The sequence below is a fragment of the Cydia strobilella genome, chromosome 11 (assembly GCF_947568885.1).
Source record: "Cydia strobilella chromosome 11, ilCydStro3.1, whole genome shotgun sequence".
NCBI classification, from domain to species: domain Eukaryota; kingdom Metazoa; phylum Arthropoda; class Insecta; order Lepidoptera; family Tortricidae; genus Cydia; species Cydia strobilella.
The window spans coordinates 10,747,733-10,869,975 of record NC_086051.1 but is presented as its reverse complement, the minus strand read 5'-3'; the positions used below and the strand labels follow the sequence as shown (position 1 = coordinate 10,869,975).

General features: G+C 38.1%; 2 protein-coding genes across 10 annotated transcripts; one reads left to right on the top strand and one right to left on the bottom strand.

Moving 5' to 3' along the window:
• Window positions 1–8,731: 8,731 nt before the first annotated feature.
• On the top strand, window positions 8,732–18,324 carry LOC134745174 (N-alpha-acetyltransferase 60). 2 transcript variants are annotated; one of them, XR_010128139.1, is made up of 7 exons: window positions 8,732–8,891; window positions 9,329–9,434; window positions 10,014–10,245; window positions 10,646–10,817; window positions 12,232–12,444; window positions 15,032–15,858; window positions 15,989–18,324. XR_010128139.1 is itself a non-coding variant. In XM_063679162.1 (6 exons), exons 1-6 carry the CDS (start codon window positions 8,875–8,877, stop codon window positions 13,535–13,537), a joined length of 780 nt encoding a protein of 259 aa, XP_063535232.1. In that variant the 5' UTR covers window positions 8,732–8,874; the 3' UTR covers window positions 13,538–14,094. The 2 variants fall into 2 exon arrangements, 1 of the variants encoding a protein (XP_063535232.1); XM_063679162.1 differs by lacking the exons at window positions 15,032–15,858; window positions 15,989–18,324 and adding an exon at window positions 13,498–14,094.
• A 40-nt stretch (window positions 18,325–18,364) lies between these two features.
• LOC134745114 (potassium voltage-gated channel protein Shab) lies at window positions 18,365–116,712 on the bottom strand. 8 transcript variants are annotated; one of them, XM_063679068.1, is made up of 15 exons: window positions 116,472–116,712; window positions 68,902–68,999; window positions 30,600–30,841; window positions 30,230–30,256; window positions 29,329–29,556; window positions 27,168–27,474; window positions 23,998–24,844; window positions 23,129–23,253; window positions 22,644–22,742; window positions 22,173–22,250; window positions 21,716–21,866; window positions 20,687–21,087; window positions 20,288–20,360; window positions 19,709–19,863; window positions 18,365–18,789 (listed from the first exon to the last, which is right to left on the bottom strand). In XM_063679068.1, exons 3-15 carry the CDS (start codon window positions 30,770–30,772, stop codon window positions 18,691–18,693), a joined length of 2,763 nt encoding a protein of 920 aa, XP_063535138.1. In that variant the 5' UTR covers window positions 30,773–30,841; window positions 68,902–68,999; window positions 116,472–116,712; the 3' UTR covers window positions 18,365–18,690. The 8 variants fall into 8 exon arrangements, with proteins under 8 accessions (XP_063535138.1, XP_063535142.1, XP_063535139.1 ...); XM_063679072.1 differs by having other exon boundaries at window positions 20,687–21,048; XM_063679069.1 differs by having other exon boundaries at window positions 22,644–22,736.
• Between the last annotated feature and the right edge of the window lie 5,531 nt (window positions 116,713–122,243).

The following is a 122,243-nucleotide window of genomic DNA, read 5'->3' as shown; positions in this document are numbered from 1 at the left end:
ATTTAGGCAATTTCCTGTCAGCCGCCGACATACGCCGTTCATTAATTCATCAGTTTTATAATTTATTTTCTATTTTGTTCTACGAAGCTCAATTAATACCAAGAACAAAGTTAATTGCCGAATTTCAGCAAATCAGCTGAAACTAAATGTTCCCTAACGATGATAAATTTCCCAGATTTGGCGCTTCAAACAAAAACAGGCGTCAAAAAAAGAGGTTGTTATGAATCGCTAATGGTGCATCGAGGACTGCAGAATGAAGATTGAGTGCAAATGGGGCGCGCGGCGCGTGCGCAAGGGGGTCGCGTTACACGCGAGAACTGACGGGACACCGATACTTGCGGGCCATTCGGCATGTTTAATGGTAGCTCCTGACATGCCTGTCGTAAAGCCTTATTGTCAAATGACGATGTCACTGGCAGTTTCTGACATTGCAACTCTTGTGTCAATGTCGGCCGGAACATTTTACATTGCAATGTGAGTAAAAAAAATACAATTTAACGAAATCTACAGTGTCCAGTTTTTGAAAAAAAAAATCTTTCGCGTCCCACGCCAAGTATCGAGCTGATGACTAAACATATCAAAATTTCTACATTGAATGATATGTCTGCGATGTTCTAATTCATTTACAAGCATAACTAAACAACTGTAAGAGAACAGCGAAAATTTTCTACTATATCCATTGAACTATTATTACTAACGTATAGAACTGGCACAGAGAACCAGTATTTTGCGCCATGAGTTGCTGCCGTTTTGGTATCAAACCATAGAAGCGGAACGTGTAAGCGCCATGAATTTTACGGCGCTTACGACGTTTTGGTCGCGTGGTACAGGTTGTGATTACGACAATTTCATGTTTGGTATGTCGTCTCTATAGTAATAATACCTCAATGACTATATCACACACTCGCTTGGTCCAGCCTAATTAAGTTCTCTTATGACACGTTGTTTACGTGGATCTGTCATTATTTGTGCCATTTTCAACCAAAAGGGTACTTATTGTCGGTTGTCAATAAGGCGCTATTTCCATTTATAGTTTCAATTCGAAATCAACCTTATCGACGAGCGACAATGTGGTACCTTTTGGTTGAAAACGTCACATTTACACCGGTAAGCGCAGGGAATGGGTCAGCTGAGCTCTGTCGAGTTTTTGTGGCCTGACACGAGGTACATATTAATTACTTAGGCGGGCGGCTGCATGCTCAATTTTACGCTTTAATTTGTCCCAGTTTTTTGTGCTTGTGTAATCCTATCCAATGGTGTCGTGGCTGTCATCAAAGCAAAATTTCCATGTACCTACTACCTACCTACCAAGCTACGCACTAATAAGACAAGGATTTTACCTACATATATAAATAGGTACTTATAGGTACAAAATATCTTACATTAATTACAAAAACGTATAATTTAGTGCTATAAAAAAAAGCCTTTATTTCCTTATCAATTACAAAGTTTAGGTATAGGTAAGTACATAAATAATTTCTTAATTAATTTTTAACTAATATCTGTTTTCTTTCGTTTTTACTTATTTTATTTAGTTAGTGGCATGTTTAAACTTAATTTTTATATTTGTGTATTTTAACCTAAAAAAAATTAACTTGATAGGAACCCCACTCAATTGGGTAAAGGCCTCCTCTAATTTGTTCCATAGGTCTCTGTCTGTAAATACTGTTTCTTTTTCTTTATCTTTTCTTCTAAATTGGAGGGTTGTGGTCGCTGTCCCCACGGTGACCAGCCGGCTTGGGAAACATTAATGTTTTTTTTTTTGTTATTAATTTAGTGCTATATTGATAATTAATAATAATGGGATAATCGGTTGTACCTACAAAGACTTTATAATCGATATTTACGTTTCCGTTAATTTCTGAAAGCATATATTTTGGGGCAAGGATAATTAAATGACGACAGTAAGATACCTTATTTTAATGCTGATAAAACGTATTCCATTTTTTTCAGTCCTAAATAATCCTTCTGTTTGTATTAGGTACCTGCAGTCAAATGGCGTTATTATCCATAAACGCGTTACTGGCCTGAATTAGCTATGACTCGTTTTGACTTATATATTTGTAAGAAAGGGATAAAACATAATTTAACTACATCAGGCCCGTAAAGTAATAGTCCCCACCCCATTCCCCCATTTTGCGTTCGATAGCCGAGCGCTTTGACTGCCCGTATTTGAGCATTGTGACGATTTGCATGTCTCTAAAAGTACCTATTATGTCTAACTATTTACTAACTATTTAGGTAGGTATTTTTAGAAACATGCCCTAGTAATTATTTATTTCTATAAAATGTAGATTCTAACATAGCTGTAAGTGCATACCTACCATATATTATGAGTCTGTAGTTACTGGAAATAATAGTTATTTACGATAAAAGTGCGAAAAATAGGAAATTCGCAACGAGTGAAGAGGGAGTGTTTTAAATCGACACGAGCGGCGAATTACCTATTCGCACGTGTATCATACCTCGTTTTACTACTGTAAAACGTGGTATGATGTACTCATATGTAGGCCTAGCACATGATTGGCGCGACAGTATCTCGCGGCGAGATAGACTACCCGTCCCTATTTAATTAACATGGTTAGAGAAAAACGGGTAGTCTATCTCGCCGCGAGATACTGTCGCGCCAATCATGCGCTAGCCCGGCTGGCCCTTTAAATTTTCGACGTAATATTGTCTTCGGTTACCGCGATAGTTACTCATGAAGTTTATAGTCTATGATGGTTCATTATTTGTAGTATGTGGGTATTTTTGCATTTTGTGGTTATTCCTCGGTCACCCGTTGACCGCGAACGCTGTAAAGAGTTCGAAACGTCGGGATGTATTATAAATTCAATATACGCGATATAATCCGTTTTCGACGTAGTTACGTAATGTGAGCACGGGTGTCATAATGTATATAGCACCCCGAGATTCCCAAGATCATGTTATCTTCTCTTTAGTCAAAAAGGCCGTTAGAAGGTTAAAATCTAAGGCTGAAGTATGTAGAAAGTTACCAATGGTACATTAGGTACGATTTCTGCTCCGGATAAGCAAGGATCAAAGGATTCCAGGCCCAGGCAGCTCAAGCTCAAGTGGCTTCAACACCAGCGACAGTTTGTGTGAAACCTCAGAGCTCTTTATTCCCATGACTCACCAAGCTAATCGCTTGAGTAGGACCAGTCAAACTGTGACCTCCAATCGCCTATTAGTTGTTATGAATCAAAGTCAAGTTATAGTAGCAACGAGTTCACATCAAGATGAGATTTATACGTACCAACACTCAGCAGATAGTGGTAAGCTGACACCGCCGCGTCTGGTAAGCATCGGCGAATCAAAACGTACGATCGAACATGTGTGGAGCAACCCGGCCGGAACCCTAGCTGCGTTACATCATGTTCCGCGGTTTTGATTTGTTCTCGTGCTCGATGCAAATAATACTGTAATATCATAGGTAGTTAGGTAGTTACTCTCACTCTGATGGTAGGACGGTACAGTTGCCATCAGAAATATCGGATGAGCCAAGGTGTTCTGCACAAATATAATATTAAGAAAACTTCTATTATGAAGACGTTAAAGTGTATATCCAAGTATTTGTGACCACCTTGGCCGCACCGATATTGTATCTGATGGCGACTGTACATGTACACGTCTATGGCACGTTTCACTTCACGCTGCTAGTGTGTGCATGTCACATGTGAATGTCGATCTTTTTAGGGTTCCAAGGGGTAAATTTCCAAGCAGTGATCGGAGGGAGAAAGAAGATCGTCACGGTGGGTTGGTGTCCACTTGCGAAAGCTTTCGCACTAGCTGTGTACTGTTGAGGATCTACCACGACGGTGTGAGCTGGAGGACTGATTCAAATATATTATTATATATCCTTACCTTAGCCCTCCGCGCTGTTAGTACTGGATCTTAAAACTTCGACGACGAAGCTTTCTAATATGATAAATCTCTGTGTATTAATTTCTATTTTTTATTAGCCAGCATCACATTTGAGTGGCGGAGAAATTTGGGATTCAATAATTTTAGGCAAATTTGAGAGTATTTGTATATTACCAATGAAATTTACAATCAGTACAATCACAACCAAAAACATAATATAATCACCTATTACAATGTGACATCATGTGACATGTGACAGAAAGTCTAACCAATAATTTTTAAGAAAAAAAAACCGACTTTAATGGGGGATGCCGCTGAAAGCATTCTTAGATTCCAGACAATGAAATGAAAAAGACAGCAACTTTTGCCTAACTATGTAGAAAAGGAGGTAAACCGACCCACTTTTCTAGTAGCATTTCGTTTTTGTATAAGGGTCGCAGTTCTAACCTAACCTAACCTACTTTTCTGGTAGCATTTCGTTTTTGTAAGGGTCGCAGTTCTAACCTAACCTAACCTACTTTTCTGGTAGCATTTCGTTTCTGTAAGGGTCACAGCTCTAACTTAACCTAACCTAACCTACTTTTCTGACAGCAGTTCTGTTCTGTGAGAATCGCAGTTCAAAAGCTACCCACCTAACCCACTTTTCTAGTAGCATTTCCGGGTCCGCGTCTGGGTCCGGATCCGAGTCCGGGTCCGTGTCCGGCTGTCCGGGTCCAGGTTTGGGTCAGAGTTCGGTCCGGGTCCGGGTCCGAGTTGGGGTCCATGTTCAGACCCGGGTCCGGGTCCGAGTCCGGGTCCAAGTTTGGGTTTGGGTCCATAAGGAAGAGAAAAAATCGCCAAACGTGAACTATGTGTCATTGAAGAGTTCCATTCTGATCATCATCAGCAGTTCCACTTCATCAAATGTCACTTTTTTACATGTAAATGCTGGATTTGTTGATGAAAATACAAAAATCACTATATATGTATGCCTTTCTCATTTGAGGAGTTCCCTCGGTTGCGCGTGGGCCTCATCATCAGAACTCGAGCTTGACAAAAATATGTCTTAAAAACTTAAGTTGCTTAACAAAGATAAAGAAGTGGACAAATCGCCAAACGTAAACTATGCGTCATTAAAGAGTTCCATTCTGATCATCATCAGCAGTTCCACTTCATCAAATGTCACTTTTTAAAATGGAAATGCTGGATTTGTTGATAAAAATACAAAAATCGCTATATGTATGCCTTTCACATTTGAGGAGTTCCCTCGATTCCTCATGGATCCCATCATCAGAACTCGAGCTTGACAAAAATGTTTCTTGAAACCTAACTTCAATGACTTTGAGCAGTTCTGTTCTGTGAGAATCGCAGTTCAAAACCCAACCACCCACCTAACCCACTTTTCTAGTAGCATTTCCGGGTCCGGGTCTGGGTCCGGATCAGAGCCTGGGTCCGTGTCCGGCTGTCCGGGTCCAAGTTTGGGTCAGAGTTCGGTCCGGGTCTGGGTCCGAGTTGGGGTCCACGTCCAGACCCGGGTCCGGGTCCGGGTCCGAGTCCGAGTCCGGGTCCAAGTTTAGGTCTGGGTCCATAAGGAAGAGAACAAATCGCGAAACGTGAACTATGTGTCATTGAAGAGTTCCATTCTGATCATTATCAGCAGTTTCCACTTCATCAAATGTCACTTTTTTAAATGTAAATGCTGGATTTGTTGATGAAAATACAAAAATCACTATATGTATGCCTTTCACATTTAAGGAGTTCCCTCGGTTCCTCGTGGGTCTCATCATCAGAAGCCAGAACTCGAGCTTGACAAAAATATGGCTTAAAAACTTAAGTTGCTTAACAAACATAAAGAAGAGGACAAATCGCCAAACGTAAACTATGCGTCATTAAAGAGTTCCTTTCTGATCATCATCAGCAGTTCCACTTCATCAAATGTTTTCATCAAAACTTTTTAAAATGGAATTGCTGGATTTGTTAATAAAAATACAAAAATCACTATATGTATGCCTTTCACATTTGAGGAGTTCCCTCGATTCCTCATGGATCCCATCATCAGAATTCGAGCTTGACAAAAATGTTTCTTGAAAACCTAACTTGCTTAACTAACATAACGAAGAGGACAAATCGCCAAACGTGAACTATGCGTCATTGAAGAGTTCCGTTCTGATCATCATCAGCAGTTCCACTTCATCAAATGTCACTTATTAAAATGGAAGTGCTAGATTTGTTTATAAAAATACAAAAATCACTATATGTATGCCTTTCACATTTGAGGAGTTCCCTCGATTCCTCATGGATCCCATCATCAGAACTCGAGCTTGACAAAAATGTTTCGTGAAAACCTAACTTGCTTAACAAACATAACGAAGAGGACAAATCGCCAAACGTGAACTATGCGTCATTGAAGAGTTCCGTTCTGATCATCATCAGCAGTTCCACTTCATCAAATGTCAGTTTTTAAAATGGAAGTGCTGGATTTGTTTATAAAAATACAAAAATTACTATATGTATGCCTTTCACATTTGAGGAGTTCCCTCGATTCCTCATGGATCCCATCATCAGAACTGCTTTTTGACAAAAACGGGACCAATCTGTATGTATATACTTACAATAAAAAAAAAAGAATTTTCAAAATCGGTCCAGAAATGACGGAGTTATGGAGTAACAAACATAAAAAAAAAACATACAACCGAATTGAGAACCTCCTCTGAAATCTTGAAGTCGGTTAAAAATCCATATCTTACTATAATATTATATGTATATTATAAATGAGAAAGTGTGTCTGTCTGTTATCTCTTCAGTCTCTTCACGCTTAAACCGCTGAACCGATTTAGTTGAAATTTGGTATACACATAGTTTACATAGGATACTTTTTATCCCAGGACTCACCCCTTAACCTCTCGAACGCCGGAACGTGGATCCGCGCAGTAGGTATTGAATTCTAATTAATTAAAGGGGTGAAAAGGGAGGTGGAAATTTGTACGGGGTATCAATAACCGCTTAACCGCTGAACCGATTTAGATGAAAATTGATATGGAGATCAATATGGAGATAGTTTCAATTGTAAGCTAGAGAAGTTTTTGTCTCCGAAATCATCCCGTAAAGGTATAAAAAGGGGGTACACTATTTGTAAAGGGAATCAATAATTTCTTAAAAAAGGCCTATAGCCTAGACTAAAATCTTTTCATACGAAATAAAGAATATTTATTCATTATTGACCAATGAGGGCTAACGCGTATTAATTCGCCGCTAGGGGCGCGGCTAGTCTAGATGGTGGTCTATTCCATTGTTCGAAATGTCAAATGTCCTGTTCTTTAGTCTTTTGGACCACCATCAACAGAGGCGCCAATTGGTGAGCAAAAAAACGATAGCCCTCATTCGCCGTCTCTTTAGGGTTTGAAAAGGAGGTGGAATTTTGTATGTGGAATCAATAAAAATCAGATTGAATAAAAAAATAAGCTACCAAAATTGCTAATTCCACGCAGATAAGGTCGCGGGCAAAAGCTAATATAGTTGGTCAAACCAAATTGTCAGTAAATAAGACCCAAAAAAAACCACTCATCCTTTTTCTTTTGGGTGCTAGTACTAGTGTAAGACAAAGATAGTATGAATCTCTCTGTCTATGTTTGAAATGAGACAGTCCTTTGACAAACTATATTTATTATTAAAAAAAACTGAGCCAAAAACTGGTACAGTCCCGTTTTTCCGTTTTTCTGATTGATTTGAAAGGGACGACACTACAGTGTTGCCACTTTTTAATTTCTACGCTTTTTTTGCCAGACTGTACCTAGGAGGATATAACCAAACGGAGTAGCCATTAACAGCTATTCCCCAAAATTATATTACTTTTTGCATTCCCCTCTCCTATATATTATACTACTCTTTGCATTCCCCTCTCTCGAAAATAGTCGGCCAATGGTCATACACAATGTATGGACTAACGTTTATCTGACGTGCTATTTTGACGTTAAGGCTCCCTCCAGACTATGTGCGAGAATCGCGGCGCGACTTCACAGAGAGAACATAACATGTCGCGACGTTGACGTATGACTCCACACCACGGGCGCGAAGGCGTGAACAATCTGCGAAATCGACGCCACACTTACGTTCGCGGCTTCGCGCCTTGATTCGCGGATGAGTGTGGAGGGCCCTTACGTATACATTTGACGTTCCCCTCCCCCGCAAAAATTGGCAGACTTTTTTATACAGCAAACATACAGCAAATTACGAGCAAATTACAGACGTGGCGGCTCCATTTGGTTATATCCTCCTAGATTGGTTAGCAGAAGTTATTAAACAATGTACTCTGGCAAACCCACTTTGTCAGTAGAATTATTAGAACAACCCTTCGTGCTTATAGTTGGTCAAACCTAACTAGCGCCACCGGAGAGATTAGGAACTATTATTTAAAGCTGAAAGCGGTCACTTTAAGAGATTGGCATCCTTTCTATACCATCCATAGTCTTTTGGACCACCATCAACAGAGGCGCCAACTGGTGAGCAAAAAAACGATAGCCCTCATTGCCAGTAAATAAGAGCAAAAAAAACTATACTCATCCTTTTCTTTTGGGTGCTAGACTGCTAGTACTAGTGTAGGACAAAGATAGTATGATTCTCTCTGTCTATGTTTGAATTGAGACAGTCCGTTGACAAACTATACATTTTTAATTTTTCCGGCTTTGTCTACTGACTGAAATGGCTTCCTAAACTATAGTTGGGTGATTTTCAAAATAGTTTTGCCGTTATGTTGGTACCCTGAAAATTAATTTGATATGGCGGGTGTTGCTTTATCTGTGTTGTTTTCATAAGTTGCCATAATGAAAAACTATTTTTTTTAAACTGGTAACATCGTTGAAGTGCTGTCAAGTGAATTTTCTGACAAATTGATTGTCAAAAGAAATAAAAATAAATCCCGTCTTAGTGATAATTTGTTTTTCATTGAAGCTGATGGGGTAAATATTATCCAGGAATGATAACAAGTCGCCAAAGATAAGTTCTGCACTAAAGTATTAATGGCCAAACTACCGAATGGCTGGCTTCAGCTGGTAAGTGATTTCGCAGTGTTGTTAAGAATTTAATATGTTTTGACGGTGTTAGTAATTGTTTATATGCATGTATTGTCTTCCCTGGCAGCAGTAATTGGGTGAAATTGATCAATTGACTGCACATTGTGCTCAATATCTACAGCTCGGTAGCCTCGCGTCTTAGATCATGTTACGATGGTACTTTATCTTTTTGTTGTATATGTTTAGAACGTTGCGAAATGTTAACGTTGGGAACACTCAATTCGGTCACCGGGTTTATGAGCCATTTATATACACTCAACAGTAAACACACACCTGGATAAAGCTTACTCATTATTTATCTTTACTGAGTATTTCTAAATACTGAACTGAACTGAACTGTAAATTAATCAAAATTAAGCATTCATACGAACAATATTCAATAAATTTCTTCACTCACAATACAATTAATATTTCAGGTACCTTTCTGAAGGCTTCCAAGTTATAATCGAGAAGTCAAAGGAAGCAAAATGCTCTTTACAAGATGTACAGTTGCGTTTCTTGTGCCCTGATGATCTAGAAGAAGTGAGTATTACTTATTTTTACATTGTTGTAATAATATGTATTCAATATTTTATAACTGAAGCATAATTTTTGTTTTGGAATTTTAGAAAATGTTTCAGCAAGTCAACTAAAACTTTCAAGTTTCCGTTTCTAAAGCGCAACCCTATGGTCATTGCGCTAGTTTCTAAAGCCCAACCCTAAGGTCATTGCGCTAGTTTCTACAGCACAACCCTATGGTCATTGCGCTAGCTTCTAAAGCGCAACCCTATGGTCATTGCGTTAGTTTCTAAAGCGCAACCCTATGGTCATTGCGTTAGTTTCTAAAGCACAACCCTATAGTCATTTCGCTAGTTTCCGTTGAGCTCTAGTTTTCGTCCACTTGATGGATTAGCAACGAATATATTTCAATTTTAATTTGCTACTAGCAAAATATCATTTTTTTATGTAGATAGATCTATTGTTTATACATTAAGGATTGCAATAAGTCCAAATTTGAACGGCAAGGTAGGTTTAAATTCAAATTTTACGAAGTGGACGAAAACTAGAGCTGGACCGAAACTAGTGTAATGACCCTAGTTTCAGTCAATATATTTTTATTAGGTGAGGAGTTTGTGCAGAGAATGGTTCCCTATAGAGTACCCTCAGTCATGGTACGAAGACATCACTTCATCAGAGAGATTCTTTGCTCTGGCAGCAGTATACAAATCACAGATCATTGGTCTCATAGTAGCAGAAATTAAGCCATATTTGAAACTTAATGCCGAAGACAGAGGAATATTATCAAGATGGTTTGCCTCTAAGGACACACTTGTTGCTTATATATTATCTTTAGGTGAGTTTCTTTAAATTATACTTAGGAAGGGGATTCCTGTAAATTTTCTGATAAGAAATTAAGGTTGAAGTTAGTCATTTATGTATTCAATGTAGGCATGCCAAGTAATCATTTCAAACTTATACTATATATGTATGTTGTATTTATATAATTATCTCAACAATGGAGCTTTCTTAAATCCGCTCCAGTAAATCATGAAAAGCAGTTGAGGTGTATGACTAAAGCGTAAATCCTCCAACTTCAATACATGTGTCTGTCCAAATCTGACCTATGGCTGCAAATAGAAATTTGTTATGAAGATCTTTATCGGACTTGTGTACACAAATCTACTCTTATAACAAATATGTAAGTGTTTATCAACAAAAACTTTTTTTTATTTAGTGTTATCTATGTGACACAGGGGTGGTCCGCTCGTACCGGCGCTCAGGAGTGGCCACACTTCTGCTGGATGTGTTGCTGAGCCACCTGGCGGGCGCTGCGCCACAACCGCCGCACGACCACCGCGTTAAGGCCATCTTCTTGCATGTGCTCACCACCAACACTGAGGCTATACACTTCTATGAACAAAAAAGGTAAGTGCTGATAGATTTATAACTACTTTTTTTGCATATGGGCTGAATGTAAACACTGCTTGCTGCTATGAAATATGCCTCGGACGACAACCATGCACTATGGTATGAATAAGGAGGCATACACAAAATACTCTTGCTCACTGCCATGTACTCTACCTTGCCCCTGCGGCAAACTAAATGTAATATTAACAAGCATTGTTATTTCCCAGCGTAAACAAGTTATCCTGATTTTGCATTGTTATATTTATTTCCTTGAAATAAAGTTGAGGTTTCCAGGAATCAAAGTGGTGCTTAAAATTATCGTCACTAGATATCTCGTTGGAAATAACATACAACTGTGAATTATTTTTATTTTTATTTTGCCTATAATTCATGTCATGACACGTCACACTTTTGCGGCTTCCACAGAACCGCGCCTCGTACATGAATCATACGAAGGTAGATAATTGAAGAGGTTATCCAAGGTCAAATAAATGCACGAATCGTATTTAACAATTACTATGATACCAATAACTCATACGATACCTAACCTAGATAAGTTGACCTATAAATGTTTGAAAACTGTTTTTAAATGCAAACTAAATACCTACTATTTTGTCTGTTCTGATTAAAATATTAATGGCCGAAACCTTATCTTATTGCCATAAGGTTTAGTTAAGAACAGTTCACTATGTCGTCTAATCTAGATGAGAAAATTAGATAATTTTGTTATCTTAAGCACTAATGTACTCGTATATTCTACCTATAGTACTCTTTCTATCAGCATTTGATCTTATCATTATCACACATTTACATTTCGTACAATGAAACTCCGTAATTGTATGAAGCAAACTTACTTGTTGCTAAGCAATAGCTAACCTGCTATACGATTTTTAGTATTTTTACACTTAACATTCAAATGTTTGTATAATTTCTTAATGCGAAATAAACATAGCGAGACCAAAATTAACATGATAAAATGTATAGACAAAGACAATAGACTTGGAATTCTTCAAACCTTTTCATTATTCTTTTTCTTTAATTTACTTTCACCGTTTTAAACTTTTTATGCACATACTTACTACATGAGTTAATGTTACTAAAGAGCTAAGGAATTTGAGATATTGAAGACCTGCTGGACCGTAAGTCACTTTGAACTACCTTCTACTAACATTAAGTAGTATGGTTTACCTATTTAAACAATGTCGTGTCAGATGATTTTTTATTTAATAATAAAATTGATGAAAATAGAAATCTGATTTGATGATGCATATCAAATTTATTCATATTTTTTTTGCAATATTTAAGTCTTCGGAAAAAATATAACGGCGATTTTTATTATTGTGTAGGCAAATGAAAATATAGAGAATTCAGAATTTGATATGCATCACCACAATTATACTCTTATCCTATACACCGCTGTGTAACGTTTCAGATTCTGTCTGCACTCGTTCCTTCCCTACTACTACTCGATCCAGGGCCGCAACAAGGACGGCTTCACGTACGTGTACTACGTGAACGGCGGGCACGCGCCGTGGGGCATCTACGACTACGTGAAGTGCGTGGCGCGCGCGGCGTGGCGCGGCGGCGGGCTCTACCCCTGGCTGTGGGGCAAGCTGCAGGCCGCGCTCACTATCGCGTGGCACAGGTAGTTAATCTATTGCTTGGATGCGTTTTTATCACTTACCGCTGTGGATTAATCTGCGGTGGCAGCATGGTTCCATCTTTATCGCCTGTCACTTTCGCACTTACATACTTGTTAGAACGTGACAGGCATGGTGACAGGTGATAAAATTGCTACCGTGCTACGGCCGCTGGGCACTCGAACAACCGTAAGGCCTTGATTTTCGGTTGTCGCAGTATGCGTAGATCGCCACATGGTAAGACAGCGACATTGGCTTAACGTTCCATAGAAACGTTCTACGTCCGTAACCTACGTTTTACGGGCGTTTTTTTTAAATGTCTAATAAGTGCTGAGGCTTCGGCATAAGGATCGCTTACGTTCTGACATGGATGGAAGTGAGTGACATCTTATTCAAACGATAAGATCGATAAGTGATAAAAACGCGATTATAAAAGGACGCCTGGATTGTTTTGTGGAGAGATGTGATGATGTTGGTCCTGTTTGCTTTATGTATACATACATAGGATATTAAGAAATCATTCATTGGGTTGTACTGTGTATAACCCGATCGGTACATGTGCATGTACATGACAAACTCAAATGTGATTTCATGTAATGGATAAACTTAGTTGGACTTATTTTGAACCATATCCAGTGTTATAATTCAGTTACAAAAATACATATGTCGTAAAAATAATATTTTAAGCGATTAGGCTGTGTGTGAAAACATTACACACCTTTTTGGGTGTACAGTCGAAGTCATAAATATGTATACATACATTTCTTCGCCATATTCCATTGAAATTAAGTGAAAATATGTAAATATGGCATTGACTGTTAAAACATGTTTTAAGAATAAAGTAACAAACTGACATTAACTGGATTACATCATTTGGACTCTTACCAGTCAATGCTAGTTCGTTGGATTCTTATATTGCTAGACAATGGATATGATAAAACGTTGCTAGTCTTTCTTGTACCATCCAACAACTTAGACGCCCCTTCATAAGTGAACTCGCGAATCACCAACAACCTTACATCGTTGAACGACTGTAACAACCTAACATTTCCTTACAGACCCGCCGCGAGCACAACGCCTTTAGTGATAACGCCATAGAGTTGCCTTTCGTGTTTACTAACTCCTAAGATAATATTAACACTATATGACCAGCTGTATAATTTTCTAACGTTCAATGACTTCAATGACTCTATCTTTAATTATATATACATATAATATCGGCATTAACTGTTAGTCTTCTAATGTATATTTGTTAACCCATATTTTACTTTTAAAATTAAATGTATGTGTTTCACTAAAATAGTTTTGACTTGCAATACGCTTTTACTAATGCACCAGCAGAATAATTAGGTAAGCCGGATAAGTGATCAAAATGATTTTACAATGTAATTGTTGTTATGAGTATGAGAGCAAGAGCGTGTGTAGATTATTTCTACCAATTTGGCCGCTTGGTAACCTTTGATGCTGACCGTGTACATACGGATATTTAAGATGAAACTCATTTCATTCATTGAACGCAATTCTAAGTTTAGCCTAGATGTGCAAACGTCGAAGAAGTCATCATTAAAATATTGTTTTTACTAGGTAGATGGCGCTAGTATTAACAGCAAAGCAATACTCTACTGACCATCGGTGTAACTCACATCTTTGCAATAAATAATATGATGATGATGATAAGTTTGACAAGATCACCACAAAAGTAAAGCTGCTACCCGTAGAGTTAGACCAAGATTAACTCTGCAACGATTTTTACAGCACACACTGGAATTGTTATTTATATGTCATAATTTCATAGAAGTTTGACGTTTAAAATAACACTTGCACAGTCTGGGCTATCAAAGTCGCAGCAGACTTATCTTGGTCTAACTTTACTTTCACGGCATATTTAGCTGATTTTGCACGTCTGGTTTAGCCATCAAACAAGGAAAATGTTACAAGGTTTTGTTTTCAAATTCCCTCTCGAGTCACTAGCACGCTTACCGATGTCTACTGTCTATAATAAATGATAAATAGGTATAGTAATGTCGTAATTGAGCTAAGCAGAGCATTTATTTAAATAGGATTGACAAAATATACCTAATACCTCTTGACATTTTAGCGCAATAAGACTCGTGTATAACTACTCGTAAATAAACCAGTGTAGGTACTCTACTGTACTAAGAATTGAATGCAGACTATTTCGAGAGTATACCTATATGCCTTCTTCGTGTTTGTTGTAAAATACATCAAATGTAATAACTTCGAGGCAACCCAAGTGTGGGCTATATTTTCGTTTTTCAATAATTGTTTTATTGTATGCATATATTTGCTACATTCTGTTTGTTGTGTTCACAAGATCATTTATCGTTTTGTTTGATTTTAAAAATTTGATTGAACGAATTGTGCTGGTGAAATCAGTTCAAAGTTTTCTTACAATTGCTGTCCAATTTCTAATATCGGTGTATCAGCTCAACATGTAACTAAAAAGTATCATACCAACGAATATCACATATGTATACAACCGCTGATATGTATCTACCAATATATTTCTTTGTTAACATGCGTGTGTTTAAGTATAAATTAATATCTTGCAAATATCTATTACGTTTTCAGGAATGCCTACAGATTTTAGTGGCGCGTCGCGTTCCCCGCAATCCAGTGCGAGTTTTAGTTTGAGGACAAAAAGTCGTATATTTAATATTTAAAAGTATTTATGAATGTATTATTATTTTATATATTTTGACATATATTTACATCATGTTTGCATAGAAATCGACAAAGATATATGTGATAAATTTTAGTTTACCACTGAGATAGATCATTATTTTCTTGTATTTTTGTGATATTTGGCATGCGTTTGTGCGATTACCTACAGTCGTGTTGGCCGATAAATGTAAGAGACAAAACGACGAAGGCATTGGAATTTTTCTGAAACATAAAGTTGTATGTGTGCCATGGATAACTGCCAAGACATTTAAAGTAAGGTGCCTGTGTGTTCAGTGTAGGAACTGTGAACAAACATTTAGAGATATTCAATCACAATCAAGAACTACATTAGTACGGTCTATTAAGGGTATTCAGCAATAAAATATACTCATTTTTACTATTTACCTAACACGATGAGATAACATTAATGATTTTATTTTGAGTATGCAACTGTAGGTACTTAGGTAATAATATCTTTTGTTAACCTTTGTTTCCCACTGAAAATGAACACCACCAACTCTTAAGGTCAATAATAAATAATTTGTAAAAAGTTAACTATTGTACCGAAACCGCACTTAAAAAAAAAATCCATCCCTTTATGTTGTGATTACCAACTTGTGTATTAAATATTATTAAAACGCCATGTTCACCATATAGCGGCAAACTCCTTGACATACGAATCATATACAATGCATTCTTTGTGACGAAACAAAGTAGATATGTATATACTCAGCGTCAAATACTCTGTAGCAGTCAGTGGCCAGATAGTTTGGTAAACCATACTACATATATGGTGTACCGGACTATTTGACTACTTTGGTTGCTACAAAGTATTTGACGCTGAGTGTACATTAAATAAGTAAGTAATCTAAGTTTATTCTTTGCATCCATATTAAAAATATATAAAATTAATTTAAACAACTTTACTAATTAAGTGGACAAATTTTATTAAATTTTTTAACTACTTAATACTTAAAGTATGATTTTCCACTGTTTCGTTTTATGATTATGTGCTATAGATAGAACTCTATGGAATCACCCTATCAGGCACTAATAATTATTTGTGCACTTTCCCAGGGTAGGATTATTATTGTTACTCATTGTAAACCAAAGTATTTTAATTTACATGATTATGTTACTAGCTGTCGATGTTTTTTTCTAATTATTATTGATTAAATTATTGTTAAGTGTTTATTATGGAAACAAGTACCTAAGTACTATTTGGACCACTACTCATTTAGTTTGTATTGATTAGGACAATTTTGTATGTATTTATAAAATGATGTTACCTATTACATTATGTAGTACATACTAGGCCAATGAGAAGAGTTGAAAACTTTTGTTTTGTTTGTAGCCAGCGTAGCCAGCTTTTCTAGCTTCCTTCACATGCATTAGAAATAGAGTCTAGTAAATAAAGAAGACTAGCTACCATACAGAGCCGCGAGACTCGTCAATTTTGTAGGTGACATTACATTGAATATTATTTTCACCACACCAGCTGGTAAAGGCTCTCTTGATTGTACAAAAACTGATAAGAAAGTTGCATTTTATTCACATGTGAGGCAAAGTAATCAAATGCAAATTTTGAGTTGTTTTCTTATGTTTGCTGTTAGAATTTACTTTTAAATTATGATTTTGAATGATAAATATTTAATAACATTCATTTTAAATCGACTTGCTTTGATTTTGTTTGATATTTTACATTTAGTATTTTCCTTGTAGAGCGTCGGTTTTTTGTCTAGAAGTCTTCTAGAAATCGATTTTCGCTCATGTCGTCTCGGACATGGGTATATTTGGTATCAGTGCATTCAGTGTGATGTTCTGAACACAAATATATGCGACGACAAGCGCGAAAGTGGTGGGGATAGTTGCTGTGACGTCATAAAGTCGGCAGTACAAAGTTTTTTACTTTTTTCTTTTAAACATACCATGTGGGGTATCAAATGAAAGGGCTTTGTGATTAGATCACATATATATAACATACTGTAACATTTTGACTACTTGGTCAAACAAATCATTAGAAAACGTTCAAAATTTTCACAATCCACAGTTGACTCTGAACTGCTCTAAATTGAAAATGACTGAATGGATTATTCCAAATTTTACACCAAATGACTGTGATTACCCTCTATATAATGTCTAAAAATAATTAACCAGATATAGTACCAGTTTTCATTTGGTACCCTACCCATATTGCTATAGTGTAATTAGGTAATTCAATAATGTATTTCTTTTATTATATACTTTGTCGTTTCAACTTGGCTCATTGGCTTTTGCACAGCGATTGATACCACGTTCGACGTGGTTTTGACAATCAAAATGGTTGCAAACGTCGGAGAGTGGTAAACTAGATGCGAATCTTGTACAATCGAGGACATGCCCGGTAAACCACTTCATAGAAATTTTACCTCGATCCTTACGAGCGAGCTAAACTCCGCCTCCCATAGAAATAACCAATTACGAGGCATTTAGGATTATTTATCTCAATAATGAAAAGGGTAAAAGCAGGTAATGTGACAAACAATAGGTAGTAAGGACAGTTTATTAGTTGTTGTTGTTTAGGCTAAGCTGCATTTTGGATTCCTTGTCTTAGTTTGCAAATGCCGACCGTCACAGAGACAATGAACGGCAATAAACTTTACCTAAGCTAACATTTTTTTCAGCACCCACATTTTTAAGTGCCATGATGGATAGATAGATTTTTGATTCTTTTCATGCTATTGGTTATCACTTTTATGATATCGCCTGACCGTATGTAAGACGTTTAAACGATTTGTGCCCTTATGGTGGTTCACCGGGAATGTCCTCGATTGTACCTTCTCTCCTGCTTCGTTATTAACGCATTTGTTGCCAGTATTTTTTTTTTTCGAACTTTTGCCAGGTACCGGACTCCGCTCAGTGCCTCAAACGCATTAATTATATATAAGGTATAAGAACTCATAGACCCTCAGTAGCGTCAAGGGCACTGGGCGAAGTTCTTCAAATTTATGATTTTGTATATGCGTTCAAGGCACTGAATGTGTTAAATTATTTTGATGTAAAGTGAAACAAATGCCGAGGCTTGTAATTTGTTATTTTCACCCTGACACTACTTCACAGTCGCACATAATGTTATACTTAATAAATTTTATGATTGAAACTATTTGTACCCTTACTATGGAGAACATAGCTTACAAATAAATATCATTGTTGACTACAAATCTGTTTTTCAATCCGGAGGACGATAAAACAAAGCCACCGTAACAATTTCAGAAAATCTTTAATTTTAATAATTGCTTCTTTTTTCATCAACTATGCTGTACAAACTATATCGCTTAAATTAGAATTAGCAATTAATAATTGCACGTAAAAAAACTTAACAAATAGGTACCTTCAACTTTTCGATTGGAATGAACGACTATTACATTAAGTAATATTTTTACAATATTTATAACCCTACGAGAAATTATAATATTCAACAAGCAGTCACAATCGCCCAATGATATGTTAAAATGATTTGAATATTTTCAATATTGTTATTGCGCTAGTAAGTATTTAATAGTTGTGACTAGGATGGCGGGCGGGAACTACGTGACTAGATTCTCTCTCTCCAAGGCGCCCGCCTTGTGGTTCTGCCCCTTGAAGTCCTTCAGACGAATCGGCGACGACTCGTTGCCCGAATCACACTGAAAACAACAAATACGTCTATTTTCATGTTGTGTCTAAACCAGAGACCGAAACCGGTTACCAATAAAAGGGGTAGTAGATCGGGTATTTGATAGAATTGTTTTTAAAAACCCTATCAATTCGGCAGCCATATCATTAAATTTTACCTGTACGAAGATGTGACCAAATCAATACAGTTAATTTTGGGTAAGAACTTACCATAATCTACCCTTAATAAGGTTTCCCTACCAAATGTTTTTAGAATGCGAATTGGGTTATAATTGCATCACCGGACAGGCGCATGGCTGCCGGTACATTACAGTAGGTACGAGACCCGTGACGAGATAATGTGCAAATGCTTGATATAGTTGATAACTGATCATCGGAACTCCACCTTGACAAAAATGTTGCTTAAAACCTTACTTGCTTAGCAAACATAATGAAGAAGACTAATCGCCAAACGTGAAGTACTACTACGTGTCGCTAAGGATTTCCCTTCTGGTCATCAGCAGTTCCGTTTCATCAAACGGCACTTTTCAAAGAGAAATGCTTGATTTGTTGATAAATATACAAAAATCGCTGTATGTATGCCAACAAAATTGGAGGAGATTCTTCGATTCCTCATGATTTTTGGGTCCCATCATGAGAATTGGATTTAGACTAAAATGGGACCAATCTGGAAGTATACACCGTGTTTTTTTAGACTCTGTTAACTTCGGGGTATGGCCTGGGGTAGCTCCCCCGAAATTAACTGTGCTATTTAGTTTCCTTAAGGAATGATAGCGTTGTTGTATTTAACTCATCCAAACAATTTTTATTTTACAAAACATATATCGAATAGAATATAGTATCAGTACGAGTATCGGACAAAGATTGTAAACTTTCGTACAACTTGGAATTTTTCTCCGTGAATGTTTAGTGTACAAGTGGGAACCGTACGTTAGGTCCGAGGGAGCCCGAGTCCTGCAGCAGCAGCTCGCTGTCGGTGCCGCGCTCCTTGTTCTTGAGGATGGAGCGCGCGCGCGAGTCGCCCTCGTGCGGCCAGCCGCCGCCGCCGCCGCCGCCGCCGCCGCTACGCGCCTTGCCGTTCTTACCTGCATGCATAACAACGGGTCAACATTTCAATAGACATAGACGTCCTTTATTGGTAATGATATATTACAGGTCACAACTTAAATAATAATAACCATTAATATCGCCGTCGCTTATACCTCCCATTGAAACTAAGGGAGATAAGAGTAGGTGACAGAGGGCAGTGATGTATGAAAGGTAACGCTAGCCTTTCATACATCACTGCCCTCTGTCATATCATATCCGCTGAATCTTCATATTCATATCAATTTTCACAACGCCATCCATTCTTTCCCCGATCTTCCTAACTTATTTCTCAGATAACACTTACTAGCAAGACTCCAAAATACATTATTCTGAGAACTAGTCACGAGAGAGCGTTTACAGATGCAATTATTGTGTCATGCGTCATACTAGACTAGACTGCCAACCGAATATTATTGTTACCAAAAAGAATGTGGTGGTTGATTATCCTCGTGGCTATCCCTCTCGGAGGCTTCTTCTCCTCCTCCGCCCATTCCTGCAGAACAAACATTACATATAACAGATTGTAGAAAGCTAATATATACAGGTTATATTACCTAGTTACAAACGTGACAGTATTCTATTTAAGTTAATAACCCTGTCTTTGAACTTTGAAGTATTAGGGTCGTTGAAAGGTAGTAGGGTACATATAAACAACATGGATCCACATGCACGTTTGACGTGACACAAATACATAATACCCACATATTAAAGCTACTTCGTGCACCAGGTTATGAACTTAAAAATGTTAGGAAGTCGAAGAGTGGCGAGACCTCTCGTGATACCGTCGTCTCAGATAAGAAGAAAGCCGTGAAGACTAACCTGTTGAAAACGTGCCTTTCTGTGTTTGGGCTTGGAGTCGTCAAACGGGAGGCCGGGGGCGGCGAGTGGCTCGTCGGTAGGCTGCGGCAAGCTGGTACGCGAGGCGTCCAGGCGCGCGGGCCCCGCGGCGCCGGCGCTCGCGCTCGCGCTCACTCCGCTCGGCGACAGACTGCCTCGTGAGCCGCGCGGAGAACTTTCCCCCTGAGAACTTTTCGCACACAACACGCTCCCGTCCCCGGACGCACTCTTGCGAACACCCTTAAACTCTGTCGCTCCGCCCCCACTCGCGCTGCCTCCACTGCTACCGTCCAGAGGATTCACATACAAGTTTGATGAGTCGTTCTCGCACGTGATGTCGCCCTCTGAAGGAAAAGGGTGCGTAAGGCATGATGCAAATGTATCTGCAACGTAAGACATAAGACGCACATAGAGCCGGGCACCACCACACGGACATGAAGTCATAGGTTGTGTGCTGCTCGTAAATGATGCAATGAGGTGATGTAACGTGCTTTACATATATAAGAGTATGTGTATACATAAACAATCATAGGAGGACACTTATCACTGACACACTTCCACAATTGACAGGTCTAGGGGGCAATATCTATTCCTAATACCTACTTCTAGAAGATTTGGAATTCCTAATGAGGTACCTACCTGAACTACAATAATGTAATACTCTAAACATTTGATAGCTCACACATGCACAGAGCTACCTAAGTATTTTTTTGGAATTGATAACGTGAATTGACGTAGGTATCTTGCTAATTCTATATGTGTCTACATGGTATGTTTACTTATCGTCTATCTATTATTCTATAGTCTAGCGACTCTAGTGTGATGACAAGCATTTATCAATTTCAGTTTGTCTACATATCTAGGATGGTTTACTCAGGGTACCTTAGTCATCTAAAACTAATGGTCCACTAACCGTAACACTTGGTGTATCTACAGATACTGGGCACCTGTTCCGTGTCAAGATTTGTTAGGTAGGTGGTGTTTGTGGGAGTGAAGGCGGTGGTTACATACCAGGGCTATCAAGGCTGTTCGGTGTGGCCTCGGGCAATGCGCGTGGCGCGGGGTGGCGGTGGAGACAGGCCAGCTCTACGCACACAGGCTGCCGCAGGTCTGACGTTGGTATTGGCATCAGTTGTTCCGCGTCTATGAACTCCTTGTAACCCTATATCAAACGTCAACATTCTTATTTATATCCTCTAAATTTTAAAATATAGTTAAATATGTATATGAACGGGATCAACTCGAAATACGTTGCCGCCTGAACTTCAGAATTAAAAAAAAGTCTGTTCTTAACTGACAGTTTGATGGATAATAAACGGGTGTACTTACTGCTACCGCCTTTCGAAAGATTTGTTAGTAAGCAGAAACTTTAAATACCATGTTATTTCACAAGATTATCTAAAAAATTCGACAGTTAATCAAAGGAAATCAGAAGCTGCTGTTATATTGACCCGGGTTATCTTAGTACCTTGAACGTGCAAAAACAACACTCAAACTCAGAAGGCAGCTGATCCAAGTCTAACTGTTTGTCAGCCATCTTCTTTTCCTAGAAAAAGAGAGATCATTAGTAGCTACCTACAACTGGGTTCTATTTTGAGGTTAACAAGCAGTTCGAATTCGGACATCGACAATGTGCAATTAAATTACAATAAGTATAAAGAACTAATATACTAATTAAACTATTTCGTCAGTGGCGTAAATATATGTAGGTACTTAACTAACTTATAAAATAATAATGAATAAAAGTTACAGGCTGAAGGTTTAGGCAACGAGACCTTGAGAGTTCGGAAAAGTCCCGTTACAATGGGCTCGCTTCTCCAATCTCAAACCTAAACCTTTATCAGGCTGAAATTACAAGAAGAAGCTATGTTACGAAGTATCATAGTGTTATGAATCTAAATTGAGCTACTATTAGCGTAAAACATCTGTGAGTTCTTACTGGAGTCGGTTCGGGGTTTATGAGCAAGCGTTTTTCCGGCGTGTCCGGCCCCTCGGTCGAGTAGCGGCGCTCTTTCTGAGGGCTGCTCTGAAACTGTGACTTTGTGTGTTATCAGCAAGCCAAGTGCACGTAAACCGCCCTAACACGGGTGCGTCCCAAAACTCATGCGTGAAGGTTAAAGTTTTAGGAAGGAGCTAGTCATTTAGTCTTTCACGGTTCACGGTAGTAATAAGTAAATTTCATAAATTATTTTAAAGTAAGTTCTGGTATTTATTGGTGCAACGTCTAATAATCAATTCAAGGGGAGTAATTTGATAGTCAATTCCAATAATACAAAAACACTACATATATAAATACATAAAAAAAAATATTTAAAGGAAAATACATTTTTGTGGTTGTTGTGTAAATATATTTTATAAAATATTACCTCGAGAGTGAATTGGGTAAGGTAAGGCAGTGGACGCACCCAGCCATTTCATCCTTACCTGGTTGGGGTCAGTACTTTGCTGGAGCTTATTGCTGACGGCGTGCTCGTACTGCTTATAGCAGCCTGTCGAGCCCGGCCCATCGCCCTCCAGGCTATTGTCGTCCCCCTGCGACAAGTTGTGTCCTGGAGACACACACCATCTAAGTCGTATCGCGTCCTATTTCACAGTCCTACTCCGTTTTTATGCGTATACTATAGGTATGTAGGCAGATAGTTATATGCATTGTTTAGATTAATTTAACCGAACGAAGAAAACATTTATAAGAAATGGCAATAGGTAAACAGCAGCAGCGTGAACTACACAATACACAACACACAATCACACGAACAGTATAGGTATTATCCAGTGTCCTCCGGATACACACATCGGACAGTCCACAACGGAAGTTAGTACTAGAAAGCATTAGGCTTACGCTGACAATGTACTTAATCGACCTTAGATATAGTGTCTTCTTCGCACATCGCTAGCTACACGCGACGCGAGCCCGACCCCGATACGATTTACTACTAAGAGGTCGAGCGGGACGACTGTGCAAGTAGCTCATCGGGCGTCGTCTCTCGCCTCAATGAGGACGCACTTGTCACCTGAAGACAAGGAATAAAACACTGAGTGCACCTCGTGGGAACGAGCGCGTGAGGTGAGCTGTAGCTGCGACGTTACGTGAACTGTTTTGAGGATGTCTGCGAGTCCGGAGTCGAACGATGCATCGTGCACTCAATCGACATTCATGCAATCACTGACATTTACAAAAAATATGTAAAATTAGAATTGAGATCATGCATGAGTAAGAAATAAGTCACATTCACGAGCGGAGGACACCATGACATGGAAAAGCGGCGAAAGCGAGCGATACGGGCGGGACTGACCTGTGTCGACGATGACGTCTATGAGATCCATGCTCTTGGCGAAGGCGTCGCGCAAATTGATGTGGTGGAAAGACACGATGGAGCCCTCACGCTTGGCGCGCTCCAGCGCCTCACGCCGCTTCAGCGCCTTCTCGCGCCGCATCTGGTTCTTGTAAAACTCGGCGAAATTGTTGACGATAATGGGGATGGGTAACGCAATTACCAACACGCCGCAAATACAGCATACTGAGCCGATGACCTTGCCCAACGGGGTCGTGGGGTAAATGTCACCGTATCCGACTGTGGTCATAGTGATGCCGGCCCACCAGAACGTTTCCGGAATGGATATGAATTTAGTCCCCGGCTCTTCCTTCTCGGCGAAGTACGCCAGCGAGGAAAATATGAGCACTCCCATCGCGAGGAACAACATGAGCAATCCGAGTTCTTTGTATGAGTTTCTGAGTGTGAAGCCGAGCGACTGGAGCCCGGTCGAGTGTCGAGCGAGTTTGAGGATACGCAAGATTCGCATAATACGGAAGATTTGTACGACGCGACGGACATCCTGGAACTGGTCCGTCGCGTTTTTGTTCGTTTCGAGTAGGAAGAGAGATACGAAGTATGGTAAGATCGCCAGTAAATCTATCACATTGAGTCCGCCCTTGAAGAACTTCCACTTATCCGGCGACGCACTGAACCGCAGCACGTACTCGAGCGTGAACCACGTGATGCAAACCGCCTCGATCATGGCCAGCTGCGGGTTGTCCATGGGCGCGCCCTTCTCGTCGTACACTTGCATCTGGGGTATCGTGTTGAGAGTGAGCCCTATCGTGGACAGCACGATGAAGAGAATCGATATCACCGCGATCACCTGCAAGCACGCACGCACCGGTCAGCGGCGGCAGGGGGCTCCGAGCGCCACCGCCGCTGCCTTCGCATCGACTCTACTTCAATTATGGGTCCCTAGTGTTCCACATGTGTCAGATAGGTATATTTTTTAAAATTATAGTAAGTATGCCAGTGTCTATACAGAGTAATACGAGTATGTATGTCCTAAACATTTTTACAATTTAATCTACGATGATAGAGGTATGTTAGGTTAGGTATAGGTATGTATTTACAGATAAATTAGATAGACGATTAAAGCCAATATCTTATGTAAATATAAAAGGTTTTACAGTTGTTAATGCTTCAATTTTGGTGTAAAAATAACATCTATTCGTGTATATGTTAGTAGTGTTGTGTGGTCGAGTGTAGTAGGTTGGTATAGGTATTAAACTACATTAGCACCGGGGTGGACGGACGAGCGTGTCCGTGGTGTGGGTGGAGATCTGTGAAGTTGTGAACGCGCGTCCGTCCGTCGCCCGTGTCGCTCGGTTAGTATAGTGTTAGTCGGAGATCACGAAGCGTATCTAAGCACTGATAGGATTTAGTACAACGGGGCGGAAGGGAGGCGTGTGTGGGACTCGACGGGAGCTGGAGCGGAGGCGGGTGGGACGCCGGCAGGCGACGCTCAGCCGTAGTGGGAGACGGCGCGGGCGCGGGCCGCGCACTGGGCACGCGCGTGCGCAGGGCGCGCGCCCGTCCCGTGCCGGCCCGCACGCGGGCCGCGGAGCGCCGCCGCTGCGACGGCTGGTCACATCGCGTAAGCCCATCCCATATTTGCAACTTTGCGACAACAATTAAGCTTTGTTTTTAGGGTTACCCCCTTTGGAGAACGATCGACGCGGCTGTGAACATTTTGTAAAAGTTAACTGTAATGAAAAGTGACGATTAAGAAACATCGCAGATGGCTCGTTCTCGCGTACCGCACATATTGTTTGTGAAACATAATGCACATTAAATAATATACATCTAGGGGCATTATTAGCGAAATTTTCATAAAAGTAGAGTACTATCCGCACATACGTTTATGGAGTTTTTCTATAATGTACAAGATTACATTAATTTGTAAGTTGTACTGAAAAAGGTACCCCTAGTCACTAGGACTTAATGTTTTTTAGCAATGTTACAATAGATCCACCTGTTTAATAAATATCTATAGTGAAGTCGTTACAATACAATATACATCGTTAATATAGTGCAATACATTTAAATAATTAGTATAATTATTGAAACAATATACAAGAATAGATCATTAATATAAACAAATCTTCAGGTAACTTACATCTAGTTTGTATTATTACGAACATAATAAATTAAATACGTGATATGTGTAGGTATAGGTAAAGTTATCAAATATTAAATAAATGCAGTAGGTACAAATCCAAATAGATAATAAATATCAAATCGTTTATACTTACACAATAGATACCGCTGTTGTCGAAAGGCATTGTGCTAAGCGAGAAGAATCGTTAGACGACGGGCCCAGAAAGCCATTAAGGACATTGAGCACAGTTTCGACAAAAGCGATCGCGGCGCACGACACGACATGGACACAACACCACAGTTCATACCACAAATCGATGCCAACAGACATACCACTACATACAGGGGAGACAGTGATAGATGTTATTCATGCACCACAAACACAACGAAAACAACAAAGCTATATTCACGTGCCTATTAGTATTGCTTGTAAAAGCCTGCTTCGTAGGTAAGTATGCTTTTCTATTGAATTGTAAACCATATTTATGTCGAGGGCAAGTTTTGGCAGTTTTAACGAAGCAGACTTTATTGTAAACATTAGGAGGTGCTAAATATCTTAAACGTGTGGTATATACGTATATAAATATGTATGTTATAATTCTAGCGTAGAGTTAAAAACGAAATAATGTACTTATTAACAATATGTAACGTTTATATACAATGTAGGTTATTTAAGTGACGTGTGTAGTAGTGTATAGGCTGGTCATGTAGGTACAAAGAGAAAATGTAAGTGTAAGTGTACTCGACAGCACCTATGTAGTACAATAACAATTATCCTAATCTTTGACTTTTATTGGCATAAAGTGTGCTTTAACTTTTAGTTTATAACTAACTACGATTTGCAAACAAACAACTGTGCAAAGTGTTATTTAATCCAGATACGGTACTAGCTGACAGTTCGACAAAAAGCTTCTACTTAAATTGTTTGATCATGATCACCTTTGATTCTTAAAATTAACATCTTAATCCTCGGCAGCATTGCTAAATGTAAATTAAGTAACTAGTTTGACTTTAAAGGTTAGTTACAAGGTAGTATAATACATTACCCTAGCAGCTATACTGGTAGTGGGTTTCTCAAGAAGATCCCAGAGCCACTTTTGGTATTGCGCACAGGTGCCCTGGCCGAACTCTTCCTCCTCGCGCTGCCGCAGACTCTCGGCTTCTTTCCTCATCTCCTCGTGGACGTGTTCCTTGCGCTGGTGGTACTTGTGTTGGCAGCACGACTCGAGGTACAGCTCGTCCACGCCCCAATACTCCAGGTCGTCGCTGAAGGCGAGCACGCACATCTCGTCCACAAGGTGAAGCTTGCCGGTTCGATAGAAGTTCAAGATCGAGCTGAAGCTTTTCGGATGTCTGGAAAATAAGAATTATTTACAAAAACCGGACAAAAACCTGTAAAGCTTTTGTATGAAATAAAAACTTGCAAAAAATCTACAATAACGTAACAAGGACGTATTTCTGTCTCACCATTCATATCAATAGCTCATGGAAAGTTAGAAACGCCGGTTTATTGAACCCGAAATATAGCTGAATTTTATTGAAACTTAGAAAAAAAATTCTCTACAAAAAGTAGCTTCAAAGTGCACCAGAGCACCTAACAGCACCTTCTTTCAATCAAAAAACCGGCCAAGTGCGAGTCTGACTCGCGCACGAAGGGTTCCCTACTATTACGCAAAATACGGCAAAAATGTCACGTTTGTTGTATGGGAGCCCCACTTACATACGAGGGTTGATCCGTATGCACCACCCCGGACCTCTTTGCTGTCACTTGGTTATTAAAACCTTTTTGCTGTAGGTTTATAGACATTTAGAGGTTATTAAAAAAAAAAAACATTTTTAAATGTCGAACTATTATTGAGCTACAGCTTACTGTAATTGTTGAGTCGTGGTTTTTTTGTATGAAAATGGATCCTGTTGAGCAGAGGGCGGAAATAAAATATCTACAAAAAATATATTTTACACCAACTCAAATCCATCAAGATATTGTGGCAACTGTAGGGGAGTGTGCAGTATCCTATGACATAGTGAAACGTTGGTGTCGAGAGTTTAAGTGCGGAAGATCAAGTTGTGAAAACCAACATGGCGGTGGACCACCTGTAACGGTCACTACAGACGAAAACAATAATAAAGTTCGCGATATGGTGTTACAAAACCGGCGAATACGTATCAGGCAAATTGTTGAAGAGACTGGCTTGTCATATTATGTAGTGCAACAGATACTTACTAAAGAATTGGGTATGAACAAGATCAGTGCAGTGCCACGAATGTTGACCATTGATCAGAAAAGACATAGAGTATTGATTTGCCAGCGTCTGTTGGATATGTACCAAGCAAATAAAGATAATTTTCTTTATAGATACGTAACCATGGACGAGTCTTGGGTACATCACTATGATCCCGAAACTAAAATTCAAAGTAAGCAGTGGAAACACAGTGGTTCTCCGCCACCACGTAAATTTAAAGTGGCATCGTCTGCAGGAAAGGTTATGCTGTCTGTATTCTGGGATGCTCAAGGAATAATCCTGACTGACTATTTGAAAAAGGGAGAGACTATTACAGGTGCCTATTATGCAAACTTAATTCTAAAATTGCGAGAGGCTATTAAAGAGAAACGCCGGGGTAAGTTGACAAGTGGCGTACTCTTCCACCAAGACAATGCTCCCGTCCATATGTCCTGTGTCGCTAAGGCTGCCATACACCAAGCAGGCTTCGAATTGGTGGAGCACCCACCGTATTCGCCTGACTTGGCCCCCAGCGACTACAGGCTATTCCCAAAATTAAAGGAATTTTTACGTGGATTTTTTTTTTATAATCAAGAGGTGATATCTGTTGTGGAGGAGTGGTTTTCAGAGGTCGGACTTTTTTTTTTCAGGAGGCTATTGAAATGCTGGAGCACCGATGGAATAAGTGTATTAGTGTTGAGGGAGACGATGTAGAAAAATAAAATATAAATCTTGAATGTAGTTTCATTGTAAGAGGGTTAGGGATGGTGCAGACGGATCAACCCTCGTATTTATTTTATTCTGTTTTTAGTATTTGTTGTTATAGCGGCAACAGAAATACATCATCTGTAAAAATTTTAAACTGTCTAGCTATCACGGTTCATGAGATACAGCCTGGTGACAGACAGACAGACGGGACAGTGGAGTCTTAGTAATAGGGTCCCGTTTTTACCCTTTAGGTACGGAACCCTAAAAAACAACCTACCTGTCGAAAAAGTACTCGTTGTCTTGCAGCGAGTAGTCATCGCAGAGCTCCGTGATGGCCTCGTGCGTGTTGCAATCGCGTAGCCGGCCGAGCCGCGTGTGCGGCAGCCGCTCCAGCGTGCGCCACAGCACCTCGTGCCGCACGCCGCCGACGTTGATGATCACGCGCTTGCTCAGCGCTTTCGCGCGCAGCATCATGAACGGCTCCGGCGGCAGCGACGACATCGACCTGGAATGTGCCGAGGGAATTATGCCGCATGTGCTTAGTTTTTATCACAACGTGGCAAAACAAGCGAGAACCTTGACCATCAACAAAGTGCATTCTACGGAGCGCTAACAACCTTACCACCAGGAACACAATACTACGTATACCTAAAGAGCAAGCGTCGTTATATATTTATTTTTAGTTATCTTGTCGGTCAGTGCTGATATTGATGTGAATGCAAGCATGAGCAACCTAAATCAATTCTGAACGTCAGAATAAGATTTAAAAGTAGATTCTTTTTGATTTTATGATCCTTCAAAAGGTTTAAAGATTCTACAATTTCTGATCAAACTGGGCATTTAATGTTTCTTAAAAAGCTCGCTCAGTAGATGTGAGGAAATCGCTAGTTAGGAACCAAACCTCAAATCCAACGTTTTAATTATAATCCCTCTAGCGGTAGGTACTGCTTCAAAAGCCAGCTGCAAAAAGCATTGCAAAATAGCGGCTAAACAATATGTTTAAATCGGTTTCGATTATGCTTCCTTCTTCTAGTCATAAACCTTCGTCAGCATTTTGTCAAACACGTGTTAAAACGGCCTAAAGCAATAGGTACTTTAAATAAATGCAACTACTTTACAGCTTTGCTTAGTGCTTGTCTAAAATTACTTTGCAATAAAAATCTTAATACGAATATCACCTCGAATACTGGAGGTCCATTGTGGGTCTGTGGGTCAATAATAAGTCAATTTTAAGTATGTTTGTCGTGGTGTATCATTAAAAGAATGAAAATGTATGGGTGATATAACTTATGTGCCTATAGGTATATTTAGCAATGTTATGAAAGAGTTATTACATTTATACAAAAGGCTAGGTTTGAACTATAAAAGTAGGTGTCTATAGATATGTAGGTAGGCTTTTCGGGGTTAATTAATTAGGAAAGCAATACATTGGTACCTAGTTACCTACTGCGAGAAACACGAAGATATGCTACCTACTTATTGAGGTGGTATACAAATATGGGAGGAGTTACTTCGAGGTCCTTAAACATAGATTAGTATCACGATTACCTGGAGTGGGTCCGCTGTAGCTGCGCATGGCCGGGCGGCGGCGCGGGCGCAGGCGCCAGGCCGCGGTCGAGCGGCGCGTCCTGCGCGGGCGCCGCGTAGCCCATGGGCGCGCGCGGGGGCGAGTCGCCCACCGGCCAGCGCGCGGCGCCGCGGCCCGCGCCCTCGCCCCCCATGCCCGCTAGCTCATGGTGCCCGGCGCCGCCTCATCGGCGAGCCACGCACACCGCGCGACTCCAATGATCCTGCAGACAATATTAATATACATACTTCTTATTACATACTGTACTAAATCCTTTCGTGACATATACGCTAACACGCATGCTACTGACATATTTTTGGTGCTATGTACTTCGCGCCAGTTCTAGTGCGCAGTTTCACAACGGCCTGACATTTAAATCAGATTAATATCTAATTATTCATAACATAGGACGTTTATGAAAATTATGAATAAAATCATCAATTTGTAATCCATTTAGTATAAAAGTGCTGATAATACACTACACTCGGAACTTTCGCTAAAAACGGAATAACGCTGCTAAGTGCTACGGCGTAGCATGTGTTTACGTCTAAAGAGCGGAATGCGAACTTAAAATCTCTTATTGATATGATATTAGGTACTTGCAGTGCATCTCGCTCGCGCCAATATATGAGTAACGACAGCGATCCACGAGCGAATTATGTCAAAACAAGATCAAATTGAAATTATTTGCAGCATCTAAGGTCCTGGTCCTGATGCGACCAATTTAGCATTAATATATATGTGTATGACTTAATTTCTATGATATTTAGTCCGTACATAATCCTTGACTGTACTCAAGTATGATAAATGAAGAAAAGGATGAAACCACACAATAATGTATCTTCTATGTACTTATTCAACAAACCAACCATTAAAAGATGTATCTGTTTTACCACCTTTGGAACTAAATGCAACATAAAAGTAAACATGAATCCGCCCTATAAAATCCTTCTTATATGTATATAACAATTTCGTTTTATTACTACTAACCACACTAACAGTACTAACTTAATACCGTACGAGTATAAAGCATAATCCAGATGTCGTAAACCCAGGATGTAACTATAATATAATATGGGTACCTACACAGATAGTTAATTACTCGGCCACTGTCACATAAAGGTTCTTGAGTGCTGAACTTGAGAAATCTGCAATATTAAACCCTCAACACAACATGGTAATCCGAAGATCGCAGGAAACCGTAAGATGAGGACAGCCGAGCGCTCGACCGGTCGTTGTAAACATCCTAGGGGGAGACCTATGTCCAGCAGCAATGGAACTCTCGGACTATTCGTTTTATCATTATCAATTTAAATGTCTACAGTATAAAAGCCTAAACGTGCTACACGTTTTTCTACTTTCCATTTCCGTTTACCTAATATTCAAAGCAGTAAAGTTACCGGCGACAAAGAGACCCATTTTCCAGTCATAAATATTCAGCGCTCCAGGAAAGTGATTAATCGGGCATCACACGAGATAAATGTTGTTGAGACTTCAAACTACGACTTCACGTAATCCTCAGCCCGAGTAATTTTAATACGTCACGGAATCCATTATTTCTACAGTTTGACCGACGCGACGAAGGGATATATTAGATTGGTACGGAGCACAGTTGAGAAACGTTGAGCACAGAAACGTTGACGGTTTCGTTTGTTATTTAACAATTTTAACGCATATCAGTGAAAGAACATGGGTCAAAATCATAAAAATAATTAATGCAAATAAAAAAAATCATTTATCCATATTTAAATACATTTTATCGTATTTTTATAAATGTTCATTTTTAGTTTTAAAGTGTGTCGACAGATGGCAGTGAATTTACTGGGGTTACAAAATTTACTATGACAGTACCGCTCTAAGTTACTCTATGGTACGTGTGTATCCTATCTCTACGTAAAAACTAGCCAAGACAAATCCTTTATAATTTCAGGATTTTCTATACGGCACAGAACTTGGCACCTAGATATCAATTCTTTTATCGCCGAGTCAACAACGATACATATTCTTTATATAGAACATTTTTGTTTTTGTTGTGATAGATACTACGAAAAGTTACGTGACTATTTCCATATATTATTTAAGTTTCGATTGATGTGTTCTATCAATTATTGTCATCTTGACTATGCCCCCTGACGTTCGATCGATTGAGCTCGACAAATTTATAATAATAATTTCGTATTATTTACGAAAAACAGATGACATGCAATTATGATGTCAGCGGGCTGACCTATACTCCGACAAGAAATTGTAGTAAATAAACGAGGGCGCCACTTCCTACGTAACTGTCACATTTCTGACGTAAAATGCTTAAACATGGCAACAATTTTGTATGGAATTTTTTTTAGTTCCATTTTATTCATTTCTACTATTCTATGTCGCACTATAACAATGGCGACCGAAGTTGGCCACAGGAACTTGTTGGTAAAACAGCTCAATCGTTTTGAATTAGAGTTTGTTAGAATAGTAGGTACCTATCTATAAATAATGGCTCGTTCGCGTTCCCTTTTCTTGCCTTTCTAGGTAACTGTAGGAAGTTTGTTTCTAAAATAGGATAAAGTATAAACCTCATTGGGCCATGTTTCACAGTACAAATGTAACCACAAAGTAAAAAAAAAACATTATAAATTGCTCCCGTGTCGTCGTAATAGATACGAAATAAATGACCCGCTTGGTTTAAAACAAAAATTAGAGTGCTTGCGGCATCTAGTCTAATCTTAGGTCTGTGCTACGGAGGCATCCTCATCTCCCCTGTCCGTGACCTTTTCATCTCTAAATCTGTCTCTACACTTGCCTGAATGCAAAGAGGATATAATATTATAGAGCGGTACTGTCATATTAAATTTTGTAAGCACAGTAAATTCACTGCCATCTATCGACACACTTTAAAACTAAAAATGAAGATTTATAAAAATACGATAAAATGTATTTAAATATGGATAAATTATTTTTTTTATATATATTAATTATTTTTATTATTTTGACATTGTTCTTTCACTGATATGCGTCAAAATTGTTAAATAACAAACGAAACCGTCAATGCCCTCTATACGAGAGTAGGTCAAAGGTAGTAGCGACATCTGATCGAGAATCAAATTTTCGTGATTTTCGAGGCACGTTTTTTCCTTAGACTGTATCCATCTATTACGGAGTTATATCTATCTTTGGTTGAATGTAATGTAAGTTCATTAAACGCTAAAATTAGCTCCCCAAGTAATTTCACCTGCGCCAAGGAAATTTGGAAAGATGTGAGACAGTTTCAATTAGCAGAATTTAATAATGCTATATAATTGTCTCCACCTTTAGATGAGATGGATAAAAACCGGATGCTTAAATAATTGAAATAATAGGTATACGTAAATAGACACTTTGTTTGTGAATTAATTTCTGTATTGCAGTACTAAATCATACTGAGAAACAGGGGGGTATGGGGGGAGGGTTTTGAAATTTAGCATTAAAACGACAGTCAAGGCAGCGACATATTGAATAGCATTAGCAACGTTTGGTATTATCTGCGCCATATTATGTAGAGTCACGCTTTTGCTCGCTAACACCGTGTCACTGAAAATTATAAGGTACACAATTATATAGGTACCTAATGTGGTTGTACTTGTACAAAAAATAAACTAATTCAGCAGGCGCAATGTTTAGCCACAATTATATTCAATATTTCAAAATGACGAGAGTTAATTTGCTTAGTTAATTTAGTCAGAATTAAAAAAAAAATTGTCTGTTTTGTCTGGCTTATCGGTCTTGCGATGTGTCACTTCGTCCATTAACCTTTTTACCCTATCTGACCTCCTGGTCAAATAAACGAATATTTAATTGAATTTATCTAGTAGGTACATCTGGCCGCTGCCATTCATATTTGATGTACATAGCTCGACGGTTTACACCAGGGGTCGGCAACCTTTTAGCAGCCAAGGGCCACATAGCGGTTAGCAAAATTGCAGCGGGCCGCACACTGTTAATAATTTGTGAATTTATTAGACAAAAGGTCGTTTGTCAAAAAAGACTACTTTTATTATACATTTTTATGCAAAGAGTGCCGCGATTCAGAGCGCGCTTCGCCCGCTCTTACATGAAGGGCGCCTGCGGCGTCCCTCACACTAAAAACTCGGGTGATGCCCGACATTCACGCGCGCTCTTACATACAGGGCGCCCCTGTATGTGAGCCCCTTATCTTACATGCAGGGCTCCTGCGGCGTCCCTCACAGTTATTCAGCGCCCTTCGCGCGCTCTTACATACAGGGCGCCCCTGTATGTAGCTCCTTATCTTACATGCAGGGCTCCTGCGGCGTCCCTCACAGTTATTCAGTGCCCTTCGCGCGCTCTTACATACAGGGCGCCCCTGTATGTAAGCCCTTTATCTTACATGCAGGGCTCCTGCGGCGTCCCTCACAGTTATTCAGCGCCCTTCGTGCGCTCTTACATACAGGGCGCCTGCGGCGCCCCTCACACTTGAAGGTCGGGCAGAGCCCGATATTCATCGCGCTTGGCGCGCTCTTACATGCAGGGCGCTTGCGGCGCTCCTCACACTTAAAGGTCGGTTGAAGCTCGACATTTACATGCAGGGCGCCTGCTCCACACTTAAAGGTCGGGCGAAGCCCGACATTCGGCAAACCCTCCACACTTACAGGTCGGGCGAAACCCGACATTCAACGCGCCTCGCGCGCTCTTACATTGCGATAGGCAGACACTCATATTGGCACGTCTGTGCATATTAAGTAATCAGCACATTTAATGTAGATCTTGTGATAATGGGTCCGAACTCCAAAAAAATAAATTGAAATGAAAGACTTTTCTTTTTCACTAGATCACTTTAGTGACGTAGGACTGATGTAACCCGGAGGCTCGCGGGCCGCAAGCGAGCAGTTCGCGGGCCGCCGCCGGTTGCCGACCCCTGGTTTACACAAACGTGTAAACGTGTGTACGGGTGTACGAGATAAAGTCCACCAATGGTCAGTTAAGTACGTTGCTGTTAGTATTGCTGCACGCTTCGAATTTGAATATCCATTAACTTTATATAAATGATTGATCGCCCCCCATCAAGCCGTAGCTATTAAAAAGCCATAACTTGTACCCAGATCGATACGAAAGTCGTGAATGTGTTCAATTTGGTTGCTAGTGACGCTGTACTTTGCTTACGAAAGCCACATTTGTGAAACAAAAGTTCATGGTGAACAGCGTTTCAATAGTCGCCGTCATGGCGCTCATAAATCACAATGGTGAAGAGAAATATTATGACTAAGTAATTCCAACCTCAATAGTCGGACGTCAGCAGCTGTATAAGTCGTGGCTGGACATTAACGTTGGCTTATTATGAGGGTGTCAACTTTCTATATTTTCAGCAATTGTCCTTATTATTATTGGAATGTTGGGATGTTTCTTTATTACTTAATATTACTTTTATTCCGGAATTGTATCATGTTAATTTATTTTATTAGTTAAGTATGCTATCCTATCAGTTTGGTTATAACCCTTGGAGTCGGGAAACATTCGACTAAATCAATCAAATTTGAAATTTAATCATAGTAACGCAAATGTTAATAGCCTATCCAAAAGTTTAAATTGCCTGCCGGCCCATTACGATACTTTTATTCTACAAAGCAGAAAATGTGACGGCGTAGCACACATGGCATTTTTGAGCCTGGATTGAAAACATGCATTTTTGAATGAAAAATCAGCGTCCGTTATCTTCTATACGCAATTTAATTTCACGTTACAAATCCCCACTCACAATTGGGGCACTTAAACCGTAATATTAGCTTCACTAACAGATAATACCTCCATAACATAACGGAATTACGGCCTACGCAATTTCACCCGGCGACCCAAAGTCTCGCGAGCGGGTCCGTGACATGCCTCGCTCACGCTCAGCACAGCAAACATATTCCCCTAGTTCCGACTACGTGTAGGTATGGCTCGAGTATATTTATATAGAGTAACTTTCGGAGCGAAAAAAATGCTACCTACAAATTGTATGATTATTAGGTAAGAGCTGCGTCAAAACGTCGAAAGTGAATTTCTACATGTTCGGAGATAGGTCCCTACGGTCCCTATACACTGTGGTATGAGCAAAGGCATCTAGATGTTATTTGTTTGGAGAACATCAAGAGAGTCGCGGGCGGGGTGCAATCGATTACCGGCTCGCGTGGCGTGGCGCTCCCTGCGACCGGCATCGAGCCTTTGATCGACCCTAATCTAATAATAGAAACTACTTTCATTGCACTGAGTATTTTAACGTGATATACAAGTATTGTGCACCTTGAATCGAAAAGAAAACAAGGTCACAAAATATAGCCTTAGCCTTATATAAATATAGATAAATCATGCCTCTAGTCTCTTCTAAAGAATTTCCGGGTCTAAATATTCTAGCTGCAAATTCAATACCAACTTTTAAAACTTCAAAGCACCAAACCCAGGATAGACATCTACAGATAATCCATAGGTAACTGCAATTAGAACGCACTTAGGTACCTACATATACATATTTTGATACACAGATATAAGGGAGACCTAGTTAAGTTACAGCGCTTTGCAATGGGGTTGGCTGGTCGAAATAATTAGCAGATGGCGCCTGCATAGCTTGCCCTGTCAATTGTGTCAATTTTTTGTTTTTTTAATGCCCTGGATGCCAGCCCTTCAAGCCAAATCTCATAGAAAAAGGGGCAAGCTATGATGGCGCCATCTCTGCAAACCTTTGACAGTTGCCAACCCCATTAGCGCCATTATGGTGTAGTCGCTAATCCAGTAATAATTACCTAGAAGTTACATTCACAGCACAATCGATAGATTAAACTTTCCTATAATATAATGAGTATCCGAGCTGTACAGCTTAACCCAAAAACCTGTTTTGCAATCACAGTCTAACTTCCGTCGTTAACCGTTTGTTATCTTCGCATAAGTTACAAGTGTCTTAGATTGTTAGGCCCACTTGCACCTATAATCTTTTACCGGCATCCCCCATTGAAGTCGGTTTTTTTTCTTTAAAGTAATTAATCTACCATATCTTAATCTGACGCGCTCGAGTATTTCAAGGTGGCGATTTCTATTTACTATTCTGACTGGCTGTCCTGGACTCCATGCTCGATGTCAAGGACGCATACTTGGTGGAGGACGCATACTTAACAGAATGCAAGGTATCCCCCATATCCTAATCTGACGCGCTCGATCGACTTTGGGCTCCCCGACCATGAGGCACTGGTTGTCATTGCATGCACCAGTGTCTCAAAAATGGGCTAAATAATAGGTATAGATATTAATTGATTTATTTATTTAATTTCATTTATTGCACAACCACGGTTACATTAAGGTGTTATCATGTATTAAGTGCATGCATGGTTACCCTGTCAGGGCATAGCAACACAATTCTAAAACTAATTAGGTACTAAAATAATTTTTAAGAAAAAAAAAACCGACTACAATGGGGGATGCCGCTGAAAGTTCACTTATTGTTGATGGTGCACTCTTAGATTCCAGACAATGAAATAAAAAAGGCAGCATTTTTTGCCTAATAATGTAGAAAAGGAGGTAAAACCACCCACTTTTCTAGTAGCATTTCGTTTCTGTAAGGGTCGCAGTTCTAACCTAACCTAACCTACTTTTCTGATAGCATTTCGTTTCTGTAAGGGTCACAGCTCTAACCTAACCTACTTTTCTGATAGCAGTTCTGTTCTGTGAGAATCGCAGATCAAAACCCAACCACCCACCTAACCCACTTTTCTAGTAGCATTTCCGGGTCCGGATCAGAGTCCGGGTCCAAGTTTGGGTCAGAGTTCGGTCCGGGTACGGGTCCGAGTTGGGGTCCATGTTCAGACCCGGGTCCGGGTCCAAGTCCGGGTCCATGTTTAGGTCTGGGTCCATAAGGAAGAGAACAAATCGCCAAACGTGAACTATGTGTCATTGAAGAGTTCCATTCTGATCATTATCAGTCATCAAATGTCACTTTTTTTAAATGTAAATGCTGGATTTGTTGATAATAAAACAAAAATCACTATAAGTATGCCTTTCACATTTGAGGAGTTCCCTCGGTTCCTCGAGCTCGAGAACTCGAGCTTGACAAAAATATGTCTTAAAAACTTAAGTTGCTTAACAAACATAAAGAAGAGGACAAATCGCCAAACGTAAACTATGCGTCATTAAAGAGTTCCATTCTGATCATCATCAGCAGTTCCACTTCAACAAGTGTCACTTTTTAAAATGGAAGTGCTGGATTTGTTTATAAAAATACAAAAATCACTATATGTATGCCTTTCACATTTGAGGAGTTCCCTCGATTCCTCATGGATCCCATCATCAGATCTCGAGCTTGACAAAAATGTTTCTTGAAAACCTAACTTGCTTAACAAACATAACGAAGAGGACAAATCGCCAAACGTGAACTATGCGTCATTGAAGAGTTCCGTTCTGATCATCATCAGCAGTTCCACTTCATCAAATGTCACTTTTTAAAATGGAAGTGCTGAATTTGCTTATAAAAATACAAAAATCACTATATGTATGCCTTTCACATTTGAGGAGATCCCTCGATTCCTCATGGAACCCATCATCAGAACTCGAGCTTGACAAAAATGTTTCGTGAAAACCTAACTTGCTTAACAAACATAACGAAGAGGACAAATCGCCAAACGTGAACTATGCGTCATTGAAGAGTTCCGTTCTGATCATCATCAGCAGTTCCACTTCATTAAATGTCACTTTTTAAAATAGAAGTGCTGGATTTGTTTATAAAAATACAAAAATCACTATATGTATGCCTTTCGCATTTGAGGAGTTCCCTCGATTCCTCATGGATCCCATCATCAGAACTCGAGCTTGACAAAAATGTTTCTTGAAAACCTAACTTGCTTAACAAACATAACGAAGAGGACAAATCGCCAAACGTGAACTATGCGTCATTGAATAGTTCCGTTCTGATCATCAGCAGCAGTTCCACTTCATCAAATGTCACTTTTTTAAATGTAAGTGCTTGATTTGTTGATGAAAATACTAATATCACTATATGTATGCCTTTAACATTTTAGGAGTTCCCTCGATTCCTCATGGATCCCATCATCAGAACTGCTTTTTGACAAAAACGGGACCAATCTGTATGTATATACTTACAATCAAAAAAAGAATTTTCAAAATCGGTCCAGAAATGACGGAGTCATGGAGTAACAAACATTAAAAAAAAACATACAACCGAATTGAGAACCTCCTCCTTTGAAATCTTGAAGTCGGTTAATAAATACATAGTTAAACATTCAGGTAAAAGCTAGGAATTAATTACAATTAAAATAAAGGAACAATACAATAATAAACATTATTTGAATTTACTGAATTGATTTGAATTTACTGAATTACTAAAATAAATACATAGTTAAACATTCAGGTAAAAGCTAGGAATTAATTACAATTAAAATAAAGGAACAATACAATAATAAACATTATTTGAATTTACTGAATTAATTTGAATTTACTGAATTGAAATCATACAATAATAATATGTTTATGTTTATTTATATTTTAATTATTTTTTCTGACATGTTTCCCGTAGTTCCCGTAAGTCAATTGAATTTTGTATTTAAATATTTTATGTTTCACAGCTTTTATGAGCCATGTTGCTTGATAAATAGGATAAGATAAGATAATATTTATTTAATAAATAATAATAAATATATAATAATAATTTTACACTACTGTAACTAAATTTCAAGGTGATATTAGAATAATACTTAAATAAATATACCACCGATATGTCCCTAACAGTAAGCTACAGAAAAATCTGCTCCCTCTTGCATAGTTCAGACTACTCTGCAGCTGACTTTCCTCCACTTTAAAATGGATTAAGTAGGTACATAAAGTATGTTGGTCCTCAAACTCTCTAATCCTTTCAGCAACCTTTCAGTAAGTATTAACCTTTTCACTCTCAAAGCTATAATCTAGCCTTTTATGTCGATAAGTAACAGGCGGGGTTCTTTTGTCTGGCTTGGACGGCTGACATGGAATTCCGAAAGTCGTCGAGATCGAGTGTCTAATAGCAAATTAGGTTCTTTCGCGGAAGTATTTTGGTTTTGTTAAGGCGTTTATTTGCAGTTATTGGGGCGTTAAATTGCTTTCACGATACCTTTATAAAAACTGAAGTCATTTAGTCTATTGTTGTTTAAATTAGTACAATTTGTAGTTTATTTGTAGCTAGGAAAGCGTACAAATAAAATCGTATAATAATAGTATTTAGAATATTCCTACTGCAAACTTTCTAACTTACATAGTTAATTGAAGTTAAATAAATTTTATCTACTCACTACAAGTAATTTCTTGTCTTAACTATTAGTAAATTTTTTATAATTATTTGACTATTTTGTTTTTTGTTGTGTCACTTTATCCTTCTTTTTGTGAGTCCCAAATGTCTATATGTATAGGTACCTATTGCATCACAGGGGAAAACTCACGAAGAGCCTAATAAGCACGCGCCAATGCCTCCATAGGTATTATTGTAGGGTAATTCTACTTTCGCTCTCTGCACCATAATGTAGGTAGATGTACGTACAAACCAGACCATTATCTCGGAGTGGCGTGGCGTGCGGGGAGCCCCGGATAACAGATCGTTATTATAATGGCTAGAAAAACAATGGCGACCATTAGCCTGAAGTTAACCAGTGTAAAGAACTATGACCTCCGATTACACATATTTAGTAATTTATTTATTTATGTTAGGGAGAACCAACAGCTTTCAATTTACAATAGGACATCAAGATTTACACAGAAAGCCAAATAATGTGAAGATCATTCTGGTTTATCTGAAAGAAATAGTTGCGGGCAAATAGCAATAAGAATAAGCAATGAGAATTACCTACAGCAGAGCCCTCGCCCTCGGCGCAATGAGCTAGCTCGTTACCGCGGCGCCACTCGGTCTCGTCATTGCGACGTGTGACGAAATGCTTCCATCTGGGAAATTGGGTCAAACTGGCAAAATTAGGTGAATCGAATAGTGCGCGGCCATAAGATGTTATTGCCACTGTGTATCAACTTTGCAAACATAAAAGCTTTTATGATCTCTTCGTTTATCGGGCCTGTATTAGTCAACAAAAAATCACTCGCTACGTCCACTAGAATTGCGGGCATCGGCATTGTATTTATTAAACTTTTATATATATGCATAAGTAGTGTAATTACTACCTAAAAAAATAAGCTAAGTACCTACCAAAAATAATGCACACTATACCTACAACTATACAGTTTATAGAACAATATATTTTCTAAGTCAAGCATATTCGATTTGAAAGTACATAGTAATTTTGACTATGAAATAGCATTTTAAATGTAAACACTTTTATTTGCTTTGCTGCCACTAGCCTGTAAAGCTACCTCGCGCCTCTCGCGAGTCCAATACGGACAGTTTTCGTTCGTAGCCGGAAAACGCTTCGTATTACAATGTACATTACCACGCAGCGCTTACCTTGCAATATAATTGTTATAGGCTTGTTCATGGCACGTATGTCTAATGGCAGAGTTGCTAAGCGCATCTTCTACTCAGAGTTGCAAAGTGGGAAGCGGAAACAGGGCGGCCAACTTCTGCGCTACAAAGATGTGCTGAAGCGACACATGCGGAGATGTAACATTGAACCATCGCACTGGGAGACTTCGGCACAAGATCGGCCGAAGTGGAGGCATACAGTGAGTACAAAAGTGCAAGCCTTTGAAGAACAGAGGAGAGTAGAACTCGACGCGAAGCGTGACCAGTTAAAGGCCCGACCACCTGCGGTCATAAACTATAATTTTGTCGGAGGGGTACTGACCTGCGGTGAGTGTGGTGCGTACATTTACTGCGAAAATAGGCAACGTCAGCCACCTGAGAGCTCACGATCGTCGCTCTCACTAACCAGAAAAACCCAGTCGCCGAGGCCGAAACCGGCCTGGACAGGATGATGATGATGATAGGCTTGTTCAAGAAGAAAAATAAATAGTTTCACGGTACAACCGTCGGCTTCAACAGGGAACAACGAGCAGCCTTTAGTGTTAAAGATGCCTCCAGTGCCCTCAGACTAAATACTTACATACATAGTACTCATAGTAGGGCGAAGTCGAAGCGTGCTCCTAATGCTACCTATAGAAGGGCCTATGACCTCAAGGCAGTGAGCTAAAATATGTAAAGAAAAGAAAAACACTAGAGTTATGTTTTCACCGTGAATACTTTTGTAATAAGTTGAGATGGTAGGTATATACATTTTCGCTATGCTCTACTTTTCGCCCGAGCAAAGCCAACTGGGAGGGTAATTATTTCTGTGTACATCACGAATATTTGATCCTGAGTTATGGATGTTATCCTACGTATCTATAATATGTATATCGTCGCCTAGTACCCATAGTACAAGCTTTGCTTAGTTAGTGGCTATTAGATCGATCAGTTATTGTAAATAACATATAAATAATTATATGGACCTTAATTGATCATTAGATTCATTACCTACCTTTAACACTTTCGCACCGGTTACTTTGACTCGATAAAGTTGCATCAAAAATGGTTCAAAAGGTATGTTGTGTGCAGGGACCGGCCCGCTATCCCTTATCGGGGTTTTATAAGGGTATTGCATAAGGCTTAACTCACCATACCCTTTGCCAGACGAAACCCTTTGTTTTGGTTTTAAAAACCCTTATATAAAGCTACCACATTTGAGTAATCGGTAGCCCAAATACCCTTACAAAACCCTTATCATCCGCTCACCAACACCTTGCATATTGCTTATAAGGGTTAGCCTTATAAAGGGCTTCCCTTTTAGCATATAAATTATTATTATTTTTTTTATTTTTTATTATTATTTTATTTTAGCATTTTTTTTTTGCTAATTAAAGTCGTCTACCTTGTTCATAAAGCACACATTACCTCGAATCCGAGCGATCGTCGGCGGCGACGACGGCGTTCTTTGACTAGGCAAGTATTTTCTTTCCTTTTCATACACTACCGTAGATATATACTAATCCTGTCTCTTACACGCAAAGGGAAACCTTTATTAAAAGCGCTTAAAGATAAGGGTAACCCTTATTAAGAGCTAGCCTTATTTTTAGTTAGCTTTTCGGTAAGGGTTAGTCAAAGGTAAGGGTATGAATGGGCTTGCAGCTCAAAAGGGAAAGTCTTTCAGTGTTAGCCGTGTTTAAGTGTTGCCCATTGAAAGGGTTTTATCGCGGAAAGGGTTGTCCGGTCCCTGGTTGTGTGTATGTGTGTATTACAAAAATTAACAAGGTTTTGGGCGTATGCTAGTAACTATTGCTGAAAATGTTTCGCTTCTGCTACAGTGATTTCATGCATAAAGATCAAAGACCTTAGGGATCATTATTTTAAAAGTTATTTTTAGATTGGCACAGAAAGCCCGGCGGCAGAAAGACAAACAACAGCGTACCTGAAGTTACAAAAGTCACATTGTTTTCGCCAAAAAACCAGCAGTTTGTGAGCGAGACAGAGTATAATGCTTAATAGGCTTGCCTGGCGAGGGTGGAGACAGCCTCCGTATTGATCTCGGCGAGGCGCCGCCTGTAAACATCGCTACATACCCAAACTTTATCTTATCGCAATAACCTGCCTGCAGCTGCTGCGTTACTACATATTAGTTTCACGTACGAGTTTTTGTAACACAAGTAACCCATCGGCGTACTTACTGTAGACATAGGAATGACCGAGATCCGAGCAACTCACGTGGCCTCAAGAGGTTACGACCTGGGTTACTGTAGACATGGTAATGACCGAGATCCGAGCAACTCACGTTGCCTCAGGAGGTTACGACCTGGATTACTGTAGACATGGGAATGACCGAGATCCGAGCAACTCACGTGGCCTCAGCAGGTTACGACCTGGGTTACTTTAACCTTTTGGACGCCAATGTATCCATGATCTATATCGGCACCGCAGGTCCAACGCCAAAGACGGATTAATCTGTCACAGACCACAGAGCAACATAGAAATACGTGCATGTGCATAAAGTTCAATTTCAGTTTTGACATTACGGTGACGTGGCGCCCGAGTGACAGCTTTTGTGTTTGACACGGCGGCGAAAAGGTTAAAATGATAACATGTGTGTGTGTGAACTTGACAAGGGAGATGGCCTTGTAGATGAAGACCACGTCAGCGAAACTGATTTTACATGTTATGCTTAAATATGTAGGATGTACAGGGTGGCTAAAAAATAAGTGCATTCCCGTTGCCAGGGAGGTTTTGGGATTATACTGAGTAACTTTTACTATGGAACCAACCACGAAATCGCGAAAAAAAAATTTACCCTCCCATAGAAAATGAACCAGGCTAAACGTATGAAACAGCCAATTTTTTTTCGCGATTTCGGGGTTGGTCCCATACTAAAAGTTGCTCAGTTTAAACCCAAAACCTCCCTGGCAACAGGAATGCACTTATTTAGCCAACCCTATATATTTTACTGTTTACCGTGGTGTTACACGTTACTGGGCCACTAAATCAATCGGTGTGATTGTTTCTTGAATTAGTTTTATTTATCAAATAATTTAGCAGCGCCCTCACTGCGTTAAATGGATGATCTATAGAAAAAATTGTATTAGAAATTCCTTTAATTTAAACTTTAAAACAACAATTAAATCGCTCAATCCCCTTTGGAAATAAATTCGCTTGTGCACACACAAATAAACCTCTTACCCTAAACGCTTGCACCGTTTCCGTTCCGTCGCAAGCAATAAAGGGCATTTTTGTTCAGACCGAAACAAATTATTCAATTTGAGTGATATTAATGGATTTCAGTACGTACATGAGAAAGCAGTTGTGAAGGGACACGCCACACCGAGTTTCGTCGGAAACAAAATAAGCCCAAACAAAGTTTTAAATTAGGTATTCACGATTGTGGTGTGGTGCGGGATCATCTTATTTGAATAACAGCACTATACAGGTAGTCTATATAGGTAGTCTTCGTGACTATCGACCTGGTTCGAACTTTAATATATACGAAAGTGACGTTTCTTCAAACAAAAACGTCACTTTTGACACTGACATATGCGATCCATATCGTATCCACAGCTCATTTTTGACTTAAGTATATTAAAGGCCATTAAACAGGGAGCTCCAGTGCTGCCCACTACAGCTCATACTCATACCTCTTGTCGTTTTAATTTAATACCCTGTCGCAAAAACATTACAATAATGTACATAAGTAACGAAGCGATTCTCATTGGTCATACTCGTATTGTAATTGTATCCGACGAGTCCTATAAACATTACAATAATGTACATAAGTAACGAAGCGGTTCTCATTGGTCATACTCGTATTGTAATTGTATCCGACGAGTCCTATAAACATTACAATAATGTACATAAGTAACGAAGCGGTTCTCATTGGTCATACTCGTATTGTAATTGTATCCGACGAGTCCTATAAACATTACAATAATGTACATAAGTAACGAAGCGGTTCTCATTGGTCATACTCGTATTGTAATTGTATCCGACGAGTCCTATAAACATTACAATAATGTACATAAGTAACGAAGCGGTTCTCATTGGTCATACTCGTATTGTAATTGTATCCGACGAGTCCTATAAACATTACAATAATGTACATAAGTAACGAAGCGGTTCTCATTGGTCATACTCGTATTGTAATTGTATCCGACGAGTCCTATAAACATTACAATAATGTACATAAGTAACGAAGCGGTTCTCATTGGTCATACTCGTATTGTAATTGTATCCGACGAGTCCTATAAACATTACAATAATGTACATAAGTAACGAAGCGGTTCTCATTGGTCATACTCGTATTGTAATTGTATCCGACGAGTCCTATAAACATTACAATAATGTACATAACTAACGAAGCGGTTCTCATTGGTCATACTCTTACTGTAGCCGAGTCCTATAAATATATTCAGGTTCTTCGAACTTCGACTCTTAAGAACGTAATTTGGTAATTTATTGCGCAGAGCCTTTACACACAGCCTTTTACATAATTTTGTATCGAAATGGCCAAATATGCTGAATAGCCACTAACAATTAGGAAGTTGGCAACACGCCATAAAGTCGTTCATAATAATTAGTATTATTATTGAAAAACTTTCACTTTTTGTCTACAAAACAAAGCTGCCTAACGAATGGACTATTAGCATAACTTCCAACATTATCGCGTTCTAGATACTTATGCTAGATATTTATTCGAGATCAAAAATAAACAAAATGACAATCGTAAGCCGCGATGACGTGGGTTGTTGACATGTTAGAGATTTCTATTCTACGCGATCTTTTTAAATATCAGAGTAGGTTGATAATAGTAGATTGTGTCACAAGGGAGCAAAATGACATATATCATATCATATCATTTATTCCATTGTAATCATGTTCATTTGTACATACTGGTCTTACATGTTGGTCAAGTAGGTACATGATACCCTGCTAGGGTGTACAATATTGGATCTTAAACTACTTATTTTGAACTTATACCTAGTTTTAATTTCTTATATAAACTTTTAAATAAAATAAAATTAAGTGTCAAAAAAAACGAACTAATAATAAGGTAAAAATATTTATGGCGTATATATTTATGGCGAGGGCGTACATTGAATCCTAAACGAAGCTAAGGATTCTATAATAGAATCCCGAGAGTAGCGAGGGATTCTAAAGTAGAATACTGAGTGTAGTGAGGCATTCAAGTGTGCTACGTCCAAGGTGGAAATAACCTACTACCTGCTACCATGTGACACATACTGCTTTTCACATCACCTATAAGGTAATTATGATTATTAAAATATTATTTAAGCTAAAAAATAATGTGCATTTTTTTTTTAAATAATGTCCTAGAACAGAAAACAAAGATACTTTGATTCCTCCTAGCAGGAAAGAAAAAGCCCTTTTTGGAATTGGTGATGTGAAAAGAGTATTCCATCTTCAAATAAATGTACAGTCAGCTGCAGAGAAAAGGTACCCCCTGCCCTGCAAGGTAGCCCTGCATAGAAGTTTGTATGCAAAGGTGCTAACCTAATAGTATTGCTGACTGTACTATGCATGCTACAATGGCACCGCATACTTTATTGGGTTATTTTATTCACAGCTGTTGCCATTAACTTGATGGTTAATTTAAAGGACAAAGGGAAAGAGTAGCCGTAAGTTGAAAGTACTTAGGTACGTAACCTGCGGGCGCAGCGTGGTTCCATTTTTATCGCCTGTCACTATGCCCGTCACTTTAGCACTTACATACTTGTTAGAACGTGACAGGCATGGTGACAATCGATAAAAATGCGACCGTGCTACCGCCGCTGAATAAAAAGTTTACCAATTTTAGCCCCGCCATACATTACGTAGCGCTACGTGCTACGAGCCATAAAGTGCTGCAGCCTGCTACGGTTCGTAGCAGCCTCTACGCTTTACCTCTGACCTTTCGTAATAAGGCGTTCCGGTTATAGAGAATCCGGTTCGGTGCCTGTACCAAAGTGCTTTTTATTAATTAGTTAAAACGTTGAATACTTCAATAGCCACTTTCAGCGTAAAATTGGAACACGTTTCATGTTCTGCAAGTATAAAAAAGTCAGTTTGGGTCCTTTGATATGTTTCATTTCAAATGCGTTGATATCGCATACTAAGAAGATGTCACGCAAACTATAGCACAGCAACGCTCAGTAACACTCCTGTAGGTACGCTTGTGTGAAAACAAATATCATCATCATCATATTGATCATGGAACGGTCCGTCGTCGTCGTCCTAGTTTTTTCGTTGTTTGTCGTGAACTAAAGTGGTTTTATCTTTTTTTATGATATAGAGATGGAGAGATAGAAATAGAAATCTGTATTTGCATACCAGTAGGAGGCAAACGAGCAGACGAATCGCCTGATATCGCCTGTTGTCTTGTCGTGTCGTGTCGAATTTGAATTTAAAATTTCGGTCGTTCCAAATATGTATGTCCATCAGCCAATTAGTCAGTCTATGTACGTCCCCACAATAATAATCCAGTCATTGTACAAAAGGATGAGAGAGATCTATTTATTTAGAAATTATGACAGACTTTTACCTTATAACCATGGCAATAAACTAGGGACAACGACCTTGCCAGACCATTCGTTACAAAAGAAAATAATAAAACCCTTTCTTTGCGTGTATTAGGCAGTAAAAAATATGCCTACTCGTCGCTAGATAAGTCAATATATTCTCGGAAAGTATTGTAACGCGAGTGCCGTCGACAGAGTTGTTATTCATAACTCCAAGTACTCCAACCAACCACTAGAGCTGACCTCCGATTGCCCAGAGCTGCTAAGAGTCTCTAGGTCAAGTTATAATAGGTATGCTCACAGTCGAGATAAAGTGTAGTAGTGAGAAGCATTAAAATGGTTTATTCATGGGCAGGTGAGCAGGATTCAATTACAAGGATGTAGCTAGTCGTTCCAGGCCAGGCCTGATCCGGAGCGGCATTCCAACTTTTAAAAACTGTTATTGATTTGTTGTTACTCGCAGTGCATCTCGCTCGCACCGATACATAGTTACGTACGTACAACTGAACGAATTATGTCAGAATGAGATCAAATCGAAGTCAATTCTAAATTTCAAATCGGCTTTCCGTTCTGTGACGCTATTGTTCAGGTTTTGCTATAGCGTCTTAAAGACATTGAGTGGCAGGGTCCGGGGTTAGGTAGTTACCAATTTACAAGGAGGTTCTGGCCTCCCGGATTTATATCCCGGTATTAAAAGCGTTTTAAAACATTTCCGGAAGCCAGGGAATTATTTTACACGATTTTCATAATTGGACTGATATGTTGAAATCGAACTTCAGCTCATAGCAACCTTTTCGTAATTCATTTGAAGATACATTTTACGTAACATTACAAAAAATACTTAAAGTAATCTTATTTATACTCACAATACCATTTAACACATAAAAAGAAGAAAAACTAAAATACCCGCGTATTTACCCGCGGGTGGGTAAATATCGGGTTTCTACCGGGTAAATACCCGCTCTCGGGCATTTACCCGGGTAGTTACCCATCTCTAATCCTAAAGGCACTCGGATCCGGTCCGCCTTTGACTACTCTAATCCCCCAAGACTTAGCACGCGCCAAAAATTGGCACTGTTTTTACGAAAGGCAGGATCGTCGGATGGCAGTATCCGACCTTTCAACCCAGACAGGAAAATAGAGCTTACTGGGATTTGGCCTCGCAGTGTTTTTCTCCTAAAGAGCAACTGGTAAATATGAAATGATATATACATATAGAATGTACATAAATATGTAGATTCTATGAAACTCATTTAGTATAGGCAAAGATAGATATAACTCCGTCATATTATATCCTCTTTGGTATAGGTATTACGACCCGTATAAGCACATCTTGTTAAGAAGCCGCAACACCTTAACGCTAGGCCACCAACGCACATTAGGTATTTCATCCAGTATAGGCATACAGGCTGTCTGCGCCTTAATAGGTTTAAATGTCTTCCTAATTTGTATGTCAAGTACAACGCATCTGACGAAAACTTCGCAGCGCCAGGAAAAGTTTACGATTAAGTTGGCGAGTTGTTGAGTAACTCGGTAAAGAATGCTATCTGGCACCGCTCGCGGTTGCTCGGCGGTAAATAATTTAGGTTCATTATGCTATACATATACTTATGGAAAATAGCGGTTGTGATACGTATCTGCCAGATCTAAAGACGAACAGGCGCAGAATTACTCGCGCCCGCAAGGCGAGTTTACAGCTATGGTAACGAAAAATGCAACCTTCATTTTTCACCCAAAATAACATCATTAACATATCATTATGATGTCAATGTATGTTCGAATTTGCCTGATAGGCTCAAAGCACTCGGCACTGAAAGTATTAAGATTATTGATCGCGCATCAGAAGGATTTTTTTAAGGCGCGACGAAATACCTATAAGACCAATCACCCTCCACCCTCGAATCTAAGTATTTCATCGGGGTCTATAATTATCCAAATACCATAAATTATTGGTACTTTTCTTTTCCTACACGCAATAATCACTAAATTCAATGATATTTAAATGCCATTGCCATTTACAATTCGCTGAGCTTTGCCTAAACGTTACGAAAAACATCCGAATCCCGTCTGAAAATATTGCCGTTTTCCCAGGGGGGCGAGAATGTGTGTGCAATCGCCCCGTGTAACGACTTCAGTCGGGGCCTATTACACGGCCTCATTGTTATAGGAAACAGGGGCAAATGTAATAGGAATTTAATAAACACCTATCATACTCGTATTATGTCAATAACAGTGTCATATTTTATGAGACTTAATTGATTTTGCATTACCCAGCATTATATTAAGCTTTGTACGTGATTGCACGCGTTGTCGTGCTATCTATCGGAATGATTAATAGCTCTTATCTGACTTGCCTAAATCGCGTAATTTTGATGATACCTGATACCAGATACCTGATACCAGAATATGATAGGATAACATTAACTAATCTAAAAAAAGCGACTAGTTTGTTTTTGTTTTGATATTTACATTTTATGCCTCAATAAATAGTCACTGTTAATTAACATTTTTTTTTTATATAAGTCCATCACTTGGTCGTAGAAATTTTCCTGCTACCTAATAGTTTAATAATTAGGTTCACTGTCACCAGTCAAAAAAATAGTCATAATATCAGTGATATTTTTAATACGGGAGTAGGTACCTACTCCCGTATTGATAAATATCGCCACCTTCATCCATTGATGAAGAAACATGTTGTAGCTGCACACGACCAGCTCAAACTAACGTTTCATCGAGCTCATAAATCCTATTACAGCAACGTCACTCGCGCTTTTAATTGGTTTAATGCTCGCGACAATGAACCTTTGATGTTTATTTACGATTAAATTGATAGGTGACGTTTATAACTTGACGGCAATGAACTTGGCTGCAGCTCCCGCCACCATGAGGCGATGCAGTTGTGCTGTCAATCTGAATTGATGGCTTTATTTATGTTCTGATAATGGAACTTACGCCCGTTAGATGGTTTGATTAAACATAATATTATAATATACATAATATTTTAAAATTAATTATATTGTGGTAGGTATGTAATTCAGTTTAGGAATGGTGAGCAATCAGTGTGATCGATAGTACTGTGCTGTGCCTTAGTCGCAAATTCGAGCATTATTGCGTTTATTTTGTGGAATTTCACTTGTTTCAACACTCAAAAATACATGGACACATGGACCTAAGTACATTCATCGCATAGCTTTAAATTTACGACTCTAGTAATAATACTCTAATACGCTCAACAGTAATATTACGGATAGGTAGTGCCTTGTAGGTACTAGAGAAAACCGCTGAACCTATAAAATGCACGCTTTAGTGGCCTAGACCTTAAGTGGATTTTGATGACTTATTTCTTAGTTTTGATTAGGGATGCACGAATATTTTTTGATATTCGGTTTTTGGCCAATTATTGTATGTATATATATACCTACTTATCTGTAAGTAATATATATCTGTATCTATTCGGTATTCAGCCGAATATATATCTGATTATGAAGAAAAATTACACACATATACGCACATCACGTTTTTTAACCAAGTCATATTTTGCACTTATTAAAATCGATGAGTTGGAATTTGCGATATATTTTTTATAGCACTAGCTCAACAACAATAGAAAAAGTTTGTGCTTGTTGTTATATTTGTACTACTCTTGCTATATACAATAATGCACTTACACTACAGCCACTATTGCTAATAGAAGAAAGTTTGATCTTCGCGAGTTTTCACATTATAATAACTCTGATAGTACAATTTTTTTTGGCCGAGATAGTGGCTTAATATATATATATTCGATTCGGTAAAACTATTCGTGGCATCTCTAGTTCTGACTTTAACGTCGATCGTTAAATGTTGTAGCTCGACATAAAATGAAGTGATAGATTGTCATTGAGCATATTCAGATTTATGTAGGCATTGAACCGTATACCGAGTCACGTCTTACAGTTATCTAATCTCATATCACGATGGAACTACTCGGTGATTGAAGTGAAGTTTAATCGGGGTACCAATAAAAGCTAGAAATCTATCTGTTTCCATTTTCACCTCAACCTGTTGTTATAAAAGCGTGTACACCAATTTATTTCTAGTTGTAATTTAATAAAGCATGACCTATAATATTTATCTTAAGTTATAGAGAACCAACGTTAAGTAAAAGTTAACAATCCGAAAAATAGGAGATTATCTCTAACTAATTCAATTTTGCGGCTGAGATATGATCCTGCTGAAACGAGACGAGTGAAGTAATAGAATAAATTTTCAGGCCCATCAAACTAAGCCGAATTAGAGCGAGTGACGGCAGCTAATGACAGCAATTATGGTGTTGTTTATTCGTCTTCCGTCATCGCGACCGCAGAGCTTACTTCAGACAACGTGCCGTCGAGTGTTGAACCAACGTCATTGTTCGATAGATGATGGTAGCCGATAGCCCTGCGTACCTAAGATCTGGTAATTTTTAGAGCAGAGGCTGCTTATGTATACATAGTAATCGATGCGCTACTACGTCAGCCATTCTCAAAGTGTGTTCCGCGGACCCCTGGGGCTCCGCAAAGCCCCCGAGGGGGCTCCGCGAGAAAAAGCGAAAACAAATCAATAACCAGCTCTCCTATATCTCTGGTCCACAGTTAATTTGGCAACCGATTTTTTTTAATTTGGGGCTCCGTCAAATATTTTGCTTTCCAAAAGTCGCCAAAAAAGTTTGAGAACCGCTGCGCTACATGGTTGCTGACGGTGAATAGAGAACAAAAAATTTTTTCATAGAAGTTGCAAAAGGAGTGCATTCTAGTTGTTTTGGGTTATGGTGAGCTCATGGTGCTCGAAAAGACCATTATGTATTTTTCATTAGGTAATAGGTACATATTTATTTCTAGTGAAGACTACACTAACTGTGTTCATGAATCTACTCAAATTATTTTATTAAAATTGTCGTGCGTCCAAACAATCACCGGCAAGCATGATATAAATACATTAGTAATTAACAGATGAACTGCAGATGCGGGGGACGGGACAGTTTGCGGGTGACGTGTCGGTACGCATTTAGCTTGTATTCCTGGCAATTGGCACGCCACCGCTGGCGACAACCGCCCAATGCGGGTTTCCCTTATTACGAGCTTTCTTGTATTTGTTTTACAAACGCATTTACACATATTAACTGGTCGCGGACAAGGACAGCCTGAATGACCAAGGCACAGATTTCCTAGGACTAGAGAGGTATCGACTAAATCACGATTCCATTTGAACGTCTCCCACCGCTGAATTAGGTATATACGCATTCGATCGCCTGATGAGCTATCTCTCGACAACAAGGCTTCAGAAGTGTTATTGAAATGTTTGCCAAAAATTTCCAGGATATTACTCTTGTTATGGATATACATTCAAGATTATGCAAAAGCCCCTAAGTAGTTACCGAGCAAACCTTGGAATGAATTAAATAAAGACACTAAAATACTTGGCATCTATCGAACAGATATTTTATAAAGTCTAAATTGAAGACAATAGCTTTATGTTCACAATTTATATTCAGATAATGTCGTTTAACGATCGAGCCACGAACGTGGCCGTCCCGGGTTGAAAAATAAGATTGCGTAATACTGAAGCCTGTCCTAGTTTTAGGAAAATCGTTGGACGCGTTCATAGAATTTTCATTAGCTGCCCCCTTAGCGACCTTAAATAAAATAAAAATAAATAAATAAAGTTTTATTTCAGGCAACACGTACAGTTGTACACCCATATCAACATACAATTTAAAAGTTCACGTGTAACTTATTCAACGTGAGACGTAATTACAATACCTAACTAATATCTAACGATTAATATTTAAGTAGTTAATATTTAATATTTTCATTTCTCATGCTCTGAAAGTTTGTCGTTGTTGTTCTAAAAAGTGCGCAGAAAGTAATACGTTTCTGCACCAGAGTAGTTTTAGGAAAATCGTTGGACGCGTTCATAGAATTTTCATTAGCTGCCCCCTTAGCGACCTTAAATAAAATAAAAATAAATAAATAAAGTTTTATTTCAGGCAACACGTACAGTTGTACACCCATATCAACATACAATTTAAAAGTTCACGTGTAACTTATTCAACGTGAGACGTAATTACAATACCTAACTAATATCTAACGATTAATATTTAAGTAGTTAATATTTAATATTTTCATTTCTCATGCTCTGAAAGTTTGTCGTTGTTGTTCTAAAAAGTGCGCAGAAAGTAATACGTTTCTGCTCTGGTGCAGAAAAGTGGTGTACTCCTCTGCGTCCCCGTCCCACGAGCAGGGTAGAAACAAAATGGAAAAATAGTGTCCAGTCCATTAGACCATTTCCGGACTATTCTCGGACTTTTGGCGCTCTCACTGCGATCGAGCGCCAAACTACCTACCTCGACAGAAATGGGTGGCTTTCAACCCTTGGTTAACAATCTACTACTACCTACCCTTTTCGATAATAATTCAATTTTAATATGATTGAAAGTGTCGACGTGAATTTTATTCAGAGCGTAATCGAAAGCATTAGTTAACACCATTCCACATGACCTCCATTTACCCTAAATATTTTAGTTTTAGCAGTTTCGTGTCCACAAAAAGTGTAGATATTAGATAACCAAGTTTAATGATCGGGCTGCGTTCGTGGGTCCGGGCCGGGTGGAATAACGACTGCATAAACTGGGCCTATATTCCTACTACGTTTTAAACGCAGCCGAGCCTTCGATTCGAGCAAACTAATATACGTGTGAACTCTTCCACATTGTACCTAGTTAAAGATATTAAAGTGGTGTTTCAGGTGTTTGTACAAGTCCGTCTCAGACGGAACCTCTTTTGCATTGATAGGCATTGGGAATGCGTGGCAGTCGCGTGCTCGGCTCGAGAAGGGAAGGGGTTTTTATTCGAAGCGCACAGGCGCGTCGGCCATTTGCCTGTCACCGCCGACGACAGCCACCTCAACAGGTACATTCGAACTCACACGCTAATGACTGCTTCATAATAACGGTACCAACTGTTGATTCATAAGTATGTAGAAATGAAATTTTCCGTATACGCATATTACCGTCATTATTGTTATCACGTTAATGTCACGAATGTCGCATTGAAAACGTTGTTTAGTTTGCATGTCAATACATTTCAATGGCGTTGAAACTTTATTTACGAAAGTAATATATCTTCGTGAAGAAAGAAATATATCATATGTCGGGCAGACGAAACGGAGCATTTCCACTCTGGTGAAGGAACACTAGCTGATGTCAAGCACCATCGACCTAGGTCTGCAGTCTGTGAGCATGTCATGGACCAAGCCAATCACTCAATAAAGTTTGATAAGCCTCTGGTTCTTGCCAAGGAGAAGCGATACCTACCCAGAATGCTGCGCGAGGCCATTGAGATTAAGAAATATCCAAAATTTAATAGGGAAGATGGCTTTTCTCTACCACCAGCTTGGGATCCGGTAGTCCATCTATTCTGATAAAGGATCAAGCGAGACATAGACTGTGAGACCGTTGCGTTGGATGATGTTGGACATTCTGAGTATAATATGTTTTGAAAAGATGTGTCCCGCCGAGTTTGTTGCCGGTCCTCCTACAATTTAGGAGGCAATTAAATATTCTCGGGTCCGAGCTGTAGGGATGGAGCCGGCGTAGCTTTTATCGCGTATACCAGGTGTTCACGAGGAAACCGAAAGATTTTAACCACGCCTTTCTGAGGCCAAAAGAAGGTAAAATTTTTTTTACATTTTTTAAATGTATTTGTACATAAAAAGTAAATGTTATTGGTAAACTTGTCACTTAAAATGGACTTTTACTTTTTTTTCGTAAAACCTAGTTTTTACAGTGTTACGACTTGTCACTTTTTGACATCTATCAATAAGGATACTTAGACTACGTCCCATAGTGGCAACATCGCCATATAGGATCACTCGTGCGTCTGTCTGTCTGTCTGTCTGTCCGTCTGTCACAGCCTATTTTCTCCGAAACTACTGAACCAATTAAGTTGAAATTTGGTATACATATGTAAATTTGTGACCCAAAGACGGTCATATAATGTAAATAAAAGAATTTTAAACAAGGGGGCCACTTTTGGGGGTAAATAAGAAAATTAAAAAATTAAGTTTTTCAAACTATATCGTGTTACATATCTAACGAAAGAGCTCATTGTGAGAATCTCAAATATATATTTTTTTATAATTTTTGGATAAACAGAAGGTAACAGAAGACAATATTGTGAAAGAAATATAGGTAAATTGGCAGTCACAATTTTGTTGTGGCTTATGTACCACGTATCAAGAACATTGGGGCAAGAGAAACACTTGTAGGGAATTATCATACTATCACTCTTGCCTTGAGCAAAATAAACTATGTAACTCTAACCAAACACGACCTTACTAAATTAATATTTGTTTGAACATACGGCCAAAACATAAGTTATTACATGTTTTATAATAAATCTTGACACAGATGTACGCAGCAAAAAGGGGCGTCGACACTTGGCGGTGACACTGTAGTTCCGCAAGAAACAAGATGTTTCTCGTCCGAAATAACGCGAGTCGCCGTATGGCGCCGTCGTAGGTCAAGTCGGATATTTTCGCTCTCGCCTTGATACAGGGCTACCGCATATCATACGCGTCAGTTTAATATAACTCTCGTCAGTCAGCGAACTCGTACGCGTGTCCTATTCGATTGGAACGCAAGCCCGTGACGAACTCCAGATAGATCACTTAGTCGTATAATCTACTCTGATACCTCACATTACCAACTATGTAACTCACTTCTCAAGAGCACATGTTTGTTTATCTGACTACGCACCTCATAACTAAAAATAAACATTCAAATATAAAGTTAGTTTACATTACCATAAAAATAAATTAAACGGCTGTAGAACTCATTCGGTAGTCGGTAGTCATCAAATAGATGTTATGCTTCTCATTATGAGTCACATTGCAGAGTTTTATTTTTCGTATTGGCTCGTATTACCTATTTACAACCTCTGTATCTGCCAAGTCAAATACTCATATTGCATATTGCACCATGTAGAAAAAAGTATCAAGGTGCAAGAGTTGCTCAAATACACATATAAAATTTCCCAATTTTCGCTCGCATCGCACCGCGCGCATCGCTTGAGTGTGTAAATAAGTTCCTAAATCTAATATCATTTAATTTCAGGCATCAAAGGCCCAGTGATAACGTTTCAAGCTAATATACATGAATCTATTTATATTATAATGTAGTTACTTATTATAAAGTTCAATCCAAATCATGGAGCAGCACGTCAACTCGAGCAGAAGTCATTACGTGGAAACAAGAATGAAAGTATAACTATTCGCAGTACTATCGGAATTAGCATGTCCGGTGACGGTACGTACCCACAGTTCTATTACGAATATCTGCCGAGTACGAGATATTTTTGCCAGCACAGCTGTCAGATGCGACCGCGACTCATTTGGCACGAAAATCTGCGCAATGGCTTCGGCAGTCATTCCTCCTATCAAAAGTAACTTTCTATTTTCATTCAACTATAGTCCCTTTTTCATGGATTTTAACTTTTATGTCCTTATGTAGGTACTTGTTAATGTTAACAGAAATGTTCTAAAAGATTTTCCGTAAAATAATTATGGATTATAATCTTTTGCGATTAGATGTTGTTTATTATTTCCAAGTTGCGCAATCAAAACAGGTGCCAAAAGCATTAACGTTCTATTTAACGCAGACTGTGACATTCGAACGATTTAGGAACACGTGCTTAAGGTTTATGTTAGTAATTAAACAACGGCTAATAACGCGGTCTTAGGCAAATGACTTCATCATTTACATATGTGGTTATCACATGAAACGACACTAAAAACGAGAAAATATGACTTGTTTCTTTCAACTTTTCTTTTTAGTTTCTTAATTTTTGAAACATCTTTATATACGGCCCAATTCCAACAATGCTTATAAAATGTCGCACCGATAGGATACCGATCTGTAAGAGTCAAAAGTGACGTTTTTAGTTGAAGAAACGTCACTTTTGACACAGACAAATCAGTATCGAGTCTGTGTGACATCAAGCATTGTTCGAAACACATAAGCATAGTTCGAATTGGGCCGATAGTATAGCTTGATATTATTTCGTAAAGTGAAGTACCAACAAGCCATAACTCAACCGTTAAGACCAAGAAATATTTCGTCGGCTGAGAATACGTTTGTGCCATATCCATTTTTGAGGAAAATCGTTTTTTAATGATTCCTAAAATAACAAACATTGACATTAATCGGTTTTTAAAAACACTTATTTTTCAAAAATGTTGTACGTCAAGTGCACAAATCATACTCAAAAGTATGTCAGCGAATTAAGAACTATGGGACATATTTTAGAGTAAGTTGTCTACACCCATATTTTTACACTAGACTGTACCATATCCGCATTTTACTATATGATAGTTACACTCAATTAACAGAAAATTATCACAAAAGTATGACATATCCAAAACCTTTGTGTCATATCATATAAACATTCTTACGCAGATTGACTAAGTCCCACGGTAAGCCCAAGGAAGCTTGAGTTATGGGTACTCAGACAACGATATACAGGGTGGAAAGACACGACGATCCTTCTCGCAAAGGGGGGTAGTGATGGAGAATCGATTCGTAATGTTTAGATTTTTGTTACGAACAATTAGTAAAAATATTAAAATTAATTAATCTTCTTCTTAGTGACAACCCTACTATTACTACGTAAAAATTTTTGACATAAAATTGACATACGGCTAGTTGGGTGTGGTGGAGGATATCTTTGTCTGTAGCGTCGTAACGTCTCGGCGGCATTATAATTACACTCCCCGTATAACATAAGCAAATTTAGATAATCGCGGGCTCCCAAGGGCATCACGGTTTTATCACGGGTAAAGGTGACAGTCCATTTCCAACCGCAGCTGCATTTCTGCTCCGACACTACTGCAGCGGCCTGAACGCGTCGGTGTTATTGTCAATTTCCATAGTAAAATGAATGACTATATCGACTGCACGTATGGTGATTTTAAAGGTGACTGTCCATTTGTGACTGCCGCTGCACTGCAGTTGCGACGTTACGCGGTCCAGCACTATTGTAGCAGCACGACTGCTGCTGTTGCGGCGTGCAGTCGCGACAGCGTTCGTTGATGGCTTGTCAATGTCAAGTCATATAATGTCAGACGTACAAATAAAATACTTATTTTATTTTTGTATTTTTTACGAGAAGAAGCGAGTGACGATAATGCTACATGTTACATGAAAAAGAAGACCAGTTTGCCTTTCTACAATAGTACAATAGTCAGAGTCCGACGAAGGCAGCTACGCAATATTAATATAAAATCTGATATTTAATGGTGATCGTTTATTCAGGGAATATTGCCGATTAAATGAAAAGCAATTCAACATTGAATGAGACTTAATAATTGACGAAATACAACCAAATTCCTCAAATGAAATTAATGCAGAGGAAAAATATTATTCTTAACATTAAGGTAAGATCACATTGTGAAATTTTCTTCCCCATCCTCTTGCCTGAATCCGTGACCACCGCACACAGCAAGCCGACGCAAACGGGACTCATGTAGCTCGTGATATATACTACTTAATCCACCTGCATCAAGTATAGGTACCTACTCGGCCGTCAGAAACGTGCGGCTGGATTTAGAAGTCTGTGATAAACGTCCCCTCAAAACCATGCCAGGTAGGCTCTTTATCAGGTCTTTCATTGATTTCTGCAGTGATTCGTGGGTTCCGGAGATGGCGATGCGACACGTAACAATAAATTATCCAATGGTGGGCAGACAGTCGTTCCGTATTAGCAAAATATTACTGATTTATCTTTCTAAGTATGCATATTAAGCCAATTTTACTTTCTTTAAGTACCTAACAGTGAAGTATGATGAATAAAATAATTTGTAAGAGCTATAAGTAATTGCGCAATTTACACTTCATATTGTCCAGTTTCGTATTTCAAACTGAAACACAAATTTAAATCTTATAATTCCTCTCGTGTTGCAGGTGTCCCACTCTTCATGATATGACCGCACCATCCATATAAAACTTGACGGGCGAGACAAGAAATCCTTAAGCTATTTCCCTCACCTTGGCCGATAGAAAGAACTTTTAATAAATTAATTTGAATAATAAATGGTTTCCTCGTGTTGGTGTAATGAAAAATTACGTGTTGCACTGTAACAAAGTTTGTTTAACCCTCATGCCTTGAGATCCCCGTAACTGTCAATATTCTAAATTTTAAACCATTCGCTTCTCTCGTAGTTCAATTTTGTATCCTTTCGTACGTTTGGGTATCAATACCATGAGATATTAAACAACATCTTTGCCCCTTGTAATAAAAATTAATGATTGCTTCTTTTATTTAGCTCAGGAATGGCTTTGCAATGACAAAATGAGAAAGTGTCACCATAAACGACATTATATAATTATAGTTTGTCAAAGGACTGTCTCATTTCAAACATTAGATGACCAACTATACTATGATATTACGACTAGAGTTGCCAGGAATATTCGCAACTATTCGGTATTCGGCCTATTCGGCCACTTTGCCGAATATTCGGTATTCTATTTGCCTCTCTATCGCTCGTGCCCTGTCGAGCTTATAGGCCTTATGGCTATCTTCGCAAAACTACGAAAAAATATAAGAACAGTTTATATAATGAATTTATCATGAAATGTTAAAAAAATCACATAGGAAAATATAGAGACTGTCTCAATTGAAACAGACAGAGAGAATCATATACTATCTTTGTCTTGGGCTAGTATATGAAATATAGTATATATATATATAGTATAGGAAATGGATGAGTAGTTTTGTGGTTGTTCTTATTTACTGACAAATTGGGTTTGCCCTTCGAGCAACACGGAAAGGAGTCGGCATTCGCACTATTTCCCCTCTGTCGAGGTACAAGATCAATTGTGCATGCATACAACTAGCGCGGTACGTACAACACACACCTCGTGTTGCACACAATAATTGTGTAATGCGCTCTTTATTATAAAGAGATCGAGGTGTGCAAGACTTGTCTTTGACGTGTGTCATTTTCTATTTATTTGTGTCATCATTAGAGATTGGATTTTGTAAGTAGTGAGTGAGAAGTGCGACTGTGTGCACGTTTTCCTCCGTAAAAAATGGCAGAACGATTTATACGGTAAGATATCGCTTGGGCTCCTCCCTTCCGACGTGTCGGAAGCCGGTGTTGCTCGAAGTGTTTGCCAGACTATAGTTAACTTCCGAATTTGACGCTCTCTTTTCGGACCTATCATTCTAGTTTCCTGACTGGCTCTGTGACATGGCTCAATCTATGAGGATATTACCAAACGGAGCCGCCACGTCTGTAATTTGCGGTACAAAAACGTCTGCCAATTTTTGCGGGGGAGGGGAACGTCAAATGTATACGTAACGTCAAAATAGCCATGTCAGATAAACGTCAGTCCATACATTGTGTATATGTGTATGACCATTGGCCGACTATTTTCGACAGAGGGGAATGCCAATGGCTACTCCGTTGTGTTATATCCTCCTAGGGCTCAATATAGATTAGCAAAAAAGTTTACAGTAGGTACAGTCGCCATCGGATATATCGGAGCGACCGAGGTGCTAAAAATATCTGAACATGCACTCTAGCGCCTTGACAATAAAGGCGTGTTTAGATATGTGTGAGCTCCTTGGCCGCCCCGATATATCTGCGATATATGGCGACTGTACCATCGGAATTCTTTGTCCGTGGGTGTAATAAGCTCCTTAGAACGTAGTGGTTATATCCTCTTTGCTTAGAACTACTAATATCTGTGACCAAAGACATTTCAGTGCAGGTGACAGATTTGACGTGCGGTCTGCAGCCGCAGTTGCAATAATACACCAAATACGCAAAAATGGCCATGCTACGTGCGGTCGGTCTTGTCATTCATTTTACTATGGAAATTGACAATAACACCGACGTGTCGGAGCAGTAGTGCAGCTGCGGTCGGGAAAACGTTAAAATCACCATATTACGTGCAGTCGATATCGTCATTCATTTTACTATGGAAATTGACAATAACACCGACGCGTTCAGGCCGCTGCAGTAGTGTCGGAGCAGTAACGCAGCTGCGGTTGCAAATGGACTGTCACCTTAACGTATTCCCGACCGCAGCTGCACTACTGCTCCGACACGTCGGTGTTATTGTCAATTTCCATAGTAAAATTAATGACAAGGCCGACTGCACGTAGCATGGGCATTTTTGCGTATTTAGTGTATTATTGCAACTGCGGCTGCAGACCGCACGTCAAATTTGTCACCTGCACTGAAATGTCTTTAGGTCACAGATATTAGTAGTTCTAAGTAAAGAGGATATAACCATATATGTTACTGGACCTAATGAGGGTTGTCACTTGCAGTATTTTGCATTAAAATTTAGCTGCCTATAACTTTAAAACGGTTACGAATATGAGCCTAGTTTCTTTAGAGGAAATACAGTACTAAATCCAAACAATCCTTCTTTTGCGGAAAGGATCGTCGTGCCTTTCCACCTTGTATATAATATATAAATACTTAAATACATAGAAAACACCCATGACTCAGGAACAAATATCTGTGCTCCTCACACAAATAAAATATTGTACGTTTAAAATTTACTCATCAAAACGGATATGGCAATAATAAAATAGTTATTTGTTATACAAGGGTGCAAAGTTGTATTTTACCCGCGAGTGTGGAATTGAAACACGAGCAAGCGAAAGGATTCTAAAATAGAATCCTGAGCGTAGCAAGTGTTTCAACACACGAGAAGTAAAATACATTTGCACCCGTGTGTAACACAAAACTTTTCACCTCACTATAGCGAGGAAAGTGCAACGTCCACAGGCGTTAGATCATCTTCATCACTGAAATCACTCATTTTTTTACGATATTATAACAAAAAACTCTGGAAATTCTGTATTTTTACGTGAGAAGTTTTTAAGTAAAAAATTTGTTGACAATGTTGACATTTCTGACGTATGAAATGTCAATGATGCGTTTTGAAATTGCATCGACTCAACTTGTGCGTTCAGAATTATATTTAACATCATTATTAAAAAACAAACGTTTCTTATGGAACTTTAAGGTTTATGACATAAAATCATTAAATAAAGCTAAATTTGGTATTTTTTATTAGATTCTCAAACCATTTGTTTAATGATAATTAATATCAAACGAATCATTATTATGAGCGTTTTACGTTTTGTTATCTGTCAAGCTACTTAAACACGCTCCATCCAAGGTCAAATTACTTTCCCCACTAGTGGATAAAATGCGTTTTTCTCCGCTTGTTTTAAAGGATAAAAGACAACTTTCCGAGCTAGTGAGGGGAAAATGCTTTTATTTCATGTCACCATATTTTAAATATTTGTATGGTATAAATAGTAAACATATGTATCTAAATGATAAATAAGTTCAATATTTTCTAAATGTAAAACTTCGAAAAAATTGTTGCTTCTTTTCGCTCTCCTGCAAACCAATGTACTTAAGTGGCGTATGGCACAAACGTATTCTCATCCGAAGATTTTTATTTTGCTTGTCACGACACGTTGAGTGGAAGACGCCTAATTCCACAAAGTATACCTATAAGTATGCACAAGTAAATACATAAATGATGTTTGTAACACGTCATAAAACAACATTTATTTAACGCCTTCCAGTCCGGTCAGTTTAGGTGTTTACATGACGTCGTGGTATTTAAAACCATTGTAGTAAATCCGCTGTCTGGTTTCTGTTTACTATTCCCATCTAATTGAGACGTTTCATACGAAGCTACCTATGGAGATGAAACTATTATATAATAAAAAGCTAGCCACTTTTCCTAATTCTTGGCAGTTTAAAATTGGTAATTATTAAAGATTTTCTTTTAGTACTTATATATTTCACACCAACCACACCAACGGGTTTTTCTTGCCCATAGAAGTCAAAGAACAAGGTAAAATGCATTACATGTGCAAAATAATTTTTAAAAGGGTTATTATTTAAGTCGACGTCGGCGTCGGTCTCAGGCGGCTGGGGCGTCGCCACGCGGTCCATAAAGTGCCCAATTTAATGGCTATCAATAATGATCAAGTTTACGACTTTACGATACCTACTACCCATTTACAACACATTGGCAACCAGCCGAACCGGTAACCGTCTTCACATTACTAGGTACCAACAACGTGTATAGTTGGATTTTTTTAGTGTCCAAATGTTACTTACGTACTCTTTCTACAATTTGGACATCTTAAAAAATCTAATTATACAAGACAATACAAAAAACCGGCTAAATGCGAGTCGGACTCGTGCACGAAGGGTTCCGTACCGGTACGCAAAAAACGGCAAAAAAATCACGTTTGTTGTCGTAGTGGGTAGGACGGTGGGACGGACTTCCCATTAAAAGCTACATGAGCCCTATGACGACCTTGTGACATGGCGAGTAAATGCCGCCATCAAATAAGCATTCCCCTAATGTAGAGCAGCAGCTATATCAGTAGTGGCAAGAGGCCGAGGAAGCGGGTTCCGGTAGGGCTTTTGACCATAAAGTAATGGGCGATCCAAACCGGCCATTACACTGCGATGTGGAAGGCAAGTGGGGAAACCACCACATAACAAGTTCCCGATACGGAGTAATGGAAATGTCACAAATAAGAAACAGAAATACATCATCTGTGAAAATATCAACCGTCTAGCTATCACGGTTCGTGAGATACAGCCAGGTGACAGATAGACAGACGGAGAGACGGACGGACAGACGGACAGCGAAGTCTTAGTAATAGGGTCCCATTTTTACCCTTTCGGTACGGAACCCTAAAAAGGTAGGTGGTACGGTACATATGAAGCCGTATGAAAAAACATATGAAGAGATGCAAACTGAATAGATTGGGAGCGGAAGGCAGCGCAGCGGCTGGAATGGCGGCGCCTCGTGCATGATCGAGTCGGCGACATTGAAACTGAACGTCGCAGCAAACTCGACAGAAAGCGAGATGAGCTCAAGGCTCGGCCACCAACCTCTATTTCCTATGATTATGTAGGTGGTGTGCTGACGTGCCCAAAATGCGCTCGGAAATGTAGTAGGAAAATTGGGTACGGCGAGCCACGTAAAAGCGCACCAGAGAGTGGAACAGCTACACACTGTTAATTAACGGTACCTTAAAATGTCTACTCCAGAACACACAGTCGCTGTGGCCGAAATCGGTCATCAGGAGTATCACCATGAAGCCGTACTAATTTAACCCTACCTAATAGCCATATAAAGCAGGTACCTAAAGTACCTTGTTTATAAGGAGATCTCTACAACACATATATATGTGTTAAGTTTATATAAATAGAAGTAAAATTAAAAAAAACTATAAAGTATGAATATAAAGGGCTGTATCTTATCTGCCACTTTGTAAGCTGGCCAAAGTATTTTCAAAAGGATTGGGATCTCTTCAGGTTACAAATCTCTATAGTTGTTTTAGCCAGTTGTTTTTCGATTCCTGTATAAACCCGACACCGGTTATAAAATGCTAGGTCCCATGCCAAATGGCTAAAAGTGTAGCCAGCAGTGATCCAATACTAAACAAATGCTTTCACATTTTTTCATAAAATATAAATTAAGTTCACAAGACTTGTCAATACGTATAAGAAGTTTATATTAATCTTTTTTTTAATAGTCCGTTTAAGTGTCCCACTGCTGGGCAAAGGCCTCTCCCTTGATCTCCACAAGTCCCGCTGTTGTGTTTTTTCCGGCTAGTTACCGATGAAGGTGTCTAAGTCGTTCCTCCATCTCCGTCTGGGCCTGCCACGTCCGCGCTTATTTTGCGGCATCCACTTGGTGGCTATACTAGCCCACCTATCCGAATGCATGCGGCAGACGTTTATATTAATACTTACGTAAAAAGAACCGCAAGAATCTGTACAGTTATTTTTGTTTTATAATATAATATAACTATCGTTGTGCCCATAGTCATATCTAATGCCTCCAAAGCACTAGCACTTTATATTTTTTGTTAATATGTAGCTCCCAACATTTCATCGAAGCCAAAACTATTAAAATCCTTTACTGCACATATGTTAGGAGCAGACTTGAGTATGCATCGCAAGTATGGAATCCCCGCGATCATACTTATATCGATAGATTAGAACGCATCCAAAAGAAATTTATCAAGTTCCTTTGCTTTAAAATTAAATATCCTTATACATCCTCCAACTATATCAATATCTGTAGGAAGCATCATTTTATTCCGTTGCAAACACGCCGTGAAATCTCAGACATAGTTTACATTCTCAATATCTTAAACGGAAATGTTAATTGCCCTGAATTGCTGGCTAAACTCTCTTTCAGTATTCCATCCAAATCCACAAGAAATATTCAACCCCTTGCTGTTCCTAATGCTTCGCGTAACTACAGACAGAACAGTTTTTTGATACGTGCTAGTAAATGCCTAAATAAACTTACGAGGGAGCAAGACATTGATATTTTCAACAGCAACATCCAAACTGTGCGGCGTATCCTGACGGAGGAGTTCTTTAGGTGAGCATGCCTTATTGAAATTTCATTGTGCTGTATTTTTTCTTTTTCTTTGTGTATCTTCTTTAGTTAATTTCGAATTATGAGTTTAGCTTTGGCGTGTAAATGTAGGAATCGTGCAATAGTGCTAACCACCAATTGTTTTTGTTAATATGTAGCTACTGGTGAGAACCTGTAATTGGCTTTTTGTATCATATTTATAAAACCTATAGACATGTTAACAGCTGTTGGATCTCCGAATAATAATAAATAAAATAAAATAATATGACAAATTCATTGTATTCCTAATTGTGCTTTGTGTAGGTAACTAATTCGATTATTGTATACCTATTATAGATATTAGATACAAATCCATGCATATTTATTTAACATGCACCGGAATTAGATTAGGGGTGATTAAATTTATTTGCGTTATGGATGTTTATTTTAGGTATAATATGCAAATCATAGTGTAATTTTATTCGTATGACGCACACGCAGAATCGATGTCCGTATGGTAAAAAACTTAGCTAAAGCCCCCTTTGCTTTTGTGTGTAATGTGTATACGTTCCATATTAGAAATTTATTTTAATTTATGTATTGAGAAGTTCAACAGCGTTTACATTAAAAATATAAAAATAGCATGAGAACTTAAGCATAGCCAATAACAGAACTCCCTGGAATTTATACAAAATGAGAATCATCTGTGGGTAGACTTGTGACTTGTGCTGTACAAGAATTGTAAATATAAGTTGTTGTAAATCTATAAGATACCAAGAAAAAGAGAAGAAAAATTAAAAATTTATAGTAACTGTAATCTGGAACACTTCCTAAAATATGTTAATAAAGTTCTAATTTTGCGTAAACAATAAATATTAAAAAAGTATCAATAAAAATTTACTAGCGAATCCATTAGTTTACATGCATTTATTGGGATTTAGTGTGTTTGTGTGTGCGTGTGTGTGGGTGTTTGTGTGTGTGTATTTGTAATATGACTTTGCTTGTGTGAGTAATGTGTAGGTATACGTTCCATATTTGAAATTTGTAATATGACGTAAGGTTTGCAGATATATTATTTACTTCGCTAAGAAGTTTTATGAAGAAACCATAAATCCCACCGTTATATCAATGTTGCAGTTCATTGAAAATAAAGTTTAGCAAAAATACGTCCCCTAAATTCGCCTTTAGTACATAACCTGTATCATGCATGGCCGTTTAGTACTTAATTCAACGATTTGGAATAAGTTTTATTAAAAAAAACTAGGCGAAGTTAGGGACGGGTGAAGCATTCATTTTGAATCGATATCTTTTTCTTGGTAAAATATTATTTTAATATTTTACTTGGACGAAGTTGGGTACCCGTTGGTGAAGTTAGTGTTATCTACGGCATCACTATCAAAACTATCTAGTTTTGCCAACCTTATAATTTATTTTTCATTGACATTAAAGAGAAGCAGTTGTCAATGCTGAGTAATTTAAACGTTTTTGTAAACTGTACACAACTACATGCAAGAGGGGCTTCAGCTAACTTTTTTTACAATAAGCAATTGGGTTCAAATGAATTTGTTATAAAATTTCCATTCTGATATTCAACTCCCCATAGCCTCAATAACAATACTTTTACCTAAATTGTTAATTGAAATTCAAGAAATACTATAAAAATGTAATCTTGGTAATTTAAAAAAAAAAACATGCATTTTACTTTGCTCGTATTCGAAATGAAAAGTAGAGTGTTTAACTCGGATGAAAGGCATCATTCCAGCCTCATCGCCCAGCAGAAATGAGTGCCTTTCATCCCTTGGTTAACAATCTACTATTCCATGGACGTCATAAATAGGTATGTACTTACTAACGCACTAACTAACCTTTCGGTAGAATCTTGACTGGGTATCTTTGCCTGCGCGTAAAAGTCTCTACCCTGACGCTGATCTCTCAGCGGCCAGGTCTGACGTGCCTCAGGTTTCTGTAAAGGAGAAAACTATGTCAATTGTCAACATAACAAATCGATACGCCGACGACCTAAGAGCAGATATATTTAGCGGCTAGCCCTAAATTTAGATTGATAGTGACGTAAGAGTCTCGTAATATCCTCGCTCGGTTTATTTATGTCAATGAATTAATATAAAGTTCATGCGTGGTTGTGGATGTTTTATGCAAATAATGCACCCGGTAAATCTTTGTGTAAACTGCCATGGGTTATAGTACATAACCGACCGCGTTTCCATATACAAAGACTTTTTATGATGATGCGTGCGATATCGTGTAAAGGAAACATAGGTCCCGTGCGACGTATGTACGAGTTAAAGAAATTTGAGTAATAAACGATTACAATTTACGTAACAAAAAATTTACTTAGGCCAGGATTACACTCGTAAGTTTCACTTACGTAAGCAGGGACAAAGCTATTTGCTAGAATGAGATAACGATATTCATATCTCATTCTGTAGTATAGCTGTGTCCTTACTTACGTAAGTAAAACTTACGTGTAATCCTGGCCTAACTCCGCTGGAAACAAACTTTTATGCTGGAGAGGAGGAACGGTTATAGGAAAGGAAGCATTTCTTTAATACTTTTGTTCTGTTGAATACTGATGACTTAATATTTGATCAAATCTTAATATTAATCTAAGTAAAGACATATTCTTGGTAGCATTATATATCTTCCCAAAATTGATAATATATCATTTAATACGTTTTCCATCCACTTATGGTAAATCATTAGTGCGTTTCAGAATTGAATATCTTCCGGGAAAGGTGTGACGATATTGTATGTATACGATAAAATAGGATAATATTTATTTTGGATCTCAGTTTGTAGACTTGATGAAAAAAACTAGCTAATAATGCTTCTCCAGAGGTTTATGACCTGGTAGTATAGGTAACCCATTTTGCTTCGAAGTATTATGTATTATAAATTTCAAAGCTTGCTTATTACCTAAACCTGAATCATTAAACGGTTCGCCGAATTTGTTCTTCCCACCGAAAGCTTCTTTCTTGAAAATGAGAGGTATTTCGTGTAACTTGGCCAAGCCAACAGTTTAAGCCGTATCCGGGCGGTATATTTTTTATGAAACGGTTGTGGCGACGGGTTGTCGAGGCGGTCACTCGCGGATCTCGAGACGAGGACAATCGAGCCTCGAGCCGCTCTGTAAACACAGAGGCACTCAAGATGAATATAAATCACGGTTAATCCAGCAACCCTGAACGCAGCCTTATATTAATAACATCGTGCCGGTCAGCGAAACAATGCCAATCTATGCTAAGAATACATGTATTAAATAATAGCTGAAATCTTCCCACCCATAGCGTGATAAGCAATAACAATCTCCTTGTAAACACGACTCCCTGCGCCGCCTCTGACAGGCGTCTGACGATCTACCAGCTACTTTAATAATTTAAGCGTTTCCGTCAAATTTATCCACTACTACTAGGGTAATTCCAACGCTAATAGCAGCGACCTTGGCAGTCATAAATATTTATAACATCTTTACGACGACGGCCAATGTGAATGTCTTCTAAATCTGAACTATTCCTCCTGATGAATAGACAAATGTTCATAGGTAGTATTTTAGTAGTAGTTGGTACAAAGTAGACAAATCTAATAATGTAGTGTTACCCTGATAGATAAATTATAGCGGGATCGGGGTCATCGCGGTGGATAAAAAACGTAGACAAAGGGATGCTAAGACAGCTAGATGCTGTTTTACTAGCCCGTAGATACACTATGCTATATAGGTATCAACTGTTAACGCTTGACAATCCGGTAACCACAAAACATATAGCCCAGAGCAATCCTATCTACTTACTTTATTATCTAAAGCCATAGCTGAAGCTTCGCCTAACCAATAACGCGATAACGAGTGCGTCTTAATTTTCCTTTGTCTATTATAAAAACCAATATATCTGTTCGGACAACATATTGTTTCAGTATTGCATTTTATAACCCATAAACCTTTTCAGGTTATGATTGTTATGAACATGAACATGAACGATAAAGTGTATTGAAATAACAGGGTGTCAGGATAGACTTCTAACCTGTGACCCGGTATGCCATATGCGATTCGATCTACATGACTATGCGAGGACAGTAGTTTGGTAACAATTACCCGACTCCTTTACCATGATATTTCGGGCGGTATTTCTAGTAAAATACTAAGTGTCAATTTCGGCATTTTTCTTAATAAAATAATTTCATTCCATTCATTAGTTTATAATAAACAGCGCCCAAGGGTGACCTACCGCAATTTTATTACAATTGTTAATTGACAAGTGTGAGCAAGGGCATAAGTATAGTAAGTTTTTCAGGCCCATCATGTATAGGTATAATCTATTAGTGGTCAGACATGTGCATTTTAAACACCGAACTGCATTAATTTCCTTTAACGACTTCAAGCGAGATTTCGACTCACACTGCGAAAAATTTCATTCACACATAGGTAATACAGTCTAGAAGACACATTTATGCTGGCTAGTCTAAAATAATCATCGTTAGAGCTCGGTAAGGGACAGAATACACGGACAGCATTGATGGACGTGTCGAGCGCAGCAGGGGCCTGATCAAAACACAACGAAGCCAATAACAAGCCTCAATGCCCTGCCCACCGCGCCGCGCCGTGCCACTTGCCCTTAATAGAATCTCACGGCGAACAGACGGCCTACCGCGAAAACCAAAGTTTTTTACTCCATTTAAGATGTAATTAGAGGACAGAGAAAGATGCCCGCAATTTGCGAATTTCGATTTTCGCGGTAGTAGGCCAGGCCCCGTAGACAACATGCCAATCGCTAACTACGTAGCGAACGAAACGGAACTGTCATGCACTGTCACATTAATATGGAAGAGTGATAGAGAGACACAAAGCGATTCTATAGCGAAGCGCAAGCTAGCGTCACCTTGGCTAGGCCGCCAGTTTCACCAGAGGCCAGTGCACAGCGTATGCGTGTGCGTAGAAAGTGCATGACGTGCGCGTTGTAATATACAGATCCTTAAGCAAGCCGACACACCGCTTGCGTGACGTTTGCGTGTACGGCCCCAACATTTTAGCACACGCGCACGTACGTCTACGCACACGCAGCCGATGAGCACTGGCCTTTAAACAACTGCCACTTTGTTTCCGATGTTACTTTGGGTACAAAAATATTCAAATCTTAATTAACTTTTACTAATGCTTAATTAATATATTTTATTAAAATATTACCTACATTTTTGAAGAGGCTAAAAAGTGACCAATATTTAGATGGTCGAGTTATTTTGAGAGCCGATCCGTTAGGCCGGGAGTCAAAAAGTGCTTTTCACGAATTCTGTGAGGAAATTGATTAATTATACATTTTATAATCGCTCCACACGAGATGACAATTTAATATTCTTACCTTCTATAAACTGAAAATTCAAAACAAACAACCTTTTAGTCCCTTTGAGGAGTAAGCATTAACACTATTTTTAGAGTTTTGAATGATTCACGGTTAGTTTCACTAGACTTATATTGACCGGGATATAGACCGTGATTACCTTTTGTATTATTTATGAGTTCACGGGTGACTGAAGATGGCGGGTGGGTGTCAAAGTTGTGTAGACAGCGCTCGGTCTACCCTCATTCTTGCGCGTCGGCTGCGTTCGCTTTCAACGTTAATATCGGTCGCATTCACACTTGTTGGTCTGGTCACGATCTATATCCCGGTAATATAAGTCTAGTGAACACTATTTTTACTGAGTATTTGACAACTTGACAACTAACACAACAACTGATCTATAATTGTTTAGTCTCAACAGAATACTACAATTATGGTATATAACATCCCGCCTATGCCTACAATTTTAAAACAAATACTGCAAATACAGAAATTTGTTAATTACCCATAGATTACAGGTAAATTTATAAGAAAGATAAGCTTAGAGAGAGAGAGAAAGAGAATTATGACACTTCGCTCGATACAATAAATTTCCAAAGTAATCTCTAATTTGGACTTTTAATCAAACTTTACTTGGTTATTTATTATGGGACGCTATAAACAAAAAAAGAATAAAAACAATCTTAACTTAAATAGTAATTTGGCAGCTTTCGAATTTCGATATTGTAAGGCAACGTTTTTAAAATAAATAAAAATCGACACAATTCGTTTAAAATTGACACTTGGTGCGCATGTTCTTTCCCGTTCTTTCTTGCGAAATGCGACAGTGATAGCGGCAAACCGATGGAACGGCCTTAAAAAAATGTTCATAAATATGTGTGTAAAAAATAGTCCACCGTTGTCAATCTATATTATAAAATGTTCGTTGTTTTTGTACTTTACAGTATATCATGATAATTTAAACTGTATATGTTAATATTGTTTTATTACAATCTTACTAATATTGATTTCAGTGAGTGTGGATTTCAGTGTTTTGAAAAACTTAAATATCTCGCGAACCCTTACGTCTATGAGGAGGCCTTTACCACCAATATTTTTTTTACATTTAAGCCTAATTGTTCATTTTAACATCATATGTCCATAAAGTAAAAAAAAATTGGCACCGAAATCACGCACCGAACGTCACCTCGCGAGAAATGCCCATTACGTACCTAGAGTTAGACCAAGAAAAGTCTGCAACGATTTTGATAGCACACGCAGTGCGTTTGTTTTAAACGTCAAACTTCTATGTAATTATGACGTATAAATAACACTTTCACTGCGTATGCTATCAAAACCGTTGTAGACTTTTCTTGGTTTAACTCTAACACTTGGGGCGCGAGTCCGACTCGCACTTGGCCGGTTTTTGGATTTATAACTAAGAAATTCATCTCTACAAAATTACGCAGTCACCTCATTTGGCTCATTTAATTGGCATGTTATAAAATTTTACATAAATGTAGCAACACACGTTAACTTGACTCTTCCTAAATATCATAAAGATGTGTCACGTCTACCTATTTAAACTTACTAATAATATCTGCTGAAAGTGTGACTCGTGTCACCTAAATAGAATGGAGATGACTGTTGTTTCCGTATCGTCAAAACTAGGTCTTCATGGACAAGACAGACATTTACGGAGAGAGAAAAAAGTTTTGAGTGAGGAATGTCTCTTCTGTTTATTATTTGATTTGAGTTAGTAGTCTAAAACATCATCATTTAACCATTCAATCTTAAATGTAGGTAGTGTATTAGTAGTATTGCTAATGCGTTGATATATCACTACTGTCGATAAAGCACTATGTCGAAACAAAGTGATAGGCAGGTGATTTTCATGATACCTACTTGCCTACTGCTGAGATACGACAAAACTGAATATTATAGGCCTTTATGTACATATTATCAGTAAATCTACCGATCTTGCAATTTTTCTATTCCGCTTTTATCACATTATTAAATGGAAAAAAGAAGTAAGATGTAAACGTGGGAACACGTGGTTTTCGTCTATAAAGTATCATCTGTCAACACACACTTACACCAAGCTAATTAAGCCGTTTTATTGCAGCTTCGGTAACTATCAAAACAAAATGCCGCGTGCCGCGTCTGTTTTCGTGACTACGACTTGACAGAACTCGCCGAGCAGCTACCTAATTATCAGAAGATTTTACTTCTATCGAGAGCTCCCGTGCATAACCAGTACCTACCACTACCACCAGTTTTGACATTGACACATTCGCTCACGTCTACGTAACTTACTTTCTATGCATCTCGCTCATACTCGCATATTAGTGCAGACGTGTAGAAAGTAATTTACGTAGACGTGAGCGAATATGTCAATGTCAAAACTGGTGGTAGCCGTACTGCGGTCAATCAACTCTGCGAATAGCGTCTCAGGCGATTGGATCATTAATAAGAATTTATCACCTCGATCGCATGACTGCCTGGAATTAGAACTTTTATTATTAACACATCATAATTACCACGTGTTTTGTACGAACGGTATAACGACCGGTAGAATCAGCATTGTTTACGCACTAAAACGATTTATCGCGTCTTCGGACCCGACAGATACTTGTGAATTTTCTTTGTTCTATTACATTTTTTGTGTAAGCAGTTTGGTTTTATACAGGTAAACGGGAAAACCAAAGCGAATTGGTATTGGTACAATAAAAGTTTATTCCAAAAAATTCTTGTTCTATTTAACAAATCCAAATTTAAAAATGTATTCTGCTAGTATGCCTCCAGGGGCCCGTTTCTCAAAAGCTTGTAACTTGTAATACAAGAGGATGTCACTTTTTGACAGCTTTTGTTAGAAAGGGACTTCCACTTTTATTACAAGTTACAAGCTTTTGAGAAACGGGCCCTAGGGGCCGATTGCATAACAACTTGTAACTAATAATATGCAATCGGCCCCAGAGCTCATTCACAAGTCAATACAATATTTTTCACCACACCAGCTCTTGTTCCAGTTCAAAAATTGATAAGAAAGTTGCATTTTATTCACATGTGAGGCAAAGTAATCAAATGCAAATTTTGAGTTGTTTGCTGGTAGAATTGGCATTTAAAAGATGATGGTTTTTAATGATAAATATATAATAACATTAATTTTGAATTCGATTTTTGCTTTGATTTTGTTTGATATCTGTTTTCTAGCTCGCTACGCTCGTGGTTCAATTTTGGAATCTTTCGCTTGCTCGGGTATCAAATCAATATTAGCACGAGAGGTTAAACAACAACTTTGCCCCCTTGTATAACAAATAACTATAGTGACCTCATATAGTGACACGAAAAATACATTGCGACATATAATTAACACGAAAGCCAATACCTAGAGGGCACATCGAACTTTATAAAATAAACAACTATTAAAATAATTATCTTTTCTCACACCGTCTCGTAAAGGCTCTCTTTATTTCTCAAAAACTTATAAGAAAGTTGTAGTCTATCGGTGTAATCCCATTTGACCCCGCCCCACGTGACGTGTTGACTGGTGGAATTGACTTTTAAGTGATTATTTTAGATGATAAATATTTAATAGCATTCATTTTGATTTGATTTGTATGTAATGTTTTACAATTAGTATTTGCTAGCGTTGGCGATGTGGTGAAAAATGTTGTGTCACTCGGCATCAAAGTTTGTTTAACCCTCGTGCCATGAAACGTTGCCAGGGACGTTCACGATTCCAATTTTCGAACCAATTTTGGAATCTTTCGCTTGCTCGGGTATCAATTAGCACGAGGGTTTAAACAACAACTTTGCCTCTTGTAAAACAAATATGTAACTGCTTATTACGAAATAACTATAGATCTGTATAGGCCTCCCGGGTAAACATTACATTATAATAAGTCTGGGGCTCAGATACCTATACTTACTTATATTACAGGCGGCTTGCTTATTTAGTTTCATAAATATGCAAGAGAGTGCAGTCACACGCCGCATTGTCGCAAGTGTACGGGCCCTTAAAAGCTTCAGAAATAGCCCCTTTGTATTCCGGGCCTTACTGCTCGAGGAGGATATTCCTGAATAAATACTGACAGAATTCAATATTCTCAAACATAAACAGTATTCCATATTTCAAATCTAAAATTAATTCTCATCTCCTATGACTCATATTCTCGATCGATAAATCTCGCAGCAAACATCTGTAAAATGATAAATGTATGGAAATGACGACTTATAAAAATAAATGTAGCCTTGTATTTTTATTTGTCATATTTTCAGGCGGTTCCCTGAGTCAGAAGGCGAAAAATTTCCTTATATGATCCTGTTTTTCTAAGAGGCGTTGATATTCGTAGACGTGAAAAAAATATATGTAGTTCTTGACTATATTATCTTTAACAACATAGCTTCCGATACACGAATTATGACACTTCGCTCGATACAATTAATTCCCAAAGTAACCTCTAACTCGGACTTTTAATCCTACTTTACTCGGTTATTTATTATGTGATACTATAAACAAAAAAAGAAGAAAAAACAATCTTACCAAGTAATTATACAAATATCAACCTTATTCAGATAATAGTAGGGTTCACTAAACTTTAGGTGGTAATTAGTGAGTATTAGTTGTCACCTGACGACATATTGTATACCTTAATAAATCTCTAAACGAATAATGGCTTTAGGTACTACTACAGTAAATAAAAATAAACCAAAAACACGGTATATTTTTTATAAATATAGTTATTTGTTATACAAGGGTGCAAAGTTGTATTTTACCCGCGAGTGTAGAATTGAAACACGAGCAAGCGAAAGGATTCTATAGGTGACTTAAAATCATTAAATAAAGCTAAAGAACCATTATCTTGAGCGTTTTACGTTTTGCTATTTGTCAAGCTACTTAAACACGCTCCATCCAAGGTCAAATTACTTTCCCCACTAGTGGATAAAACGCGTTTTTCCCCGCTTGTATTGAAGGATAAACGACAACTTTCCGAGCTAGTGAGGGGAAAAATATTTTTATAACACCTTGATTAGTCCGACCGAATCACCTATCAACGTCTTTTTACAATATTCTCCGATTGTTAAAGTAAGCTTATAACCTCAAGGACCGTTAATGCAGTGTTTATAGTTTATAGGTCCTTCTCCGAACGCAGCTCGCTGAGCGTTGAGCGGACGACCGTGCGTGCCCGGGATCGCGGATATCATTGTTAATGGTTTGTTATTTTTAACAAATAACCGGCTAAGTGCGAGTCGGACTCGCGCACGAAGGGTTCCGTACCATTACGCAAAAAACTTAAATATTTATTTTATTCTGTTTTTAGTATTTGTTGTTATAGCGGCAACAGAAATACATCATCTGTGGAAATTTCAACTGTCTGGCTATCACGGTTCATGATATACAGCCTGGTGACTGACGGACAGACAGACAGACAGCGGAGTCTTAGTAATAGGGTCCCGTTTATACCCTTTGGGTACGGAACCCTAAAAAAAGTAATATGTTCGATTATAAATATCATTATGCATTTTTAGAAGCAAATATTATGTTAATAACTTTATGCAAAAATAGTTACTGATTTTTATTTAATGGTGCGTATTAGACCTATTTTTGTTTTTTTTTTCTATACAGTGGAAGTTGTTAATCATTTTTTTCAAAAAATCGGCCGACTGACCCCCTGTGCCTTAAGCAGTGGAACATTTTTGGGACAGCTTCTTTGTTTAAGTTTATAAACAGTTTATTCGTTAAAATTATAGCTCAGTTCACATCAGGAATATCAAGATGGACCTTTCTCACTCTGCCTGCACCAGCTCAAGCCGAAAAGTGATATTAAGTCTTTACTATAAGTAATTAAAATAAGGACTGCAAAAAGTGGTAGCTTAATGTGAGCAACGGGTTAATAAATAGATGTTTACTCTGAAACAGCTATTTACTTTGAAAGAAACACGGAAAAGTATCATCGGAAGTGAGTGAGCCACAGTAGTCAAATCTGGCCGCTTGCCAGCCCGGTCTCACGCTTCGATGGTCAAGGAAAACTTTTTGAACAGTATATTTAATATTTTGCATACATCATCACATGTCACTCTCACAATTATATGATTTGATGAAAGTTCTAAAAGTAAATATCACAAATAATACTGTTTGTTAAAAAAAATCAAGGATGCTGCTAGTAATTTTTACTATTGAATAAATAAAATGCAGTTTACATACATATAAGTAAACTAAGTAGTAGATACAGGTTTCTTCCTTAAAAGAGAAAAAAGAACGCTCAACTAACCACGCACATATCTAAAACCATTTTATTCAGCTAAAAAAAAGAAAATGGCACAGCCTACTTGTTTGTGAAAAAAAAGAGACAATTTGCTTTGTCCCGCGCTGCATGTGCGGACGGATGCCGCCGCAGTTTCCGGAAAGGCTGTTTCTAACTTATATTAGCCGTATTTTAAAGTAACACGAACCGTGGCCACTTTGTCTTGTCACCCAATTGTTACTGCAGATTTATTACTGTTTACAAGCTAACCCGTTTGCGTCACGCTCACGCCAAGCTGAGAAATGTTTATTTACCAAAGTCTGAAATGCACTTCTGATATAGTAAGCTTACTAAACGTCTTCTTAACATGTTTATTCAAACTCGTAGATGCAGCTCATCTGCTGAAGTGCATCAGTCACTAAATAATGACGCAATGCACGCATAGAACATTATCTTAAGTACTGCCAAGTGCGCGTAACAGAACGCATCTGCGTTGATGACGCGCCGCCCAGAAATATACTAGAAGCAGTGACATTAGGCCCTGGGCACAGCTGGTTAGATAGCCGGTTATTTCTGCAATTCGCTATGTATTAGATATAGTATATCCTGCTTACACGCGGGGGTACGAGGGGCTCTGGTGGACTGCCAGGGCGGGTGCCAACTGGGTGAACTCTAGGCGAGTACCTACGTGCAGTCGACGTGGACGGCGCGTCGGCCTGTCTACGGCCCACACTATCGATTTATAGCCACAAGCTCTCTTCACTTCCTAGGTAGGTTTAACTATATTACATGTCTTTTGTAGACATTCTTCAATCAAACTATATACCCGTCTTCAAATAATGACCTACTAATATAATATGTGTAGTTGTGTACTACATTTAAACTTTATTGCACATAAAAAAAGCGTACAACAGGTGGACGTAATGCCATTATTGGCATTTTCTGCCAGTCAACCTTAGGGCAAAACAGAAAAGCGTCAAGGTGGGTGTAGTGAGAAATAAACAAAAAAAACGTAACTTTTGAGCGTAGTAAATTTCTACATAAGATAAGATAAGATAAGATATCTTTATTTCATTATAAAATACATTATAAACTTGCCTTCAATCAAACCTAAAACGCATTACTATAATCATAGAGTAACTTATACTAGAGCGGTACTGCCATAGTAAATTTTGTAACCCCAGTAAATTCACTGCCATCTGTCGACACACTTTAAAACTAAAAATGAAGATTTATAAAAATACGATAGAATGTATTTAAATATAGATAAATGTTTTTTTTTATTTGCATTAATTATTTTTATGATTTTGACTCATGTTCTTTCACTGATATGCGTTAAAATTGTTACATAACAAACGAAACCGTCAACGCCATCTATACGACTGTAGGCCAAAACTAGTAGCGCCCTCTGAACGAGAATCAAATTTTCTTGATTTTCGAGGCACGTTTTTTCCTTAGACTGTATCCATCTATTACGGAGTTATAACTATCTTTGCTATAATGATCGTCAGAGATTATGTTCATAGGAATACAATTTTGTATTATTATTATAATAGTACAGTATATTACAATTTTTATTAAGATTATTTCTATATAGTGAAAAATTAAGTTTCGTCAAACACTACTAATATTATATATTGGTCAGCTCAACTATTGTGGTTACATAATATTTTATTGTTTAAAATAATATCAAATTCGGAATAATCATTGGTCATGTACTCTTTAACGCTGTACAATGTGCGTATATAGTATAATAATATGTTTTATTATACCTGACGACTATGAGTAATATATATATATTTGTATATATATGTGTGTGTGTGAATAAACAAGGATATATATACAATTGTTAAGGGTTACCTATCGACTAATTCCTACTATGCCTGTCTTAGCAGGTCGTTTAAAAGTTAACTTGCTTGGAGCTTGTCTGATCGTCAGAGGGAGCGAATTCCAGGGGCGGATTCTTATACGGTGACGGAAGAGAGAAAACCACTATGGTGAGGAAATACCGAAAGTTTAAGAGAGCGGGAGGAACGTAATTCACAACCCTAAATTACAAAACTAAATCTACATTCTAGGTAGCTGGGGGCAGATGGCTCGAACAGTATTGAAAAAAATATCTAATAACATTATTTAAAACTTAACCTGGGAATTCCCCACCAAAGCACATTTTTCAGAGCTGATTCTAGAGCTAACTGCAGGTACCTATATGTATATCCTATGTATCCTTAGATTCACACATTAACCTGGTCACTTTGTACCTACCTATACATATAATAATTTAGAATTTAGAATAGAATAGAAAATATTCATTTATAAGCACATACACAGAAAATAAGTTATACAAAAAATAGAGATAAACATAGGAAGGAGTGCCACGAAATGGTCACATTTCAGCGTGATGCTCGCAACTTCCAGCGCTGATCTTCCGATGCGACCATCTCCATCAATCTTCTCCATCTTTTGTTAAAAGAACAAAAAAAAATCGGCCAAGAGCATATCGGGCCATGCTCCGTGTAGGATTCCGTAGTTACCATTCTGTCATAATAGGCTAATAACTCTCGGTTCAAAAGTTGGAGGGGGGGGGGACACACATATTGTTTTTCTTTCGGAGCGATTATTTCCGAAAATATTCAATTTGTTAAAAAATGGTTGTTGGAGGATAAATGAATACCTACAGAAGAAGAATTTGTATTTAAACGATTATTTAACATGGTTTTAAAAGACCAGCATTAAAGCTGCAAACGTTTTTCACTATGTAATTAGACGCTTTTGGTGTATTTATGTAGATTATATCTTTAGCCATGGTTTCACGCCGCCACCATTTTCAAGAAATTTAATGAGATTAAACTACTTGTACACAACCTTAAGGCCTGTCCCGTAAAGATCTTTTAAAAGGACTGATGCTGACTTTGATAGGTAGGTATTTCTAGCATATTTACTTCAATATTTTAATATATCATATAGTATACTCTTAAGACTTTATTTACAACATTTATCAATTATTTTATTTTGTAATTTGAGCAGGAGCGATATTTTTCCTTCAAGACACATATAAAATTTTGCGAGCACTATGTTCGGATATATTTGCACCTGTCGCCAATATTCTTTTTTTTACTAGTTAATTGTTCTGTAAATTCAAGAATGTCACTAAATTCCGCTTTTAATAACGCTAAACACAAACCCCTTTGTTAAAGTTTGGCAAAATTATATGGGTTTGAATACTTTTATACCATGCTTTTTCGTCTTTGTATGAAAACAGGTGCCATTTTGTTTATCTTTTTATGTATATATTTCGATGATATTCTGTCGACAATTTCAAGTCTTAGCAATGATTTGACCTTTAGAACCTTGGAGCTTGTTATGACTTTGAGATATGTTTATTCTAATTTTCCTGCAAATACAAAATATTAGTGGCAAATCCATCGAAAGTTTCGAAAAAAACATTTTCTTCATTTTTGCATTAGGGTGCGTATGTGTACTTATTATAGTAAGGTACAGCTAAAATAAGCTCATCTGAAAGTTTTGTATCTTAATGTGTTCATGTAAAATATTAAATAAAATTAGCTTACTAAGACAAAGTCCTAAATGAAGCAAATCCATGTTAAAAACTAGATTAAAAGAACATCTTCTCAATTTATCACGATTATAAGTTGGACCTAATTAGATAGTGAAAAATAATGTAAACAAACAAATTTGTTAATTATTAATATTTTAGTGAAAATCACCCGCGTAAATTTTTTAGGGTATATGTCAAATGGAAACGCATACTGACATATTTGTTTACATTATTTGCCATTTTTATTTTTATTTGTTTTGAACAATAGTTTGTATAAGTATATTATGGCTAATGAAACTGTTAGTTTAAGTTATAAAACTAGTTTAATAGGTTAAGTGTATAAAAACTGAGTGCATCTCGCCATCAAACGTAACAGTTTGGCGAGAATATAAATGTTAGTAATTAAGTTGTAAATTAGAATATATAAATAAATTAAAAAAAAACTTTACGGGACAGGCCTTAGGTATAACCCTAATACATAGGGTTATACCTAAGGCCTGTCCTGTCCTATTTTAGATTTAAGCTAGTTATTAATTTAGTTTAGTAGTACGACTTATATCTCTGTAAATAAATATACTTTGACGTATACGGTTGGGTGGGTTAAAAGAAACTTGGAGCAAGAGAAACTCTTGTAGGGAAAATAAATAGATACCTAAATGTGTTAAAAACTAAATTAAATGATAATGCTAAAAATAAAACTAACGCGTAGGTAAATAAAATTAAAAAATATAGTTTGTCAACGGACTGTCTCATTTCAAACATAGACAGAGAGAATCATACACGAGTCTTTCAAAATTTACAAGCAAGACTGGAAGAGTGCCGCAACCGCTACGGACGACATCTTGATGATTTGATTTTTAAAAAGTAAAATTTATTTCTTTATCCCAAATTCTAATTATAATTTTTATTCAAAAACATAAAAAATAATTATTTATTAATTTTTTTTTAATGCATTTTTCATTGGCCCACCCTGTATTTATTATATATAATATTATAAATATGACTGCCATTTTATATTAATTCTTGAAAACGGTTTTAGGGATTTGGATGATATTTGCAATATAAACCATACTCGTACTGAACAAAAAGAAGAATTTATAAGGACTGAATAATTTACAATTAAACTTTTAAGAAACTAATATGAATCGTAACAAACTTCCTCGATAGAAATACGCTCGACATTGGGACATGATTATATTGTTCTGAAGTTACTGCATGCATCACAGAAAAAAAAATCTAAAAAATAAAGAAAAGCTATAATTGCTATAAGGTGGTTTTTATCTGAATCAAAAATATTATTTTAATTAAATTAATATTTTGGTATGGTATGGTATGGTATGGTTTGGTATGGTATGGTATAGTATGGTATCGTATCGTATCGTATCGTATCGTATCGTATCGTTTGGTATGGTATCGTATGGTACGGTATGGTACAAATATTATATTACTTTTTTTTTAGTTTATTCTGTGTAATTCGAACTACATTTTAACCTTTAATATGTTCTCACTACTGAGGTGAAAAATTATGTGTGCAACACGAGAGCAAAGTTATTTTACATCTCGTGTTTTTGAGTCCCTCGCTACGCTCAAGATTCTATCTTAGAATCTTTCGCTTTCTCGGGACTCAAAATAAACACTCGCAAGAAAAACCAACTTTCCTCTCTTGTTGCACAAATAACTATTTAAGTCCTCCGTGTTTTCACGGGACACTAGATACGCCAAAAGGTTCATATTTTCTGCAATTCACCCTTATATACGATTTTATTCGTATTCAACGCTATAGCCCCCTCCAAACTATGTACGTGAATCGCGGCGCGACTTCGTGGCGAACATTCGTGACTCGTGACGTTGACGTATGACTCCACACTCGCACAACTTCACGGCGATTTGGCAGTTTGGTTTGCGGCAAGAATGCGGAAAAGCATCAGCTGATCGAGTTTAACTGTGAGTTATCTTCGGCATGATTTAGCTGTTTTTCCATTTAGTTTTGTTGTAAAACCGTAAAATATAGCCTTATGCGGCTATATAATCATAATATAATTCATATTTATCTTTCCCTCGATGAGCCAAAATAGTGAGTAATGTGGAGTCCTGCAAGTTCGCGCTTCGCGCCTACTTTGACGCGGGGCGAAAAACTGACAAAAAACGGGGAACAAGGCTCGAAGGCGTGAACAGTCTGCGAAATCGACGCCACACTCGCGTTCGCGGCCAGGGCTTGTTAACGTTACCAAATTCACATAATAAGTAACGTAAGGGAACGGCAATATCATAAAAATACCTACATACCGGTAGTAAATTTTAACGTTGCTTGATAACATTACTTTACCTAGTTAACGTTAATTTTTTCGGTAATTTTACTTTTTATTGCATGGCTTGTTAACGTTACCCAATTCAGGCCAATTCACATTATAATAACGTTACCAAAGTAACACTTAGGTTGCCACACCGCGTTACCGAAACCGATAGACGCGCGCGCGCCGCGTGGCGAGGCGCTGGTGAAATGGCGTTGTTGCCAGCTAGCCATTTCGTACACTGTCTGTATTTGGCGATTTTTTACCGGTAAAGAGTAGTATAAGTAACGGTACATGGTTTAACGTTACTTACAATTTAACGTTAAATCTGTCTCCCAGTGGTAACGATACCAACTTTTTGCCGGTAAAGAGTAGTATAAGTAACGGTACATGGTTTAACGTTACTTACAATTTAACGTTAAATCTGTCTCCCAGTGGTAACGATACCAACTTTTTACCGGTAAAGAGTAGTATAAGTAACGGTACATGGTTTAACGTTACTTACAATTTAACGTTAAATCTGTCTCCCAGTGGTAACGATACCAACTTTTTACCGGTAAAGAGTAGTATAAGTAACAGTACATGGTTTAACGTTAATTGCAATTTAACGTTAAATCTGTCTCCCAGTGGTAACGATACCAACTTTTTAACGGTATTTAAAGCCCTGTTCGCGGCTTCGCGCCGTGATGCGCGCACGAGTTTGGAGGCCAAAGGGCCCTTTTATCAGGTAAGCTGCGGTAGCTAAAATGTGTCCTAGGCTAAAATAGTGCGGTCCTAGGTTCGCAAGTTAGATTTCGCCCGAGGCGGACGAGGCGACAAGATTTTCTACAAGTATGACAAAAATCGTAATTTCGTTTTAGCTTCTGTCGACTAGGTACGAAAACCTAAGATAGGTATGCTTTATTACTTAGGTATGTATAGTTACAACATTAACCTCCCTGTTAAAGCTTCTCCATACACGCCACTTTCGATCAGCGGAGCTCCTAAAGCTCTCGGCTCTACTTCAAGTCGGAAACGGGCAATAAATTGCTACGGTCATATCAAAAGCGCACATCTGAGGGCCTTCGGAAATAGGTCACGGTTGCCGGCGAATAACAAATACACGGGAATGGAAAATAAAATATCCTTGGAAACAACTTACTTCATATAAGTTGTGTTTTACTTCGCTGTGGCCTTCTATAAGTAAGCGATGAATGAAGTTTAAGCTCAGCTGACTCCTGAGGACCAACATAAAGAGGGTCTGAAGGGTTCATAAACAAATACTGAAGCTATATGTGGATAAGGTCTCTGCTCGACTAAGATTATTTTAACTAGTAGTTCGCCCCGAACTGAGAACTAAGAGAAAGAAGAGAAGCAAAAGTAAGATCAATTGAATGCACCTACCTAGTCGGGAAAAGATCGAAAATCTCGTGCGATTTATTGCAAGGTCTGTGGAGCCCTTAACTGATAGATTTACGTCACCATAGAGATTAAAATAAACTGTATAGGTAAAGCCCCCCATTCACACTCCTACATGGTAGTCCGCCTCGCAGTCCTCCTCATTATGTAGGATTGTGAATGTGGTCGTGGACTACATGGCGTCCTACAAAACCCAGGTAGGATGCCTCTTGGGTCCTACAAGTCCTACAAGCCCCGCCCACCGCTTGCAGTCCACCGCGCAGGATTGTCTGTGGTATGACGTCCTGCGTGGCAGGACTGTCATGTACCGAATTGGACCGTGAATGTTAATGCAGGACTGCAGTCCGCCATTTTATTGAAATATATAAAGGAATTAGCTGTGTATGTGATTAAAAATCACCAAAATAGCTATATTTTTTAAGAAATAGCACATAACTGAATTGCAAGAGCACCGACACGAGGGCCTACCGCGAACAACGAAAAGCGTAATTTCTTTATCTGCCTCTCTATCACTAGATATTCTAGTTTATCGCAAGAGCGATAGGGAGGCAGATAGCGAAATTTCGATTTTCGTCTTTCGTGGTAGGTCCTCTGGTAGGTAGGACTGCAATGTAGGAAGTGTGTGAGCTATTATGTGTGTGAGTTATTATTGTACTCCGCAGTCCTGCGAGGCGGACTGCATTGTAGGAGTGTGAATGGGGGGGCTTAAGCCGTAATCTTTCTTGTCAAATGTCACAACCTATATTATTTATTTAAGTATTGAAATAAAATTTTACAGCATTACAGCTAAGGGCGCCAATGCGCTGTAAAACTAAGTAATTAAAGCTATATGTAATAAAGTTATAGGATAAATAAGCTACCTATATTGATTCACAAAAACGTAAAAAATCTTTAAAAAGTTTATAAGTTTTGTCGGCAAACAAAAATTTATATTATATATTTATATTTATTTATTATGTTTATTTTATTTCTTTTTTATAAATCTTGCCAATTATTTTGTTAATTTGTTATTAAATTAATTACGTACTATATATTTTAGCAACATGATACAAATTACAAATCAAAATTACAACTAAACCTAAAAATTAAGTTAATATTAAATAAAACTATATTAAAACGAAATTAAAGCTAAATATAAAAAGAAAAACTATAGAAAAAGAAAATCCGTGCCTGCTATTCTTGAAGGTTTGACGACCGGTCTGGCCTAGTGGGTAGTGACCCTGCCTGTGAAGCCGATGGTCCTGGGTTCGAATCTCGGTAAGGGCAGTCTTGGGTGTTATCTATGTATTTATGTATTTGTATATTATATATATATATCGTTGTCTGAGTACCCATAACACAAGCCTTTTTGAGCTTACTGTGGAACTTAGTCAATCTATGTAAGAATGTCCTATAATATTTATTTATTTATTTATTTATGGTGAGAGACGATGGCAGGCGACCCGACGGAGCAACAATGGTGCCGTGGAAACTAGGTAGGCCACTGGGACGCCACATGCGTGGACAGCTTTGCTCAGTCCCCCATCCAAGCTACCCGTGCACAGGCCGGCGCTGCTGCCGACCAGGCCCAACTACTCAAGCGCCGCAAATACTCATCTTTACTGCGTGATTATGAGTTTGCGGCGCTTGCAGTGGAGACAATGGGACCTTGGTTGGCGGACATGAAAGCCTTTATGAGGGCCCTGTCGACGCGGCTGGTCGACTCTTCGGGAGACCACAGGGCAGGCGCTTACCTCTACCAGCGTACATCGCTGACAATACAGAGAGGTAACGCAGCCAGCGTTATGACGGGGTGTTCTTTTTATAACTTCGGTATAAATTTTTCTTTTTTTATAATTTTTCTTTTTATATTTAGCTTGAATTTAGTTTTAATATAGTTTTATTTAATATTATTTTATTATAGTAATTTAAAAAACAATATTATAAATGTGTAAACCAAGCACTTTCATTTGATACCAAACTCGACCAAACTTTCTTGCAAATAAAATGACCAGAATAGGAAGACCCCTCACAAATAGCTTTTTGGCCTTCTAGGCTCTTAATGACTAAAATATAATGCCTTCATCTACACGTTTACCGAATTTCATTATAATTAGAATAAATTTACTTAAGTCCATCAAACTATTATTATTATTATTATTCGTAGACGTTAATATTGTAGTTTTCCTTCTTAAATATTATTGTACGTTCTGTAAGTTTGTCTATCTATCTAATTCGAATTTTCCACTCATTTACTCTAAGGTTAGCTGGAAGAAATCCCTTATAGGGATAAGCTCGCCTTTGTACCTAAATTTATATGAATTTCATGTTATCAATTTTTGTTTTGTACAATAAAGTGATTTACTACTACTACTACTACTACTATCATCTGATAGTATAGCTTAAAAACATTGAAATGCCGGGACGTGCCCCTAGCCAGCCGTGTATTCCAACTATTCCAAGACTTCCAAGTTGAATGTAAGAACTTCACTTCGCTTCGCTAGCTCGTTCGATAATTCATACCTGTGTCTAGAGAATGTTGCTGTGACATTTCTCTTTTCAACAGTAAAATATTCGTGTACCCAATACCAATCTAAATGTATGAAATTTACACAGTTAGAACGAAATTTATTGTAAATATTTACCTATTACCTAAATACTATCCTACAAGCGTTGTTTACTGGCAGTTATCTGTAAACGCACACATGACTATCCCTGCTAATAACTGAAATTATAGGTACATCGCCACTAATCGCTCGGTATCGAGTTGTACTCAACAACTGGCAATTCTCGTTATCGCTATTGACCGACTGTATTGCGCTTAATATGTTATATATTGCCACGCGTCATCACAGGCTTATCACGCGTGATAAGCCTGCCATATGTTTAATAAGTCGCAAATGATAAAAGCAATCTAATTATCCATTGAAAGTTTATTTAAGTATCCAGCTTATTTCGCGATGTAGAGAAAACTTTAAAGTTTAGAATAATAGCAGACGTCATTATTTTGTCATAATATTTTAATTAATATATTAGTACCACACAACTTTGGGAATTAAATCAAGTTATTTTAATAAATATTTTTGATTTGTTTTTTTAAGTAATCACACTACTATTATATATAAATTATAAACCAAAATATATGTCATAATATATTAAAGAAAAAGACCTTCACCACCGGAGCGCTTCGTCACTTTTTCTTTAATATAATCTATTTCAGTTTATAATCTATTTAAGTTTTATTAGCTTAAGATTAATATGATTGTATTACTAACAAATATAAGGGCTTAATAAATTAAGTAATAAATAATTTCTGAGAAATTAACTAAATAGAAAAGTTAATTCTGGCTTCTAGAGAAAGCCTCCTAACGATTACATATCCATAAATCCAACATCATATCAGAAATCCATTGGATGATCATTGATCACTCAATCTTCCTTGCCGTATCCGGCAATGGCGACACCATCAACAGTTCTTGTCCGGATTATGAAACGCTCTAATGTGACCTTTGTTTTGAACGCGGGACCAAATGTTTAATAGCAACAGCACGGATCGATTCATTTCATATTCAAATTTAGAAATGCTTATCTTATACCTTTAAACGAGCAATTCTTGTATATGTCGGCTTAGGGCCGTTGTCAGGGTCTTTGGGTTGCTCAAGATCCGACATGTGGGCGTGTAAGACGACTATTTTAGCAGTAGTAAGTAAAACAATGGAACACTTTTAATATGCGGTATATTGATCAAAACAAATGACACATTAATCACTTTCAATAATTAACAACAACAATGATTTACTAGGAATATTCTAAGTCAATCAATAGAGGCACAACGATCCGTCGGAGGTTCGCAACAGAATGCCGGCGCGGGTGCAGTGGACCGGTTTTTATGCCTCCCCACTGCTTGTCGCCGCACCGCTCCGAAGTTTCGTTAGGTGGCGCCATCTGGTCTGAAGCGCACCTTGGCCTCAATTTAGTCAATAGATCATCTTATTTTATTTTGCCGACATATATATATATTTGGGTGATCTAGGAAACGGCTCTAACGATTTCGATGCAATTTGCTATAGAGGGTTTTCAGGGCGAAAAATCGATCTAGCTAGGTCTTCTCTGGGAAAACGCGCATTTTGAGATTTTATATGTTTTCCGAGCAAAGCTCGGTCTTCCAGATATTAGCTTTTATCTTATCCTATCATAACTTTAAACGAGCTGTTCTTGTTTTTATATATGTATATATATTTCGGTGAACTCGGAAACGGCTCTAAGGATTTCGATGAAATATGATATAGGTTTTCGAGGGCGAAAAATCCATCTAGCTAGGACTTGCCTCTGGGAAAACGCGCATTTTTGAGTTTTTATATGTTTTCCGAAAGCTCGGTCTTCCAGATATTTGCTTTTAAATAGGTAGCTAAATTAGGTTCTGTGAGGATCTTTAGACAGTTTAAATATCAGAACCAAATTAAGAAATGCAAACGGTAGAGTTAAAACGCGGACAATGTACCTATTTAAAAATAATCAGACAGGAAGAGAAAGTCACTTGGATCCCTCGACGTGGGTATAAATAAACCATCGGCATCGACCTCCTCGATAGAATGCGATTAACAGCGCAGCCTTGATAATCGCGGCCGGAGTTGGCAACCGACGACATGCCATGTGCAGGGCTCATGTTCACAACATTTAAAGAACATCGTTTCCAAACCAGTATAAGTGCGCTATCCGACCATTGAAATAATTACTCATATCGAGGTCTAGGTATACTAGTGACAAGACGAAATTTAGGTATCATGAATTGGGTGGCTAATGAGCCCGCCCGTTACGCACCAACGTCAACAGTACGGGTGTTCACTTTTATCAATACGATTTGCACTAATTGAAACAGATAGGTATGTAAACATACACTATTGAAAATTAAATCGACGGCAAATATCTAGATTGTTTTGAAACTAAGATGTTACCCTACAATTTTATAAAAAATCTTCTCATACTCTAAGTGACTACAATGGAGATAGGTACTTTATTTTGCGAAATAATACCATCATAGTAGGGACATATTTATAAATAAGTATGTATATCACCTACGAATCGTAATACAGGTGGATGTGCGCATGTAAATGTTCATACTAATGATTTGGAGCGTTTTGGAGTAAGTACATACTATACTACCTAAGCATTTACTTTTTAGCATTATCCGTTTCGTATGAGAGTTTTAAAATATAGTACTTCAAGATGAAGGCCACTTTTATAATTTCGACTAGGTATGGATAGGTAGGTATGGATTTATGGCAAAGGGCCTTTCGGATCCTCATATATCTATTTTCACTATGATCAAACCAAAAATCAAGAAATTCAAGATGGCGGCCGTTTTTTTTTAAATTTTGACGATGGATTAATATTGAAGGGCCTTTTAAATCCTCAGATATAATTATGAAGAATTTCAAGATGCCGCACGTTTGTTGAACGACATTGTTGACCCTCCGCACAACCTCAAATCTTGATTACCAACTCACTCGGACCAGGGATATACCTACCTACTAAGTTTCATATACCACCTAATACACCCAGATTCTCGCGTACACTTACCCTACCTACCTACGCTATGGCCACTCACCCAGTATAGCAAGATCGCCTTTGGACCTTCTGGCTCCATAACCCCTTGGTCGATCCTGCATATATTATATAGCCTCATCATTGATTTTACCTAATTTTTCATTTAAATTAGAAAAAATATACGAAAGTTATCGCGGAACAAACCATCAAAAACAATTCGGATTGCCTGGATGGAGGCTAGCCTTGAAGTTGAATGTGAGAACTTCGTTTCGCTTCGCTCGCTCGTTCGATTATTTTCTCATCTTATTATCGACAAGAAGATTTTTTCTGGAATATTGCCAGTAAGTAGAATTTCAAAATATATTGACGCATCACTAGTTTCAAGAGGTCCGCTTCACCGTTACCGCACTCAATAGGTCACCGATCATCGATATGGTTCAGTAATGGACCTGTGACGCCTTTGAACTAGGGCATGCGGTTTAACTCACTTGTGCTGGCGCACAAGTTATCAGTTATTTCTTTTTCTATTTGAAACTAAATTGGTGCGCGACCCTGAAACATAATGGTACCTATATACGAGGAGGTGTAAGTAGTATTATTGACCTTAAAGGAACGCTTATAGATTCCAGATATAAATATGGCAACGAGTATATTACGGAGTGTAATACGGAGAGTACCTATTATTAAACATGTATCATAATATGTAACAACTAGATTAGGCGCAATGATTCAACCTGCATTAAAAATGTAGTGCGTATAAATAGTTTTAAAAAAGTTCAAGTTTTAATTGGTGAAGAGTATGATCAAAGATATAACTCCGTAATAGATGGATCAAACAAACAGTCTAAGGAAAAAACGTGCCTCGAAAATCACGAAATATTGATGCTCGATCAGATGGCGCCACTACCTTTGGCCTACTCTCGTATAGAGGGCGTTGACGGTTTCGTTTGTTATTTAACAATTTTAACGCATATCAGTAAAAGAACATGTGTCAAAATTATATAAAAATAATTAATGCGAATAAAAAAAAATATTTATCCATATTTAAATACATTTTATAGTATTTTTAAAATCTGCATTTTTAGTTTTAAAGTGTTTCGATAGATGGCAGTGAATTTACTGTGGTTACAAAATTTACTATGACAGTATCGCTCTATCCTATTATATCCTCTTTGGTATGATGAAGCGCTTTGAAACTGTTTTGGAATTCCTGCAGCATGACAGACACCTAAAAAATTTTTTTTTCATTTGCGTTCTAACGTTTATTATTTATTTAGTTATTTACTCGAATTAAAGACCATAAGAACAACTTAGAGGATTAACGCAGGCTGTCGCCGTATTGTTTATAAGTAATGCAAGTTGCAGTCCATCTGCTTTAGTCCTATTCATTACGCCTAATTAGGTAGACTATCATCAAGCAATCATCAACGTAAACTTTTGGTTGTATATAACATATTCGCTAGGTTTATACAGGCTGTAATCGTTAAGTGTTTACATGCGATAATTCCGTAAATAAAACAGATATCAAAAAAGGGTTCCGTATAGATTTTTTTTTATTCTTTACAAATTTATAGTTTTCAAATGTTTCTCTGTACTTGTAGTGTAAGACGATATTATTTGCCAAACATAGTTGTAGGTCAACGGGAAGTACCCTATAAATTTTGATTCCCTTGAGAGTATCGAAATATACGTTTTTTGCAGCATAAACGGCCGTATCTTTTTTTACCTTAACTTATAAGTTTGATTTTTTCACAGCTTCAAGGGACTATTGACCTGACTAATATGGTTTTAATTTCATCTCGATGCCTCCACGTGTTCCCGAGATAAAGGGTCTTGCCAGACAGACGACAAACAGACGGACGGTCGGACGGACGGACGTATAGACGGACAAAGTGATCCTATAAATAAGGGTTCCGTTTTTTCCTTTTGAGGTTCCGTACCTCAAAAGGAAAAAACGGATTACTTCCTTAGAAATAATTGTTTCTTTTTTGATAAAAAAAATGTTTTATTATAGACTAATCATGTAAAGAAAAAATGATATTTCTATCTCTTACTGTAGACAATTAAACCACTTATCGAACTTCGTACCTACTAAATGTATGGGCCGTTTAAACTTAATATTTTGGATATTTCAAGTTTTATTTCAAAAAGGTTATTGTAATTTTACTCATTGGATAACGTACCTACTTTCGATTTCAGTTGATATTTTGTGGATATATGTTATATTTTCGGAATAATCGCATGTAAACACCCTGTAGCATTTGTAGGTATAATAGCTACCTCCGCAGTAGGTATAGGTACTTTGATTCATAGCGCGCCAACTTATTAATTTGCCCCGGTGTCGTAAATTTATCTTAACTTTCAGACAAACAACGGAATTACCGGGATGCGTACATAATTACGAAGAAAACAAACACATAAATTATTAGAGCAGTCAATTTCATATTGATTAAACCATGATGCCAAGCGTCATTACCAATCTGCTCCTTTTGTAACATCAGTGAACATTTGCTAAAACATGATTAATAATTATACTCGTATCATGCACGTTCTTTATTTGTTGCTGCTAATATTGTATGGGGAAGATAAACTATTAATTATTATTACCGTTGTGAAACGAATGTAGGTAGTAACTATAATACCTTTTACGCACGCAACCCCTTCCTTTTAGCATGAAAAAAGTCCCGGTAGACGGTTTTTTTTTAGAAATGTATTAGAGAGTAGTGTCAACGAAAGAAATATGTAGTCCTTAATAAATTTCAACCAAAAAAGGGTATTTGAACTTTATTACCATGTTATTGTTTTATGATTTTTTCATTGACACTTTTTCACAATCATGAAAGAAAAATAAAATTATGAGTATATAACGAAACCCCTATTTTTATGACTTTTTAGACGTTGATGGATGCTTTGAAAAAATATTGCATTTATTTACGTAACACTGTTCTTTCATCAAAGCTTACCATCAATCATCAACTTTTGCTCTAAAAACCCAACGAAGTGATATACCGAAGCGGTAAAAGGTGTCAAGAATAATTTGAATTCCAGAATATATTGTAACATTATGAAGGGTTATAGGATCGCGTTGTTGGGAAATTCCAGTATAGTAGTATATATTAGTAAAATTAATGGTCTTTATTTTGTTATGAAATCTCATGGATTTATTTACTGGAAACAGCAGATACCGAAAACACATTGTTTTGTATAAGTAAATAAAATAAACAAACCAATTTACTCATACTCATACTTTATTGGAATGCTCTAAGTCTATTGGTAATATAAATTAAAGGTCAAGATTTATACATTTAGGAAATATAAAGGGATGGAATTACCTTAATCCCTCCGTAATCACTCTGAAAGAACGAACGAACACTTGAATATCTGGGTGCCTATTAGCCAAGACGCCAATCGTTTGCGCCGTAGCGGAGGAAACGGTAATCTCTCTCTATCACTCTTCCATATTGTTTTGAGTTTTGAGTGCGACAGAGACAATAGCGTTACGTTCGCTACGGGGCGTAGACGATTGGCATCTTGGCTATATAGGCACCCTGTTCAGTTAAGGTCTGTTCAGACGGGGACAATTTTACGCAAATCTGATTAAATTGTCCGATCAAGTCAGGCCGTGCGGACGCAAACGCCAATTTGACTCGCCGAATTCAACATAAGTTTCGAAAACTCATTGGTACGAGCCGGAGTATGAACCCGCGACCTCTGGATTGCAAGTCGCACGCCCATACCGCTAGGCCACCAGCGCACTAAACCTGGTATAACACGGAATACGGGATATCGCAACACTTATTTTCAGTTTTCAGTATCTATGCGTAAACTGTAGTGAAAAGAGGGGTGAATAACAGGTTATGAGAGTGATTCTGAAAAAAGTAGCATCGGCAGGTTAAAGTTAACCAAAAATATTTTTTTGTGCTTTTTTCACTTTTAAGAATGAAAAATATTTTCTAATATTTCAGAACCCCAAATTTCTAAGAGGCACCGGAATGTTAATAAAAATGAAGAAGTTATGGCAAGTCGAAGTTTTGAAATACAGGTTAAAGTTAAACTACACAGGTTAGGAGAAAGTAGCAGAAAAAGTGAGTTTTAATTTAAATTATATATGATCAAACTTATTACAATCGGATATTGTGGGTAGATCTGATATTTGTGATATACGCATGTACCTAAGTAAGTAAAGTACGAGTCAGTTTCAGCCCGAACTTTGAGGATAGGAAGTAAAAATTAAATATTTAAGGAAGTTAAAATTAAATATTTCTTTAACGACGTTATCTTGAATTGCATAATTCCAGTTTGGGTGTATATAAAGCCCTACCCTCATCGTTGAACGTTGACATATTGAACGCTTATTGAACGGCCGCTTCCGTAACAGCAAACTTCTGTCATTCAAAAATGCATAGTCGCAGAAAGAGGTTCCTAAGGGATAGGGCGCCACCGCCTGAGTCCTGTGTCAAGCGCGCTAGTGCTACTGTGTCAGATATGGACACGGCTAAAAAGACGAATCACATCAAATTATCGCTTGCTACCTAAAACTTCCGCACCCCCACCGGACTCACAAGGTAGCCCAGGGTGAGGGTGACCGACTGATCGTGGAGTTATTGCAGGAGGCTCGTTGGAAGGGCAGCAGATCTCGATACATTAAGGTTACAGAAGCCGAAATACCGAGGGGACACTGGATGTCGGCGGGAGAGCAAAAAACGCCACGGGATATTCATAAGTGCTATTGTATTAAATACCCTGTAACGCGGTGAAGGAGAACTGGCGGGTATAAGTAAGTACCTATACCCGCCAGTTCACGAAAGCCCACGAAAGTGAAAGTTCACGAGCCACCCTACTTATCTCAGAAACAGATACTAATGTGCATAATGCCTGTGGAAGTCCACTCAGCTCTTCACCACATATGTTACAAATGGTAGAAACGGGGAAAACTCTTGGAGCTAATGGAGCCTTTGAAACCTGGAAGCCTCAACCGCATACTCCTCTCTATTAGTACCGTTCATAACCAAGTCAACATTAGTGTTATTAATCATATTCAAAGGAAAGAGCCATGTTCCCCACCGTGAAGGTGTGTGAAGGTGTACGTACTTTTTTGAGGGATTAGGGCTCAGTATTCTGGGTCTGGAACATCCCGTTTTATGAGTACGGTTTTTTGCAGGATCCCATTTTAGTAGTATACGTTATAACATTCACACGAGCATTCTGTTTGTGGAATACTGCACGTATACTACTAAAACCGTACCTGCAAAAAACTGGATGTTCAGTGGAAAAGAGCCCTTAAAACGGGCTACACGCAAAATAGGCACAATGGTTGTCTATTTGCCGAAAATGCCCAGCAAAACTAACTTACTAACTAGTCTAGTGACTATGAATTTCGGTTTTGGCTACAATAAGTTTATGGAGAAATATATAAAATATAAAAGTCTAAAAATACGTCCTGCATTTTATGTTTCGGTACATCCAGACATAGTGAAAGCGGTCATATATAGACTGAAAGGTATTGTAAATATATGGATCGAGTCAAAAGTCACAATAACCTGCCAAGACTTACTTTAACCTGTACATTGATCACAGGTTAAAGTTAAGCCGGTTACAGTGAAAAGTTAAAGTTATCATTCCTGTTACAAACTCCAGATTTCTGCCTTTAATCATTTGTCTCTCTGAAACTAGTGGTAGTGGTTAGTTTGATACTTGCTTAATATTTTGCCACAATATTGATCTAAATATAGTTTTCTATTTGTGAGTGAGATGCAATGTACAGGTTACAGTGAAAATATCCTTGGACAAACTTCATGCATGAATATTGTTGTAAAAGAAAAATATATATAAGACCCGTGCAACGTATATTTTAAAAGGTATTGTTTATGTTATTATACAGCATGATACTTTAGTAACATCAATTGGTGCTTATAAAATCTAAAGAACTAAAACTGGAAGAGCGATGCATTTGGACAAGACAGGTTACAGTAAAAAGTGATGCTCTTTATTTTTTTAAATATAAGTATTAAATTTAAATACAAATATTGACTTGGCCTCGATAAACATTGTTTTTGTTTATGTATAAATATATTTTTTTTGCATATGAAAAACAGAAAATAAGCATACATTCAATTCAAAAACTCGATGACAGGTTAAGATCTTTTTAAGAATCACTCATGAATTTGGTGATTATCTGTCAATGGCAAAAATGACATGTCTTCATCTTCAACCAAGAACACTAAGCTGTCACTTCAGTGTCACTTTTGACACTGACAGATCATATTCATAACAAATCCAGATAACCTGTTATTACAATCGACTTCCGGTTCGAGCGCCATCTTGATAGTTAGCATCGTGATTAATTACTTTGTTTTTTGCTTATTAATATTGTTTAAAGTGTAATATCGATAGCTTATTATACAGTAAACTAATGTGGTAGTGTGCAGTGAATGGAGAATTAATTTTGAAGCGCGTTTAACCACCATCTTGGAGTCAACGGCCGGTAGTCCACGTGCTTCTTGTAAAGACTAGCTATCGATTTACAAGAGCTAACAAATCACCGTACACTGTCTTGTACAACCGTACAATTTTTGTCGTTTGTAAACCTCTCAATACCTTGATACTGGCGAAATAGTCCCACTGGGCTGAAGCCATAATTTTAAAAGAAGAAGATGTTATTACAATCGAGACTTCCGGTTCGAACACCATCTTGATACCTAGTAGCCTCGTGATTGATTCCTTTGTTTTTTGCTCATTAATATTGTTTAAAGTGTAATATCGATAGCTTTATTATACAGTAATCTAATGTGGTAGTGTGCAGTAAATGAAGAATTAATCTCAAAGCGTGTTTAACCACCATTTTGGAGTCAACGGCCGGTAGTCCACGTGCTTCTCGTAAAATCCAGCTATCGGTTTTACGAGACAACTACAATAACTACCGAACAACGTCGTGCTCTAAGAGCATTTGGTATTTCTACCTCTAACCGTGTCTGGCTGGAGCCCTAGAGGCCTATAATTTTATTGTTTACTGTACACTGGCTGAAATATAACCCACTTTGACGCTGGCGAAATCATCGACAGTATCGATGGAGCCATACTACCTAAAGATTGATTGATTGATTATTACAATCAGAATACGCCTCCTGTTTAGATCATACCTGAAACTTTAACTTTAGCTGAATATACATGGGGGTCAAATCAATGGCCCTTCGTTTGATCCGTACTGAACACGGCACCGTGTAGGTATTGTATTGTATTGTATTGTAGTTCGGGCGATTTTCCGCAACTCGACGACTGGCGCCTATTTTGCGTGCCGTGTAGGTATATTAAAATGACAACCATAAAGACGTACCTGTCACCAGTCGCAATTAATTTCACTATCAGCACCGGTGACGAGGCGGTGGATATGATTATTCCACCGCAAGGCTGCAAGGACCGTCCTTTGTTCTCGCCGCCGCACGATCAATATCCGTACTACATTCACCACGTCAAAAAACAGGTGACCCCGCCTTCCTGGGCTTAAAATCTGAGAGCGCTAGAATTATTAATAGATAGGTACCTATAATCGTATTTTGATGCGTTTACCTATTATGGAATAAGAAGTTTGTGAAGTTAGGGCTTGTAGAGTTAGAAGCTTGGCTCTACAAGAGATCTGATAACTTTTTGACAGTGCGAGCCTTATGGTTTCGTCTTGGCAACATTTTACATGAAAATGTTTTTGCGCTACTTTGCTTTTCTCGTCTTGGCAGGGGCACTGATCTACTTATTCTAAATTTGTCGTCCATATATGTGAGAATTTCATACTTTCTTGTTTTACAATTCTCACAGGAATAAATAATACAAGTACTTTAAATCAGAACTGATCAAGTAACAACAAAAGGCATCCAAATCTAATAGAATAACGTTGATTCATAACTGATTTACACTTAAAAGCAAAGAAAATGTGTTACTTATTCATATGGAATATTATATGAAAGTCATTTGTTTTTAATTCTTTTGAGTACTGCCTACATTTATAATGCGTAATTTATGCTAGTAATGTACCTAACATAACCTAACAAAAAAAACATGCAAATTATTCGTTCTCAGCCTATAAACGGGCCGTTTCTTTCTGGTTCAAGTCAATTAGCTTAGCCTCTACCATACCTTTTTCACTCTAATAGCTCCTGACTCTTGAGCCTTAATTAGTAAAAGCTTCGCTAAATAACGAAGATGGTTCCATTCATCAATGAACAGTGAACACCGAGGAACGGGTGGATAGAGAGGGACAAGGGCAAGTTCGCTTTAGCTGCATGTAAATTTTATTTAAAAAATACATTTTAACTTTTATCTCTAACCCAAAGGACGTTGAAAGTTTTTGCTCTACTTGCGTAATTCATCATCATGTTTTACGAGGAAAAGCTGAAGTTGTACTTAGGTATTTTATGTCGTACCTACTTGTTTTTTTTTATTTTTATTTTTAAAAACCTACTTGTTGACTTTTAGGGTTCCGTATCTACCCAAAGGGTAAAAACGGGACCCTATTACTAAGACTCCGCTGTCCATCTGTCCGTCTGTCTGTCACCAGGCTGTATCTCATAAACAGTGATAGCTAGACAGTTGAAATTTTCACAGATGATGTATTTAAGTTTTTTGTGCGCTCTAAACAAAATCTAATATACTGTTCTGTATTTATCTCTTCAAGTGAATTTTATAATTCTTATGAGAATAAATGATCTTAAACCTATTTCTGTTGCCGCTACAACAACAAATACTAAAAGGTACGGCACCGGTTGTCCGGTTTTTTTTTTTGTTCTGTAAGTGAATTTATAATATTAAGTCAATACAAGTGATAACATTTTCTAAATGTCCTTTTTTTTGATTCCGTGCTCAAAAGTTATTTTTATTTTATGATTATATACATACAACACTAGCGACCGGCCCCGGCTTCGCACGGGTAGTTCAACTAATTTACACAAAACATTTACAAATTATACATACCTTCCTCTTGAATCACTCTATTAAAAAAAAAAGCATCAAAATCCGTTGCGTAGTTTTAAAGATCTAAGCATACATAGGGACAGACATCAGAAAGCGAATTTGTTTTATACTATGTAGTGATGGCCCTTACTGTATTAATATACAGTTCAAGTTTTTGTTACAATAGTAGGTATGAATACATCAACAATTGAGTACCTTGACCCGTTTTATGCCGTGCCATTTTCCCCATCAGTAGAGTTTACGGCCGCCGCGCAAATATAACTTAACCGCTGCTAATGAAGTGCTCTTATGCAATAGAACAAGCGCATTTGCCAAAACCGCTGTGTGAATAAATTTGAACATAATATGCTAATTTTTATTTTGCTTACGTGTTACCTTTGTACCGTTTAATGTGTGTGCTTATTATGAATACATGATACTTAGGTAAGTTGAGTTAATTATTGCGCAGAAAGAGTTAATTATCGGTCAGTGGAATATGTCTATTGACTGAGTAACGATTTTATAAAGCTAAACGAAAGCACCACCTACTACTTAAAATAAAATAAGGAAATTCGTTCCAATAAACAAGCATTTTATTTCTTGCAATTTTCATAATTGCTTTCATTGATTATTGATGAGCATCAGTGGAGTTTACGGCCGCCGCCCAAATATAACTTAACCGCTGCTAATGATGTGTTTTTATGCAATAGCACATTTGCCGAAACTGCTGTGTAAATAAATTTGTACATATTATGCTAATATTATTTTGTCTACATGTTACCTTTGTACCGTTGTAAGCTCAGCCGAATTTCACCTTCCCATACAAACGAAGTTCCGTTTTCATTTTAAAACTACTTTTTGAATTGTAATGAAACTTTGCACTATACCATGACGTGAGGTATATCTAGGTCTGAAATTAGTTTATATAGCTCCAGTTTATAAAACAAACGATATAGAGCAAAAAACGTGTTGTAAGAAACACGTAAATTCGCTGTATTTTTTTAACTATGGCATCTGAAGCTACATAAACTAATTTCAGACATAGATATACCGTATCCTATTGTAAGTACAAAGTTTCAGTGCAAACTAGCGACTTGTTTTAGAATTAGAGCGGAACTACGTTTGTATGGAGAACCGAGCTTACCGGAGACCCTTAATGTGTGTGCTTATTATGAATACATGATATAGGTAAGTAAGTTGAGTTAATTATTGCGCAGAAAGAGTTAATTATCTGTCAGTGGAATATGTCTATTGACCGAGTGACGATTTGACAAAGCTAAGCGAAAGCAATTAATTGGATTAAAATAAATAACAACATACTTAATTTAAAAAAGAATACATTTTTATACCAAAATCCAATTATTCCATTATGTTCGATTTAAATTAATCAAATTAATAATGTCCAATGAATAATAAATTAAACCGATATATCAAGCAACAACCCCTTCTGAGAGGGTGAAGGCCTTCCCCAGACTTGTCCATCGTTCTCTATTTCTAGCTTCGTTCTCCATTTCTTTTCAATATGTCGTGTGATGTCGTCTTCCAATAGTGTTACGTGATCCCATGTTTTCTACTGCCTGCTGGGCCGTGCCATAATATCAGGAGAGTCGACCAACGACCGTCATTCATACGAGCGCAATATCCAGCCCACTGCCACTTTTAGTTTTAATGAGTATCTATGGATCTACAAGATATATAAAATTACAATGTCATCGGTGAACTGTTCAATGACTTGTGATTTTCGACAAGTTTTTCAATATCTCTAACTGTCAAAACCAGAGTAAGTAAATACCTAAATTTATGGCCCACTTCTAAAATCATCTTTACCGTTATTACTATACGTAGAACTGACCTCTACGTATATGTATATATATTCTAGACAGATTTCTCGTCTTACATCAATTATTCACATACTGCGCTGTACGTGAGCCTTGGCCGGCTGAATCCAGAACACTAGACGAAGAACTTCCAATCGATAGTCCCGGGGAAAGAGGTGGGCAGTTGCACAGAAATTAATTGGTGCCGTTCTGGGGTAGTTTTAAAAACGTTTGAGTTTTTCGTCGTGATTTAGACAATTTTATTTTTTATGTTTATCATTCTTTAACCTACACGTGTTATTGTGATAGAACTAGGCTTAACTTTTTCTTATCCTTGAGGTAGATATTGGTAGAGTAGTTTTAGGTAGTGTTCATACACAATAAACATGATAACTGATGTCTCTTTTAACGCTGTGTGGCATAGTTGCGCAGCAACACACATGACACACACAGACACATGAATATTTTCTTCTTTGCCTTAAGGTTGTCTGGTATAGAATGCCTCATGGCATTAAGTTCGCCTTTTGTACATTGTTTTTTTGTGCAATAAAGTTTAAATAAATAAATATGGGCGATGGCAACGTATTGTATTTAAATGAAAGTGTTATACTTGTCATATATACCGTTTCTTTTAGTACTTCTCGGGAAAATCACTAGCAGAAGCATGAAATCTGTTTATATTCACGGAAAGAATTTTATTCCAGTTACAGCGGGAATGCGGGCGCCGGGCAGAGCTAGGGTTCCCAGACTTCCCAGTCGTAAAATATTTCCTGGGTATGTCGATAAAGGAAAATATAGGTAAGGCCGAGCCACGTTGAGCGTAGCGTGGACAAAGGTGGCCTTGACAATAATTAAGAGATATGAATTTACATAATTAAATTGAAAAATATAGTCTTAAGAGAAAAAAATATATAGTCTTAAGGAATAAAAAACATTATCAAAATTTAATAAGTAAATAACCAGGGTAATTGTTAGATAAACATATATCTCAAGACACTTTCAGAGATAGCAAATATTATGCCGCAAAATTATTTAAAAATCCATTTGCACGATATACGATCTTCTCAAATTATTTTGGTTTTGAGAGCGTTATACGTTAGTTTTATGTTAGCTTTTTCTGAATGTGCCCCAAATTATTTCTTATACATAATTATTTTAAATCATTTAACCATCTAAAAATCCTGAATACCTCAGAACTTTTGCTTTATTCGGTAACCCTGCAGCGACAGAGTCGGGTCAGCGCACAGGGTGGAACACTGCCAATGTTGCCGCACGCGCACCCCAGCGACCCGAGCGTGGACAAAATATGTACGTATAATCACACTAAACTGTTTTCCACAACATTTAAATTTTAAATAGATTTAAATTCTTTAACTTTTGGCTTAGTGGTCAGCGTTAATTTTTGTCTTACATCCCAAAACGAAAAACAACCGGAAAAACCGGAAAAGATGGAGACTAACATAGTTTATTTTGCTCGGGGCAAGACAATTAAACAGTATAAGAATTCCATACAAGTGATAGTCTTATCCCGGTGATAGTCTTACCCCACCTTACCTTACCTAAATATATTGGTTTCTAGAAAGTATTATTTTTCTTATTTAAGAAATCAATTTTAAGTGTGTGACCGACTAGGATACCTAGTTATTTGGCTTTCATACGGAATTGCACGACTCAACAACCGATTCAGCCTACAGAAAGAAGGATATACGATAGTTTTTATCAGTTACATCATCATCATTCCAGTTATCTTATAATTACGTATTAAGGATGACTTACGTTAGACCGGGCCGTGTCCGGACCGGAGCTTCCGGCGCTTACTTTTCTATGACATGACAGGTGATCACGTGATGCTTTCCATAGAAAACGAAGCGCCGGAAGCTCCGGCCCGGACGCGGCCCGGTCTAAAGTGAGACATCCTTTAATTTAACCTACTTATTAAAAGTAACTAGTCATGTTACATTCAATTAATTGTGTGACAGTTGGGTACCTACCTAAACGAACATTTACCTACTATCTGTGAGCTAACTTAACCCTTTCGCATCGAGCAATACGTTGGCAGCTAGTGCTAATGGAAAAAAACGTTTCTTGTGTCTAAATACCATTTCCGTTAAATATTACTTAGTTAAATCAAAGATAGATATCTCCGTAATAGATGGATACAGTCTCAGGAAAAAACGTACCACGAAAATCAATAAAATTTGATTCTCAAACAGATGGCGCCACTACCTTTGGCCTACTCTCGGATACGCATATCAGTGAAGGAACATGGGTCAAAATCATATAAAAATAATTAATGCAAATTAAAAAAAACATTTATCCATATATAAATACATTTTGTGGTATTTTTATACATCTTCATTTTTAGTTTTAATCGTGGCAGTGAATTTACTGTGGCTACAGAATTTACTGACAGTACCGCTCTATCCTATTATAACCTCTTTGGTAAAATCAAACATTCTACTTTTTTGTTTATAGTCGATTTACTAAGTTACTCGGATTGTTTATCAATAACTCGTTTAGATAAGACGTACTTATTTAAAAGCGTACAGATCTATTTAAATTTGACTACGACACAATTCATAATCATAATCTTTATTCGTCGCAACCCATGGTGTTACATATGTTTTTAATTCGTCTTTAGCAGATTCCCAAATGCAAAAATGGGTAAAATCCGAGCATTTACCAATTCCTACATTCATAACTGAATAACATTGCAATAGGTAATAAGATTAAGATAAGAAGGCTTTCAATACTTTTATCTGGGTTGGGGTGCAGGGCTGGCGCCAGCTGGCCGCCGGCCAACCCCGCGCGGGGCGCATCTCGCGCCGGATCTCGCTGTCTAAACAACCATTTCTGATTTATGTTGTTTTAGAAAATAACCATTTCTAGTCACAATATTGCATTCTTATTTGAAATAAGTTTTTGGCAAAAATTACATTGTTGGTACAAGCTTTTATCACTGACTGTACTTTTTTCCACAGGCAACTAAAACTCATCGAGACAATTCTTAAAACTGCAAACACAATTAGGTTGCGTTGTTTTATCACAGAGTTCCTATGACCACCTCCTGTCTTCATCATCAGAGCAGCTCGATGGTACCATAATATTGCATTGTCACCCGACTTACATGCGTATGCAAATTTTCAGCTTCATCGGAAACCGGGAAGATGGTTAAATTAGTTACCTTAGATTCCATTACATAGTTAGTTGATTCCATCATGAAGTTCCAGTTCATATCTTCCGGCTCCATCATCAGATCAGTTCAACAGTACCATATTATTGTATTGTCATTAGAACTACATACAGCTGCCAATTTTCATGACGCTACGATCCTTGGAAGATGGTAAAATTAGTCACCTTAGATTCCATTACATAGTTAGTTACATACAGGTCGACCTAATAAAAGCTTGTTAAAAAGGTTGCCCATATTGCATAAAATAGGTATTCTTCAGAACCACTAGTGTAATTCTATAGCGTGACGAGCGTTTGCGTTATGTGACATAACTTATGTCTATTTTTGGAGAGATTTTGAACAGCGCGCCAAGCAGGACGTTTTGGAATCTAAAATCCCATACAAAATGACAACGCAAACGCGTCACTTGTCACCTCACTCACGTTTGAAATTTACACTAGGGATACATACTGCTCGCTCATGGTAGAGTGCACTAGCGTTCCCATGGCCTCGCCTTACAGAACCGACTCGAGGCGACAGACAGGTGGTTTTAGTGGGTATACCGGACTTACGTGGTGAGTCCCACAACTCCCACATAACCATCCCGGGTACATCCCCGCGCCCGGGTGGTATGCGTAACGCATTTCCCCTGTATAAATAAAAAGGGGTACATACTGTAAAATATCTAATAAATATTAGATATTATACAGTATGCAAATGCAAATGCATTCGATTCTATCTTTGTATTAGATACCTAAAGCCTGACCAGTAATATATGGTCACGCGACTCACGCGCCATGTTGCGGAATTTCACTGGAACTATTTTTTTCATACCTACTACCTATCTACTGAACTGTCACCCTATACATAAGAATAACAGCGCCCTCTTGACAATTATCATATATAGGCTATACACACACTTCGACTATTCTAAATTATGTCTATGGGTTACTAATTATTACTTAAATCTTTTACTTTTACAACGGATTTATTTTCCTTTATTTAGATACAATATTTAGTTAGAAGAGTGTCACATAGCATGAAAATATGGGAAAAAGTGATAGAGAGATGCCTGAGAGATGAGAGTGATATAACACAAAACCAGTTCGGGTTTATGCCGGGGAGAGGTACAACAGACGCCATTTTTGCACTTCGCCAAATGTGCGAAAAATACAGACATGCCAAAAAGAACCTGCATATGGTGTTTGTTGACCTCGAAAAAGCATACGATCGAGTACCCCGAGAGGTTTTGTGGTGGGCTCTGAAAGAGAAATGCGTGCCTGGGAAGTATGTGGAGCTAAACCGGTGAATGTACAACCGATGTTGTACACGGGTCCGGTCAGCCGCTGGCACCACCGACAGGTTCAGTGTCACAGTAGGCTTGCACCAGGGATCGGCTTTAAGCCCTTACCTCTTCCTGCTAGTTATGGACGCTCTGTCGTCGGACATACAGGAGGAGGCACCTTGGTGCATGCTGTTTGCTGATGACATTGTGCTTGTAGGTGAAAACGAACTAGAGGTGCAGAGCAGACTTGAGAAATGGCGGCAAAAATTGGAGAATGTTGGCCTAAAGATCAGCAGATCTAAAACAGAACACATGTTCTGCGATTTTGGCGGTCTCTCCAGTTTTGCTGCCATAGAACTCGATAGCGTTACATTGCCGGTCTGCTCCGACTTCAAGTACCTCGGTTCGCTCGTACAGTGCGATGGCGATATTGACCGTGACGTGAAAAACCGGATTAGCACAGGATGGATGAAATGGCGACAGGTTACGGGAACCATTTGTGACGCCCGTATGCCCCTTCGGTTGAAGGGTAAAATTTATAAAACGATCATAAGACCTGTCGTCATGTATGGATCAGAGTGTTGGGCCCTAAAGGTGACGGATGAAAAGAGATTGCATGTAGCGGAGATGAGAATGTTAAGGTGGATGTGTGGCGTGACGAGAATGGATAGGATAAGGAATGAGTATATAAGAGGAAGCCTGAAAGTTGCACCCATAACAGAAAAAATAAGGGCAAATCGCCTAGCATGGTACGGGCATGTGATGCGGAGGGATGAAAGTCATGTGACGAGAAAGGTATTAAGAATGAATGTGAAGAACGAGGAGAGGAAAACCGAGGAAAAGATGGATGGACTGTGTGAAAGATGATATGAAACTAGCGCAAGTGAATGATGAGATGACGGGTGACAGAGATGTATGGAAGAAAAAGACATGCTGCGCCGACCCCAAGTGAATGGAACAAGGGCAAGCGAATGATTTAGTTAGAAGAAGAAGTTCCGCATAATAATCAATTAATATGTAAAACACGTTATTTCGCGGTTTTTTAGTCGGTTAGTTCTTTCTTACAAGCTTAACATTATTTCTAAATAGGTATCCCGTTTTTACCTGTAGGTACATTTAATAGGTATATGCTATATGATATCAAACTTCCTCACTTCACTAGAGCGTCCCGGCCGGCGCCGGAACTCGCCTCGCCAACCGTTTCAGATTAATTTTACTCGGGAAAATAGAACTCATATCCCCATCAACTCGAAACTCTTAAAGCATTGCGGTCTTCAACGTAGGTAAGAATTTATAGAAACGAATTTCGCAATAAGCTATCATAAGATGTATGGCTTATAAAATAAATAAGATTAAAAAAAAAAAAAAAAAAAAATTTCGCAATAAGCGCCAGCTTAGTAGGTACCTACACTATTGTGTAAGTAAGATATTTTGAAGTATACGGGAAGATTTTTCTGGCGAATGTACCTAGGCGTAATAAATCCAACGTTCATAGAAAATAAGCTTTTTGCTTTGCTATCAACATTTTGATACAAACAAAAAACGAAGAAAGCTCAAAATTTGGAAATCGATAAATAAGAATAACCTACATTAGAAGAACCAATATTCCGTTTTTTGTCAGAACAATTAAATAGGTCAATCATGTACATATAAATTATCTACTACTAATTTGTATAGTTTCTGGCATATTCATTAATTATTACTAGCAGACGCCGTGACAATTGCTACTTTATTAATATTTCCCGGCATGCATCAAATGCTACAAACACCCACTTTCACCGCTAGGTACCTTAGAACATAAAACCAATCAATAATAGATAGCAGCCGCGGCAGCCCGTAACACGTAGACGGTCAAAGACGTTGGATCAATATGCCTGTAATATGTAACTTGCTTCGATCGATGCACACGTGTGCTTCTGACACACTTAAAAGCTACATTTAGGGTATGCGCGCACGAGCAATTTAGTCGCAAGGCGATTTATTTGTCTCTTTTCGACAAATAAATCGCCTTGCGACTAAGTTGCTCATGATGCGCACACGAGAGCGACTTTTGTGGCCGCAACTATTTTATCTCTCACATCTCACATCAAGCCTATGGGTAAGTATGAAAGTGCGCGCATGTAGCGACGCGACAAGCGGGAGACTTTCTGGAGGCCTACCGCAAACCACGTTCAACGTGTTGCCTCCTTGTCACACTTACATACGAATTTACAAGTGCGACAGAGACGCAACACGTCGAACGTGGTTCGCGGTAGGCCCTCTGGCCTACCGGCAACTTTTTTGTCGCCGTGCGCGCACTTTCATTGAAATTTGAAACCAATACGGAAGGAGACAGTTGCGTCGCGGGCTTGACTCTGAACCTGCGGATAAAAAAGTCTACCGGGAGTCGCGTCGCTACGTGTGCGCACTTCCATACTAACCCATAGACTTGATGTGAGAGACAAAATAGTCTCGGAGACAAAAGTTGCTCGGTGTTTAGTAGTAGAGTAGTAAAGTAGTAAAACACTTTATTGTACAAAAAAGAAACATGAAACAGGAAAAACACACATCATTAGTACAAAGGCGAACTTTTCCTTTTCAGCGATCTCTTCCAGTTAACCTTTGAGCAAATGAGGGAGGATTGGAGACGGTGGGGTGTTTAGATCTGTCTTAGTTCATCTCCTTTTCACTTCAGGCGCAGCCATAGGTATTTGTAAGTCATTAAGTTACTTAATAAATGGAATGATTATTGTTTTGATAAGGTTTAGAATTAAGCTCAAAATTTTCTTACGAGGTCGTTTATTTGAAACTTACACTCATGGACAAATTTAAACTTAGAAGAACAAGGAAGAAGGAAAAAGTTTAGTTACTAATTTTGAAATTACTTTAGGTGCTGTAATCCAGTAATCAAACTTTTTTTGCGTTTCTCTAAATTTGTCCATGAGTGTAAGTAGTAAGTAAACCATGCACAAGCACCTAAGATATTGATATACGGATACCAGTACCTAAAGCATTTTCACATAATATGTATATAACCTGTATACATTGAAATCTTATATTGCTCCGGCGGGAAATATTAGACTGCCGTGTATGTCGTAAAATAGTTTTGCACTGTAATAGTTGAATTAAGATATCGTATACCAAACTGTAATTGGGTACTTTTCAATTTCAGCTCAAATTAATTATTTATTTTGGGTTGTATAGTAGAAACAATTGCTTCATAAGTCAGAAACGCGCATGTGACACCCTTAATACAGCAACATCCATATACTTCGAAAACCGTTTAGCGTGGCTTGTTAGTCTCCATAGGTAGCCAAAATCGAGAAAAAAATTGTCTAAAAATTGAATTTAGCAAGGAGCAAGTACCAGGGCCTCATGAGTTACGAGAAGGTGTCGTTAGCGTGTACGATTATGAAGGTATCGCATTTGTTCGCGTATTTTAGCTTTATACTTTTGGTTTGTTTACCTATATGATTATATTGATGATACTAGTTTAAAGTATTATTTTTGTTGACTCGTAGAAAAAGTATTGTATACAATCGTGATATAATGGAGAGCTTATCAATCTCGTACCCAATAAGGCCACTCAGCAAGCTTCGCGGTTTAACACGGTACTCAACTGAAAAGCTCTCATTATATCACGATTGTATAATAGTTATTTATGATACAAGTGCGGAAAAGAGGAAATTCGAAACGAGTGGCGATAATCGACACGGGTTACGACTTACCTATTCGCACGTGTATCGTACAACGTTTTATAGTACATATGGCCCTTTAAACTTTCGACATATGCACGAAAAGTGCTCTTTACGCACTAGTGCGAAAAAGTATCACCATATGTACTGTAAAATACTATTGTTATGTGTAAATTCTTTAACCCTTTGAAAGCAACGCCTATAACTAATGCGCCCCTGCGTACTTATCACAATGCACGAAAGTTGATATTACACTGTAATCGAGCGCGTCAGTTGACTTTTTTGGCGGTCAAATGTACATATTATACTACTCTAATACATAGTATGAATAAATCGTGTTGTCATTGTCACTTCATTTTCGGTCTGAACCAATTGTGGGTCCCCGGCAAGCTCGCCCAAAACGCTCGCTCGCTCGGTTCTCCATACAAACGTAGCTTCTCTCTCTTTTTACAACAACAAAGCTACATTGCTCTGAAACTTTGTACTTACAATAGGATAAGGTATATCTATGTCTGTAATTAGTTTATGTAACTTCAGATACCATAGTTAAAAAATACAGCGAATTTAAGTTTTTCATACAAAACTTGTTTTTTCTCTATTTCGTTAGTTTTATAAACTGGAGCTACGTATATAAACTAATTACAGACCTAGATATACCTCATGTCATTGTATGTGCAGTTTCATTACAATCCAACACGTAGTTGATTTTATTTTCTATGACCAAACTAGGGGGGGGTGAATACGTAGGTCATACTGAACAACTTTTACTATGGGCCCAACCCCGAAATATGTAGGTCATACTGAACAACTTTTTCTATGGGCCCAACCCCGAAATATGTAGGTCGTACTGAACAACTTTTACTATGGGCCCAACCCCGAAATCGCGAAAAAACAATCTGCTGTCTCATACATTTCGGTAAATCAGTCATTGTTTTTTATAAGTAAAACAGCTGATTTTTAGGGTTTCGTACCCAAAGGGCAAAAACGGGACCCTATTACTAAGACTCCGCTGTCTGTCCATCTGTCACCAGGCTGTGTCTCACGAACCGTGATAGCCAGACATTTGAAATTTTTACAGATGATGTATTTCTGTTGCCGCTATAACAACAAATACTAAAAACAGAATTAAATAAATATTTAAGTGGGGCTCCCATACAACAAACGTGATTTTTTTGCCGTTTGCCGTAATGGTACGGAACCCTTCGTGCGCGAGCCCGACTCGCACTTGGACGGTTTTTTTTTGCGATTTCTGGATTGACCCCATAACTAGTAAAAGTTGTTCAGTATGACCTACATATTCACCCCTTAGAGTTTGGTCAGAGATAACAAAATCAACCTGTAGGTATTACGCCACAGCCACCTGATATTTACTGAAGCATTTGATTCAATTTAATTTAAATCGAATTCTAAACAAATGCGACCTTTCAATGCAAAAGTTGTACCAACTATGTTGAAACTAATACATAACTCGCGAATATAAGAGGATAGACTAAGTTACTGAAAGTTTTGTCGTCATGACAAGACGGTTAAGTACATCACTTCAGTGCTGCTATTTACAATGCTATCGCTACAGGGCAAACGAATATGTTTACAGCGACATTTATGCATAGTTTTTATGCATCTGTAGGTCAACATGTTTACAGCGACAAGCTTACAAATGACTCAGAATGTTCGTGAATTAGAACTAGTCACCTGTGGCGTGCGAAGCTCAAAGTGACGAGTTGGCAAATAATAACATGAATGCGCTCGCTAAGCCCACGCCTTCACAGAAAAACTATTCATAAAACAAGGTGAATCCGCTTTGCAAAGTGTTGATACACGCGCTCGTGCCTATCAGTATTAACGATCATTTTATTGCTAAGTTCGTCATGGGAATTAGCTACAAAGCCTACAAAATTTGTTGTTGCTAAGTAACCCTGGCGATTTCAACAAATTGAATTTCTTTAGTTAATGCGAACTTTCCTGAATGACTACTTTATTGGAACCGGCCATATTTGCCCACTTGTAAAGAATACCAAAGAGAATTAAGAAGACATAGAGTGCTCACTCCATACATCGGTTTTGTTACCAAAAAGACTATTATTTTCGTAGTCCACAGCTTACACGCCTAATCATATTTCCACAACACCAATCCTTCGAGTTCGTAGCGTATTTTTAGGGTTCCGTACCCAAAGGGTAAAAACGGGACCCTATTACTAAGACTCCGCTGTCCGTCTGTCTGGCTGTCGCCAGGCTGTATCTCATGAACCGTGATAGCTAGACAGTTGAAATTTTCACAGATGATGTATTTCTGCTGCCGCTATAACAACAAATACTAAAAAGCGAAACCCTCGGTGCGCGAGTCCGTCTCGCACTTGGCCGGTTTTTTTTTTTAGTAAATTACGAAAGTAAAACGATTAGTTAACCAATTCAAATAAGTTGGTCAGGTCAGGGCCGATTAAGCTCAAAAATAATGGTGTAATTGATACATTAATACCTAAATATTAGTTAATTACATGTTAATTGTGCTTATTTGTTCTTGGAATCCGGCGCTCTCAGAATAAGGAATATTCCTCCTAACTTTAATCTAACGAAACAGGCGTCAGAATCTATTATTATTTGAATTTCAGAATACAATTCAGAAGTCAACGTCTTCGTACAAAGTCACCTTTACAATAACATAATACTGGCTAAAATAACACAAATGAAATGAGCTTTATTAAATTACAATTTAAATTAATGAACAGCATATAACCAATGTAATCTAATACAATTACGCTGCAGAATGTAGAAACGAAACCTCCCAATGCGTTACCAATAATGAATTTCCCGTAGCAGATCTACGCCCGTGCTACGAGATGGCTACGCCGCTGCTGCTACGACGCCCCACTTCAAGTTAACGGCCCAATTCTAACAATGCTTATAAGATGTCACAGCGATGCTATACCGATCTGTCTGTGTCAAAATGGCATTTTTTTAACGTTACTTTTGACACTGACAGATCGGTATCGTATCGCTGTGACATCTTATAAGCATTGTTAGAATTGGGTTGTAAGTATGTGGCTTTGCTTTTTGTGTTATAATAAAATTAATAAAAGGAATTTATATGTGCCATTCTCAATCAAAAGGGTACTTATAAGGTGCTATTTCCATATAGCATTAATTTGAAATCAAGCTTATCGACAAGCGACAATGTGGTACCTTTTGGTTGAAAACGTCACATATTCAGACATAATTATGTACAAAATAAATATGAGTATTTATTGTTTATGTTAGGCTATTAACCAAATATATACGTAACTCCGTATAAGATTAGTAGTCTAAAACAAACAGATCAAGAAAAATGTATGCTCGAATAGATGGCTCCATTTAGCCACCTTTGGCCTATACTTGTGTAGATAGCGACATCGTTTGATATTTAACAATTTTAACACATATTAATGAAACATGGGTGAGTCATATGCCGCTCTATTTTGATAGATAGTTAGATAGATAGATTTCCGAGAGAAGCGAAGTCTCCGTTTCGGGTTGGACAAGAATGATTTGTATGTCCGGCTATTTTCCACTACAGGAGCCCGATTCAGGTTAAACAACTTGTTACGATCTTGTCTTAATAGGTCCTCAAGGTACTCAAATATCACTCAGGAATCACCAAGATAATCGTCAAAGTCGTATCAAAACCGTAACAAGTTGTCAAATCTGAATCGGCCTCCCGCGGTCGCATTTCTCAACTGATCCTTGCGAATTTTTGTGAGCAGGTTCGATAATGGGCTATATAATGGTCGAAAATATTTTATAATGTTTTATATTTTTGAATTTGAAAACAACATTTTAATTAATTTCGCCGTTAAACGTTTTGAAAAAAAAAACATTTTTATTTGTTTATTTAAAATTTAAAACGGGCAACAAGGCCCATATTACAAATAACTTACAGACTAACATACATATAATTATGTATTGTATAAACTTAAAACTAAACACTATTTATGCGACAAAACGGCGTGGCTCCGGTGAATGGGCTGCTCTTGTGTCGGATTCGGCAGTTTGCCCCGAGTTTGTTTTGTTATTGCTGCCCGCCCCGATATGGCAACGGCAACCTTTACAATCTTACTTACTTACTTACTTAATGGCGCAGCGACCCAAAATGAGTCTTAACCTAACACGAGTATACGCCAGTCGTCTCGATCCTGTGCCATCTCCCGCCAGTTATCAGCATGGAGAGCGCTCAAATCTACTCCAACAGCATCGCCCCAGCGATACCTGGGACGTCCGATCGGCCTCCGCCCCACCCGGCGTCCCAAGTACGCCCTTTAAACGCCGCGATCCTCCTCCATTCTCAAAACGTGGCCGAACCAGCGGAGACGGTGAGCTTTTGTCTCGCCTATAATGTTGGGTGCAGCCACAAGATCTTCAATCTCGACGTTTTTTTGGAGTCTAAAACTGCCATCTTCCCTTCGCACAGGACCCAGGATTTTTCAATCTTAATGCCGAGCAAATAAATCAGTCCGCCAGACGATATCGGCCATTCAGTTATTAGGAACTGTCAAATTTTTGTTCTAACTGACAGGCCGATATCGTCCGGCGGGCTGATAGTCAGTGGGCCCCTTTAGGCTAGCTGGCTATTGGTAATAGGCTACCAAACAGTAATTAATGTCCAACTATAAGTATTAAGTAGGTTAATACAGTCGAACCAAGAGGCACGCAGGTTTAATTGGCAAGGAGTAGACTAGACAAGGGGTAAGTAAACAGCCAGGTGCGGTGCGCTCTGGGTCGGGCTATTTGCTAGACAGTATTTGCAGATCGGTCGGGAGCTGCGTTTAGCGGGTTGAACAGATATTTCCTGCTATGTATTCACTTCACTGGCTTAATCTGTGTATGTGTATTTAGGCGGCTGAAATTTAAGCTATGAATTCTATCTTGAGATTTGTCTCCTCTTTGAGAAGCTCAAAAGCTTGGTAAGTCCTCGATTTGGTTAGGGTTGGTTTTTTCATAGCATGACATCGGCCACAATGTTATACCCTCTAAACTATTAAGCTATGTAACTATGTCCAGTTGTCTCATTCAATTTTCTAGGATTAAATGTATTTCAAATAACAAAGTGAAAATCACTTTAGAGGATAGTGGAGGATAGCTTCTCCATACAAACGTAGTTCCTATTTATGTATAGTATTTTCACACAATACGATTTTAAGAGTTAGGAGCGGAAAACAATTTTCATACAAATTTTTAAAAGCTAAACTAACATAACTCATTACAATTAAAAAATCAAACGAAGAGTTTGATATTATGTACATTTTAAATAAAATATTAACGGAGATCATGAGCTGTTAATAAAATAAGCCCTATTGGTTCCATGATCCCCTGCAATTTCTTTGATGTCTTTATCTATATATCCCTTCTGCTCTCTAAAGCTAATAATTGGCCTTTCCCTTCCTTGTTTTTCTTCCCCCTTCCTCAGAAACTTATTTTGCTAATTCGCTTCATTATGTTTTTATGTAGTGTCATTTCGTAAATCAGGTCAACCCTGGTGACATTTTATGGAAAATATACCGAGGTTGGAGGTTGGAGAGTTACAGCGTTTTATAAAACCATCACTTTAATACTTGATTGAATTGAATTATTATACGATTATATTGCCTAATTAAGTTTAAAAAGTGCTGCATTGGATGCGCACTTTACGATCAATACCTCTAATTTAACACATTAACGGGATTGTCGGACATGCGAAGCTTCCAAATATTCTTAAAATACAATGATCAAAGAAAGCGAGAACAACCGTAAAGTGTCCCTCTCAGACTTATTGCCAAACGTTCAGTTGTCGAATCTCGATGTTGCGAAAATGGGTCACAGTGTGTCATGCACCCACATACCATTGGCGCAAACAAAAGTTTATGCCTCGCAAGTGTCTCTACGAGTGTTGATTTAACACTATTTATAGCTACACGTGTCAATTACGTAGACATTTTTATTGCTCTAATTGAGGCTATAACGAGCTATAGCCGACTGTTTTGAATGTAGTAAAAAATTTGAAGAGCTTACTCAAACTTAATAATCCTTTTACATACTTATTGATTAATTTTACGGCCAATCATTCTCAATATTTTTTAAATTTTCGCTCTGTCATGTAATATTAAGTCCTAGCTGTAAATCGATGTTGAATTATAAGTTTATAACTACCATTATAAACAGGTATAGAATTATGAATGAAAGCTCGTTGTTTACCTTCCTTATAACCTTGATGATGTCGCTCGTGGCGAGCCTGCGCCGTGGCTGAAGAGGACGAGGGCACTGGGTGGAGGTGTTCGGTGGTCAGGTTCGGTTCGTTCACAGTCACTGGCTCACAAGCACTAGCACGGAAGGTCTAGGGTAACGCGCGCACTGGTGCGGTTGGTCGGTCGTGTCGCGGGAGTCGCGCGCGGCTGGTCCGCCTCGGGGCTGAGTCCGACTGCGCCGCGCCGACTATTTGCGCCCGCTCGCCCGCCCCGCGCCGCCCGCCCAAAGCTTTCTCTGCGCAAAGCACATAACTTTCTTTTATTGCTTCGCATAAGTTTTTGTCACCTACCGAGGTCTACCGGTCACTACTTTTTGTCATAGTGAAATAACAAGTATTAGAATTTTCCCTTCTCATGCTCGTAAAGTTGGCGTTTAGGTAAGTCACGTCTAAATTACATGAAGTTACTTTTTATGCTCTAGCGCATAAAGTAAAATCATCCAATATGACCCTTGTTGACTTAGCAATAAAGTCCACAACCTGCCGTGAAGACTGATGCCACTGCTGTAGCTTGCAGCCGGTGCGCCCCACGCGGTCGTGCGCGGGCCCGAGTACTGATTTCTTTAGTCTTGAATAACTAGGTATTGTAAAATGACTTTGAATATTTGATATTTCTGAATATTTTACTCAAATTCGAAGTAAAAAGCAGAGTACCTATTGTATAACGGGCATAAATGCCCATTTTATCTTCGACCTATATAGGCCCTCGCTTACGCTCGGACCGGTAATTGCCGCGGATAGAATGGGTTACGTTATGCCCATTATATCTACTATTTCATGACAGGTACATAATTTAAATATGTAAATAATTATTTGTCTTAATATGCAAATAAAATAACGCAATATTGGATACGTACATTGCTAGATGTTACCAAAGAGAAGATGTTACCGTAAACCCCGATTTTACGTAAAAACGAGTTTTATCGAGGCCTTACGGAAACTAGTTGTAACTTGTGAAGACAGGTTTTTACGGAGGACATACGGAAAACTAGTTTTAACTAGGGAAAACGCATTTTTACTAGGGAAAACGCGTTTTCACTAAAAACGGGTTTATACGGTAACATAAACATTTGATCCTCAAGACAAACCGGATCGACTGGTAGCATTAACAAAAACTTCATCTAGCCCTAGCCCGGCCATTCTCAAAGTGTGCTCTGCGGACCCCTAGAGGAGCCCTGTGGAGGCTCCGCGAGAAAAATCGAAAACAAATAAATAAATTCTACAAGCTAAACTATTTGACCGATTTCAATGTTTAATATCTCAAATAAAAGCTCATTATATACATTACTTACAAAAAAATACTCAAAAAACATACAGGTACTGAATACTTTTGGCAAAAAACGGCATCTTAAGTTTTATTTTTCTTACTCGATTAATAGTTTTTACTTGATTTCTTAAAAAAAATGGAACGAATAGTTTAATAAATATATATATATATATATATATACAAAAAAAACCCGACACCTTTCATTCTTCACGAAATATTTAAGTTCAATTATGCACGCTCTTACAAATAAATGTATTTAAAAGAAATCTTCAACCGCAGTAAGTGCACTGATTTTAATATGAAATGTGTCATATGAAAAGAAATCACCCAATTTATTTTATAAATAAAAAATAAATAAATAAATAAAAACTGGATAAAGTTTAATACAATAAAACAAATCTAAAATTAGAAATTATTTTTATTTAAAGTGACTACACTAAACAAAAAACTTAAATGTCGTCTTCGGGTTCACCACCATCTCTGTTCCTAAGGGGTGAAACTTGCGCTGCTGCGGGTCAAATCACTTAGTTCGGTCCCTTCTAGCACTGTGCAAAGCGGCTTGCTTTTATCATGAAGTGCGGCATCCGGGCAAAAACTTGTCATAACAAGTATGACTTTCTCGGAAACTACTGGACCAATTAAGTAGAAATTTAGAATAGAATAGAATAGAAGAAATTTATTCAAAGACGCTTAAATTTAACTTCAATATTACTGAAAACCTGATCGCCCTAACCAAAAAGGACGGAGGGGTGAGACCCATTGCTGTGGGGTCTACTTTACGACGTCTGGCATCAAAAATTGCGGTTAGACAAGTTAGATCAAAATTGCAGTCCCTTTTTGAACCAATACAGCTAGGTTTCGGCACGAAAGGTGGGTGCGAGGCAGCCGTCCATGCCCTAAGGACCTACCTTTCACTCAATGATTGCGAAATTGTAGTCAAAATTGACGTTAAAAATGCTTTTAATTCGGTTAGTAGGGACACTTTGCTGACAGAAGTAAAGGACAAAATTCCAGAGCTATACAATTACCTTTTCTGTTGCTATTCAAACTCATCTAAATTAATGTACAAGTCACATGAATTATCTTCTGAGGTTGGCTGTCAGCAGGGTGACCCTCTGGGGCCAGCAATTTTTAGTTTGGCTATAAATCCAATTATTAAAAATTTAAAATCAAAATTCAATGTCTGGTATTTAGATGACGGAACTCTAGGAGGCGACGTGAATACTGTGCTCTCTGATTTGTCTTTTATTAAGAGTAGTTTCGAAAATATTGGTTTAGAACTGAATTTCAGCAAATGTGAACTCTTTATTCAAAAACCTTCTTGTTCTTTGGCAGACTTACAACCCAAATTTGACGATCTGGCTCCTGATATCAAATCAGTAGACAAGTATTCTCTTTGCCTCCTGGGATCTCCTATATTCGAAGAATCTTTTCCCGGTTATATTTCTAACTCTATAACTAAATTCAAAAGTCACACGAATCGCTTACTCGAAATTAGCCCTCATTATGCTCTTGTGATTCTTAAATTTTGTCTTTTTGTCCCTAAATTTATATATGTGCTCCGCTGCTGTCCTTTTTGGAAACATCAAAATTTATTGTCGCCTTTAGATGATTTGATCAAAATTAGTTTAGAGACTATTCTAAACATTCAGCTAAGTGAGCCTTCCTGGTCTCAAGCGTCCCTCCCTATTCGGTTTGGAGGTTTAGGAATTCGCAAAATTTCCAGTGTGGCTTCCCCAGCCTTTTTGGCGTCCACTCATAGCACGTCTGGTCTCATAGGAAATATTTTAAGGGCTTTGCCCACAAACTGTGAGATTGCGGGCTTTGAGGACGCCAAAAATGCTTTTAAAATTGCTTGCCCGGGAAAACAATTTCCAGACAACCCAAATTCACAAAGGAGTTGGGATAATGTTTACTGTGATTTAACTTACAATATTCTCCTAAACAACTGTACAGGTCCAGACCGCGCGAGGCTTTTGGCGGTCGGAGCCCGGGAAGCGGGTTACTGGCTACATGCCCATCCTTCGCCTAATACTGGTACTTTCTTGGATCCGGCCTCCCTTAGACTGGCGACTGGTTTGCGACTCGGGGTTTCGGTGTGTACGCCACACATATGCTCTTGTGGCACGGACGTGGACCGACTGGGACACCATGGATTATCTTGTCAAAAAAGTGCCGGCCGTTTTTCAAGACATGCGTCGCTTAATGACATAATCCGTCGGTCTCTTGCCACCATCAATGTACCCGCTCTTCTTGAGCCGACTGGCATTATCAGAGATGATGGCAAGAGGCCCGATGGGATGTCCTTGGTTCCTTGGAGCTTGGGACGGATGTTGGTGTGGGATGCTACCTGCGTAGACACACTGGCACCGTCCCACCTCCAACGGACTAATGTAAAAGCGGGCGGAGCGGCGGAAAGCGCCGAAATTTTAAAACGTAATAAATATAAGAGCCTCGGTAGAGAGTATCATTTCGTTCCATTTGGAGTTGAAACTCTAGGTCCATGGGGTCCCAGCGCGCATAAGTTGTTTGCAGAAATCGCGAAGCGTCTGGTTGACGTAACTGGTGACCGAAGAGCTGGCGGCTTTCTCGCACAACGTATCAGCATTGCGATACAGCGGGGAAATGCCGCCAGCATCCTTGGTACAATGCCTCAAGGGCCTATTTTAGATTTAAGCTAGTTATTAATTTCGTTTACGTAGTACCACTGTATATATCTTGTATGTAAATAAATGTATTTAAAATATTACTTGAGACATACAGAAATTTGATACAAATATGTAAGTTTGTGACATAAAGACAGACATGTAATGTTCTTATTTATTAAATAACTATGTGTGATCCTATTAAATAGAATTAATGTGTTGACATGTAAAATACTTCTATTTTATCAATATAAGTTTGATTGATTGATTGTAACGGTAGGCACGGTAGCCCATAGCAAAAAATAGTCTTGTGCGTAAATAATCTATATAAAATTTCCTACAAAATAGATATACAGGTTGTCGCAAAAATACCACATCAAACTGACACTGGAGGTATAGGACACCCTAAGAGAATCCAAACTGGCACCGTCAGTGATAAAAAACCGGCCAAGTGCGAGTAGGACTCGCGTTCCAAGGGTTCCGTACATTACAAATTTTAAACTATGTATATTTTATGTGAAACGTGAGACGTGAGTGACTTGTCTTTAAAAAAACCCGTAGGGGTCGGATCAAAAACTAAGTAATTAAGTCCGACTCACGCTTGACTGCAATTTCTAATAGGTTTTCCTGTAATCTTTAGGTAAAGATCTATTTTGTGTATTTTTTTCAAAATTTTAGACCCAGTAGTTTCGGAGATAAAGGGGGGGAATGGTCATTTTTTGCCTATTTTCTTGAATAACTTCTAAATTGTTTATCCTAAAATTAGAAAAAAAATATATTTGAGATTCTCACAATGAGCTCTTTTATTTGATATGTAATACGATATAGTTTGAAATACTTTATTTTTAATTTTCACATTTACCCCCCAAAAGTGGCCCCCATGTTTAAAATTCATTTGTTTACGTTACATGTCCGTCTTTGGGTCACAAACTTACATGTATACCAAATTTCAACTTAATTGGTCCAGTAGTTTTGGAGAAAATAGGCTGTGACAGACGGACAGACAGACAGACAGACAGACGCACGAGTGATCCTATGAGGGTTCCGTTTTTTCCTTTTGAGGTACGGAACCCTAAAAAGAGCAAAATTAATAAAAACCTAAATCGGTTATAATAATTCGAAAACCGTGCAATTTTTACTGAGGTCATGTTAAGCTGGTTTGGATCCTCTTAGGGTGTCCTACCTCCAGTGTCAGTTTGACGTGGTATTTTAGGGACAACCGTTATATCTATTTTGTAGGAAGTTTTATACAGATTGTTTACGTATCAGATAATTTTTTGCTATGGGCAACCGTTTACAAGTTATTTACGAAAAATAAAAATAAAAAACCGGCCAAGTGCGAGTCGGACGAGGGTTCCGTACATTACATAATTTTAACAATGTATTTTTTATGTGAAACGTGAGTGAAAGGTAAATTGCGTTTTACGATTTATGACATATTAAAAAAAAACTACTTACTAGATCTCGTTCGAACCAATTTTCGGTGGAAGTTTGCATGGTAATGTACATCATATATTTTTTTCAGTTTTATCATTCTCTTATTTTAGAAGTTACAAGGGGGGGGGGGACACACATTTTACCACTTTGGACGTGTCCCTCGCGCAAACTATTCAGTTTAGAAAAAAAAATTAGAAACCTATATCATTTTTGAAGACCTATCCATAGATACCCCACACGTATGGGTTTGATGAAAAAAATTTTTTGAGTCAGTTCTAAGTATGGGGAACCCCCAAAATTTATTGTTTTTTTTTCTATTTTTGTATGAAAATCTTAATGCGGTTCACAGAATACATCTTCTTACCAAGTTTCAA

Coding starts and splice junctions, on each gene's coding strand:
- LOC134745174 (XM_063679162.1), top strand. Junction 9,435..10,013: donor GCCCTGATGATCTAGAAGAA/GTGAGTATTACT, acceptor TATTTTTATTAG/GTGAGGAGTTTGTGCAGAGA. Junction 10,246..10,645: donor TGCTTATATATTATCTTTAG/GTGAGTTTCTTT, acceptor TATGTGACACAG/GGGTGGTCCGCTCGTACCGG.
- LOC134745114 (XM_063679068.1), bottom strand. CDS start 30,772: ATGGGGGGCGAGGGCGCGGGCCGCGGCGCCGCGCGCTGGCCGGTGGGC. Junction 27,475..29,328: donor AACGAGTACTTTTTCGACAG/GTAGGTTGTTTT, acceptor CTTATTTTCCAG/ACATCCGAAAAGCTTCAGCT. Junction 24,845..27,167: donor CTACCAGTATAGCTGCTAGG/GTAATGTATTAT, acceptor GCGTGCTTGCAG/GTGATCGCGGTGATATCGAT.